The sequence below is a fragment of the Diuraphis noxia genome, unplaced genomic scaffold, assembly GCF_037042655.1.
Source record: "Diuraphis noxia isolate RWA-SAM2 unplaced genomic scaffold, SU_Dnox_SAM2 contig0005, whole genome shotgun sequence".
NCBI lineage: Eukaryota > Metazoa > Arthropoda > Insecta > Hemiptera > Aphididae > Diuraphis > Diuraphis noxia.
In genome coordinates, this window is record NW_028301715.1 from 7,831,611 (window position 1) to 7,961,225 (window position 129,615).

A 129,615-nucleotide genomic window follows, 5' to 3' on the forward strand; every position below is an offset into this window, starting at 1 on the left:
AATGCAAGCAAAAAATTCATCACAACATTTTGTCCAACTATACTGTTAGAAATCCCGATTTTAGCGATCGTTGATTGATCTCCAAAGATTTTCAAAAATGTGTAATGCCTTGTGCCGTGGAATAACAATTATATAACATTTAAAAATGATCACATTTTTCATTTAACCATCACTCTCCGAAAATAATATGTAATTTGAAGGTCACCCATCGATCCTATACAAACAAACAAAATGTTCGTAATCAGGGACACATTTTCGTGACAGGATTTTAACGTCATAGTTTCCCGGGAACATGACAAATTTTCAGAAGGGATATAATCTGCAGTTAAATCTCAAATGATTTAAACATAATACAACTGAGTAAATATTAGTTGACGATGAAATAAAATATTTTTATTTATTTGAATAAAACCAAAACTCTCGCCGCCTGACACTAAAATATTATCGAAAAATATTCATCGTTGCCAAAACGGGACGAGATTCAAACGTCATATTATAGTTGACCGAATATGGTCCTTATTATTTCATTGGACGGGGCATGCGCATTTCCGGTCCTAACTGAGCTGGGGATTCGCCGCGAATCCGATCAGTGAGCGTCGTCCCCAAGTCCCGTAACTGATTTATAAAGGTACATCACTACCTACTAACAAAAAAAAATCGTGTAGTAAGCATATTATTGTGTGCATGTACGATGGCAGAAGCACGCGGTTTTATTAATCGTTCAACGCTGCTTTCTCCGGAATATCAAAACCTGGAAACCGCTAACGTTTTTCGGTCAGGTTCATCGACAAAGGGGAAGGAAGATTTTTCCTGAGTTTTAATGTTTTGTCAGACATAATTAAGAACGCTAATGAAAATAAATATTTTGTTGGTGTATGACAATATAAATTTCAGCGGCTGTCACGGTAAAAAAAAAAAAATTAAAAAAATACCGACCATAAAAAAACTACCTACTACAATATTATTGGGGTTCACTTTTAATCCGCCAAAAAAAAAAAGGGAAAAAAAAACAATAAACCGAATCAAGAGATTGAGGATCAAAACCAACACACGATTAATTACCAGCAATACGCTATTTTCCAACACAAATATTTATGTAATTACACTCGAGTTTTTTTTTTTTATCATTTTATAAGGAGAAATATTACACTGTAGTTTAACCTGTATTACATTTTTGAATCTTATATTAAAATAGAGTTTATAAGTAATCGAAATCAAACCGGTCCAGTACTACGTTTAATTCTGTTTTTAATCAAATAAATTGCTGTCGATTTCTTGCAGGTTATAATTTATTAAGCTACGCTCGTAATGAGCCGATTTGTACGTAACTTTTTATATTACATACAAATATTATAAATAAATAAAGTAATAATAATCAATACATGTACACATATTAATCGTTTACGTGAAAGTGTAATGATATAAATTTCAGAAAGAAATACCAAAAGAACTACAGAACTGTTGTACAAAATAGTTTACTTTGGCTTCAGATTTATGTGCACTTGTTGATGGTTATAGTTTTTGGAAGTTTGTGACTAGAGACTAAAGCTAATATAATAATGGTTAGTTATTGACCTCAGCAAATAAATTTTTTTCTTTTAGAAACTTGGGAAACCGGAAAAGATTTTGTTACCACGACCTGTATTTTGAAGGAAAATAATTTTTAAGAAACTTATTCCAAAATGGACTCGTCCTACATCGTAAATCTTGATTGTTTGGATTTTTCAAATGAAAAATATTATCATTAATTTTTTTTTTGAAGCTTACCAGAAAAGTTATTTTATTAGTCAAAACCCTTCGACCATACACTGAATTTTTGTTAATTTTTATAATGCATCGACGAGTTGATGTTATATATACATATTTATAAACAAATGTTCCTACCACACCTATACTACACATTATTGTAGTGACCTATAAACAGAGCTCGTTTCCACCGAGATATTATGCCATTTGAGGCGACCCGGGCGAGACGAATGACCTGACTCTAATGTATTGAGTATTTCAATGTTATATGCGTGGTAAATCCAATTTAGTGTATTATCATCATAGATTTTACTGCTGTAAGTATTGAACGATTGAACTGAGTAAGCAGATACTCTAAAGTAATTGAATGTTCTAATAATGAAGACTTTTTTCAAATAAATCAAAATGTTTGTAATAATGGAACAATTATTAAAGACTTGTGCAGTTGTGCATTTGGATAAAGTCTTATTAAAAAGTATTAAAAAATAAGTTTTGAAATGGATTATTTGTTGGCCTTAGAGCGATATCCAATATTAATTACATATTATGATAATTCTATCATTTGTGAAAGCCGTCCGAGCATAATATAACTAATAAGAGTATAGATTAACCGCTAAATTATGCGTACTTATATTTTATGTAAACGATTATTAAAGACTAATTTTAATAACTCAGAAACTACTTGTTCGAATTAAGATTTATATACATCGTCATTTTCGAAAAATCATCTCCAATAACATTTTTCTATGAAAATGGGTTTTCATACTGTATCGTCTGCACGAGGAAATCGCCACTTATAATCGGGGAATACAATATACGCGGGTACTTTTAAAAAATCTAGGTTTTTGAAAATATTGCCCTTGAGTATGCTTACAAATTCCGAAGATCAACATTTTTAAATATTCATTGTTAAAGGAAAAAGTTAAATGCTGGGGCGTGCATATTTGTTGATTAAAGTGGCATTATTTAAGATATTATATATTTCACAGAATAAATAACTATATATAGTTTTTTTAACTGTTAATAGTAATTTTATCAATGTTGTCCTATTAAACAATGTCTCAGGCGATGGTTTTTCGGTGTTTATATTTTACGAATTATGTGTGTGTGTGCGCGCGTTTTAAAATCTAGGTTAAGGACTGATTTAAACTTTAATCGTTTAAAAACTCTTACATGATACTATTTAACAATTTAGTAAGTATAATCTTTAATTGCGCTAGCTATATGGATTGTTAAAATGGGTATATTATAGCTAAGTGAAAATTCCTATACCAGTAAAGTTGTGCGATGAACGCGCGAGTAGATTGATAGCCTAGATATATCATCAAGTTTTAAGCTCATCCCTGAAATATTTAGGGTGTAATTTATTTAAATAAACAAAATAAATTAATTTACCAAAGGAGAAATTAAATTATTATGGAGTAAAGGGGACGTTAAATAATAACATTTAAAGAAAATTAAATTATAAAAACAATTTAAATATCAATGAAAATTAGGTTTAAATTTCGAATTTTTCTAAAAATGTGTTACGGTTTCAATATGGGTAAATTTATTATTTAAAAGGTATTTATTCGTTAATTCAGTAGAAAAAAATTGTTTATCTATTTTAAATGTTGATTTTGACAATGTCAATAAACGAATGTCTTAAAATATAATTTTTTTCTAGTTATTTATTTATAAACTATTATACGTATATAATATTAATTGAATTTTTTTATCTGAAATATTCTTAATATAACTATATTTATACAACGATAGTACTAATTTGAAAAATTTTTTTTATTTCAAATCTGTAACAAATTAATATATAGGGGTACCTTACTAATAGATATATGTCAAACATAAACTTTTAATGGAAAATTTGGTCCAAGTTCAAAATTTTAATTTAAAAACAAAATCACCCAGAATAGCTTTAAGCAATTCAAGTTTATATATAAATTATTATATTGTAATATTAATTTAACCTGATAAATTATTATGTTAACATATTTTACAACAAAAACAGTGAATTCAATATAATATTGTAATAACCTTCCTATTCTAATATTCAACGGTATTCACTATAATAGACTAATACTGTATATCAGAATTTAATTACGATGATCGGTTTCAAATATTCAATCACTCTGCAGAAGTACTCTGCTCTCATACATAGTCAAATCTGGGACGAAAGTGAAAAATTATACTAAGTGAATAACCGTGTAAAATTAAAAACTACTAGTTTAGAAATAATTATTAAATTAAAAATAAATATGTAAACTTTAAATTTAAATAAATTTTGGTATCTTTGGATTTAGGTTGTTGTTTGGCTTAATATATTTAAAGCTATTATTATCTTTTTTTCGGTGAAAAAGTTCTCGAAGGCTAACGCTAACATTGCATTTGTAACGTAGAGTTGTTTAGAGAATTTTCATAGTTTTTTTTTTTTTTATGCACGCGCGGCTATGCTTCTTGCCTGCCAATAATAATATAATATACATTTTATGGCAATATTGTCGATATATCTATCACGGAATGAATTATTCGAGTACACATAATAATAATATATATTTATATCACATTGAAATGTAACAAATAAGATTCAAAGTGCAACAAAGGCAGCCACAAAAGACGTCCAAAATGTATTGTGCTATATACAGGGTGATTTTTTAATCATGAACCACTCATTATTTCAAAAAGTATCAATGTTTTTTAAAATATTTTTTTACAAAGTTTCATATTGTTAAAAAAACAACGATTTTATGAAAAAATTATATTTTTTAATATTTTTTATCCTTATAATTTTTTAAGTTTTTTACTTTTTTGAATGGCAACCTACAGTTTTAATTTCATATTCCAAAGCAGAATATTTTTCTAAGTATTTTGATACGTAAAAATCGAATTTTGGACGAGTAGTTCATGAGTTATAAGTATTTAAAGTTTTGACAAGCGGAGTAGTGGACAAACATTTTGCGGGGTAACCCCGTACCACTCCACTCCGCCAATCTAAACTTTAAATACTTATAACTCATAAACTACTCGTCCAAAATTCGACTTTTACGTATCAAAATACTTAGAAAAATATTCTGCTTTGGAATATGAAATTAAAACTCTAGGTTGCCATTCAAAAAAGTAAAAAAGTTAAAAAATTATAAGGATAAAAAATATTAAAAAATATAATTTTTTTATAAAAACGTTGTTTTTTTAACAACATGAAACTTTGTAAAAAAATATTTTCAAAAACATTGATACTTTTTGAAATAATGAGTGGTTCATGATAAAAAAATCGCCCTGTATAACTTCGACCAGAAGCGGGAGGATCTTTGTATTAAAATAACTATACATATAGACGATGAATTTTACGCATAGAAAGGTGAAAATACAATAAACATATCAATACAAATGAATAAATATATAGACATAATACATGATAACATGAACAATAGATATATGCGGGTGTACTCGTATAAGTAAAAATAAAATAAAAAATGATATAATGTATGAGTACAATCTTAAAAGAGTATAAAATGTATATAGAAACTGTCTCGTTCACTTTGTTTTGAGGTAGGGTAAAGTAATAATTTAAGTTGGCGAAGAGACAACATTTTTTCTCATTTTTTAGCTTTTTATATCCTTAAATTTTTTTCAGTAGCTTATGTATAAATAGTTAACTATAGATCTAACAACTGTAAGTTTATAGGCGTAGTGTTTAAGCTGTGAATTATTACGTTGTTAACAACATGACGTTTTTATAATGCTTAAAAACGTATTTTGAAAACTTTTTTTAATGCTCGAAATTACTAATGCACACAATGGTGATGGACATTATCGTAACAAGTTTTCTGACACGAGTTTATTCTGTTTATGATTCATGTCCCATATTGTAAAAGGCTTAATACCCTGTCCCGCTTTACGGCAATTATTGAATTTTCATGATGTCCCTCAATACAAGCGGCGTTATTCTGTCCTAAATTATCAGCTCCAATCCAGCGTACATAATGGCTACAATAGTCCCATCGATATAATCTCTCGTGGATTTAACTGGTCAAACGATTTTGATAATATTTTCGTAGGTATAAAACATATTTTGTACGGATTATACATTTTACTTTAATTTGTTGTTGTATGTAGCTTGACAGTAACATAGTAATAATTAATAAAGGTTAACATTGCCAACTGATGCGGTTTGGAGGGCTGCAACACGCGTGCACACGACGAAACCTCCATGCACACCTGTCCTGATCGTGGTTTCGATTAAAAACGGCATAACCGTTGGATTCAAAATAAACCACTGACAAAGCCATGCGCTATTATCTTATCTCTGCAGACTAATAATCTCATTGAACTCATAATAAGTGGGCTCTGCCTTAACCCTAAATAGCACCTGTGATCGCCTATGCAACAACGCACTGATGCTGACGGACGCCATCTTGAAGAAATAGTTTTCAAAAAATAATCTTAAAAATAAGGTTTCCTACTTTTTTTTAATACAATAAACCGTTATGTATCTATAAGTGTTACTGTTCGTTATTTTAATATAGCCCTTCAAAACTCGTCAGTTGGACCGCACCCCGTATTAATGCAAATATTCACCGTCGTTTTTTATTGATTTTTTTTATATATTATTCTATAACCATTAATACATCTTACACTGTACTTGAGCTCCTTCACCCCTTTTGGGCGCTTACTTTCGAATAAATAAATATACGAGTCGAAAGTATCTAATTTGTTGGTCTTAATTAGTGTAAAAATTAAGTCCCGCCAGTGAGTATTGCTCTGCTGTAATTACAGTAAGTGTTAAGACGGTCGAATCATATACTATTCAATGTTTACCTACGAAAAACGGTTCTGAGAAAATACGGTCAGCCTATTACATTAATTTTATTTCATGATATTATTTCTTATGATAATTAATTCTATCAAAATACGTTGGTAATACAGTGGGTTGAATTAATTTTGCCGAAAAATTGAATTCGAGACTGTTGTTGTTTGTACATAATGTAATAATACCTATATACTCAAGAGTATTCAAGCACTCGCGAATAATATTCATATATTAGGTAGGTATATTAAATTTATAATTACAAATATCATGGTATACATTAATTACTGGATATAATCGATCAGGTATGATAAGTATGACCATTATGAGAAATTAATTAATGATTTATTTAATATAGCTCATTTGTAAAGGTTTATTTATTCTGTTTCAAAATATGAACTCATGATTTTAATATATAAAGCATAATTAATTGTTTGTAATTTATATAATATTCAAAACATTTCATTTGGTTCATTTAAATTATAATATACATTCGATTTTACACAACATATTTTCGGTTATGAATATTTATAAACTAAAACCAAATTAATAAAATCGTTAATTTTTGAAATTCAAGCACTTCGGTATTTACCGCAAAGAATATTATAATTTCTAAGTAGCACTCGCGAAAAGCAATTTATCTTAAATGTCTTTCCACGTACACACTATTGATTGCTACCTCAATGATAAGCTGACGCACAGAGCGCATACTGATAAGGAAAACCCGCAGAGACCTATTTTATAGGGAAAAAATGTAACTGGCGTCAGTATTGTTACATAACATACAAACATCAGTCGATAATGAAAATCGCATTATTATATAATAAGCACAAACATCATACCTCAATTTTTTCAGTTTAAAGTTGAATGAAATTGCACGAAGATTATAATGTGTAAATCTAATTGCAACATATAATGTCGGATTAAATACAAATAATCGAATATTATATTTTATGATCAAAACTATTTCGAAAAAACAATTTGTATGATCTAAAAACTACATAACACTTATTGGTTAGTTGTTGTTCCACCATTGAAATATTGTTTTTAAACATAATTTAAATAAAGACCTGATTTATTATAATAATTTGTAACTATATTTTAACATAAAATTAAAATATTGAGAAAATATTGTTTGATAAATTTTCAGATGTTTCGTTTTTAGTTTACTTTAGAATTATCTGCCTTTAATGCGTTTAAAACTTGAATCACTGTTTAAGGCACATTGACTTGTATCATACACAGTGTGGGCGTTGTTAAATAATTTAGTACGTTGTCTTGAATAGAGACCAATAGTTTTAATCACCCAAATATGGTAAAAGTAAAGTTATTAAATAATGAACGACAGCTATTATGCGTTCGTTGAGATAAACAAAATAAAAAAAGTATATTTCACGAAATAAACAATAATCAGTTTAAACTTTAAACTTATTTGAATTGAGAATTTTCAATTCTTGAGGTGAAAACAATTTAAGACAAAGCGATACGTGAAAAAACAATCAGTTTACCTATTTATTAAAATGTATAAACAATTATTGTAAAATATATGACAAAATATCTATGGCCTAATATCTCATAATTTGCTACAAAAGCGATACTAAGCATTAAATATTTTAATAATATACGTTTGGGCACGTATCGAGAATTCCGGGAAAAAAGTCCAATTTGGTATTTATTTTATTTTTTTTGATTTCTTACTGTACAACCTATATTAGACGGGTTGGTATTTTTGCCAGTATAGTAAATACATTTTACGACAGAATGAAATATTAAAAGACCGTTTGCACAGAAAAAAGCTACACAAGCGTTCTCCATTATTTTGATTCCACATACAATACATACATACGTCAATAGTACTATAAAAAGTCAGAAAAAGATATAAAATATATAATATTAAAAAAAAAAATAAACTGTTATTTTCTTCAAAAATATGAAACGTTCCTACGATAAACTATCAACATCGAACAAACGATATTTATGAGAATTGGAACAACCCTATTATGTATATCTTGCTGGACGCATTCATCCATCTGTTTGAAAGTTAATTTCTAAAATGCATGAAGAGTTAGGATAGACAGAGCTGAAATAGGGGAACAAGAATTATGCGAAAGAATTCTATCACCAAAAAAACGGAAGTTGGTAACATCGGTGAACGTTTAAGAAACGTACCTATGCTCTTGAGTGACCGATAATGAAATATCAGTTGAATAATTTTAGATTAATTATAAATATTGATCATAGTATTTTATAAGCTAAATAAATATAAATTAATTATTGGCTTTATATTATATTAGGTATATTCCTATATCTTTCATTTTTTATATAATTAATTGCAAATTATTTTTCACTATTATTAATCATAAATTATATTTTTATTATTTTACCTTTCATTACCTACTTATATTATGAATAAATCAACACTTTTTTATGAAAAAAATAATTAAATTGGACTTTTATCCGTGTACTTTTTCCTGGATCCCACTTATTTAATGACATATTTATTATTTATTATTATTATTATTATTTTTACTAATATACGGGTTTCCCCTATAACATTAAAGTAGTAAATTAAAGAAATATAAATATTACATGTAAATAGCAGAAGTACAATTATATAAAACAGTAATTAAGTAAACAATTAAAATGCTTATAAACTTAAGATTTTATTAACAGTGTTTAAAAAGAAACATTAGAACAAATTATCATCAAAAGAGAAGGTCCTGGCAAGTGACATAATCCGCCTTAGCGACTCAAATCGCAGATAATTTGTGTTGGCGGTAGGAATATGGAACGTCACTTGAGAACGAGATACACGCGAAGAGACTTTGAAATTAACTTGGAATAGTAAACAAAGTGAATCGATATGGTTAGTAATTAGACCACAAATAAATTTTAAATTTAATGTTCTTCTTCGTTCAGCATTATAAAAAGTAATCATGATAAATAAGGTTAGCATTTTTGACTTATTTAATATTATGCATTTGTGTAGTGTTTTCGTCCAATACTTATTCATTAGATATTATTAAATTTATTTTGAGATAGATCGAATAGAAATTCAATGATTTCAAATACAAACTTATGATAACAGATATTTATGTCACGAAGAAGTACTATAAAACACATAAAATAGAAATTGGTTTACTTTCTCATTATGTCATTAATTTTTTTCACAGTTCATTCAACGTTGACATAGTATTTTTTAATAATATAACAATTGGATCTATAATTGAATTATTACGAAAATTCATTATGAAAACCTCACCCATGATATTCGTATTGTATGAAGTGTATAACAGCTGTCACGTTGTCACAGTATTAAAAATGTCTTAACAATTTTCCATCGTTGGCTAATTTAACTCCAAAAATCATCATTGTGTTAGTAATTGAGTCGTTAGATTTTTATTGATGAGATCTCTACATGTCACTCAGTCTCGATGATGCGATGTCTTTATTATTGGACGCATCCTAAAATGCATTTAACTACCTATATATTTTATAAATGAATAATTTACTTAATTTAATACTAATGACATAATTAACAATATCTACTCTACACATACTTATCTTATCTAAAAATACTATAAAATGCTCTGTCATTTTTATCACTTGTCCATCACTCACTCTTGCCCAGTTTCAAAAGGTGATAAAATCACATAACATGTAAATAGTATTATAACGCTATCATGTAAATTAGAAATTTATTTTGTCTTGTAACTTACCGAATAGGATGTTGAATTCTTTTAAATAAAAACACAAAAATAGCGTAAGATACCATTCGAATACCACCTACACGTTGGTGTACCGGAATTGCCTATACAATGCGCCAGCTAACCAATAATAAATAAATAAATATTGCTGTATTAAAAATTAATCCAGAATGGCAGACTTCTGTTTTCTAAACAGAAAACCTCTTACCATCGTTAGATCTCATGTACATGTGATCGAATAATATTTTCAATTATTTTTAATGAATAAATTAACAGTATATTATGTCTGATCATCAGGAACGGAAAATGTATTGAAAAATTGGAAATGTACGAGTACATTAATTATGTCTAATATTGGCATAGCGTAAAAGTCAATAACTAATTAATTAGATTTTATTTCTGACCAAGGTGTGCAAAATTCAAATACGAGTTTGCTCGTAAACGTTCTAATTATTTTAATGCATTCGTATTTACACAGCAATAGTGTTTATCAACATTACTTAATATTTTTGAATTGCACACTCGTGGAAGGTTATGCATACAAATTAAATTTAATAGGTTGAAAATAACGTTTGGGTGAAAATAAATAAGTTTTGTTTTCGATGAAAATGTCACCTTATCGCATGAGAAAGGACAACCTATACGAACATAATGTTGTACTATTTTTGTATAACTGAATATCATTAATGGCGATAAAAAAAAAACAAACAATGAAATTGAATACATTTATAAATACCTTCAACATAGTGGTTGAGATGTTCACGATACCTTAACTTTATTCAAAAGTTTTAGATTGAATTGATTATAACATATTACAATAAACTATACAAATTAATTGTACAAAGATATGGAAAAATCATTAAAACGTTTAAGCGTCTCATTTATCATAGCGTTTTATACAACTGTAAGCTAAAATGTGCGTATTTTTAATTGGTTAGTTTTTTTTATAAGTATGCAATATAAAATAAAAACGTGAATTATTTAACATATATACACTAGCCATACAGCAAACAGATAGAATAAAAGAAAAAAAGGTTTATGTCTCGAATAGAGCATAAAACTTGTCTAGCAGATAGCAATAAAACAAAAAAGTATTAAATGTAAATATCGAAATATAAACTCAGTTATATGAACATATTATTATGGTAATAGTTATGTATAGAATATACATAGAACGCTCCGAGTGTAAATAATACGCTACGACCATTGTCGGGTAAGAAACTCACGACAAATCAAAATTCATAGATTGCGCACGACTATTGTGAATTACCTATTTATCGATGTCGATGAAAACAAAATAAACGTCGAGGCGGTTTAAACGAAATGGCGACCATCAAACGTTTTCGATGACGATTCATTCTATTTTTGCGATGGTCACGATAAGTAGTTGAACCTAAACGACATAATATATAGACCACGCCAAGTTTGCAGAACGATTTACAATATGTTAATCGTAGGTAACACATATCATACATTCCTGATTAGGAGAGTGGGTTACACATCAGCAGTTTAAAGTGTACATCGGCATTCGATACGAGAGTATTTGGTAGCTTGTGTGTTGTCTACAGTGCCCACCCACGCGAAACGTGCACACGCGCGTCGTCCTGCGTGTAAGCGGCGCGACAGATCAAAATAAATACGAACCCGTGACGGCATTCGGTGCTCGCGCGGTGTGTACAAAATAATTTAATGCGCTCGTTACCTAACCGCCGGGGTGGTGAATTTCGAAGGCAGCTGAAATCCGAGTCTGTGACGAGAGTAATCGCATTCCGGCGGGTGGGCCTCGCGCGATTACACGACTAGGTCATTAGACGTTTGGACGTGCGACGGGGCGCGTTTGTTTTGGCGGCGCCGTGGAGGGCATCATGCAGGACGAAGCGGACTTACTATTCCGTCCGCGTCATCCACCACACCCCCTCGCCACCACCGTCGCTGCACGTCCGAGAGAATAAATGAAATTACCGCGCGGTATGTGTTTTATACCGGCGCGCGTATACCGAGGTATAATATTATGCGCGCGAGATTCCGGTCGGTTTTCGCTTGACGACACGCGTCATCAATCATTCGCGCGGCCGACCGAGTCCGAACGCACCGCGAGTTCCGACTGACGACTTGTGTGCGGCGACGTGCGGTTTTCGGTCGAGTATACTGAAAAATCTCCACTTTTTCGACGCCGTCGTCGTTGCCATGCGAATGGTGCGTGATGCTGTGCGTGTCTTATCTTGATACCTATGTTTATAATTATAACAATCTGTTATTAATTAAAATTATACAATTTATATGTGTCTCCCCTCCCCTATCAAAATATCGAAAATCCGCCACTGGTTGTATGAGGTTATATACATTTAATTGTGATAAGTACAAAATGGTATTTTAATATCAACCGTCCTATCAATTTAATGTGTAAACAGTCACCTCTTAAATAACGATTAGCGATAATTTAATTGGAGACTTCTATAATAGCAGCAGTGGCGCAATCAAAGTTAAAATGTCGGAAAGGCTGTACCACCCCCCCTACCCCTTTTTGGCATTACACGATAAGTAACTCGTGGGAGAACCGTCCCGGACCCCCTCAAAATTATAAATACAGTTAAAAATTTTAAAAAATCATATCATACAAAAATAAAAAACAATTATTTATTTTCTCAAGTTTTATTTTTCACAATAATTTCAATATACTGTCTGTATATAATACGTAGGTATAGTTTAGTGCATAATAAGCTGTACCTACAATTATGACGTATAGCAATCGAATCATTTAAGAGGACGCTACACTCGCACGTGTTGTCTCCGTCTTATACAAATGTAAAACCTTGCGAAAACTGTTTTGCGCGGGTAAGAACCACTCAAGCTGTAATCCAAGCTAAGCGACCAAATATTCACACTACAAAGAAGAGAATATCTACAGTGCAACGTTGTTTTTATTTTTTCGATATCAGAACTAAAAAAAAGTTATTTAAGTTTGAAAAACTCAAAAATAATGAATTCTTATGCAATTCTTTCTTAAGAAATGTTTTCGTATTTGTGATATCGAAAAATTACACTTCAAATATATTCTCTTCTTTGTAGTGTGAACATTTGGTAGCTTAGCTTGGATTACAGCTTGAGTGATTCTTTCCCGCTCAAAAAAGTTTTCGCAAGGTTTTACATTTGTAAGATATGTGGTTGTAGCGTTCTATTAACAGACATAAATCGTTGCCTTTGCTATCATAGGCCATATATAAATTAATAATTTTTAACTTTAAATGAAAATTAAATAATTAAATTTCCCCCCCCCCCCCAAAAAAAAAAAAAATAAAAAAAATATTGCAGTTGAGTTTTAAAAGGTTTTCATAATATTTTATAGAAAACAATTGAATAGTTTATTTTAAAGGTGCTATTAAAAGTTTTAGGGATGGGAGATAACCCCCCCTCTAAATGCACATATGTATTATAGGGAACTCGGTAAAAAATACCAAAGAAAAAAAGGATAAGAAAAAAAGAACACGGGAAAAAAGAACAACAGAAAAAAAGATTACGGAAAAAAAGAACAATTTTTAAAAATTAAAAATAATATTATATTATCATTTATCACAAAAAAAATTATTGATATCAATTTGATATCTAATCACATCTCATCTATTCTGTGATCCTTAGATCATATTATATTGTAAGTATATGATCTAAGCTGTGATCTAATTATTATTATTTATCACCGGTAGCACAGCAAGCCTGTAAAGCTGATAAGTCAAATTGCTTATTAAATATTCAAATATTGTCATATTGACTAATCAATAATTTTTCATTAATCATTAATTTAAAAAAAAAACATAATATCACAGACCACAGTGTAGTAATTAGTAACGCTTGTTATGTTATACTAATAACCTAAACTTTTGAATAATGATAATTTTTTTTACACAAATTAATAAATAATAATATCTCTTAAAAGTTATTAAAATATGCACTCGAAATGCATATGTGATGATTTTTAGTGCATATTTTGATATTGCATATCAATATTTTTTTTTTTTGTGATAATATAATATTTTTAATTTTTAAAAATTGTTTTTTTTTTCGTGGTCTTTTTTCTTTGGTCTTTTTTCCCGGGATTCGTATTATAGCTGTCGGCTATTTAGTATTTTTTTTATTTTTATATCTGTGGCGTAGACACGGGATTATACGTACATTTTCTCGGTATTCGACGACTGCATTTATTTTCCTACGGATATTTTTTGAGCTCACAACAACACAACTGCAAAGTCATCGCAGTTAACTGCAACGAATAAGATTCGTATGACGAAGAAAACGACGACGACGGCTACTCGTATAATTAACAAATTAGATTTCTGAACTCATTTCATTCCCGTTTCTCGTGTATTTCTCGGAAAATTATTTTCGATTCGACTCCGGCCTGTGACCTTTTTTTTTTCTGGTAAATCACTACATAGGGGCCGTACTGTTTTCACAGTGCTTAGCCCCCAACATTGCTTAGCCCCCAACATTGCTTAGCCCCAAACATTGCTTAGCCCCAACCGCATTGCTTAGCCCCACTGGCCTGTGACCTGTCGATGTTATTCGTACCACCGATGATGATGTCATATTTATTTTGTTTTTTCGTTACATATCTATTGAAAAATCAAATCGTTTTATCATCAATAAGAGTCGTTGTTTTACACTATAAATACACCGGAAATTCCTTAAAATCTGTTTTGGGCAAAAATATCTTTATCTCATCCTAGATCGATCAACGGGATAATTTGATTAGCGATAAGTTTTAGAAGTCGAAAAACGTTATTTTAATTCTTTGGATCAACCCATTTTACAGCGACTAATATTTCTTGATAAAGCAACAAAAAACGTTTACGAAAAGTTATGAAAGTAGTTAAATTTTAATATTAAACACGACCATATTATCTACGTTTACGTGGTATGCTTTAAATCTCCAAAGCGCTTCTTATTCAAAATAAAATGTAGTGTGGAACTTTTGTAATATGTCCGCAAGGGCTCTAGTCGGTACTCGGAAAAAAAATCCCCAGAAAAAAACCCCCGGATAAAAAATCCCCGGAAAAAAAACTTCCGGAAAAAAAATCCCCAAAGTTTGCTAAGTTTACTTATATAATATAAGTGTACATCCTAGGTTACAGTTAGGTATAACTATTGAGGAATTTTTGATAGCTGTGAGTAATAACATACGCAAAAGAACTGATTAACTTTTTATTATATAGGTACATCCCTGTATAGATCGTAATATTTCACAATAAAAAATCATATTTAAAAAAATAAAAAAGGTACATAGATATTATTTTAACTTTATGCCCAATGTATTTACTGTTGTTCATTATTATCATTATTATTTTTAATTTTTGCGTAATCTAGCTGTGTGATCAAGATAATATTATAATAGTTATCATTCAAAATTTTATATTTTTTTAAAATTATTTTATATTATTAATAATTATTTTTATTTTAGAACAGTTAGGTATATCTTTGGGGATTTTTTTTCCGGGGTTTTTTTTTCCTAGATTCCTACAGGATACACTAACTAAACACTTTGGCGCTTTTTCTAAACAAATTCGCTTTTTACTGACTTTAAAATATTTTGCACTCCAAACACAGCGTGACACAATATAATGTGTTGTTGCCTGCGCCGATAACACCATAACATGTTATTTAGGGTTGCTGCCGCGAATGTAATTTTTCACCTGAAATGGGAATTGGGGAATATGCGAAGTCATTATAATATTATTATCTCGATCACAAATCACGATTATTATCTCATCGTGTAGTCGTATAGATAATAAGTGGCATACATGGGCCCGATTTTTTTTTTTTTTTGGGGGGGGGGGGAGGAGTTAAATTTTAATAGAATATTAATTTTTATTCCTGTTATTATTTTTAATTGATATGCGACCTTATACATTTTAGTTGTCTCGTACTAAATAAATGATTTTATACCTATAATACATACATTTATCGAAAATCAAAAAAAAAATCAAAATTGATAACCGAGTTTAAGGTTCGTTAAATTACTGTCAATCGATGTGTACTTCCGGATTGAGCATTTATTTTGTAAACTATTGTAGGTGTGCCATGAACATTTTCAAATAATTATGTAAATTTGTACATAATATTATAATTATTATATGTTATACCAACATGCATAATATATTATCAAAACACTCCGACTCTCGAGGGAATTCGGTGGCGTAATCAATTAGTTTTGGAAAATATAGGAAAACAATATTTCATTCATTATAATCGTTTCTGTCAGCGGAGCGACGACGATAGATCGGAAACTCGGGACTCGCGTGTTTTTTATAATTTTTCGTTCGTCTGTGACGCGCTCGTATCCAAACCAGGGGCGTCTTTGGGGTATTGCAGGGTATGCCAATGCATAATATCTTAAATATTCATCAAGATACGTTTTGGCTTGACAATAATTTTTCTGCGCTGGGCAACCAAATTAAACCGTTAAATATTACTTATTAATACTATTATATAATATAAAATAATTCGATAATGGAAAATAGTTGTGAGCAGTGTATTTATATAATTAAATCATTAGATTTATAGACGATAAAATTGTCGAGCTTAGCGAGAAAAAATATTTTTGTTATAACTTTAGTCTATATTATATATTGGCCTGCTGAACATTTTTTGGCCTGCCTTCTTGTTAGCATCATATATGTATCAAAAGTTGAAATGACACCCTTGATCCAAACACTGTATGTCGTTTTATTTTTTTTTTTTTTCGAACATTATTCATATTATATTTTTAATATTTATACAGTGTGTACGAGTACTGCACGCAGAGCGCACTGCTGTGCACACGTAACACGAACGCGGTCGGCGTCCATATAGCAAAATAAAAGGGCTACACCGCAGAGGCCCACTCCTCCCCCCCCCACCGGAGGACGATTTCCCTCTTTCTGTCTCCCGAGGAGTAGAAAACGTTTCACATCTACACTCTTGGCGGAGTGGGTGGGCGGGTTGGCGGTGAGGGTTGCGTCGTCGCAGCACAGCGGCCGTGTGGTAACACTCTCGGCTTAGCCGTCCCCGGGCTTTTGCACGCGTACGCTATTACGTCATTCGAGGCCCCGTGACCTCATCGTTGACGTCATACTTCCGCCGCCTCGGGAAATTTTTATCGTCAAATTCATCGCAGGTCAATTTCCACCGACCGTACCGCATCACCCGGCGTGTCCCGTTGGCCCCGCCCATCGACGCACCCCCTACCACCCCGCGACGACGTGTAACACACACCTATTATGATATCGCAACACGCACATGTCATCCGTCGCGCGCGATTTCCGGCAGACGGCAGACGCACGACTGCGTGTCGCACGCGATTTCCGCGACACACGTGTCCCGTGCGATTTATCGTCGCCATCGTCGGAGAACTCGTCTGCAGGCGATGTGTGGGCACGATAAATCACTCGACGAAAAATCTCGAGAGGTTTTAATGCTATACGCATATAATATAGTGTTCACCCACGTGTAAAACCAACCTACAGTTCCATAAGAACCTACAGAACTACCCCCTTCCCAATGGCCTTAGTTGCCGCGGGATAATTAAAAAAAAAAAAAAAAAAAAAAAAAAATATAGGTAGTGTTGAACTGCAATATATAGTATAACCGAGATACGTATAGGTATTTACGAATGGTGGACAGGAAAAAAAAATTGCTGAAATTCGTTGTAAATATTGTAATCAATTACGCTTACCAATCATTCTAAATGTTAAATATTGTTATTATCTTATCAATAAGTTTGATGACCATGTATATCAGCCATCAGGAACACTATAATTAATTTTTTATAGTTTTAATTAATTATTATATAGTGACTATATAATAATTTTTAAAAAAAATCATGGGGGGGGGGTTGTCCACGATTTTTTAAGTGAAATCTTCCTCTGATGTTATATATTTTTATGCAGACATTCCCCCCTCATTTTTTTTTCAAAAATTTACTATTTTCTATAATTTTTTTTTAACACATTTATTGGATTATATTATACAATCTGTAACGGTTTTTATAATAAGCACGTGTGTCACACACAGTGTGTGCGTTAAAATATATATATATGTATAAAATATATTTATAAGAAATGGAGAAGTAAAAAAAGAAGTCACCCAGCAGTAAAACTCAGACGCGAATGATGAGGTATAATATTAGGTATATGATTAGACTTTATTATACGTATTGATGTTGTTAATATATTTTTGTTTTAATTATTGAGAAAAGTCACGAGATCCTTATTTAATAGGGATTTATTTTTTTCCCTTATTGTCTAATTTTGTCTAAACATAGAATAAATTTCCAAAAGTTTTCATAAATATAATAAATTATTAGTGTATATTTTTAGATCTTTGTCTATTAGAAACAATAAAAATCCCTACTAAAATAATAAGTAATGTTCAAAACAAGACATATTAAAATACGTCTATTTGAAAAAAATAAAAATTTAAAACAATGTTTAAGAAAACTAAGTAAATATATAATTTTTAATAAATATAATAGCTTAAAGATTTCCTGAATATATTAGTTAATAAAAATATCTGCTTTATATAAAATTATATATTAGACAAAAAATAAAAATATATTAAATATTATATACTTTTAATAATAATTCCTAATTAAAATCTTTAAAATATCCGCTTTAAAAAACTGATCTGGGGGGGGGGGATATATCCAATTACACCAAAAACAGTCAGCAGGACATGGTAATTAAATCCTACGTTTACCGTTGGTATACCCAACGGGAGAAATCTAAAAAGTTTGAATAAATAATGATGGCCAGTCTTGTAATAGATACTTTTAGAAAAAACTTTAATTACAAACACTGATACTTAATTTGAAAGAATTTGAATACCCGGTAAAAAATTATCTATAGATATACTTTGATACACCTACTTTCAATTTTTTTATAAATATATTTCTTAACTGTATAAGATAACTATATAGACCCAGATTTTCACATTTTAAGTATTATAGAGCATTTTAAAGTTTTAAACAATCATTCAGTTCTGCGATAGCAGTCAACCGGTGCGCACGCGTTCTCTCTGTGCGCCTCCAATGTGTTTACTGTTCTCCTTACCTACCTCAAATTTCACGAATTTGCTTACGGGTTGTAATGTTATTCAACTTCCTTCGGTTTTGTGCGATTTTTTAAGTTATCTTATTCACTTGCTTCGTAACGAGCATACAACACAAATAAATATTTCGCAAACCACCAGGTGTGCGTATACGCGTTATACGGTATACGTCGTTTCTTATCAAGTGCCGCCGCGGCGGCCTTGTAGTAATTTTAATTACTATTATATTAATAAATACGCTATCGCTGTCCAGTACTTCGATTCTACCGTAATTAAACTAATCACAGTTCTACCTGAAAATGACAAATCATAATAATAAATCTACTTCGTCCACAAACGTAAATAGAAATATTGGATCTCATTCAAACAGAAATACAAACAAAACTAGCAGTTCTTCAGACGGCGAGTGGAAAACTCAGCAAAAATCAAAAAGAATCCGCTCAGACTCCTCAGTATCTGATAATCCTACTTCACCCAAATCCCAACAAATACGTAAAAAATTATTTTCTACAACAAATCGATTTGTAGTTCTCTCTCAAAATGATAACACAGACGAAAACTTGGACGACAATCTTATCGATTCAGAACCGCCGATTATTCCGGATACAATCAAACCACCTCCTCCTATATTCGTCAAAGGAGTTGAAGACTTCCCTGAACTTTGCCTGACCTTAATAGAACTTATTGGTGTCGATAACTTTATATGTAAGTCTACGTCTGATTGTTTAAAAATCCAAACGACGAACCCTGTTGCATACAGAGCATTAGTGCACTTTCTTAGAGATGAAAAAGCCGAGTTCCATACGTACCAGCTCAAGGAGGACAAGCCTTTACGAGTCGTTATTCGTAACCTCCACCCAACCACACCATTAAATTTAATCAAAGAAGAGTTAACTGTTCGCCTATTCGAGGTAAGACAAGTAACTAATGTTCTCCATAAGGTAACAAAAAACCGCCTCCCCCTCTTCTTCGTTGAGCTTGAGCCTACTACTTTTGCAAATGAAATCTTCAAACTTACATCGCTATTGCACACCAAAATCAAAATAGAAGAACCGTATAAATCAAAAACTATTAGTCAATGCTTCAATTGCCAACAATATGGCCACACTAGAGCATATTGTGGCTATACATCCAGATGTGTCCGCTGTGGTGACGATCACCAGTCTTCTGATTGCCCTAACTCACGTGATCTTCCTCCAAAATGTGCACATTGTTCAGGAAACCATCCAGCCAACTACAAGGGCTGCTCAATTTACAAAGAGATTCAACGCCGGAAAAGACGCAGCCCAACAAGTAATTTTAATTTTATACACAATAACCTTAGATCTAAGCCTATAAATGTACAAGGTAGCCACCTTCCTGATCATACTTTACCTAGTCAACCACCACCTCTAACAAAAACATATGCTCAGGCTACGCACAATTTGCACACCAATAATAGTATACCAACTGCTCCAGAAACCAATGCTCCTGACATAAATAAAACGTTGTCATCGTTTCTTGATGAATTTAAATCTCTCATCCATCCTATGTTATCTCTTCTCACAAAATTAATCTCCAGCTTAATAGATAAAAACAATGCCTAATTCTAACAATAAAAATTCTGTCACTGACAACTCACTCTTAATACTACAATTCAATGCAAATGGACTTAAAAATCACGCCCTTGAACTAGAAACTGTTTTAAATAATAAGCGCATCGATATTGCGCTCATAACAGAAACTCACTTCACTAAATATTCTTATGTTCGTATCCCTGGGTATACATTAATCAAAACTAACCATCCAGATAACACTGCGCATGGGGGCGTTGCTATATTTGTAAAATCCACACTTGCTTTTCAACCTTTACCAAACTTTTGTCAAGATTTTCTCCAATCTTGTGCTATCAGTCTTATTGTAAATAACACTTCACTCACTGTTGCAGCAATATACTCTCCTCCAAAACACAATGTCACTAACACACAATTCACGGAGTACTTTAACACAATTAAAAATAACTTTATTATAGGCGGCGACTACAATGCAAAACATCAGTCTTGGGGCTGCCGTGTGAATAATCCGCGTGGTCTTACATTATATAATTTTATAAAAACTAAAGGATTTAAAGTACTAGCTCCACCGGGACCAACGTATTGGCCATCCTCCTCCTCAAAAAATCCAGATATATTAGATATCTTTGTGTCCAAAATCCCAAATAATTTATATTGCACCACTAAAAATATCCTTGATTTGAATTCAGATCACTCCTCTGTTCTTCTAACCCTTAATACAACTCCTACTAAAAAAGAAACACCACAACTTTTTAATAAATTTACAAATCTCCATCAATTTCACGATTTTGTAAATGCAGAAATTCAATTAAATATTAAACTAAAAACACCCGAAGACATAGATTTAGCGATAAATAATCTAACTAATATCATTCAAAGTGCTGCCTGGTCGGCTACAAACACAAATCCACCCCCTTCTATCCTAGACTCGCTTCCGATGTATATACGTACAAAAATTTCTGAAAAGCGAAGAGCCAGAGCCCTCTATCAACGCACTCGTCTTCCTTCCCACCGTCAAAATTATAACCATTTATCCAATTCCCTGAAAAAAATTCTTGTCAAATTTAAATCTACAGCCTTGCAAAACCATCTATCTAATCTTTCTCCAAAGGAAGGTACTCTTTGGAAAACAACAAAACAAATATTACGTTATAAAGCACCAAATCTCCCAATCAAAAAATCTGATGGCAGTTTAGCGTGCTCGGACACCGAAAAGGCTGATCTTTTTAAGCTTCATCTATTTAACACATTTCAGCCACACTCTAATATAAGTGATGATGCGCATTTGAATAAGGTCGATGAGTTTCTTAATTCTCCACTTCCCGTCTCTTTATCAGTCAAACCATTCACTCCAAGCGATATTAAATATACCATTCAAAAAAGCTCTCTGAATAAATCACCTGGCTTCGATCTTATAACTGCTGAAGTAGCTAGAAGTCTCCCAAAAAGAGCCATCGTCCACATCTCACACATATACAATGCAATTCTTAGACTTTCGTATTTTCCACTTCTCTGGAAATTTTCAACTATAATATTAGTCCCTAAACCAAATAAACCTCCTAATCTTCCATCATCCTATCGTCCAATTAGTCTCTTACCATTCTTTGCTAAAATACTTGAAAGGTTAATTCTAAAACGTATACTACCCATTATTATTGAAAATAATGTACTACCTGATACCCAATTCGGATTTCGCGCTTCTCATTCGACTATACACCAAGTGCACAGATTAGTTGACGCTATTTCCTATGCACTGGAACAAAAATTATATTGTACGTGTGTGTTCTTAGACATCTCTCAAGCATTTGACAGAGTCTGGCATGATGGCCTACTGTATAAGCTTAAAAAATTCCTTCCACCTGCTTACTATCTAATTATAAAATCGTACCTCATAGAACGTCATTTTCAAATTCGCTACGGTTCTGCCTTCTCAGATATAGCAGTTATAAACGCTGGTGTTCCACAAGGTGGCATATTATCCCCTATCCTGTACAACATTTATGCTTCAGACCAACCAACCACTCCTTTTACGTCAGTAGCCGACTATGCAGATGACAAAGCGATAATTTCTATCAACAACGATCCCCTCATTGCCTCTTCAAATCTACAAAATCATCTTACCTACATGGAAAACTGGTTTACCATATGGCGTTTCAAAGTTAATCAAAGTAAATCTATCCACACTACCTTCACCCTCAGACAGGCTCCGTGTCCAAATGTTTCTCTATATGGCACACCCATTCCTACCTCTCCTACTGTTAAATACCTTGGTCTAACACTTGATCAAAGACTTACTTGGGCCCACCACATAAGAACCAAAAGACTAGCTCTAAATAATCGCCTACGCATGTTAAAAACGGTATTATGCAATAATAAATATACCTCCACGTCCACCAAACTTCTTATATATAAAAGTCTACTCAAACCAATGTGGACGTACGGTCTGCAGTTATGGGGTAGTGCAAAAAAAACAAACGTTAACAAAATTCAAGCATTCCAAAACATTGCCCTAAGGAAACTAACAAATGCACCTCCCTACGTCTCAAATTTTTCCCTTCATTCAGACCTAAAACTAAAAACAATAGCAGAGGAATCCAAATGTTTCTATAAAAGATTCTACAACCACCTAAGCACTCATGCGAATCCACTTATTAAAAAATTGGCCTCCGCTACTATACCAGGTAATCCCCCAAGACGCCTAAAGCGCAAGTGGTGTCGTGATTTGTTATAGTTATAATAATAATATAAAAAAAAAAAAAAAAAATTAGTAAATAATTAAGAATTCACAGAAAGTGTCATCAATGGGTGGCTCCTTTCATCAAATTATTTTCCTGTGATATTACTCTTAGCATATATTCTTATTGTATTATGTATTAATGATACAGATTGTATATTACTTGTAAAAATAAAAAAAAAAAAAAAAAAACAATCATTCACTTATCATCAAAATATCATTTGGCATAGGTCTGATTTTTTCATCGAAATATCAGGATTTTCGGTTGAGTATAGTTCACAAAAAAAAAAAATAAAAATAAATCCTTGATTTAATTTTTTTACCCTATATTAAAATCAGAACTAAAATAGAAAGTGTATATACATTTAAACGAATCAAGTATTTGAAAATTAGTATTTGATTTTAAATATAGACACTTTGAGAAAGTATTTACAGTATACTTTGTTCGAGAACTTTTTAAAATACGTATTAGAGCATTTAAAAATTGTTTGAATTCTTTCACTCAAATACACTCTACAACACTGGCTGCAGTGGTAACCTTTTAAAGGCAAAATCACACGATTATGTATAGGTACGTACAATACCTTTGTTTATGTACCGTCTTTTCGATTACTATCATCGTCATCTCTCTGTTATAAATCGAATACCGTCAAATTCACTATTCATCGTAATATTTTTACTAATTATCGTACGCGAGCAAAGTGTAAGTAGAAGGTAAACTTTTCCGATAGATAACTCAATTATATTGAAAACAGTCGACAAATAAATACACTCTAAAAGAGCAAAATTCAGAAAACACTTTCGTAAACCTTTTGGAACGGGCCCGATGATCGGTTTTTAGTTGTCTCGACTTGAACCGCAGAATTGTGTTCAAATAGTCTTCTTTTGAAATCATAGTCGTAATATAAAAACTATATAAAGATGTATTCTCCTTTTGCTCGTGGATGCCACTCCGGACGAGCAGATAACGCTCTTTTTTCGAAATCGATTCAAAACGTCATATCTTGTATTATATACGTAGATACTTGTTGTTAAGTATGTGCAGCGTTAGTTGAAATTCATTTGATTTTAAAATCGTATTTTCCAGCGGAAATAAATATCTGTCAACTACGTAGTCCTGCAGCTAATGCGGAGGAAAAACAGAAATGATATATTATCGTGCGATATAGGATTTTATCATGCGAATTTCGAGAGTTTAATGCATTATAATTTTACACTAAAAAAAAAAACGTATATGATGAAAACGCGAACAGGAATTTACAAGTTTCGGTAAATAAATAATGACTAACGGTATCGGCCGGAAAAAAACATATATCTGTAATAGATAAGGGTAGTTCATTGACGCTGGAATTCGTAATTTGAAAATTTGAATTTATTTTACATTTGATAAAATATTGTTGTACACGTGCGCACTGCAGATTAGATACTTTTATTCATACTTTTTGCGATATTTATATATTGTAGTTATGTAGTTTAATTTTTATTGCGCTGCTTCGATATTTCTACCGATGCGACTGTTTATTAGGAAGCAAAATATAAGCAACATAACTATACTACACATAATTGAGTACACCGTTCTGTCGTCAATTCAAAATACACAACACCGTGGTAGTTTCATTTCCGAATTTCCGTCATGCTGCACTCTATCGTATATAATATTATCGTATTCGATATTCAGAATATTTTAATCTCGGTTATTTCCCAAAGAAGAAATTGGATTTATAAAGTATAGTCGGTATACTTGTCGCAATAATAATAATAATAATAACAATTCAGTCTCGGAAAAAAATAAATCGAAATCCGTATCGTATATTAAAAAAAAAAAAAAACACTGTTTATTCTTACGTCTTGTGAAATGGATGTCTGCGTACAATCGAAATTTAGCGTTTATAATAATATATGATCCACCCCCATGCAGCCAAGTTCTATCGGTTTCGCCACTCTAAAAAAAAAAATAAATAAATAAGATCGACGAGAGCTGGATATATTTTACCACAGTGAATAATCTAAATTCATGTCTGGAGAAGATGGGTGGAGGACAACCGGAAGTCAGGGCTGACTTGATAGGCATCAGATTTTGGTTGTGTACCGTAAAGAAAACATATACTATAATGTTAATTGTTTACTTATTATCTATTCTATGCGACATAAACGTTGAAGGAATCCGATCGACACAGTATTATTTTACATCCCAACGTTGTATTACAATCAATTCTCTGACGGTTTTGGCAAACGATTTTCATTGAGTTACGGTTATATGTCGCATTTCCAGTTGTTTGGGAAAACAAAACATACAGTTGTAGTTGTGACTGCAATAATTATCAAGTTATCAATTAGATACAATTTTTACTGTAGACATTAAGGATTCCACATATATTTGGTGGGCGACATTTCTAATGATATATTTTGTAATAATGTGGCATACGTACTTACTCACTGTTGTCATTTTAGATTCTGAACGAAGTGATGAATGTATTGATTTTACAATGATGTGTGTGTGTCTGTGTACAGCATAACTAATAACTAGTCTAAATAATGCTTCAATTTCAGACTTTGGGGGTGGTTTCCGATGTAAAAGTGAATATCCTTGGTGCATTATAGAGGTAAAAAGTTAAAATTTTCCAACCGTTTTCAAAAAAATCGAGAAAAACAAAAGAAAAATGACATAAAAACGGGAATTTTTACACAAAACCATTTTTCGACCAAATCGATTTTTTTATATGGTTGTAATTCAAAAACTAATCACTATAAATACTTGAAATTTTCACCAAATGTTTATGTTAGTGTTATCTATATACAGTTTAATTTTTGACTTTTTTTGAGTTATTTATAGACCACTGAAATTTTCGATTTTTTTGAGAATTTTTTTTTGAAGTGTCGGTCAAAAAATGTTGGTTGACCAAAAAAACTTGAAAATTTATAAAGGTTCCTTATAAGTTGTTCTTATTGTAGCTAAAAAAAATTAAAAATCGTTAGTCACAATTTTTTTTTTATGAGCGTTTATATAGTTCAAATTTTTACGAAATCTGTCGAAAACGCGAATATTTGCAAGCAATTTTGAAGTTGAAAAATCATAAAACTTTTTGTGTTTTTAACTAAGGATTAAAAATACAACACTAAGTTTTCTATAAGTTTTCCTTCAAATAGCTATAGAGAACACTCGAAACGTCATTATAGGAGAAATTTTAAGTGCGTTTGAATTTTAAATTTTTACGAAATAGCGTAACGATAACGATTTATCCTTAAACGATTTTAAATATTTGTTATTATTCAAAAAGTATAAGTCATAGATATTTGAAAATTTTACCAGTTATTCAGATTGGAATTTTCTTTACATTATTTAATTTTCAAAATATTTTGACTTTTTTCGAGATATTTATAGACAACTGAAATTTTCAATTTTTCTGAAATTTTTTTTTGAAGTGTCGATAAAATTTGTTTGGCCCAATCAAAATACTTGAAAATTTAATACAAAGTTTCTCATAAATTATTCTTATAGTGATTAAAAAATTATAAGAATACATGGGCACAATTTTTTTTATTATAGCATTTGAAGTTCAAATATTGACAAAAATTCGTCAAAACCATGAATATTTGCAAATTATTTTGAAGTTGAAAAATCCTAAAAATTTTTCTGTTCATAACTAAAGGTTAAAAATACAACACTAAGTTTTCTATATGTTTTTCTTCAAGTAACTATAGAGATAACTCGAAGCGTCATTATAGGAAAAATGTTTTGAGTGTTTTAGTTTTAAATTTTTATAAAATCAGGTATATGTATATCTATGATAATATAAGGTATTATGAATTATGATAACTACATGCAATGTTTTTGGAAAAATTGATTAACCATGCCTTATTCAAAATGCGTCCTAATTGAAAAATAAAATATTTGTTTCAAAATAGAATATATGACAATATGAAAATATAATATATTCTAGACTAACAAATCATCTCCGTTCAGAATCGTTTTTCGTATACAATGATACCTATCACTGCATTCAAATCTAACCTACCCTAGTCAGAGGTCCACCCCACCACCTAATGTATAGCAGAGCGACATCCACTTACCCGCTTTTTTTTTTTATTCACTTTTAAGAGTTTATGACTATATCTGTAAGTTCCCATCAGACGACTTGTCATCATTTCAAAGACGTTTTTAAAACGTAAACCCCGTTGAGAATTCAAAAACATTTTCAGAAATCTTATCCGATTCTTAGGATGGTCGCCAATTATTGGTCGGTACAGTACAATAATATGGGTACATAACAGGACATTTCTGATTTTTTTTTATACTGCTCGAGGAGTTTCCTGAGACGACACAAATTTCTATTTCTCAAATCAGAAACTCCCGATCCCTTTGTACTGAAAATTATTTAGCAGATGATTTTCTTGAAAATTTTGATGTAACTAAGTCGAGATTCTAATGAGTAATTTTTGAGTTGTTAAAATGTTTGTGGTAAGAAAAATATATGAAATATATACAAACTATAGGTAATACTATATATGTAGTATTTATTAGACTTATTATTGTTTTATTTTTAAAAAAATTATTTATATTTATAGATCAATAGTGATTAGACACATTATCCTTAGTACACAGAGTTTGATATCTCAAAAACTGCTCACTCAAATTTTTATTTAGATACATCAATTCTAAAAAAAAAAAAACTGCTTGATAATAAAAGAAAAAAGAAAAAGTGAAATAACTATTCAAAAAACAGAAATTTGTACTGTCCCAGAATCATCTATAAGTGGTACAAAAATTGCAAGGATTTGAAAACATGATCTTCAATAGGGCATTTCAAAATTAAAAAAATTTAGAATTTGAATATAATATGCATCACTCAAGCATTAAAAATACGGCGAACATTCCTAAAACCACCCTGTGTAATGTTGGCATATAGGTAGTGTAAAAATTAATAAAAAAAAAATAGGCTAGTGTTACATTAAAAAATTCATATCTGAAAACAAAATTATATAATTAGGTCTTATAAAAAAAAAAATTGATGGGATTTTCCACTGTTCCTCTTAACCATCCGACTACAGTACCTATACACCTGAGAACATCGTTGTGGTTCTGTTAACGAACAACAAATTATAGCTGACCGGCCCCGGGTTCGAGAGAGGTGTGATAATAAGCTGATATTATTATCAATATATATCATACAATTTTACATTACGTTGTTCCTCCGGAAGCTATATTTCTGGCGAGAAATTGATATTAATATTACATTAATAATAATAATAATAATTATTATTATTATATTTTACGTCGTACCTACGTATAACGTAAACTGTCGAGTAGTGGTCCGCTATAATAAGTATACGCCGAGAGCGTATTTCCGAGCAGCAGTTTATATAAATATATTGTTTATTATATTATGTATATACTATACGACGTAGTCACGGTGGCGCCGCCTCGGGCTTAAGCATAGAGTAATTACTCTACGGGCTTAAGACGTCGACACGACGATTTTATATAATAACATAATAATAAAATAATAATCATAATTATTATTTTTATCATTATAATTATTACGGTGAGCGTACACAACAGCCGCCATCGAGACGTCAGCGAATCGTCCGAAGGCCGTAAATAATAATAATTACCACGTTAATATTAATTATTAGTATTATAATTCAGTCGGTACGACGAAGGTAAGTAATACCCATGATGTATATATATATTATAACAATGTGATATTTAACGTACCGCAGGGGAAGCTTAACTGCTGCAGCGGAAGCGGTCGTTCGTCTCGAGAGTTTTTGGTGTTTTATTGCGTCGTAAAACGAAATATATAATATATTTTATATTTTTCCAGAAAATACGCCTTGTGACATAGCACGGCGAGGTCCAAAGTTGACTTTGTAATATAATATTTACGGTTCTAAAAACAGTCATAATGTTACGAAGGGATTATGCCCCCTCCCCCATTGGCTCATAAAACTACGATAACAGTGTTCAGTGCAGTATAATTTTTTTATATATATATTTTTTTTATTTTTTGTTTTTTTTTTTTTGTATCACTTGTCAGTATCGTCAATACGATAATATTTCACTAGCTGAATTCGATGACACGCATGGTCCCAAAATTAACCCGTTGGATATTATTGTATAGCATTTTAAAGATCCCAAAAACAGCTTCAGCTATGAAAATACTATAGTTTTCCCTACGTCGTTTCCTGTTTTTTCGAAAAATATTCACCGGTAGTTTCGTGTACCTGTTGCTTATAAATGTATAAAACAAAAATGATTAGTTAAATAATATTATTAATTCAACACGGTTAAAATATTTATGTTATATTATATGTTAATACAAAATTATTTTTGATACATAAAATCACTCTGTAAACATCATATTTCTAATTCACTTTTTAAACGTCGTGCACATACATAATTTATTATAATTTTAATACTATTTATAGTACTTGAATAATGTAAATAAAAAATTAATTCATGACGTGATAGGGGTGCAAAAAAAAAATTCAAACCTTACACATATTTAAATATAACCGTTTTGATTTTTCGTAAAACATGCAAACGCGAAATTAAGTTGTAGAACAAGATGATTGAAACAACATGGTGAAATTTTATATAGTAATGCCTGTAAATTGGAAATGTCCGAAAAGGAGTGGCGTTATTACTATTATTATTATTGAGTATATTTAAACGGTTGTTCGCATGTATGCATTATTATTTCGCGAACTAATTCATTAAGCTTAATAGGTCGTGTTTGTGTGTTACTGACACGTAATCAATTTAAGCTACACGGGTTTTTGCGACTTAAATATACAGCACGATGTATAGAAACGACACTATAGAGTTAGGGATGTTTAATGTATGTGTCTAACTAATTCCCATATTATAAAACGGTTTTGTTTTGTATAGTTACTTTCGTTTTTGAGATGGGATTATTATCACGATAAAAGTAATCCGTATATAATCATCGGTAAAAATAATAATAATAATAATATTATGTTTCTTCCTGCAGCGTTCGGATGTAAACGGCGACCGTTATTATTACTTTGTTTAAGCTGTACGTTATGAAAAATGCTATTGTTTCGGTTGGCGAGCCCAACAATTTTGTATGGGAAATTACCAACAATTTTAACGAAAGATTAGAGGATTAAAAATATTATGCAATGGTAATAATAATTATAAATGAAGCCTCAACCTATGTTAGTAATATAATATAACTAAGGAGATCACAAAACAACAGTGTAAAATAATATAAACTATAATTCAAATAATGAACAAAAACAAAAACATTGCGATTGATAATACAATAATAATATTATGGTATGACCTGAATACCGGTGATGTGGCGCCGCGGTGTGTGTGTGTGTGTGTGAATGATTAATGATATGCACGTGAACAAAATAGAATGGCTGGCTCGCGCTGTCCGGACGGGCGACAATATAAACTTAAACGTTCGCACTGCGACGGGATGCTTCGGTAGTAAGAATTTCGGTTACGCACTCCGAAACACTCGGGTGGGCGACAGCTTACGGCGATTTTGTTAATATTTAGAATATCTGTACGGCACGTTTTTTATAACAAACGAAACAAGCGGTCGGTCGAGACGAGCACAACACACTGGCCAAAGGCAACATCGCCGGTACTAATTATTGCTGTCCGCCGAGACCGGTCAACCGACAGATAATAGCTTAATATGTCTTCCGTTTGGTGGTGACGTCAACAGATATTCAAATTGTGACGAGAGTCACCGATCACGGGCACCTGACGAGCAACACCGAACTTTCGACATGCAAAACTCAATAGTCACGGTCAGACACAATAAATGCTCATCCATCGTCAAAATATTATGTACACTGCAGAGGTCAGAAAATAATGTGAAATCCCGGACAACCTCTACGCAGCCATAGGACCCTATAATGCGGTAAAAAAATAATAATTTTTTTTTAAATATCGAATTGTACGACTTATATAATAACATAATCTCAGACCCTGTGTACATTGTTATTTATACGTTATATTAATATTTACGTTACGATTTTAATTTAAACTGTTTTGTAATTGTGAGCCAATACCTGGTTGCTGATGCTGTAACAATAGAAATAGAAAACGAAGATGTTGCATTGTTAACGTGTGGTTTAAAATAATTTCCAAAAGGAAAATGTTCGACGAGGTAGATGTATTCGGAGAAACTTAGTCGGGAATTATGGTAGGCGTTATATGTTATGTTTTCAAAAGATGCGGCGGACAGTGATAAATTAGAAGGGACAATGACTGAAAACAAAACGTTGTGTTCCGACGAAACAATAGAAATATCCCGCGACGGGTGAATTACAGAAAGTTATGAAAAGTGTATTGTCGAAATGTAGGGCGAAGAAAGGGAAAAACGGACGGTGACAATGTCTCTACGTTGCTTCGAAAAAATGTTATTGACATTGAAGGGAAAATTCTAAAGCTTTTACGTCTGTGCGCGAGAAAAATGGTTTGTTTTCCCGTTCTAAAAACAGTGATAAATCACGAATAATGAAAAACTCGTGTTAACTACTGGAAACAAAGCAGCGTGAGGTGCACTATGTGGAAAAATGATTCAAAATGCTAAGCAATCGTTGTTTGAAACATTAGTTATCTTGCACAGGTATACAAATTGTTGCAAAATTAATATTGTCAATTCTAGTACATTTCTATACACAACCCCGTAAAATTTACATTTATCGAACAAAAATAAATGGATGTCAATTACTGCTCTGGAAATATGTTTGTTTTTTTTTTTTTTGTCAAATATGCGATAGTGAGGGTTTTCTATTGCGGTCAATATTGACGGATCTATTGATCCTCTTTATGAACTATTTTAGCGGGCATCGCACAATTAGCGTAAAATTTAATTTTAATAAAGTACCTGATATATATCTTTCTCAAATAATAATCAATTAAATAATAATAATAATAATAATAATAATAATAATAATAATAAAACGATCAATACAATTTTATTTAAATTATAGTCAATCGTTACAGCGGCGGATTGGCCCACCGGGATACCGGGAAAGTTCCCGGTGGCCCGGTTATCGTATTATAACTCTGGGTCAATGTATATTTTGGATTAAAAATTTTTATGAAAATAATAAGTATATCGTATTTAATTATTAGATAAGATTGTTATAAAAACCTAGAGTAAACGTGATATAAACAATTCTACAATCAATTATTCTATGAATAAAAAAGCTGCATGGTTAGTGAACTAAGGTAATAAGGTAAAGTGATAAAAATGTTATTATCACGTAACATGTTCGTGGTAAATGATACAGCTGTTTTTTTGATTACATTCAACATTCATAGACCCTATCCCTATGGTATTTACAACTATCTAATGTATATTAAGCAGCATGAAGACTATAATATTCTAATAATAGACCATAATATACTAATCTTCATATTAAGCATTTATTAATAGAAACTAGTTTACCACAATTAATAATTAGAAAACAAAAAACATTTTGAATCAGTTGAAGATGACCCTATTAGCGATCCATATTTAAAATTCAAAGTAGAAGTGTACAATGTTGTAATGGATGGGGTAGTTAGTAGTATGGAAAAAAGATTTATGTCAAACTCTCAGATTTACACTGATTTATCTTGGCTTTCACCTCAAAACTTTCAGCATACTAATTCTAAACTATCAAACGAAGCTTTTGTCAATCTTGCCTTAAAGCTGATCAAGATATTACACCTGAAAATCTGAAGTCAGAACTATTGAGTTTTGCTGTTAATTGGAAGCTTTAAAAAAAATCAGTATCTGAGTCGTACCAAACAACAATGCAGCCAATAGTGACAAAGACAATAATGATGATAATAATAACCATGATGAAATTGAAGACAAATTTTGTACTACATTATCATCATGTAAAAATTGTGCTTTTGTTGCTTCAATGTACTTACAATGTATAAACTTTATTTTGATGCATATAGCAAATTAACTTTGGTTTACAAGTATCTTCTTATCCTTCCATCAACACAATAAAGTCACTATAAGCATTATAAAATATTAAACTTTTGTTTCATTTTAAGTTGCATGTGAAAGGTCTTTTTCGGTTCTTAAAAATATAAAAATAAGGCTTAGAAGTACATTAAATGAATCAAAGCCTGATGCTTTTATGCTTATGGCTGTGGAAAAAAATTGTTTGAATAGCTTAGATATACATGAGATGATGATGTAAAATAAAATAGTGATTTATTAAAAAAAGAATTATCTTACTAATTAAATTGCTTTAATAATAATTTGCACGCTTGTAATTTTTGCCACAATATAATAGAAGCAGTTAATACATGAGTTAATTTATAATTAACTGTTAACCATCTAATCTAAATTTTTCTAAAATTTGTTTTAATATTTAGATATTATAATATTGTTTTTATGTATTATGTGCACATTGCATGATGCATGAGCACTGATGCAAAAAGTAAAGGTAAGTCAGTGATATTATAATTCATTTTTTATGATAATATCTTTCTATAGTTTTGTTTTGTTAAGCCTTAATAATACAACAATGCAATAGTAACAGACGTTTGTGGGCTAAGAACGTATGAAAAATAAAAAACTACCTATCAAAAATCAATAACACATAAAAAATATATAAATTTCTGTAATTGTAGAAAAAAATTTCAAAATTAAAATGTTTAATATATCAAATCTGAATTAAAATTGTGAAAAAGAGTTTTAAGTAAAATACGAAAAAAATTATATATGTATAGGTATGTGATACGAAAATAAAAACGATTGTATAAACAGTATTTATGAAAGAACAAAATATGATAAAATGAAAATTAACCACTAAAACCAATTTTGTCTTTTATATAACCTTTTACATCTTATAAGAGACATACGTCACTTTTCGTAATACTTTTTGTTATTTGAATTTATGAATATTAATAAGATAGGTGACCTCTAACAGCAAAAGATATCATTTCTCGTTTCATTTTCTAATTTTCCCTCACAAAGCTTATTAATAAATAATATTATAAAGACCTGATTTAAGTTACTCATATTATAATATTTGCTTTAAACGTTTAAATTTAATGGAAAAAATTAGATGAATATAAAAATTTAAAAATATTGTTCATTTTTATTATTTTAAAATGACAAAATGCATAACTTGTAGTTTTTGTTTTTTATGATGAAAGTTTCATTTTCAAATTTAAAAATCAATAATCACAGTTTACGGGTTTCACGATAGCAATTTTTTTTTTTTAAGTTACAAGTTTTATTATTGTTAATTTTTAATACTTCGTAAATTATTTAAACAGCATTTATCATTTTTATTTTTCAATTTTATACGTCATATTGTATTTATAACTTGTAACTTACGTAACTTGGAGTCTTAAAGCTTAATTTAAAACGATTACGTCATTAAGTAAGACGTTTATTTTTACAGTTTCGAAAATAAGTTTTCGTAGTAGTTGATATTTAACAAGTATTTCCGAAGGGCTTTACCTGCATGTCTGGATTGAGTGGACGTTACCTGAAACATTTCATATGGTCTTTAGAAGCCCTAAATGTCTTAAAATTTTAGAAGTGTTAAGATTTAAGCCGTTCGAAGAACGTCTTAACTGAAGAAAAAGAAATAAATTAATGTAGTTTTTGACTACGGCCCCAAGTCTAAACGGAGTACTTACGGTAAAATGTATTCCAAAACCGAGCAAATAGGTATTATAAATCCATATAATATCATATTTCTTTTCAATAAACAAACGCAACTGTAGAACAAATAAAATCACAATTATTATACTTTTGGTCGTTTATTACAATCGTATTATGTATAACATTTTGTTTTGAAACCAAATTTTTTTTTTTAATATTGATGATAAAGTACTTTAATACAAAATAGGTTATTATATATTGTTCATAAACACATAATTACAATAAATTAATTATAATAATAGCAATAATAAGTAACTAAAGTTTATTTTTCTTTAATATTACTATATATTATAGTTAAGTTTAATATGCTCATACAATATAATAAGTCAGAAACTACAAAAAGTACAAATCAGTTTGTTCATCGATTGCCGTCATCGTTAATCTAATCTTATTTTAAAAAATAATTATTTTCTATGTTATGCAGTCATACGTTTTAGTAGATTGGGTGTTATTCATAAACAAATAAAAAAACTTTACACTCGAAAAATCAATAATTATACGCACATTAGCAAATTATAAACGGTTCTCCTGTCACTAATATCACTAATCATAGGTAAAACTAATAACTATAAATGTATAATAACAATAATAATAATACTCTTATATACTTATTTTATACTTATTTTATACATTTTTACAACTTTTGTATTTATTGCAATATATTAGACACGGAATTATACATTGCGTTTATTTTTACATTAATCACCTATACGATTCTCGAATTGTTTTTTAGTACCTACTTAATTATTATAAATATTATAATACATTATTTTTAATGCGAACGTTGAACATTACAATGGAGGTAGAATAATCTAAAATAAAATATTATGCGGAAAAAAATTATAACCCCTCTCGTAGGATAACAATAATACACAATATTAATATAATAATATGAAATACACTCAAATCGTTATTTTAATATCGTTTACAATCCAAATATTAAAATGCATGTTTGACGTGGCTTTCTAATAGATGTTTATGTACAAAATATTAAATTAACACGGTTTTTCTCTCACAGTAAGTTGTCATAAAACATTCCGAAGTCAAAAATGTAGGTAAAACAGAGCTTATTTGGATTAATAATACGCCATGGTTAGGTATGATACTATACAACCTATAGTGATAATGTTATTCAACATGAAATATTTTATGTTGTTTTTAAACTATATTAATATTTTAATTGATATTCGTCAAAAATTGTTGAGAACTATGCGGAAAATCTTTTTTATTTTATTATCATATATATAATATCTCGATACGATCAAAGTCAAATAATGACCAGAATACGGACATCAGGCCCCTACATCATATTTTTTGCCCTGGTAAAATCCGAACATTTTTCTAATATACAGAGTGTCCCAAGAGGATATACCCAATTAGCCGTAGTGGGGAACTCGCCCAAAGACCAGTTTTTTGCCATTTTATCCATACCTAAACTAAAAAAATTATTAAAAATCGTGTTTTTAATGAGAATAAAATATTGAAAGGTCAAATTTTCAGCAAAATAAACTCTATATAATATAGGTATAACACATGGCTAACACACCAATATCTGATAAAAAAGGAAGACCCTCCCATTTGTGCCAGTTGTGGTATTCCTCTCACAATTAAACACATCATATCGAATGCCGCATATACGAAACGGACAAACGGGAAGCAGGTGTATCCAACATTTTATCAGAAGCCCTACACCCAAACAATATTAATAATTTGATAACATTTATAATTAAGTCCAAGCTTATAAATTGTATATAACCTGTAAATAATTGTATATATATTATGTAACCTATTGTAAACCAACGCCAATGGCCTTTGACGCCGAGGCTTAATATAAATAAAAAAAAATATATATTTAGGTATATTTAATATTTTCGAAAATTAAAAAATAATTTTTTTCAACTTTTTTACCAAAACATTTAATAAGATAAAATACATGTAGCTTTTGTCTATTTGAGTTTAATAAAAAAACAAATTTATTATCTCAGGAGATATCGCAATGTGTAAATCCTCGCCGGACACTCTGTATATTGAAGTAATTATTTTTATTGAACGGCGGGCCCCTCAAAAGCTCGGATCCAAATACCATGGGTCCTTCTGACCCACCCATTGTTAGGGCCCTGACGGACATGTATCGGTGTTGTCATAAGATTGTGATTTCCGCCTGCAAAAGAAAAACTGAACCATATGCCGGTCTTCGCGAATTCGTCGAAAAATAATAATGATTGGATATAATCCCGAAGATACTATTCAGCTCTGGAGGTTTAACAAATTGATGGGGAAAAAAATTAAAATCCGTACTCGGAGTTGTATGACATTGTTTAACGATGTTTTAAAATTTGTTAGTAAATGTTGTGCCTACCTGTTGTGTGAGTTGTATGATAATATTTAAATTAATCTGAACACAATGACCATCGGATAACACTGGTCGCTGCTATGCGTACCCAACACGGTAAATTAACGTTAGAGTTCACGTTCCAGCTTTCATTGGCAAAGGTGTGTGTCCTTTTTAAATGAATTTTCAATAACTAAAACACAGGAGAGTTGGATAATAATATATCAATATACATATATCGAGTGACTGAACTGTATAGTGTATACGTATACATTATATTATAATAGGTATATATCAGTTAGACGAATAATAATTATTATACTTTACGAGATTAATTTCGGTGATAAATCTATTAACACAACATGTCACATCAGCGTTGTTATAATATGAAAAATTATCCCAGGACTCTTTTGTTTTATATTTTATCCCATCAATTTACCCCAACGAAGAGTACTAAAATATTCGAAACTCTACAATTATATACAGCTACACTCATGGACTATACGTAGTAGAGGTCGACTAAATATTCGAAATTTGGATAATAATTCCCGGCCACACGTGGAACAGCAGAAAACTATGATGAATGAACTATATAATAGTATGTCTGTCGTGTGACAAAATATTTTAAGTCACAGACATGAAACACTTTTTTTCTTTTTTAAAGTTTTAAATGGATTCGCGTAGGTTAAAATTAAAAAAGCCATAGAAAAAAAAAAGAACTAAACACCAAAACGTTTTCGATGTTATGTTTGTAATTCTATGATTATTTGAGTAGACTATATTAGATTTTATGAAAATTCTTTCAAACGGTTATTAAAAAAAAGTGTATCTTTTCTCTTAGAGATATCTTAATAATTGTGCATTTGACAGTGGTAAAATGAAGGCGGAATTCGCGTTTACCATATTATATAAATTTAGAATAATTAAATAATAGTTGATTAATGTATTAGAATAACGACGATGGTTTGGTGAGAGATTGTTTAAAAAGAAAAAAATTATTCCGAGGATACTATAAAGTTTGAATGGTTCTCAAGACATCGGTAATATGATTTTGGTAGAAAAAAATCTAGATAATATTACTTTTTAAAAATAATCATTAATTTTTAACGATGGGTCCGATTAACACGTGTCCGTCTACTTATTTCGCTTTTAACACAATACATTAGCTGTTGTTAACGTCCATTTGTGGATTACACACACCATTACATTATATTATTATATCATCTATATATTATGCACTCTATTCGAGTTGAGTTTACCCACTTTCGCGTTTGCTTATTATCATAATACTGTAAAAGGTCACTCCATGTGTCTAAGTAGTAAGTATAAATACTATGCTTTCATAGTATAGGTAACTCATAAGTCATAATACCTACATGGAAGGCAAAATGAGTAGACTCCATCGGTCGATTGAGCAACTCTCGAATAGAGCATAATAGGTATATTAACATATATAATATAATAATTTAACGAGTGGCGGTCAACAATGGGGGGGAGAGGAAGCGAGGGGAATATATCGCCCTTGACCTTTTTTTCAATGTCTAAGAGCTGATAACCCCACGCATTTTATTATTTTTAATAATCGAATAGTAAATGTTAAAAAATTCAGCTATATCCATCACCCTTTGACAAAATAATTTATTCACCATTGAATATTATGATCGACACATAGTACATAGTACTATAGTGTACGTTCGTTGTTTAAATGTAAGATTTTTCGGCCAATAGCTCAACAATTTTGTTCACACGTCGTATTACTTTGTGCGTGCAAACGTTTACAGGGAATCGGGATTACTAGCAATACAGAAGATAAGTCTAGTAAATTAATTTTACACAAATCAAAATACGTTAAAATATAAACATGATTGTAGTGTGGTCCCAAGATTGTCCATTTGCCCCTTAAATCCAATATAATATGTTATTGCGCTCTAATCCAAATAGAGCTGTAGGTACAATATTATACCATTATTAAATCTTGTTATTCAGTTATACCGTTCGTATAAACAATAATAATTGTCGTGTAATAAAACCTTTAAAAATAAATTAAAAGTAATATGCACACGTGTCTTCTTAATGTACTTACACAATAACTTACATTGCAGTTTAATTGCAATATATAATGTCAATGATTAGTCTACTACACGACGGCAGCCTGCCATCTAGCCAAATTAAAACCGTATCGTTTTTATCTACATTAGAAATCATTAGAAAATGGTATTTTAATAAGAAATGTGCCCGGAGGGTTTTTAAAACAAAACCGTTAACACGCGGCGCACAAACTCGCTATTATTATCAGTCAAAAGTTACGTAGGACTTATAGTCGGTAAGACTTCGGAAGGTACACGCAATATTTTTGAAGTATTCATGTAGGATACGCGTTTAATTTAAATTACCTCACTAAACACAAGTATTTTGTTTGGTTATTTGCAATATAAAAAAAAAAAAAACGATAATCATAATGATAGTTATAGGTAGCAAAAACGACACCAACATATAATTATGTATAAATTGTGTTTAAAATCTATTTTAATAATGTAGTACACACATGATTTTTTTTCATTAACATTTAATTGAATAATGTTATTTACTTACATTAAAAGGTTTATTTTACAGTATTATGTTGATTTACACAAAACTTACGATACACGAAACGTCTATTATATGGTAAATGCATTTAAAAGTTTATGAGTACTACTTGATGATACTAACTTGTTTTGCAACATAGTAGCTTTACCGGCTCCAATAAATATTGATAATTTCATTAAACATTTGTTAAATAAATTAGCTTTTTGAATTCTGTTCTTAGTTAATTTTAATAAATAAACTTTCCCAGGCCCACGTCACATTTATGATTTATGTTTCGATTCTTAAAGACACCTCTTTTCATGCTCTTCATTAAAATTGTACGAATATTATTTCGAAATTTTAATTCTCTAATAGAATTGAAAATATATGAATAGTTAAATTTATTGTTTAAAGTGTTTATTATTATAAATAGTTAAGATTCAAAGCCGATGAATTGCATAAGCCTATATATTTTTAAGTTTCATAACAAATGCGCAATTTCATAAATAATCACTTTTAGTTTCCAATGATATTACCTTAGAAAAATAATTGGCTGGTAAAATCGGTAAATGTTAATATTTTATATAAATAAAAAAAACGCCAACAAAATTATATCTTTTAAAAAAAATAGCAAACCACATCTAAAAAATCAAAAATTAAAGCAATTTTGTTTTACTGAAAAATTAATCGTAATTCATAACTATTTGTGCCAAGAATTATAATACGACTCGCATATGTTAATATAATATAATATGATATTATGTCATGTCAATAATCTAATTTTTAAATACCTTTTAAAAGATAATTTAGTTACAGAGAGAGACTGATATAATATTATTATTAAAAAAAAAAAATGTTTGAATTCTTAATTGAAATTTAAAACATGATTAATAATTAGACATGACAAATACTTATTAAATTAAGTGTACTCATAAAAATTAAATTCTTTCTTTGAACCGTGAAAAATGGTTTTAAAAATATTAATTTCAACAGTGCTATTTGTAAAGTTATTAAAAATATGTCGTTTTTCTTTTACGAATAACAGCAATTACACTACTGCAGTATTAGATATTGCACAATAAATGTGTACAATTAATTGATTATACCTATGTAGCTAATTAACTCAACACCACGAAAAAGAATAAACTTTTACTTTGAGGAGTTTTCCAAACTGTCAAATTTTACGAATTTCTATCTTCGAGGTGTCTCTCGGGTTGTACTTATACAGGTTGATTGATCAAATAATCTTGCCACTCTTTTTTTCCTTTAATAATGCATATTTATTATTTTATTAAAATTCTTAATTTTCAAGTATAGTTAAAGATCGTAGTTTTAAATACTTAAATTTTTTGGACCATATCAATAATTTCCTATGGCAATACAAACTTTTGTTTTTGAGAACCTTTTTTTTTGTCATAAATATTGTAAGAAGATATTTCTATTTGTTGAAAATTTCAATGTATTTAAAATCTAAATAAAAACTGGTACAAGTAGTTTGTGACTTATTTGAATATAATTTATACAATAGTCCTTAAAAATGGTTTTACACAAATATAAAATAAATTTAGTATTTAATCTCGTACTTACAATACCTATTCAGACAGTTTTTACAAATTATAAAACGTTAATCTATGAGTAGTAATTACTACCATTTTCATATCATTAAAACTATTATCTTGGATTATTATAATTAGTGCTCAATGTTTAATAACTTGGAGGATTCGTTTGAATTTCAATTTGGATAAATACAAATTTGCAAAAAAAAAAAACAAATATTTGTTTAATAATTTAAAATAATAAAGCGTATTGAAAATACGGTATATACAGAGTGTCCTGTGAGGATTTACACATTGCGATATCTCCCGAAATAATGATGATATCGAAATTCTGGATTTGTAAGAAGACTCACATGTTCCTAGTAGTTATAATCATTTCATCAAAACTAGAAAAAATATTAAAAATCGGGAAATTAATGAAAATAAAATGTTGAAATGTCAATATTTTCAGAAAAATAAACTCTACAAAGGCTATCTTTAATTTTTTTGGAAATAATTAAATAAAAATACATTTTTTTACAAAAACATTAAAATATATTAAAAATGAAATAATTGTAGTTCTTATACTTGTGAATCTTATTATAAAACCAAAATTTTGATATCTCGATTATTTCGTGAGATATCCGCAATGGGTAAGTCCTCGTGGAACACCCTGTATATATATATATATATATATATATATACGTATATCAGTATTATATGTTTAATAAATTATGAAAAAATCAGAATTTAAATAAAATATGCATTATTAAAGTAAAAAAAGAGGTGAGCATGCTCGGCGAACCAATACCGCTAACCGCCCTAAAACGTGACTTACACTCAATCGCAAAAATATGTCGTGGGCCCAGGCCTGTACTAAATATTTGTTTGTTTCTTGACGAATCTTTTAGGATTGATAGTTACAAAATATTTTATCGTAATAGTATAAAAAAATAAAACACCCGTTAGCACCATTTCGTCAGAACTCGGGCAAATTCATGTATACGTTTGTTATTTGCTTGGATAAACGGCACATTATATTACATACGACGACGCGTCTTGCAACAGGTTTCCGTCGTCGGTGTTATCAACGCGGAAGTACAGCCTCAAGTTTGTCGTAAGTCCAACACGCATAATAATAACATTATAGTTTTCATAATAGCGTATAATATAATGTCGTCTGAATGCCCTTCCCCCACCCCCCAATAACAACAATTCAGTACCTATATAGACGTCGAAGTGAACTGCAAAACAACATTATCACTGTTATCGTTATTACCAATATTATAATTATAAACAGTAAATCGTAGATGATTATAAACCATACACTGCCTCTAGACGTTTTCGACGCGGCCCATGCTGGAACCGGGTTGTGACCGTGACGTGACCGTGGTCAGCGTGGTCAGGTAACTGGTACTGAACCGCCGGTCGCTCTTGACCACCATCGACATGCCGGTGGTCTCGGGGTCGTGGTGCATCTGGTTACGCCGGCCACCTCCGCCGAAACCACCGCCTCCCCCGCCGCCACATCCGCCGGCCGCTTCCGACCCGAGCCCCGGCCGCCGGTCGTTCGGGCCGCGGTAATCGGTGGCCACAGACGGATATCGTCTCCGCCTCGGCGGCGGTTTCTGGTCACCGCAGCAGTACCACATTTGCCGGCATATACCGGATATGTCCCGCCGGAAGTTTGTGTTCAGCCAGCCGTACAGCAGCGGGTTGGTGCACGTGGTCGACATGGCCATCATGTGGACGATCGCGAACGCCTTGTACAGCGCGTCCGTGGAGTCGATCAGGTGCGGTTGGAACTCGACGAGCAGCGTGAACAGCGTCAGCGGCAGCCAGCTGAGCGCGAACACCACCGCGATCGACGACAGTATCCACATTGTCCGCTTGTTCCGACTCAGCTCTCTCTTCACTGTGAAAACGCACAAAAAAAAAAACGATCAGTGATACAAGCGTTTACTCACAATTTTGAAAACACACAATAATATTAAAAGGTATAACATATTATTATTTAGCGTTTTGTCCAAAAGTGTCACTGTGACCGCATCAAGCGATCACCACTGAAGAACCCACATTTGTCTTGTTTTATCGCTTACATAATAATAACATTTAATAACACGTAGTTTTTATATTTTGCTTCAGCTGCAGCTAAAACTAATTTACTAAGACTCAATATTAAATATTTTTACTCATTAAATTCGTGTTTAATTAACCTAGTTTTTTATTTAATCGATTTTTTTTTTTTTTGTTCGGGATATATAATTCTGATCCGTTTAAGGCGCGGTCGTCGAGTCACGCAAATCTGAGTAAGTATAGTTCTAAAGTTTCGTTAATATATAAGTACCGGACGGTGTGTAGGTAAAGGAAATGAGTACAAAAATCACCACTTTATTTCAGGAAACGAAAAGCCGAGTTTTATTATTCTATACCGACCGTAAATGGTTTTTTTTTTTATAGATAATCTTAAAACAGAAATATAACAACAATCGTTTATATTTTGGTAACTATAGTAAAAACTTCGTACGCATTCAATTTTTGAAGTGTCGATTACAGAGAGATGGAATCATCCAGAAGTGTTATACCAGCGAGCTATCATCATCATTCATCGGAAACGTATACCCGGTCAAAAATATATATTATGACCATCATTAATGCTGTTTGTCTAAGTTTTCGACTGTATTGTTATAGCATATTATAATTTATATTAACTTAAAGCGTTGGGTAATAAATTGTTGTCAAATTATCAGAAGTATCATAAAACCTGTTATTTATTGTAATATTGTAATTTTTTGTGACACGCATCGCTTTAGTTGTTGTAATTTTGTAAAATAATTATAATGTAAATACGATGACGTGACAAAAAAAATTATGAAAATGAAACGATCAAACAAAGTCCGAGTAATAATCCCGTTGGATTAATTAACAAGTTTTTTTTTAATCCGCACGTCACCAGCGATGATCACCCCCCTCCCCCAACTATTGTTACGAGCCCTGTTTTAAAATTCCACAGTGTGTGGTATCACGTATACGTTTAACGTGACCATGCAATGTAATGCATAGTCACGCACACGCTTGTGATGAGATCACAGTTTATTATAGTTGTATTATAATGCGAAGGTATCTCTTTTTTTTTCAAATTTATTTTTATTAATTTTAATGTTATTACTGTTTTCGTTTTGCCCCTTTAAAGCTTGTATACTCGTAAATCGTCGCATTTATTGGAGTTTTTGAAACTTGAATATTTACGACCACCAACAATGGCGTACATAAATTTCGAGAGGTTTCGTTTTTGACGTAAGAACACGTGAGCTTATTTTAAGTGTTCCTATATTTACAAACGTATAACAATAAAAACATACCAACCCTGTGTTTCATTAAAAAAAATATTAAGGGTATACATACATGGAAATTTATACAATTTTGATACGCGTGAAGACAAGAATGGTTCTTAAAATGTTTTTCGTACCTACAGTTACTAATTTAATTATACTTGATTAACAGTTAAGCCGATTATGGATGATTCAAGAATAATCAATTGCAGAATAATATATCAATCTGACTGAAATACATAATTCAATTTACTACGCCAGTAATTTAATTTTTTTGTTTATCATTTTATTTATATAAACTAAAGAATAAAGATAGTATAAAAAACTAAAACTAAAACTTAATTTTATTACCATATTAATTCCAGCATTAATGGAGTTTCTTTTTCTGAATTCCGTTCTACGCATAATAGGAATTAAATAAATATTAAATTGTTTCAGTGTTTCACTCTTATATAGAATGGTTATGATTAAATTTAAATTCCTAAATATCAAGGAAAAACATGTAATATATATGTATGGCGTATTAAGTGTGTATTGGTTTTTTGTTTTGTTTTCAATCTGAGTTTCTGAGGCATATATACCTGTGTATCGAACGCCGTTTGTTTTTTTTTTTTTGGTATACAAACGAAACATATTAGAAAACTTTAACGAAAAATTATCGTGTCGAGATTAATCTATCCATTATAGAATTATAGTTAGGTGCTATGTTCTATATAGGTTTAGTGTTAATCACTTTAAATCGGAATTTATAATAATTAATAATACACCAAATCACTGCAGCCTTATGTATATATACGTATATATATATATAGGTCAGACATAAATTAATTTATTCGGCGGCAGTGTCAAACAGAAGATGATTGGGGTGAGGGGGGCGGGGGGCCCTTCAATCTATAGTCTGATCGCACAGTGAACGGACTTCGTTTAATGAGCAAATTTCGGCGAATAGACAAACAATACTGTCCAATCTAATATCGCATCGTATCGATGTTTGGGTAATACTGGTACACAATGTGGCTGCTGTACGCGCAGACTACCACGTACGACCGCATTTCGGTTACCCCGGGGAGCTCTTTTATGAATGCGAAAACTTTTCACAGTGTACATATTATCATTTACCTGTATGAAATATGCGCCTGAAATTTGTGCCACGACCGTTTTACCCAAAACGGGTTTCAGTGAAAAATTAATGTTTAGCGTTTGCCGCATAAACACAATAGCTTATAGCCGAATGCAATTACCCTGCTTGAATGGAAACACACAATGCCATTTACCCAACGGACGTTTAGGATTCTAATATAATACAGCGATGTAGGTTATCGATCCGAGCATTTCGATGATGTTTCTAGATCAATAATTTCAAGCCATAATAAAAAACGTACCGAAAATGCATGCCGTATTAATTATACTATGTAGTTGTACATTTGGATACTTTTCGAATCCAACCAAATTACTTGTTAAATTAATTAAACCTCAATATAATGATAATACTATCTGGCCTGCGTACCACCGATTGGTGTAGATGTATTGTTTGTGTTATAAAGTAGTTATTTTATTTTTTTCACCCAAAAATAAATGATTATATATGAAAAAAATGTGTATATTTCACGCGTGCTTATTGTATCCCTACTTGAGATTAACATTTATACAAAAAAAAAACCGAAAAGAGCCATTTAATTTAAATTGTCAAACCTTTTTGATAAGTAATAAGTTCAACGAGTTTCGTAGTTTTTGTTTTAAATCTTTTTCATGTACTATATGAAAAACTAATTTAGCATTTAGCATTTTAAGCTCTCAGTAAATTGAAGCATGTGAACGTATCGGTTTCCATACAGAGATGATTTATAGTACGTTGAGATCACTTTTTTTTCGATGGGAAGAGAAAATAAAAAGTTTTATGGGACTTACTTTTACGGAGAGTACAGACAAAAGTCTAACCATTGTAAGTTGGTACTTTGAAGAACTCTGAATATTTTAACAACTGTTATGATTTATTATTGCTTTCAAGTTGAATATCACGAACTGGCAACGTACTATATTATTATGTTGCTTCAAAGTAAATGCAGCTAACGTATGGTCTCCGACCCACAATTCCTTAATGTACCTATCCTAATCGGAATTTTCAATATTATGATTTATAATACATGATCCCATACTGAAGAAATAAGTATATTGATCTCAAGTGTAAATGGTTGTTTTATAACGTATTAACAAAACATATTATTAAGATATTTTCAAAGTCAAACGTCTAACATAATATCTCACAATATTATACATATACAAATATCATATTGTGATAAATTAAAAAAACGATGAACGACGATTGAAAAAATGACATCACAATATCACAGATTGATATTTTCATTTTACCTATTTCGTATTTTCGTAAAATTAAATTTTCTCTTTCAGTGTTTAAACTAAACTTAACACATTATTTATGTATAGGTATTAAACTCATTAAAATACGCAAAGTAATAACAAATAACGCAATACAATTTTAAATAGGTACCTATTGAGTACGACTTTACAACTAATTTGAAATTAGTATTACTAAAAAACAATTAAAAACGAAAAATATATATAAGTAGAAAAAAAGGTGATTTTGATTTTAACAAACATAATATTAATATTACTAGAGAATTATTTAATTTTAAGTAAATTTTTTTACTTTAATATTGTTCATTAATATTCAATAGTCATAAAATAATTCATATATCTAAACGCATATTATATTACAATATGTACCTATAGTGTACTAGCGTACACTGTAAAACATTTGCAGAAAACATAACAGTTCCATTTTCCGAATTAGGTGTTTCCGTACACAATTTATCGACTACGCCCTTTAATCAAGTTTCCATACAATAATAATAATAATATGTAGCCTGTAGACAGCGAAACATAAAATACAAAACATGTTTTGTCCAATGTCTTTGCCCTTTTCGGTTTTATATTCGTCTTTTGTTGTTGATGTCGTGATCGGTAAATATAGAAAATACATACAATGAAGATCATATATTAGTAGAGTCAGATTTATTTTATAAGTAAAAAAAGGTTTTGTTAAGTAAATATATTATGTATACGTGTGGTGAGGGTAGCGACCCGCATTTAATAAAAAAATTCGATTTCCTCTGGATTTTTTTACAATAAAATCGTCTAGTAAAGATTCTAATACATATACACAGTACACGCACACACACACACATTGTATGTATTCACATGAAATCCTATGGCATTGATTTATCCTCAATTCTTCTATATATTTGATATTTTATATACAATTGAATAAACAAAACAAATAGCATAATATGAGATTGATTTAAAAAAAAAATATATATATATTTTTATACACCTGATGTGTTTTCAATTTAACATATACTTATCTATCGGTTCCTTTTGAACAATCAATCACACATAATAAACGGTCAATACTCTGATAAACTAGGTTTATATTTTCAGGTATAGTTTAACGTGTCAAATTTTTAAAGTTCAAAAATGTATTCACAATGTAATATAACAATTATTACAATCCTAAAACTGAAATCTCGAAAACACTCGATGACGATAATATTATTGTTAATTATTTTAAAATAATTAGTTTACCATCTTATACAGGTATACAGAGTGTCCCACGAGGATTTACCCACTGCGACATCTTCTGAGATATTAAATACATCATAAGTATTTTTTTATATTAGACTTGCATAGAAAAGGGCTACATGTATTTTATTTTTTAATTGAATTAAATTTTTTGGCAACAAGGTTAAAAAAATTATTTTTTAATTTTTGAAAATAATAAAGATCCTTATTTTATAGAGTTTATTTTGCTTAAAATGTTGACCTTTTAACATTTCATTTTTATTAATCTCGTGGTTTTTAATAATTTGGTTAGTTTATAGATAAAACGGCCTAACCAGTAACCTTCAACGGCTAATAGGTATATTCTCATGGGACACCCTGTATCAGTTCATACACTTCGTATCATATATGATATTCAAATCACATTTTAACTAATTTAGTTTATTGAAAAAATCCACATTCAAAGTGTTTTTTTTTCTTTAAATCACTTAATACTTTAAATAGTTTAAATCGAAATAAACACTGAACTATACCAGGTGGTTTATGAAAACAGATTTTTTATGAATGCCAGGATTAACCACATTGCTTACAATTTTACTCACTAATAAATAAGTCATCAAAATACGTCGTAACCGTTATTATGTTGATATAAATATACAACCAACCTTTCATGTAAGTTTTAATTTAAAAAGTTAAATGATGCACGCATAAAGTTGGTCGCGAATCTTTACAAGAATAAAATGTATACAATAAATAATTATTAAAGTTTTTTTTTTAATTAGTAATTTTCCTCTAATATTAAGATTTAAGCAGTTTAATCATTAATGTAAAAAAATTAAAAAACTATGATTGAAATTTTACTAACAATAAATAAGGTCAAGAGTTTCTCAAGGATTATGTAAATACTCTGCTCTTATCCCTAAGTCCTAACTTATTAATTTATCGTGATAAAAAATAAGTATATATCATTCGTTTACTGTATTTGTCGAGTTTCTTTTTAATTAATATTTCGATATTAAATTATTAATGACTTGTCCAATACAGTCAACAACCACTATGAACTCGTGATCAAAATTGTATGCTTTTAGTGTTTTGAGAAACACATATTGTGTATATTATACGACCTTTTTTATGTCGTCAAAACAAATCATATAACAATTTTAATTGTGATATAAATACATAATGCATGACAAAAGAAAAAAAACAGTTATTCGATAAAATTAGTAAAATAATATAATACAATAAACATTCATAAACTTGACTGTTTCATATGTTTTTAAATCACACGAATAATTAAGTAAAAATGGCATATTAATTTATTATTAATAGGGATACAAAATATGCACAGTCAAAACAACAATAATGTGAATAAAAATTGATAATAAATGATAAATTTTAAAAATATTATCGTTGACAGGAACATAGAAAAGTATACAGAAGAATAACAACTCTATATTTTATTCGTGCACTGTGTTTGTTTTCCAAGTCTTGTAAAATATGTGCAAATAGTACGATATTTTTATCAGATACTAGAAAAACTTGGTCGAAACTTCTTGTACTGATATGCACTATATTACTCTTTTTGTTGTTGTTATTATTTTTCGATCAAAACATTTAACAACAATATTTACAATAAGCTATCAACTTAAAGAATTTCCTCAATATCATCTATATAGACATATAGTTTAATAATAAATGTTCACAATCCTATTCGCTTTTTAGAAAGTAATATTTCGTTGTATTAGCTGGTTGATTTAATTTTAGATCCCAAGATTTTGTGTAATTATAGTTGGGTATTATATTACCTACCAGTAGTCGTTTCTATTGCAACGAACACGAATTCGGGCACATCTAAAATATTCTCGGATTGCATGCCACGGTAATCACCACTAAACCGACTTCTCGTCGGAATGTATTGACGCTATCATGCCGTGAAAACAAGGAATTAACTTTTAGTTACTATTATTATGAATCATTTAATGCTACAGTAGCTGTAATTTCAATCAATTAATCAAATTCACGATTATTTCTATCGCGTTCTCCATCGTTTCAATTTGTCTCGGTCACTACACAGTAATTGTGTATACGCAACATGATGTTCACAAAGCGTCTCCAGTCACCTACCTATCTAAGATGTTATTATATTATTTGTGTATATCCATAAAGTTATTTTTTATTAATAAATTCTATGATCTATCGAGTTTGAATAAAATTATTACTATACATAAAAAGGGGATCTGTGAAAGTTTATTCGATTGATTTTATCATTTCATTTTGTATTTTTTTTTTCGGAAGAAAACATAAAAATCTTCTTAATCTTCAATAAATTGTACCCAATGAGATAATATTAGAAATATCGTCACATTATGCAGACTCTACGATCATTATTCGTCTCTTGCTTGAAAAAAAATTTTTATGTGAAATGCAAATTTATAACAAGTTCAGAAAAAATGCTTTCAACAACAATACAATTTGTTATTAGTGTTTTTTTAGTAGGTATTTTACATCCAAACACCCTGAAAAATATTATGTATTTATAATTCCTTATATCATTGCAATGTATACATGAATATATATATAAGTATACAGGGTGATTTTTTTATCGAAGAACACTCATTATTTAAAAAGTATGAGTGTATGAGTATGAGTGTTCTTCGATAAAAAAATCACCCTGTATTACAATATATCATACGCGTGTACTTTATTATAATGACCTCATTTGAATTTTCCCTTCTTGTTTTTTATTTTAGCGCGCCTCGAGCCTTTAGAAATTCAAATTAAATTATGATTAACATATCTGTCTGATCCATCGTTAATGTCGTATATCCCTTAAGTCGTTTACGCACAATGAAGTATCAAATCGATGGTTGCGCCATAGAAATAACTTTACATAATGAATAATAATATAAAAGTACCCATTCCATATTTGGAAAGTTAAAAATACTTTAGAGTTAACAACTGGAGGATCTTATCGAACTCGAGTCTAATTGTACCTGCGAATCTGTGATGTCGAGTTTACATATTTTTTCCATTTGTTTGTTTACTTTGTACGGAAAAGCATTTTGTAATAAAAATAAATATACTACAATAGTTACTATAGAGTATCCTTGTTCTTTAATTGGTATTAGATTGATATTATAGTCAAATTTTTAAATAAGTTCAGACAAGATTTACTATTCAAAGAAAGTGTGATAGTTTAAGAATAGGCCAAACAAAGCTAACACACATGACCAAAGAAACCCGTTCAATATGTACCACACAAGGAACCCAAATCACAATCAAGCATATCTTAACGGACTGCCTAAAATTGGAAAACAAGAAAAGAAACTAATATACCAGAAAACTTCTTCGAAATCCTAGGACCTCTAGCAGAAAAGAACAATGCAATATATTCAAAAAATCTGATTTATATAAATTAATTTAGAAATATATTTAAGCAAAAACTTTTAATAAAAGCATATTTACACATCTATTAACCATGGTTGTTGAAGCGATTTGATACAAAAAAAAAAAATGCCATGTATATAATATATTAAATGATTTGTTTTAAAATATGTAAGCAATGCCTTTATAGGTATTCTTCAACATTTTAACAGGCAACTACTATTATATATTACATACTTATAATTATAAATTACATATTATATATATTTATACAACGTCATACTCTTTTAGGCCGCGTACATATTAAAGCAATAATTTTTTCCTTGAGTACAATTTCTTATATGGTAACTAAAATTCCAAGCCTACGAAAGAAATAATCACAAGGATTATCGAGATTTACGGATTAAAATATACGTCATATTCTTCTTGCAAAATTCTATAATTGATAAACTTTGAAAATATCAAATATAAAGTTTATTACGGTTTTTAAATTAAAAAACCAACTCAAGTTTTTATTATAGTTATAAGATGACGATAACGAACTGTTATTATTGAAAAACGTTTTTTTTTTTTTTTTGTAAAATAACGTGTTCAACGTAAATTATTTATATTTATTTATATTTACATATTCTCTGCAGCACAAAGACGTTGCATTGCTGTTCCGCTGTAGAAAATGCGCATAGTTATGAAATGCTTTTATGAATTTATAAATAGTTAGTTAAATTTTAGTTATAGATGTAGTTCTGTAGAAATTAGGTGTTTGCTTTGTGTACAGAGTACTAATCTGAACGAAATTCAAAGTGTATTGTATAAATTCCAATACATTTTAATAGATAAATATAATTTTGATTTATTTTACAAGTATGAGAACTAATCATTCACGTGCAAGTATAGGGTAGCCGGATTGCGTCTGTATTCATGTTTAAAGTTCGCATGTGTTCCACTGTTGATGCTAACCGGAAGTCGTAGAAATTTGATTTATTCAAAACTTTTCATTCGGAAATTTAATACCTCGTATACTGTTGTTTGCTGTTATAATTTATTAAGTCGTACATTTGCATTTTATAAATAATCTTTGTTATTTGAACTAACTTAGTATGATAAAGATTTCTTAAATATTAAATTTTAATACAAAAAAAAAAAAAATGTATAGTTATTTAAATTATTACTTCTTCTTTTTCTTCGGGTGTAACGGCCACTAGGACCATCCCGTCAAACATCCCTCCCTCCATTACTATATTCAAATTTGAAATGTCAATCGTTAAATACAAGTGGTTAACATAATCGATATAATATTATACTAATTTATGTATTAGGTATATTATATTTATATATATTATACGTATATTGTGCTGCGCGTGTCTTGATTAGGTACAAAATTAAAAATCTACTCGTACTTCATAATTATTATAAATTTGCTGAGCTTTTATCAAAACTTCGGTGGCTATTGCGGTTTGGAAAATCCATTTGTACATAATGATTTCGTTAGGTAGTGTAACCGATCAATCATGTGTATTAAAACGGTAATGTGTATCGTAAATATTCAGGTCTAACCGTCCTATCTTTTGTCGATCGGCGTCCGCTGACAAAATCATATATATTATTATTAAATCCAGTGCATACGTGTGCACGCATCGAAGCACATTGTTCGGTCCCAAAGTCAACTAGACGGAAAATAATATGAATCGATGACACCATCGATGCGTACATGATTACACGGCCGGATTCTCATTGGATCTTGCGTGTGCCAGAATATATTGCGCACTACATATACTATTATAAATGAGAACATGGCGCGTATATCTCTGCTTGTTGTAATATTATATACGCCTACACGATTCCGACACGACCTTCGAGCGCCATAATATTGGTAAAAATGATAGATATTTTTATGACGTTAATTCAACAACTGTGTACGGTGTACCTATATGGATTAAAATAATGCGTTGACCCGTAACGGACGGTTACCCAATTTCAATCATACCGTTTGGTTTTTAAAAAGGAAGAATTCGAGAAAGGAAAAGAGAAGGGAGAAAGAGAGAGAGAGAAGGTTGGCGATAGGCCAAGGAAAAAAGACTAAAACGTCGACAACTTATTTAGCTTATTCTGTACCTACTGACTACTACACATAGGTTTGGAAGAACCCGAGCTTATATTTATGCTCGGAATAAAGTATATATATATATATATATATATGTATGTATTTATAAAGAGTGAGAGATAGAGATAGATAGAGAGAGATTGGAATAAGTCTTATATGGGATGGACAAATCAAACATCTACTCAAAGCACACTGGTCCTATAAATATACGTTACACCGTTTACGGGGGCATCGTTCGCATCACTCAAAGTGTCGCCTTTGGTATACGAATGAGTATATATTATATATACCTATCATCCGGTGTAGTTTGTCACCGAGTTTATAGGTAAATATTTATCGTATCGTAGTCTTACTGGCATATATCATGGAAATATTCGTCGCGTGCATGTTCAAACACACGTTTTTACCTATCACTTCCGTAGTTAAGAAATCAGCTGTGGGATATGGCGATGTGAACGTCATCCCGTTTCGATTACATTTTCGTTCGCATTACAAACTAATTCAGTTTTCATAATATAACCCTTCCCTCCACAATATGACAATCGACACGTTCGGTTTTTTTTTCGCAAAAGGTCTTTTCATATAATACAGCAAATAGGACACCGTTTTTTTCACGTTGTGCGCGTTCCACCGCCGATGAATCATGAATATGAATATTATCCACTTTATTTCTTTCCGATACGCTTATAACGTTTAAGTGCATGCGTTTACATGCGCTTTACAGCATATAAATGCCATACTAAAGGCTTAGGTCGAGAACCCTTTTTTCCTAAAATCGTATATTTATAATAAAAAAAGTGAATATTTTTCAGACTTTCTGACCTTAATGTCGTCGAAGGCCGCAAATGCCACCCGAGTATTCAATTTAATCCCTATACATTCAAATTTGAACCGTTATAAGCGATGAGGATTATGTAAAACAACAAACACGTATAATCCCCGCTCCTACTCACTCTCACATACGTGGACAATGGACATATTAAGCATATACCCTCATTAAATATTTTTCATATCAAAAAAAAAATAAGCAATAAAAATATAAACTGGGGTAAAAACTTAATTTTCGCTATATCAAAAAGAAAAAAAAGGAAACTGGGTTAAACATTATTTAGGTATGGTTAATGCGGCTAATTCTGCTATTGCGTAATAATTGCATATTTCATCGAAATTTTGTACCTCCCAATATACATTCTACAATTAATAAACGTATGAAAATTCTAAATTTTTAAGGTTTTTGATTTTATAAAATTATTAAGATGTATTTTGACGATAAAACCAAGTATGCTACGGAAAATTTCATATTTTTGTCCCTATCTGACGATTGTTTTCCTTTTCGCTCGGCGAAATATTTTGAGATCAAAAATCAAAATGTTACCTAACTTGGAACTAATTGAGCACTATTTCTTCTCAGAAATTATAAAAATAAAAGAAACAGGTACCGCCTGTATTGGTAAAACCAATACGTCTATTGCTTCACTCAGAACTTAAGATAATCCTAGTTATTTTTTAGAAATAATTTTCCAATATTATTCTTGAATAATTTAACTAAATTTTTTTTTTCCAAAGAATACATTGTATTTGTAGGTTAAATACTTAATGAAATTAAGTAAGTCGTGAATGTTTTTCAACCCAAAATAAGAAGATGTGAAATGTATTTGAATAATATATTTTTCTAAACTAACCCAGTAAGATGTATATAAATATTAAACAGAACATATACATTAACTGACGTTGTATAATATGTAAAAACAAATAGAAAAGTATTGGACAGTGTAATATGATAACTATAATAATATTTGTATAACTGTATCTTATTGACTGAAATATATTTTCTGATTTCCATAATTTTATTTAAAAGAATATGATGTTTTAACGCATCTCGATGAATATAAAAAACAGGCTTTTTTATATGTATTGTCATTTTGGTATGACCAATACAAGAAATTATTTGGATAAAAATGCAATAACTAATATCTAGTTTTCAATAACGGTATTTAATATACCAATAATTTTACGACGAAACCATTATCATTTAATAATATGTATAATAGATATTTTTTTATATTTGCGTTTTTTCTTTATTATTATTATTATTACATTTGCTGAAAATCGACAATTTTCAGTTCGGTATCAGTTGAAAACTTTTGATCGGGTCCATTGGTTAGAATAAATGTTACACAATCTGAATTTTGTTTCGGTCTGTACACAGTAGATGTTTTACGGTCTTAAAAATTAATGGCCTATATCCAAGTCGAGTAAAAGAGCTTTATATGTCTTAAGTTTTGACATAATACGATAGTATTCCGCGCTGGGGACGTGGCTTTTACTTTTGAGTTTGTTTTATTACAGCCAGTAGCTGTCATTAAATTGTTCTCAACGTCCTCAATTAAAACTAGAAAATGGCTTAGCAATGGACATATTTTGAAATAGTAAATGAAAATTTAGAGGTCCATTAAGCGCATTAGCATTATGTAGGCCTATGAATCTAGCCCACACTCATGAAAAATGTTAATTAACCGAACCCATTTCAAAATATAGTTAGAAAATAATACAGTCTAAGTATACGTTATTATTATAACGACTTTTTTAACTTAAAATAAATAGAAAAAGTGGGTTTTATAAAAGAACCTGAAAGATTTCAAAAATAATTTTTAAATTTACAATTTTTGAAAACCAGAATAAGATTTTATTTTTGAATGTTTATATTGTATTTCCTGAACATTTTGTAAAAGTGAGTTACGACACTCATCGTTGGGGGCGTCGAAATAACCTATTGTTGGTGTTTATAAATAGTTTATTAATCTAAACATTTTGAAAATTTCATTGAGTATCTAACTATATAGAATATAATAATGTATAAGAAAACAAGTGTTAGTTGTCATAGTTTTTATGATTATAATTATAATTTTTTTTATTGAAATTTTTTTTGTTTTTGAAGTACCGTTAGTTATAATATTATTTAAAATATCATCTTGAAAACATACTAAAAAAAAAATCAAAAACTAATAATAAGTCAGGAATTGTGAAAACCTAACAGTAGGTATATCACATATATTATACTGAACATAAGCACTTAGACTCAGAGTTATTAATAAAATTCGCTATTTGAACAAAAAATCACATTACATTTTTAATTTTAAAAAAGCCAACATTGTTTAAACATTTTATCGTTACTCTATTCATATTTTAATTACTTGCAACGAAAAAACCAAATCGATTTTTTTGAAAACTGGCGTCGCTTAAATAACCCCTTTATCCATTATTTTTGCATTGTATTTTTACAATTGTTTTGAAAAGTTAGAGAATTTTTTTACGTTTGACGCTCAAAGTCCCTACTAAATTCAATTTGCTACCAAATACCAGCCTAGAAATTGAATATTGCTGCTCATATACATATATATGATATTATACTGTTACATATTTACTGCTCCAATAGCCAATAAGTATGATAAACATAAAAATCTACATAATTGTTAATATTAAACTGTACTTAATCTAGTTAATTAATACATTCTTTCCGCTAGAAATCTAAAACTTATATTTTTTCTGGACAATCATAGTGATTATGTAAATATTGTTTAAAAATAAAAATAGTTAATGAAAGTATGAAACCATTAAAAATAATGATGATGACCATAGTTCTGTGAGATAAACTTTATCGTAACTATTATTATGATTAAGACTAACGGCAACGGTAAACGGTAACCATTATTGTTATTTCATTTATATATTTGGGAGCGTTATCTTTATTTTAATGTCTTTTTTATAATTTTGTTAAGAAATGAATTTTTTTACCAGATGTTTTATTTCAAAATATATTCAATCGGGGAGATATAATATATAAACTCTGTATAGTGTCACTTTTTCTAGTCGAAAACTATTTTGGAAGTTCAAAAAAATAAATGTTATCAAAGTTCGCCTAATCTGACGAATATTTGTTCGACGATCATTCAGAGATTGGTCTACAGTACTATTACAAAACTGTATTTTTTTTTCGTGTGAATAAACACGAAGACAAATTAATATCATACGGCATACACCGTCTGTCAACTAGCAGCTGTGTATCCCAAAGTTTAACCACCTATATATGTTTTACTCTCAATGCGTCAGTAATTAATAATTATGTTTCAAATATAACAAAAAGTATTCAAAAATACCTTCCAGATTTTATATTATAACGTTTGTGATTTAACTACACGAAGGCACGCTTTGCGCAGAATTGAATATCGGCTAAAATGGCTTTAACAAAAGGTTTACTGTACCAATGTTATAGGTAGTTTAGGTCAAGAAGTCTTCAAACTTTTTTTTCGAGGATTATCTAAAAAATGTATTATATTATAAAATATTTTATAATTCTATAAACATTCAGAACTTTTAGTTTTATTGAAATCTAATGCGCGTATCAGTAAATCAGTCTGAGTTGTTAACATTTGTTATGGCATATCACCATGATTGTATTGTAATAAGACATTTAAATGTAGCGTGTAGCATATTTTCGTCGGACCTACTTCAAAAGAATAACGATTATTGTCATCGTCATGTTGAATGAACTGCTTTAATAGTAATATTATGTAGGTACGTTATACTTCATAAAAAAACATGGATAAAAAAAATCTATGAGAAATACACTGCTGCTGGTGACTTGAATAGTTGACTTTTGAATTTTTATTATCTGCAGTAGTTATAGACGTTATAGCTAATGGACGGTAATTTGGAGACACCATGAAGGGTTAAATATAATCCACTAACCTCGTCTGCAGCTGATCTCCTTGGACGGAAGGGCTGGATGTTTAAGGTGCACTGTGAGATAAGACGATATCTTCAGATGGATCAGTGATATGGTGGTGAACGGCAACACGAATTGGGCGACTGCAAGGCCGACAGTGAAGGTTTGTTGGGCCACGCGGGACGGCCATTTCTCGACGCATGCCTCGTACAGCCGAATCGGTCCGACGTGCACTTCCTCGACATTCTGGTACAACAGCAGTGGCACCATGGCCGCGAACGACACCAGCCAGATGAGCACCAGCGTCTTGGCCACGCTACATCGGAACACCGAGCCCCGGGGGTTCCGGACGATCGTGAAATACCTACCGAACAAGACGGAAATCAAAATTATTAAAATCTCACTCCACACACATATTATAATATTTACTACAGTATACAACATAATAAAAACGGAACGAGCTATACAATATGTCACTACTGTGAGTCGGTAGCGTATAGCTTTCGATTGATCAATGTATTGGCGGTGATGGGTATATACATAAATATAGTGTACCTACGCGCATATAATAATCAATGGTATTGGCCTGGTATTGTGTAGTGTATTGTATTACATAAATGTCAATGACTGCAGAGGAGGAGCGTTGCAACACTTGACACCCTTCACCTCCTCTCCAAAAGTTACGTCACTGCCTATTATTGTGCCCTTCAGAGCTTGCAATATCAGTTATTGCATAACCTATCCTAACCTGGTCGGACGAAAACAGAAATGAAAAACCAAATATTATTACATTCACACGTGAAATGCATATAGGTACACACTAATGCCGACGAAACGACAACGAGTGACTTGTCACCTGTGGCTGCCCTCAGTGAGTTTTCATTTTACCAGCTAGTGTGGATTTCCTGACAGTTTTTTTTTTCTAACACAAAGCTAGCTGTTACCTGATCTATATAACATTTGATTCTTAGTCCGTTGAATTGATTATAAGACATTTTATTTTGTATTTATTTCAATACCTACACTGAAAAACGCGAGAAACCTATGGAACTATAATGACGAATAAAATATAATCGTCCGTGATGTATCTATCGAGTACTCGGCGACAAGTGTCGAACGATCGGTCTGCGTGAGGCCTTTTCTGTTGATTTGTCCAAAAGCAAAAAAACCGTTTTGATGCCTTTTACGTAACCAATTTATATAAAGTCTCTACATTTTGTGTTATTAAAATTCAGAGCTTTTTTCCAGCACCATTGGCTGAATAGTCCGTTCTCGACTTGGAAACGTTCTCTTGACGCGTCTAAAACAACAACGCCCGCCAGATTTTACGTTTTGGCCGTAATTGTATATGCACGGCGTTATTTTTGCTTTTGCAATACGATGAATCAGAAACATACTTTTATCTTTTTTAATTTTTTGTTTTGACGTGAACACAAAAATATAGATGGCATGGCACTTCACTTTTACGCGTTCACGTTTATATTTATATTTTTTATTATCGATCATAATTAAAAACGCCATTACACACCCCCAACAATGTGCACTGCAGTAGCGATAACTTCAATCAATACCTTTCGGGACTAATAATATTTTGATCAAAATCCTGTGCCACGTAAACGTAGACAAAAGGGAGGCTTCTTTTTTTCTCACCACATATTTTATTATTAATTCACGCACGATTCATTAATAAAATTATCAATTATTATTTTTAGTTATCTAATACTTGTTAGTATAGTACGTACTGTAATGCTGATTATAGTGCATAGATTTTTATATATTTTTATAAATATAATACTTTTATTACCATTTTTTTTTTGTGTTTTGTTTTTACAAATACCTATAAACAATTAGGAAATAGCAAGTCAGAAATTAAATTTAACATTCTGAAAATAATCAAGTATATTAAAGTAATTCGTTATGACAAATTCAAGTGAATAATTTGGTAAAACAACTCGTTCAACATTTTATACCATTTACATATTCGTATTTATTAGTTTCTAGTTTTCAGTTTTCACTACCCACAGACTATATTACTACAGTTTTAGTATGGGCTTTAATTAGTGTAAGCATAAGACTTCTCCTATAATTGAAGCTGTCATTAACTTTAATTACAATACTCTACATTTTTATTGAATTAAAATTATGACCTAGTTGGTTTTAACTGTATTTTATTCTACAAATATAGCTAAATAATATTATAAAAACCATTATACAAATTATTATTAATACAAAACAAATGTATGAAAATAATAACCACAGTACCACACATTAGTTTTCTTTAGTAAATTCTTCTTTAATATTGTTTGAAACCACAGCAACCTCCATCATGGCTTATAAAATAACAAAAATATTTTTATATCATTTTTACATAGTTTATTATTTTGATTTGTATGTTTTAATTTTTATTTAACGTAAAATAAAATATTTATTTTTTGATACGACAATATTATATTACACCACTAAATAGTATAAATCACGTTTAAACATATATATATATATTTTTGTGAATAGTTTTAAAGAGTATTCGGAATAGATCGATAATTATAAGTTATACTATTAGAGACGATGTATATATAATATCATATATGAAACGTAGGAAAAAGTTTAAGATACCCGTACTCCCATTTTTCATGTATAAAGTATAACATGATTCACGGAATTCCATCTAATGTTACATAATATATATTTATTATTCTAGTTGCAATAATAAATATTCCATATTTTTTTACAGCGCTGTTTCTTGGTTATAAGTTCATTTCAGATACATATTTTATCATCGTTTATTAAATGTTTAAAATATATTTATAACATAAACTTTAGCTATTTCCAATTCTGCGTGTAACCAAAGTTTAAAATATACACAAACCGAAGTGCTCCTTACACGGAAGAAGACTAACCGAAATGTTTCATTAAGGTTGAAGTGAAACTTTTTTTGAGAGCATTCACCTTATCTCAGTTATTTCTAGTTTGCACTGACGCTCTTTTTCAGCACTTTTTTAGTTTGTGTGACCTTTTTTTGTTGTTATATTTTTCAACTTTTTGCATAATAAGAGTAGAGTCTATACCAAGTGAAACAATATTGTAATATTTTTCGAGATCTATATATTTTCGAAATCTACATCATACCAAAAGACAGTAAACTATATGGGTATCTTTACGGCTTTTAAAGTGAATACAGCAAACTTTGATGTCTTGAACTGTCCTAAGCAAATAATTTCTCAGAATGTAAATTATTTAAAACAATGACAGACAACCCAACAATTAATTATTCGAACGGTATTTAAAAATACCTTTACATACATGATTTCGAAAAAAAAATTGTATAGCGTATGTTAAGATATAAAAAAAAAATGCATAGTAATATAATATACCTACTATTTTGTCTATAAACGTATGCGTTAGCCTAGTTAAGGTTGGTTAAGGTGCGTTATGACAGAGACACACTCTTAGGTTGGGTAGCTGTAGGAATTGGTTATGGTCAGAATATTGACGATTAACTCTAGATTAAACCATGTACTTAAATAAAAACAACTCCTATAAAGAATATGTTAACAAAATATTTATCATAATTTATTTTACGTGTGCCATTTTGCACATCTTAAAATAAACGCAAGTAATTGATTTTTAAGCTGTAATTTCATAATATCGCAAAATTAATTATCAGATAGAAGAACCACATCAAAGTGTAAAGCAAATAGAATATCCTGGTTGTATTCCTTTGTTACACGCACACATGCGGATATGTATCCACTACCATCTATTTATACAATACACATTACACACACACAAATACAAAATCAAATAACTTCTATAAATAGGTTCGTTATGAACAGAGTTAAATGTACATTCGCGATGCACTAATTAATAATAGCCTGTATAATAAGTAATAACATATGCAGGAGGTGATGTACAAAGTCGTTCATAACCAGCAGTGGTGCAATTTAGATTAATACACGGTATTAGATTCACATGAAATAAAACGTTTGTGAATGTAAGTGTTTACAACCCGATATCTTATTACGATTGTTATGTTTTATGTATATATTATTATATATGTATAGTATATAACGAGTGATGAGAAAATATTATTCTCGATGTCTGTGAATATAATGTTAAAAAATAAATGAAATAAATAGATCTTAAATAAATCTAAAAATAAATAAATATTAAAATATTTTAGACACATTATTCATGATGATTTAAATATAAATTCAATGTTTATTTTAATGCTGTGATACTTTTTGTTGTACGAAAATTAGCAGTTATAATCACAATGGAATCCTAGAGTTGTACAATAGTTTAACTGTTATTCTCTAAGGATTCATTTCATGCATTTCAAAACCCGGGATTATCATATTTTAGTGATAATCTACGAAGTCGAGAGGGACTGATAAATGTAACAAACTTTAAAAAAAATTTATATGAAAGTCATCGGCATTAAATATGAATCAATTTATTATATACATGATAACTCTGAAAAAATCTCACATAATTATCTTATGTGTTCTAAAAATACCATGTATTTAATTGTTTGATTGTTTTGTTAATTTTATTTATTTTATTTATTTCAAAACTAAAATGATGAATAAATATAATGTGTTAATGCGTATACGCATGAATATAAACGACGTTGTTATGAATTTATGATATACTTTATAAGTCTATAAAATATTTTTTCGTTTCACACCCATTAGCTAGGTATGTCTAAGGTTCTAACCATATATAACGTCATGCCTTCTGCATAAAAACTTATAATAATGATTACTGACGACTCATGTTGTAAGTCCAAACATTTATTATTAAAATAAGAAGTACGTGATTCGCGTAAAAATACAGAAAGTTCATATTTCTCGTTTAACATACGTGGACAATTTTGAATGACATTTATATGTTTAAACAAATCTCTATGTATCAAATTAGAACCATAAAATAGTTATATAAGGTATAAAAATATACTTAATAGCTAAAAATAGTTAATATATTATTAAATTAAAATGTATTACGATTTAAATAATAAATACTATGGTAAATACTAAATAGATATAAAGGTTAATAATTGTATATCATGAAACTACATCATAAAATGTTATTAAAAATCGTTACTTATTTAAATTCAAATTTAGTATTGAAAACATAAATGTATAGATATTTATAAATACACATCATACCTATCTGTGTATGTAATTTGTAAAATATTGCCCATCATCGTGGTGACTGATGAGTATTCAATTGGTTTAATTGAAATAAGTAATTATGCTAATTGTTGTAATCGACCAATTTTTAAAACATTACTAAGTATAATGACCATATATTTTGTAATCTTTAGGCACTGAATATTACAAAGGAATTTTGCCATTTTTATTTAAAAAAATAGACATTCAACTAAAGTTTCTTTGTTAACAGATTTAAAAATGATAAAAAATATTATTAAAAAAAAAAAATTAATATGTGTATAAAATATAATTAAGCATGTTTATTAGTTATTACCAATAATTATTATATTATTCCAATCTTTAGAATCAGCTTATTAAAATGTATTAACGTATTATGTGATTAGAACAAAATATTAAGACTTGCACTATAAAAAACACGTAAACAAACACGAATTTTGCAATGGTTATGAATTGATTTAAATAAATAAAGTAAATCTAAAAACTCAATATCAATTAAAATTATTTGGTAATTTATTTGAGTCAAATCTAAAAACATACATATTATGTTATACCTATTCTAAGGCATCATTTTATTTTAAATCGTTAGGTATTACTTTATTAACGAAAGAGTTCAACAATGTTATCCACGATTGTATTATGTTTTTAAAACTTTTACTTTTTTTTTTTGTAGTTTTGAAATAATATACTGTTATTCGGCAATTATAGGTACAGCCAATATAGTTTATCGATGTGTATCATGAAATATTAAGACTTGAAAACAAAAATCTTACACATAACGTCATAACTTTCAATCATAATTTTTTCAAAATAAATAATAGTATACATTACACATAGTAAAATAGTTTTTTTGTAACTAAAGTACTTACATCGAATAATTTAAAAAAATCATAAATCCAATACAGCAATATTTTTCAAAAATCATGACTTAAACAAATTACTGACAATAAAATCATTTAAGCACTTAATTTTATTATTTTTACCATGTTCATATATTGACCCAAATAATAATATACTTATAATATAACCTAAGAAAATATTAAATGACAAATACATTTTAATATATTATATTTGTAAACAATATTATAAATGGTCCCTATTTCATTCAAAAATAAATGCTAATTGGTTTTTAGATACCATTTATAATTTCTATATGGTTTAACCGGTATTGTTATGATGCATTTTTATACTATAAATATTTTGTTCAAACAATTTTTTAACAATAAACCAACTCCATTATATAATAGTGTTCATTAATAATTCCATAAACCATTAATAATAGTATAATAATAAATTATTAAAGGAACTGCAGGACGCAGGTGACCTATTTTTTGCTCAAAAACATGCTTTATAGAAGAAAATCAGCGCATCAGAGTTGGGTCCCAAGTACTAGGTGCTAATCGAAGGTAGTTTACTAGTTGGGTCCGGGATTTTTACAGATACTACACTAGTTGGGTCCTGAATTATTTTAAGTATTACACTAGTTTCTGAATATTTTTTGGTAAGTACTACACTATACTTCAATATTTCATATTTCATACCCATACATTTTCTTTGTCACATTTGTATATAACAGTTTATTTTTCTAAAGAAAATAACTTCCTAGTATTTCACTCTATTTTCTATTTTCTATTGAAATGCATACCGTTTTCAGTTGAAAATTACAAAATTCCATTGGAAAATATCTTGACGTATTCTTGTTTATATTTTTCTTATACTCTAATAACAGTAAATAACCAATTTCCTCCAGTTCAATATAGTATATACAGAACAAAATAAATATATATAAATACATGTTTATGTGCAATAATCGAATCGGATAAAATTATTACTTCATTTGTTTTTAAAAAGAATTGTATGTAAAACTATAAATACATTAGGTCGAAATCGCGCGAACTAAATAATTTATTGTAAATTATAAGATATATTTATACTTCTGATGTTAAACGACGTTTACTATAAAAGATGAATCGAATTTATTAATGCCATTTTTAAAACATTGATAAAAAAATCCATGTACCAATAATAAAATATGCTGTTTTTATAGTTCTTAATTAAAATAAATTTACAAAATATTTGCTATCAATTCACCATGATATATAATATAATATTGACTCAAGTTATGTATAGTGTTGTATCCTTCAACAATTCAACGAGACTTGTTAATTATCGAACCAGGAATTAATTTAAATTTATTGATGAGAAACAAAAATTTTACATTTGTTGCTCTCAAAATTAATAGTAATAATATTTACCATAAACTATCTAATGGTTTTCATTTTACTCATTGTTATCAAACTAAAACGAATCGTGATCATTAAAATGTATGCATTTAAAGTTTTAACAATAAGCGAGTAAAATATTATAAATATTTCTGATTCGTATAATATCTGAACATTTCAATATAAAAGTTAAATAAAATGTATAAACTTATTCTAGTACACTATTATAGCTGTCATTATAATATTAGATCTATATGGCGTACGGCTACGCCGAGTCCTTACGTCTCAAGAAATAAGAACTGTAATTTTCCTTATGCCCTCTAAAAATGATTTAAAGCACCTCGAAGTATTACGACTAAAGTCAATAAATTACTATCACTCACGTGACCCATTTTATTGTTCATTCTAACTTTTGGAGTCTCAAGCAATATCCATGAAAGCGGACACCCTCTTACGTTCGATTTTATCTATATCGAACTCGGGTATCACATGTCAGATTAAACATGTCAAATAAACATAAAACAAAATGTATAAGAATAATGTTATATTATACACACGAGTATTTTGATGCCTACCAACTTTCGACAAATTACACTACGAGCATACATTTTCTAAAATGTTCACCCCCTCATGGTATGTATGATATTAATTTTAACGTTTTATATTTAGTGACGAAAATTAGTATGATAATATATTATATTATAATGTGAAATATATTATACCATGATGATCATCGTCACTAGGTGGTAAATATTTATTTATTTTGTAGTTATCGGTATAAAACATTGAAATTTATATAGACAGTTATACATATTTAAAAAACAATTATTTACAATAATAGTGTAATGACGGGTTTTTTTTTTTAATCTACTTTTAAATGTTATATATAATAACTGTAATATAATATTCCCAATAATAACTGTGAAATTAAATAACCTTGTATGTTAAAACAACAAAAAATGTTCTAGTCGATTAACTTATCAATTATTTTATTTTGATTTAAACAATTGTAGTACGACGAATTACAATTACAATATTACCGAAATGAAAACATTGTTTTAAATATTTAAATTTATGTTGACTATTCTAAGTATTATCATCATTATTTTTAAAAAATATGTACCTCAATATAAATTCAGATACCTAATAGAGAATTTTGAATGATGCCCATATAATACAGATTTTCATAATGCAAATTAAAAGTGAAAAAATATTAACAGATTATATTTTTCTTATGAACTTGAATGTGTCGTTCAAATAATTTCCAAGACAAAACTTCAGTTTAAGCGTGTGCAGTTGCTCATAATATTATTGTATCACTATTTCAACTATATAGAAGATAGAATTATATTAGTTACTAGACACGACAGCGTCCCTCTGATGTCTGCAACGCAATGACACACCAATTTGAATTACGCCAAAACGTATTTTCAAGTAGAATAGGCATCTTTTAAAACTGCTGACTGCACAGAAAGTGGCCAACAACTGCTAGTCGAAATAGGAGGTCGAGTTTGTGTTTTGAGATATTCGTTATTCTGATCATCCCACTCCCACCCCCTATAATGATAATTGAACACAGAACTCTGGATGCTCATCCGTGCCACTGCCATAGGCCACAGCAATTCTCCAAGAATAGCGCAAGGGTGGTAGTTCTAAAAAATATTTTATTTTTGAGACGTCAAGTGAAACGACAAATGCAGGAAGAATAAGAGGAAAAAATACAGTGTTTCAGTTTTTCAATTACAGAGACACGATATCACATTATCACGTTCTCCGGAGTGTGCACATTTAGTAACATTTAACCGTAATGTTTTGTCTTATTCTTATGATTATTTATTTGAAAACCACGAGCTAAGCTAATCTAGCAAGAAATCTTATGTTGAGATTATACAGTTGGAATAAACATTATGCAAATACTTATTGTGTTCGCATAACACATGCATGTATATAAAAATAAGACTTCGTCTCTCGGAACCTAATTTAAGAATTCTAAAGGAAAAAATGCTTTTTGGAAATTACGTTTCACATCTTAACATTTCAGTATTATCAGACACTATTAAATAAATATAATATTGTCTGTTAAGATTAATGACATAAATAATGGCGTACCACGGATATTACTGTTTGTGGAACTGTTGTCGGGTGACGCTTCCATACACGATTACAAAGTGGTATATGGTAGAAACACTAGAAAATAATGAAATTAATGCTTTTTCTTTCTTCACATTTTCAAATAACAGACTGTTTCGTTCTCTGCTTGACTTAAGCTGCATAGCATCCTTATATTAAATTACAGTATTCGTTAGTGTCCCAAGAAATTACATCAAAAATCAGTTTCACACCGGACACACTGTCAAAAAATTTAGCATTATATTTTATTTTACTCTGGTAATTCACGTAAAATGTACCATTTCCTCCGATGAATCTATAATAGCTATTCAATTATTTGCTGTATATTTATGCTGTCCATACGCTCATGGTATAGTAATAATAACTGCAATGTTTTTTACACAATTTCCTTCTTTCATGAACTATTTTGTACTGTAAATATTATGACATTAGATATTGCTGTTATTTATTTCTTCATATCAATTCAAAAGTACTAAAAGTTGATTAAAATACACAAATGTATGTTTATCGAATGTGATGATGCTCGCATATCTCAACTGTTACGTTAAATTAATTAATTTTCCGCGTACAACCAGGTAAACCAAACATTACTTAAAGAAATAGAATTTACTGCAAAATTGTATTTTTGTTTTACTTTTCGTACCTAATCGTAAATACTAGTAATAATTATCGTTATTTGTCTTATGATATTATTATAGTATTAATACAAGTTTTTTTTAACACATGACTAGGTTGAATTTTTTAAAATGAAATAAATATATAATTAACTGTCAAAAATTACTATAGAAATTTGTTTTCAAATGCAAGTGCTTAGACATAAACGTATATGTTGTTGCGAGTCCTCATTTTAACGCATCACACGTTTTCTACCAGCAGTAGACGTAATGCGGGGCTTTAAATTATATTCCACAAACACTCCAGACGTCGAACTTTGTTGTCAGACTACTTAGACTGATATGATCATGAACACATAACCGTGGGCGGAAATGTGGAATGTGTGTCCCTCTCCAAAGTGGCGGAACTGACAGTTTCAGTGGTGTCGTCGTGACATTCATCCGACCAATCGAGTATATAATGTGTCCCGCGGAATAAATATATGTATAGATATAGAGGACGAAGGAGAGGTAGATAGAGAGAAATACGAAGAGGAAGAGAGAGGGAACGCATGGTAGAGATCGAAAAATAAGGGTAAAAGAGTGAGAGTCGAGCGGTAGGAACAAGGAATGGACAAGAGAGCAAGGGAAAGGAACTGTAACTGAGGTGTGCAATGGCTTTGTTGGGGTTCAGCGATACGAAATTCTACCGAACAAATCATGCGCACGTGTTCGTCGACGAATTATCGTAGATTCACAATCCCACACTAATATTCCACAAAATCATTTATACGACAAAAGCTTACACGCGTTCACCGAAGCACTAAGTTAGGTACATACATCTGCAGATTCTACAAAAATACAGGTTGATATATTAACAACACAAAACAAAATTTATGGTATTACGTTCACGTTTTATGTTTTTATTATATTTTATGAACTTGGATATATTAAGCAAATTTCAAGATTTCAACTCTTAGATTTTTTAAATATTTTATGGTATTTATGGTAAAGACTATATTGTGATAATTGTATACATAGAGACGCGAGGAAAGAGAATTTATAGAGTTGTGAGGATTTGATAAAAAATTGGTGGATCTATGAATGTGTTATTATTCAATATATTAATTTACAGTTATATTGCACACATTTTTCTATGATATATTTGTACATAAGATATACATATCAACAAAAATTAACTCGATTATAATTTTCTAAAAAACCATCAACAGTACAAAATGAACAATAATATAATAATATGTTTCGTAAAAAATCTATATTCTTAAATTATTTAAAAGCGCTATTTACATTTCTCATGAGTTTGATTGTTATTTAACTGTAAATAGTAAGTTCAGACAAACTTTCAGATAATCGTAGAGTTTAGATAATTTAGAGCAGTGGTTCTCAACGGGGGCAATATCGCCCCCCAGGGGGCGGTAAAGTGTCACCGAGGGGCAATGAACTAGTTTTGGGTGGTAGGGGGGCGGTGAACTAATTTTGGGTGGTAGAGGGGCGGCAAACGGTTCACGCAAAAACGTTGTAGATGGTGTCGGTGTGACCTAAAAATAATTCATACTTGATAATCCATATAATAACTATCAGTCACTACTCAATCTATGCAATACACAATAACTTAACATAATACTAGAACTATAAATAAAAATATATCAAATATAAAAAATAAATAAAAACATGAGTTATTAGATAATTTCAATTTTTTCTTTTAAATTTTCCAAATACCCTTAACCTAACCCTTATTATGGAATTCTCACATTGTAGGGGCCGTTAAAAAAATTTTTGACACTCAAGGGGGCGGTAACTTAAAAAAGGTTGAGAAACACTGATTTAGAGGGACAACTGTCAACTGCTTATCGCTACATTGTACTATTTTATTTTATTTAACTTTCATTTTAATATTTATAATACATTTACAATATCCGTTTTCAATTCAGTAATATTATTTCAAAATGTAAACGAAATAAAATTTTTTATATACGTATGGATCTTTCCATTTATTTTTGACACAAAATACCTACTGATAATTATTTATTGACTTGATAATTAAATATATCTATATTTGACTTTAATTTTATTTAATTTTATATTCATTCATACTATTTTTTTTTAACATGTTTTTATCACGGGTACATTTCATCACAAAATTATAACAATAGTATCGACGGTTCATTCATCAAATTTTATATTTTGTCTGTCGTTACAGTTAAAAGCAATAACCACTTCAAATAATAAAAGCTTTTGCTAGGTATTGCAAATTGCAAAGTAACGAAATTGTTTGACATAAACAATATTTGTAAAAAGCAGATATTTCAAAAATGGTTTAGACAATGAAGAAAAAAAGTATAATAAATATTTAGTTTATGATATGTATGCCAAGTAATTTGTATGTATATTAAAAAATAAAAATGGGGTATTTAATTCTACAATGAGTATTTAAGTAGGATTTGTATAACACAACTATAAAGCATTAATAATTATATGATATCTCAGCTGCACTAATGGTTTGTTTTCAATTTAAATTCTGCTTATTATTTATTTAGATATTTTTTGAAAAAATATTTAAATTGCGTTTGGTTTTAAGAAAAATATAAAGTCTAATTAATAACAAAAATTAGCAATACAATAAATATAGTAATATAATATAAGTATAATTTTACAATAAATTAAAATCACTCCCCTCTTGTATACAATATGCGTAATAAGTATTGTTACTTGTTATAACAAATTAAAAAATCAATCGGGCGTCAATATTTTTATATACCAAATGAATATTGATGTAAAAATCCTTAGTTTTTCCTCACATAAAAACTCCAAAACTCCAAAGATGGTAAGGCTTATTTGATCCACATTAGAACTATTTGTGTGTACAGTATATGATTATAATGGTATATAATACAAGTCAATTTAGCAAAGAATGCAAGAGCCGTTAGTCGTTTTTTATATAATATTATTCAATATTATCAGACGTACAAAAAAAAAACTGCAATTGAATGTCCAGGTGTCAATATATATTTGTTTGTCGAAAGAATTCTAAATTGTTGCGTCTTAGATATTACTTTATATTTTATTCATCGAGTATATACTCAGAATTTATTTAAACAAACCGTTATATAATTTCCTTTAAGTCTTCTTGGCTGAGAAACAGGTCATAAGAATTTAACACATTATAATTCGGGCTGAATCGGAACCATCCAATCTATGTAGTATGACTGAAGTATTTTAAATCATTAATTTTCAATCACAATATATTGGATAAAAAAATATGGTTTGGGGAAAAGTAAAAGAAAATAATTTTTGAAACTATATGGCTGTTAATAAGATAAGTAGTTACTTGTTCGTCACACGTCACTTTATGTTTTTATTTAGTTATGAAAGTTACTTACGGATGTTTATTCTAGTTACACCAAAAGATACAAATTTCGAAGACAAGCCATTCAAAAAACCGTCAAATACTATAAGTATGAACAAAGACCCTTAGTAATTACATTATACGTGAAAATTATTTATAAAAATCTGTTGCTCATTTTTTAGGTGGAAAATACTTGTATTTTATAAGAAACTCAAATATAAGTGAAAAAAATAAACAAGATTAGTTACATTTATTAGTTAAATTTAAATTTAAAACACGATAAAAGTAAATTTTATTTTTAGCTACTTACTAACTATTATTTGATAGTTTGATACTTAATATACTTATACTATAATGTATGTACCCATACTACATTCTTATAAAGTTATGTGTATTTTGCTAAAAACCGTTTTAAATATATCATATACAGGTACAAATATTGGGAATTTAATATAAATATCTATTGTTATCTATAGGAAATTAGGACATTAAATATTTCGTTTTATTTGTACCAATGATTTGATAATATAATACGTATTAGTTAATAATATTTTCAAATACATTTATAAATTTATAATCGTTATAAATAAAAACATAAGAAATTATATATTAGTTTTTACTAACTTAAATACTTAGTTCAGTGGGTACAATATCGTTATAAATATAATATATATTATTAGACACTATTTATTTATTCATACCAAATTTCATTCTATTATATTGTTCTGTAATGATGTGCACTTAAGCCATCATATCTTTTTAAATTCAATATATATAATAATAATTTTTAGCCATTAAGGATAGGATAGGACACATACATACACACATATACACGTACACACACATACAATACATTAAATATAAGGAGCTCCGTTTTTAGTCACTGCGCCAGACGTGTCGTCATCGTTCTTTTGGTATAGATAAGCGAATGTAAAAACTACGCATATCGTCTATACAGAAAGATTTAATATTGTTAAAGTTAAATATATATAGGTATATGTGTATAAAAAATAAATTAATAAGTTGTTAAAAGTATACCTATGTTAATGTGCGTTAGAAATAACTTAAATAAAAGTAATGTTAATAGACCAAAGAAAAAAGTTTTATTATTTTAAAATACAAGTTGGTTACCTCACCTTGCACCTCAGGCGCTAACCGCGGTTTCAATTGGGAAGTCAATTCAAGGATTGGAGAGGTAATATATAAAAATAAAAATGTATTATACCAATTTTTTATCATTGCAGTTCTCTTTTCTATTCTTTTAACTATTAAGAACTGCTCCCCAAGCACAAGCTCTCTGCTGACCGGGGGGCGCAGCAATATTGTATTTATAATTGTAAATTTTGATGTAAAAAATTGTAATATTGCGATAGACTTATTATTATTATTATGCTGTAATGATAATATAAGCTACTGTAATGACGTATGACATACCTGTCTAGAGCGATGGCGGTTATGGTGCACGCAGAAACGGTTATGTTGGCACCCTGAGCGGCTGGAACCGTCTTGCACATGATCAGGCCCCACGTCCAGCGGCGGGACATGAGTGCCCACAGCGTGAATGGCATGCACACCACACACATGATGATGTCGGCGAACGCCAGGTTAACGATGTACAGGTTGCGGGGCGATGGTCCCTGGCTGGGCACGTTCTTCTTACCACACTGTCGGAACACGACGAAGCACACCAGCCCGTTGGACACTAACCCGATGACGAAAAGCACGCCGTATGCGACCACGATGGCCACCTCTAGGTATAGCACCAACACCTTGTCCACGTTTAGCTGGTTATCGAATATCGCGTCCAGTGTCCGCTTGATGGTGATGTTAAACGGACCGCCGCCGCCGCTTTGATCATCACCACCCCCGTCGAAAGTGCCGTTTGGGCCGTAGATACCGGACCAACCGTGGTCACCGTAACCGTCGTCGTAGTCACCACCACCACCGCCTTTCACCGACGTCTCGATCAGCGTGTTTACCATGGTCATGAACCAGTCGTGATTGTGAAGTTTGGGCGGGTTGAACATAACGGTGCCGGCCGGCAAATCACTCTGACCCTGAGCGAGTCGGTACCGCGTCCGGCGTCGGTTCGATTTTAGTTTCCGATCGTTTCGGTTCGGATTTTTGAGTATTTTACCGTCCACCTGAAGCCCTGCGCACGTGTTCGCCCGCAAGTCCAGAAAACGGTCCTCTACCGGTCATTTCGCGTCATTCGTTGAACCACCTGTAACGAAAAACCACAAACATGAGAATTGTGAAGTCGGTTCAATGTGGAATGAGGGAACGAAGGCAGTACTCTTGTTTAAAAATATTCGAATCACAGAATTTGTGGCCTTTTCATCAATATTATTATCAAAGCAATAGTAATATTAATTTTTTCCAAAGACCGCCACCAATATTAAGTGGTAGGTACGAATGGCCCATTGAAATGTGATGAGAAGCTCTACTATTAATAGTGGTGTTGTATCGTATACATTTTAACTTGTCGTTTGGTACATAATGTCTAAAATAGTTCTTTCAGAATAACAATATATATACATTATTCTAAGTTGATCTATCATGGTACATAATCCGAGTAAACTAAACTAACTTTTAAGTACCCAGCAGAGAAGAAAACAACGATTAATTAAAAACTTCTATCGTTATGACTTTTATAACAAAAATAAACCATATTTTTATAGTTCCACTCTGGGATCGGGTCAGGTTGGCTCGGATCAGATCAGGTCAAGTCGGAAAAAGTACGTGCCAAGGGACGCACGTGATTTTTGTGATTACAGAAATTACTCCCTCGTTCCCTACATCTACCCGCGGAAGCGATGCGAAAACCGTTCGAAGATGATTTATATATACATATAGTTTTGTCCAAAATTGGTTTTTGTTTTTCGAGTTTTGCAGGCTGTTTACGATCGTTCAACTTTACTCTCCCGCTAATGGATTCTTCGTTTCGTATCCTCCGGACGTTCCTGATATTATTCGTTTATAAAATAAAACATAATTTTGTTTTTACAATAGTTTAAACTACTTAATTTGTTATAGCGTTAAACGCACGGCAATTTTCAGGTCATTATTTTACACAGATTATCGACAAACATTACATAACAAAAGACAACGAGAAAAAAGTTCAATTAATTTCAATTGCCAACCTGTCAAAAGAAAACTAATGTAATTTATGGTTAACAATTTGGTAAAACATTTTTTTTAAATTATAATCTAAAAATAATTATACACATATGTGCAAATTGACCGTATGTCGTTTATTTCAAAACTAATTCAAGTGACTTTTTTGTAAAATTGTTGTCAAATAATTAACGTTTAAAAATGGCATTAAAAATTTAAAGATCAATTAAAAGTGTCCATCAAAAGACAAATATATTATGCAACATATGGACATTAAGGTTGAACATAAATTGATGACATTTATTTTTTACTTTTATTTTTAACACATCCTATCTATAAATATTGGGGATGCATTTTATTAAAAATAAATAATAATTAATTTTACCATTTTTCGTTTTAATTTTCAAATAAATGATTGATGAAACATCAATAGTTAAAATTCTAATTTATCAGAATGATTGAGCTTTTTTTAAAAATGCTGCAGAGTCTACTTTTTGATTTTTTACAAACACTTATACCAATGATCTATTTATTATGATGATGTTATGATGAAAGTCACATATAAATTTCCATTTTATACGTATTTACTATAGTATATTATGTATTTATGTTATCACCAAAGATATAAGATATAATTAAAGCAAAATTTAAACTTAAAATTAACTATAGAAATTTTAAATGCATGTCGACGGTGTCGGATTAAGTTTTAAGACATGATTTATTGATCACAAATGACACCGAGTTACATTCATATCACCAACAAAAACTCTAAAGAGCAGCGTATTTACAACAATATTTATTTTAATCTAAAAAAATATTTATTTATACTATTTAAATAAACTAAATCTCAAGATTGCAATCAAAGATCTTAGTATTTATTTGCGAGATTAAAAAAATTGTCCGCTTTATTATTATACATTGCCTGAGATAATAAAACCATTTTTAAACAATAACATGTTACTTTTAAGAAATAAATTATGTGAATTTATAGCAATTAAAATATTTACATAAAATAATAATATATTAAATACTGTTTAGTGGCTTGGTGAGGCGCGGTCGTACGCTCAATCTGCGGAAACGCACTGAGCGTACGTACCGGCCGCAGTTGCTAGCTCCCGGATGGGTGACCACCCGGGATTTTTAGCAGCATATCCTTGCCACATATACACAAACACGTGTTACAACCCTACCCACTTAAAAACCTACAAAAAAACATACAAAAATAACCCCTACCGTACCACCCCACACCCAATGGCCTATGTTGCCGCGGGTTCTCCTTACAAAAAAAAAATAATAATAAATACTGTTTGTAAAATTATAACCTTGTAATTTATTTCAATTTTAAACCTTTATGCCCTATGTTCCTATAATATATGTGAAACTTTTATACAATTTAAACATTGTTGCAATGTGACTTTACATATTTTATCGTATGTTTAGAAATATTTGACTTGAGTTTTTATTTAAGTATTTTATTTTATTCAATAAATTAATTATTTGGAGTTTATAGGTACATTTGTTCAGTTTATTGATATGTAATGAACTGGTATAGAAATATTATTTGTGGACCACAAATAGTAGGGTTGAAGAAAACGTGTGGGGGGGGGGCGTGAAAGAAATATAATATGATGATCAGTGACAACTAATAATGTTATTTTCGTATAATATTTCTATAAAACAAATTCAAGTAAAACAAACAAAACCAAAATATGTTAATTGTATAACTACGCAATATATTACGTGAATGTGAAATGATAGACTATTTGACAAATTGCACACATTTACATACATAAGGGCAGGTACTGTGCATTATACATTTAAATGTATGAAAATAAATCTGCCAACACAGGTGTTTGATAGTTTCATATTTCCAATTATAAAAGGAACAGTACGATAGTATTGAATGGCAAGAGATATTAGCAATACCATTTCTACTTCCTCGCCTTCTAGTCGCTTTTAGTTAATTATATCATAGTCCTCGGTACTTGGAAAATTTATGTAAACGGTTTAATATTAATTATTCAACTATTTTATTCAATTAGCATCAGCCATCAGGTATCAATACCATACACCTATCATATTCGCCATTATTATTTATGGAATATAGACAATTCCACCAAAATTTTATACAACTAGTTGATTAACTTATTTTAAAGAACTTTAAAATAAAATAAAATAATTAACATGAGTTTAAAATATGTATGCAATATATAATATAAGACATAAGTATAATATAAGTGTTTATCAATTTAATGATAGATTAAAAAATATTATTTTTGATGTATCCATCTAATAAAATTATCCATCGACCACTTAGCCCAGTTATAGATGAATAATCATTAATCAGTCATATCTTATTTAACATTTAAATATAAATAAAAAATGTATTAGAGAGATACTGTTAATGTATTTTTATATTGATATAATTTCCTATATAGTCTTATTTTACTCATTAACATAAATCAAACTAATAAGAGTTCAAAAATTATGAATTTTAGGCACTTCAGTATACTAGTAAGTGTTTTCTATTTGGTATGTGATTTTTTTTTTTGAAAGAATTTATTGTAAAGAAAACATTTATAATACAAGTAAATAATAACATTAAGATTAAATTTTAAAATAAATTATCGACCTCTCTTAAGCATATGCTTGTGATGGAGGTAGAGAGTTACATTATATAATGATAGACACAAATTTATATAGGTCACTATTAAATGTTAAAATTAAATCTAAGATTATTACATATAGAAACAAGAAAAAGTATGTGAAATAAATTAAATAATGTTGCATTTTAATCTTTATACACTTAATAGAGAAAATAACCATAAGTTAATTTGCTTTTTTATACTTGAAATTTTAAGATTCCCAGATGTAGAGTAAATGAGTTTTTTTAAATGTAGTGGCATTAAATTAAAATATTTCGGACCTAAATAATTAATACATTTTTGGCCAAATGCTTTTTTGTAATAAGTTATATTCACATCAAATTCTCTTACTTCTCTTTTTTTCCCTATATTTTCTATATCTACAAATGTTTCATAATTTTGTATTACATATAGAATAGTTACCTTCTTATATACACTCTCGAATGGTAACGCACTCTGAACAGTTTAAAATTATCTCCTATAGAGCCTACTAAATCATTTTTGCATAAACAGATCCTAATAATCTTTCTTTGTAACATTTTTAAAGGTCTAACCGCAAACTCATTTAGACCTCCCCAGACCAATAAACCATATTGAAATATTGATTGGAATAAAGATAGATAAATTATACGCGTAGTTTGCACAGTTAAATACTTCCGTAGTTTGGAAAAACTAAAAGTTAATGTACGCATACGTATTACAATATTATTGGTGTGTAATTTAATGTGTTCGTCAAAAGTTATACTAGAGACCTTATATATTGTTTGACATAAAGTTGTATTACAACTATCTTCATTCTCACAGAAACAGATTTTTAATTCATCATAATGGTTTTCATCTTTATTAATTGAAAAGTTTATATAATTAGTTTTTTGATAATTTATTGAGAGTTTCTTATGATTAAGATATTTAATTACTTTTTTATATTCTTTTGTTGCTTTTGAGCGAACTTCATCCCATGAATCCCCAGAAAACAATACACAAGTATCGTCAGCATAAGTCACAATCTGTCCATCAATTTTTAGATTACATATAAAGTTTATGTATATAATATGAACAGTAGAGGGCCTAAGACGCTACCTTATGGTACTCCACATTGAATATTCATTTAATCACCTTTACTGTCATTGGTTTGAACTAATTGTTTTCGGTTTTCTAAATAATTCTTAAACCATTTAAAACTGTTATTCTTTAGACCAAAACTTGGCAAAATGTTGCAAAGCTCATTATGATTTACCGTATCAAATGTTTTCGCTAAGTCTAAAAATATTGCCATTGTTTTTTTACTATTGTCAAGTGCATTATAAATTAAATTACTGGCACTGTACAATGCATTTTCAGTGCTCAATCCAGGTCTAAAACCAAACCAAACAATTTATTTTTTTCTAAGTAAACTATCAATTTCATTTTTATTATTTTTTCTAGTATTTTTGCAAAATTGCTTATCATAGAAATCGGTCTATAATTATTTATATTAGTAGCATCTCCGTGTTTGAATAGTGGTTTAATAATTGCTATTTTAAGTTAATATGGAAAAGTACACTTGGAAATACTTAAGTTATAAATATATATTAATGGTTCAATAATATTCACAGCTATAGACTTTATTGTTTTCACCGATATTCCGTCAAAACCTGCTGCAGTATTATCTTTTAAATTATTTAGAATTTTTAGAATTTCAGGCTTGTTAATTTCCTCATTAAAATACATATCAAAATCTACACCTGCATTAGTTTCAACAAAATTTTGATTAGAATTTTTATTTTACTTGCAAGGTTAATACCAATATTTGTAAAAAACGTATTAAAAACATTTGATATTTTGACTGGATCCTCTGAAGGAATTATATATTCATTTTTATGCATTAATAATTTAATATTATCACCATTTTTATTTTTTGCCAAAGTGAGCTCTGTTATTAATTTCCAAGTTAATTTTGGACTATAGGAGATATCATTAAATTTTTTCTTATAAAAATTAACATAATACGAACGTAATTTATCATTATTGGGTTGTTTTTTGAATTGTAAAGATAAAGCCTGTTTTCTACGCACTGAACACAGCAGACACATTGTCATCCACTCTTGTATATGCTTATTTTTCGCATTGGCCTTTTTAAAAGTCGTAGATGTATTAATCGCATGCAAAATTTTATGAATGAAAATATCAAAACATTTGTTAACATTTATAATATAATATATCTCCGACCATGATGGTCTATTTAGACTTACTACACTAAAGAGGCAGATGTAATTTTAAATTAGTTCAGAAAATCTAATGTCTAACTTTTTTTTATTCAACTTGCCTTCTGTAATAGATACTATCAATTATTATTTACCATTATTAGCCATTTAACCATTTAAATATTTTTTGCATTAATAGTGCATATAAGTGTAGGTACATATTTACAACCAGTGGCGGCTTGAACTTTTTTTCCCTCGAATCACGTTTAATATTTTTACACCACCCACCCTAAAATATAGTTATTAGTTTTTACCTACTTATTACTGTAGGTACATTATCTACTGAGTACACATTACGCCTATATATTATTTATTATTTATTATTTAATATTTAAATTACCAACCTGCAAAAATTGTCCAGTCCACTTTTCCAACCATAAGACCCACCCACCCACCCATTAATATTTGTGTTAATCACATGATTCAAATATACTTCCTTCGAGCCGCCACTGTTTACAACCATGATATGGTTTTTCTCTGACAAATATATGTCTATTGTATTTACTACTAAATGCTACTACTATATTAACCGTTTATACATAATCCCAGCCACCTGGATGTTTTGAAAACGTATAGGTATTACTGTTGTGCTGGGCTCAATTATTATTTATTATATAAGTTAGTTTGAAACAGTTTTATTATTTATTGGTTTGATAGAACAATAAATTGGCTTTAAATCACACTACGATGATATAATTATGAACTAGTATGAACATAAACGTGATGTTTTATTAAGAATTTTTCGTAGAATAAAAATCTAAAAATTTTTAATGATATTATACTTCAATTACAATCGAAACAAAGTCAAACAAAATCGTAAAAATACTCCTTCTGTTAAATAAATAAAAATCTCTCTGATAATATATTATATCATATTCATAAAAATTTGCTGATGAAAATTTTATCACAATAAAATGTTTGACGAAGATGTATTCGGATATACATATTTATCTTCTTTATAGTGTCTATACTTAAGAAGATTATACTACCCAAAAAATAAACCAAGGTAACTGAAAAAGTACTTGACTGACAAATTGTTTTTATGTTGATTTCGTGGAATGATATTGAGGCATTTAAATTTAAAATATCTCTTTGAACTTGTTCATAATGCTTTTAATACAATTATATATTTAAGTTAAGAATTAACAATTTAAAACAGTCGTGACTTTTGACGGTGGATTTTTTTTGTACTGTATTTCTAATGTATATGTGAATATGCGTTATTATTATTATGTATGATATAATTACAAGTTACAACCTTTCAACATACAATTATTCTAATAACTGTTTAAACTGTTACTTGATTATATACGTGAGTAAACTATTAAAATATTAAAAATGTGAGCCAGTAATCATTAATTGTATGTTACATATATATCCTATAACAAATATTTAATCCACCTTTGTAGACAATTAATATTTGGCAAACGTGTAATATTAAACAGATAATCATATTTTTTTTATTATTATTAGGTTTTAGTACAAAACTATGATAGCTCAACAATTATCCATTAATACATTGTTATACAATAACAAAAAGAAAAAACAATATATAATGATAATTTAACAATAAGAAATATATAATATTACTTAATTAACATAATGCGAAATAATATAAACCAAACTGAATTATAAATCTAGTAATAAATTCATAATTTTTTTAATGACCATTTCGGATCGGGTATTGAGCTATGAAGGGAGATTGGGAGGGATGTTTAGAGCCTTAACATGATTGAATAATGACATACACTTGGTATATAGTTAAGGACAATCAAATAATAAATGAGAAATGTCGCAGACGCTTTCAGAAAAGTGTAGTGTGCAGAGGGGAGAATCGTTTAGGCAAAGTTTATAAGCATGATCAGGAAGGAGCGAGTGGCCCACGCGGAAACGATTAAAACGCACAATGATAGATCTTGGTAGGTCTAAGTTATAGAACCAAGTTTTTTATTAGAGATGAAAGGGACAATAGTTTTATATTTAGAAGCAAAGTGAGCGGGTAAGTTATTCCAGTAGTTGGACCAAAGAAATGAAATGTGACGACGTAATAAAGGTGTAAGGTTGGTCCAAGATAACTAAGCGAGGGGAGGAAGAATTTTATTAGAGGCAGCTTTGATGAGCCTATCAACCATCTAATTACCGTACATACCGATGTGGTACACAACCGTGCACTACGACAGCCTGCTGACGACTGAGATAACCATATTAATGATATAAAAATACACATAATAAATTAATATTAGATATCTCAGAATATATTATGAAATTAAGTCTTAATATTAATTTATATATTTTATTTAAATTTTTTTATTTGCAACCTATGCAGTATGCACTAAAGTCTCTAAAGCACAATAAGTAAACACGGTAATCATTCAAAACTAAAAAAAAAACCAATGATTTAATATGAAGTGGTAGAATCCGATGTATTTACTCTGATTTAAATCTAAATAAATATTTTTAATCGTAATTTACATTGATATTTTCACACAAACACTTAAATAATCGATGGTGTTTGTGTGTAGATATTTTAACGCTACTTTACATCAACTAACAAATAAACTAAGTTATTCAATTTAATTTTCAATATAAATATTTGTGTCTATATATTTTTCAATTTTTTAGTGATCAGTATTCATGCTTACACAAATAGCATTTTTATGATATTTATAATCTAATTTAATGATAAAATCACCTGCGTACTAAAAAAACAAATATATATATATGTAAACTAATCGGAGAAATATATGCAGTGACATATTTGACTAGTTTTTGAGTTATTTAAATTTGTGTTCTAAGGATATATAAAGTCCATGATAACAGGTTCATAAGATATGGTGGCTATATTGATTTGAAATTTTTTATTTAAAAAGCCAAAGTATAATAAGTACTATATCAAATTTTATAGCTATTTTAAATTGTTGTGAAACTATTTTTAAGAACTATTATCCTTAGTACAAACATTTTAATAATTAAGAAATTACTCATTTGAATTTTGAATTTGGTTCATAAAACTTTAAAAAAAATTATCCACTAAATAATGCAAAGTAAAAAAGTGTGATTTAATTCGAAAAACAGAAGTTTGTATCACCATAGAACACTTCCTAGACCAAAAAACCATCTTCGCTAAAACTCTTTTCCCCTATATAATGATATTATATCATTGAAATCAAATTTAAGACTATCCATTGCAGTGACCCACTTTTAACCTGCTGAACAACAGAGTAACATCCAATTATCTGGTTTTTTTTAATCCAATCTAACAAACACAGATTTAAAAATAATAAACGTTTGCAGTTAAAATATTGCATTTTCATTTCAATATTAATTATCACTGCAGGATAAAATACGTTAACGACAGATCAATTCGGTTAGTTTAGTACCATTTATATTTTCCCATGTTCTATCCAACACAGCTAAACGTACAAATCATCTGTACAAACAAGTATCGACTTAAAAACACATAAATTTAAGACCCTTTAAAGCAGTATCATCCGCTAAGCCATACGGTTGGCATTCGAAATTTATATCACAGACGTTCTGTGCAATATAAGTATATTTATTATATATATATGTCTGTGTGTGTGATACAAAACGGTAGGCCTTTGAAACAACTGAAAATACTCTTCGGAATTTCTCATAAGCGAGTAATTTTATATAAGAACGTTAACGCCCGATTATATGTGGGCCACAGTTCACAAAAACCGGAGCTGCACGATTCCGGAAAAACAATGAAAAACGGACCATTAAAAGCCTATCGCTGTCGTTATATGCTCCAACAGTAATTTATGTTTATAGGACCGCCGTTTAAGACTATACATTTTAACTCAAATCGTTAAAATTTGCTCCGTTAATATCACATATTACGTTGCATTAAATATACCTAGGGATTAAGATAAAATAATAATACTTTTTTGATTGTAGATATTTATCTATTTGCAATAATAATATACACTATAGATTATTTTTCAAATATATTATTTTTATTAGATATGATTTAATTTTAATATGAATCAGTTATACGTTATACGATAATACTGAGTTAGGCACATTTGTTAAAATACTATCAAATATAATATTTTAGCAGAAACAAAATATTGGATTATTTCAAAAACTTCGTTCGGATATAAACATAATATTAAAGTACCTATGTCAAAAAATAATTTTTTAACACAATCGACTATAATATAAGTTTTACACTTATTTCTTCAGTGTATATAATGACAATTAAAAATATAGTGGAGCCTTTAGAACCAGCCCGGTAGTCAGCATTTTATGCAACGCTGGTGAACTCCCCCTCGAACTAAGACGCCATAGCCTTATACTCAAATACATATTAAGAATCAAAAGCTTGCCTAATCATATATCCAACAAGATCCTCCATAATCCCCTTGCTACTAGCCCTTCCAACAACAGAAACACAATTTTTGAACATTTCAAAACGATCAGTACAAATATTGGCCTCCATACACAATCGATGAGCAAAATACAACTTTCATCGCCACCATGGATGTGGTCGCCTCATATCAATACTCAACTTACCAATCATTGCAAACACTCCACTGACAGCACTATCATCCGTAATCTCTTCTCAGAAATAATGTCTCAACAATACCCTAGTAGTACACCTGTATACACTGACGCCTCTAAAAATCCCAACGGTGTGGGCTTTGCGGTAGTTCTAAGACACGAACACCACAAATTTGCTCTCCCTCCCAGCACCAGCATCTACACAGCGGAAACCTACGCCATTCTCGAAGCTCTGAAAATCGCCTCCTCCTCCATTCCGGACTCTTTCATTATCATCAGTGACTCTCTAAGTGCTTTAATATCAATTTTAGATCCCTACTCTACAAATGAACTAGTCCAACATATCCAGGAACTGATAACAACATCAAATAAAACATTCACTTTCATGTGGGTCCCGTCCCACGTCGGCATTTCTGGCAACGAAACAGCAGACAAACTTGCAAACGAAGCTTCACTTCACCAGAGTACTCCAAAACTAAACCTAACCACATCCTCAGAGTCACTCAATATCATTAACCTCAAAATATTAGAGACATGGCAGAAAAACTGGTCCAACGTTCCCCTATCAAATAAATTAAGAATCATCAAGCCTCTCATCAAAAAATGGAAATTTTCCGGTAGCCTTAATCGAAGAGACGAAGTCATCGTTACCCGAGCCAGAATAGGCCACACCCACCTCACCCACTCATTCCTCATCACTAAGGAACCTGCTCCAGTATGCACCATATGCAACGTGACTTTATCGATCGAACACATCGTAACAAGATGCCCAAAATACTCCCTAGCTCGGAAAATCTTCAAGATTCCATCATCCCTTCAACTCGCCCTCAGTGAAGAAAACACCGAAGCTATCTACAAATATTTTCATCATATCCATCTTGCACATAAATTGTAAAATTGTAAATATCTGTATATATTATATTATCTTGTACACTAATGTTATAACTTTAGGCTAATAACCTTTTGATGTTGAAACCTTTACCTCAAAATAAAAAAAAAAAAAAAAAAAATATAGTATAACTAGATAGTACTAACCTTAGAAATATAGTTTTTATTAACTATACCATTCGTCGGAAATGAATATTTTTTTTTATATAAATTGTATTTCAATGTGTAACTTTTATCGGTTTTATCAATTTAAAAAAAAAACTGTGTGAACTGTAATAAGGATTAAGAGTTGTTGAAAATAATTTCATTTTTTTTCATCTACTTTGTGATATTAAACATAATCGAATAAAATTAATTAGTAAACATTTTTTTAATTCTATAATAATTTTATATAATTTTGAATGTCCAAATTATTAACTATATTCAATTTTTTACCACAAAGCACAATTTTATTAAAACCAATCATCTCACTATCTCAAATAATAAACTATATTTTGTAAGCATTTCAAACACAGTAATATTGAGTTTTTTTCTTCATTTTTACAAAATTAAACCTCATATTTTAAAACATAATAAAACTCAAAACGGCAAGAAAGAATTTCCTTAACGTTTAACATTGAAAGTGGTAACGTTAATTAAAAACTTAGACTACTCATTTATGTGCGTATCAAGAGTATAGGTACCTACTAAAATGTTGTAAAAAAAAATACTTAATGCTTTTTGTTAATTTGTTCTTTATACACTCACATAATGTTAATTGTTAAAGGTGACCTTTTATCTTTACTAAACTTGAACCAATTCGAAACGTGTATTAAGTATTACAGGAAAAAATTCAAAATACCTTCGCAGCAAAATGTATTTTTATAAAAAAAAAATCGATTATATTGTTTAGTGAATATTTCTAGAGATGGAATTTTAAGAAAACACTTTGATCACTTAAGAAAAAATCACTTAGATTTTCTATCACATTAAACCTATATCGAATGGGGGGGTCCCTTATTTGTCGCACGTAATAACTATCGACAAAACATTTATTGCATTACTCGATATTTTAACGTGCCATGACGCAACCAATACAATTTTGCCGACAATGTACGATGTGACGTGACATAGGCACCCGCAGGGGAGGGGCAAGCTGGGGCATTTTCCCCCCTGGCTTTTTAAAAATATTATTTTTATATTGTATACGAGTATAATAAAAAAGGTTATTATTTTAAAACACCTAGTAAAATTATAATATTTATCCTCAAATCCTATCATTGCCCCCCCCCCCCCTAGAAAAATGTCTGCGGGCGCCTATGTGACGTGATTCTATTCGTTGACAGATTAATGACAATTAATGTTGTTGATGATCACGAAACTCAAAAACTACAATTTTAATTTTAAATGTTCAATAAATGAACTCAAGGAATATCTATTTTCTGACTTCATATTTCGGTCGAAAGAAATTTATTTATTTATTTTATGTATATTTATAACCATTTTATGGTTCTCTTAAGTATTGATTACGAGGAGCTAGTTTCAAAAACTACTGTTTACCTGTATTTTTTACTTCGCGTATATTTCTCATGTTATATAATAATATATCTCCGTTTACATAATGCATAGTTGTATATACCTATACCTAACCTAACCTATACATTTCTGCTAATTTGCAGTTCAAATATATTATACACGTCAGTGGGGTGGCTGGTAGATAGGGGAGATGGTTATGCTATATATTATTTTAAGAAAATTAAAAAATGATTTCTATGATCTATGCAAGTGTACAAATACAAATTTGTATAAGCGCTCAAAAACCGAAACCTAAAATATAGCTTTTGCATCAGTATGCTAACCTTATGGAAGACTAGTTAAACCAACTCTATTTACCTAAACACAATATCAGAAACATCTAAAGAAATATCCTGGCTATTGGCTAAGTTATTGATAAGTATAGTAGGTTATAAAATTCAAACTTTAATTTATTTACTTAAAATTTTTTTATAATTTTTAACGAAATCATAGACACCAACTAAATATTTATAAGTACTCTATTATAATTATATTAGGCATGGCATGGGTGGTGTGGGCCATTGCCCACGGTCTCACACCTCAAAGGGCCTCGCGATCTAAAGGGCTTTATAACTATAACCATAGAGAATAGAGAAATATGGGAGAAGTACCTATACAAAAATTATTGTATCTATGAAATTATTTTATTGTAAATAAAACATGATAATTACATATATATATAGGTACTCGTCAATAATTCATCATATTAGAATACATTTTTGTACCAATGTAGTTATTTTTTGTTACTATTGTATACTGAAAATACACTATATGAGCGTCAGTTAAAATTGGAAACATGATTTATTGTTTCTAAAAATCATAGGACAATTTGACAGAAACAGTATTAAACTATTAATGTCTAATAATGGTCGTTTCTTGGAATTTCTCTATGTGTATAATCAACACGTGTATTGTGTATACTTTTGTTTCCGAATGTTGTCTTTCGTCATTAGTCATTACTATAAATCTAAACTTGAAGCTCTGGCAATTCTAAAAGCCCTAGAAGTAATAAACACCTCACCACACACCAATTTTTTAATTCTTAGTGATTCCCTCAGCGCCATAAACAGTGTTAAAAACAAAACCAACCCCGGTGACATTGCCATACTCATCCAAAATAAAATTGACGAAGCTAAACAAAAAAAAAAAACAAATTATACTAACATGGATTCCAGGGCATACCGGTATCCCAGGTAACGAAACCGCGGATACATATGCCAATATGGCCATCTCCGACACGAACACGCCACGACTAGATTTCATAACCTACGATGACTTTAAAAACTCAATGAAAAAATATATTAGAAAAAAATGGCGCATATCCTGGAATAGTCAGAATACTAAATTAAACCAGATCAAGGCAACAACTTTCAGATGGGATAATCCCAACCTCAATCGAAAAGAAGAAACCGCCTTAAATCGTTTAAGAATAGGACATACTAGACTTACCCACGGATATCTCATGTCTAACGATGAACCCCCCTCCTGTGAAGCCTGCGGCCAACATCTCACCGTCAAACACATCTTGACCGAATGTCACGTTTACGACCAGGAGCGAATGGACCTCAACATTACCGATACCCTCGACTCAACGCTCGGACCACAACCTGATCAGAACAAAAAAACACTTAAATTTCTTAAACTAACTAATTTAATTAACAAAATATAATTGTATCTATGAACCCTATGTATATTATCTAAATTGTTATTAAGAATTGTGAACTAATGGCTTTTGCTGCCGAGTTGTTTTGTTTAAGATCAATAAAAAAAAAATCTAAACTTGGTAACGTAATTTCATTTTGACGGTTGTTATAAGTTGTGTTTTATTCTTGTTTCTGTATCGATCGATTACCGAAAATCATATTCAATTTAAGAGGATGTCAGCACACTATTTGTTTTCTCTCTCTGGCCCAAGCGTAACATAGACAAAACGCATTTACAAAGAATTATTTTTTCTATGTCTTTAAGTAATTTTAGAGTAAAACCTTCCATTACAAAAAAGATAAAGAATAATATTTTTGAGGGAATGACAAATCGATTTTATATTTTATTGATATTTGACTTTGTATTTGACTTTCAAAATAATCAAAAAACACTGTACATTTAAATAATGTTTAAATTATTAAGAGACAATATTTAGACAAATCGATATGTCATTCCCTCAAAAATATTATTTTCTATCTTTTTTGTAATGGGAGGTTTTACTCTAAAATTACTTCAAGATATAGAAAAAATGATTCTGTGTATATGCGTTTTGTCTATGCTACGAGTGAGCCAGAAAGAGAAAACAAATAGTGCGCTGACATCCTCTTAATAATAATATTTAACGAAGCAAATCATACCACACGTAAGTTGTAAGTATAAAACTTTATTAATTGTATTTACATTCCACATTGTTTTTTTTATATTTATGATATTAGTTAATTTAAACCGTGACAGAAGAAGCTATACGTTTCTACAATCTTTCATACCCGGCTGCAAACACACCAAAACCCACTCATTAAAAACCTATCCACCCAAACATTACCTAGCAACCCCAAGCGTCGTGACTTGCTAGGGAACTAATATATAAAAAAAAAAAAATCAGTATATATAAATACAGTTAGTTTTATTCAACTTCTAGTCAAGTGCCATTAGTGGGTGGCTTCTTACTTATGTACTCATGTATTATTGTAATTTGTAACCCTAAACAAATATGCTAATTGTGCATAGTTGTACAGATTGTATATTGTATTATTGTGTAAGAAAAAAAAAAATGATATTAGTTATATAATAAATGTATTGTAATACGAAAATAACATAATCATCGAGGAAAACGATTTATTGTGAATTTCTGAAAAAATAGATATAATATATATTATAATAATTTTTTATAATATGGAAGTATTATGAAAATATTATATTTTATTATGTTGTATTGGAAATGTTAGTTAAAACTTTAAGAACTAGTTAATAATTGTAATTTGTAATCGATTATTATTTGTATTTAACAGTTCTCATACATAATTTTATAAATATTACATTCTTTCGACTACCTAATTTTAACTGGCAATATTACAGTAAAAATTAATATTATTATAGAATAATAACATTTCGTGATTTTATTTATATAATATAATATTTAATAATTTAAATTTCTATAACATAATTATTTTGTACAATAATAATAATACGTAATAATTTATTATTAAAATACATATAATTAACTATTCATAAATAGGTATCATGTTTCATGTCTGGATCTAGTAGAGACAGAGATACTGGTCGAAAATGGGAATCTGGTGTTTCCAAAAGAAAGAGAAAAACTGAAATTATGCAAGTGAACCAAGCTATATGAGTACTAGTATGATGACATTTCTAATCAAAACCAGTACATAAACAACTACAATCTTAGACGAACCTAATGCCAAAATGGATTTAAATAAGGAAACGTTATCCAATAAAATTTCAAAATACAAAGAAGAATTGACAAAAGGAGTTGAAACTAAGTCTGATCTTGAAACTTCTCCGCCGAGGAATACTTTTAAAAATAAAGAAATTACTCTTTATGTTATTTCTAATATAAATTATATTTGCGATTTAGAGATGCACAAACAAGAAATTGTTTTAAGTGAATCATTAATGAGTTTAGACCCAGGGAAATGAGTGTTTCCGTTATCAGATTCACAGCGTCACAATTTAGTTCAACATGGTGCTCAATAGATGTTAGATATTTGCAATGAAAATTATCCTTTAGACGATAATAGGAGACATTTTTCTAACCTCCGCTATTATACAAGAAAATTAAGTAATGGAGAAACTCAACATCGCTGCAGATGGCTAGTTTATTCTAAATCTCATGATAAAATATATTGTTTTCCGTGTACAGTTTTTTCTAATTTACAAACACAAATGATTCGTGAAGGATGTTGTGACTGGAAACATCTTAGTACAATTTTTCAAAGACACGAAAATAGCCAAGTGCACATGGTGTGCATGTTTAAATGAGTAGAATTTGACAAACGAATTAAACTCGGGAAAACAATAGATCAAGAAAATGAAAGACAGATTAGTGAATCACAAAAGCATTGGTACAATTTGTTTGAAAAATTAATTAATGTAATAAATTTCTTAGCCTCACGTAATCTATCATTTAGAGGTCATCGAGAATCACTTTAAGTGAGATGATAGCATAGGCGTGTCCAAGCCTCCATGGCTGGGGAGGCAATTTATTAAATTTAAATTTTTTACTTCTGATCTGTATTTTATAATCTATATTTGTGACTTTTTATTTTTGTATGGAAATTATATAGCACTACTAACTATATATAAATCTGTGTTTCAACCACGGTAAATTATACGCCAAGAATCAAGTCACTGGGGAGACCGGTGCCCACCCTGCCTCCCCCGTAGACACGCCTATGGATAATAGCAATAACTTTGGAAACTATTGATTTATTAAAATTATTGTCCAAATATGATCATTCATTACAGAACCATTTTCAACTAATTAATGATAAACAACTGGCCCAACATTATTTGAGTCATGATATTCAAAATGAATGAATTAAACTTATGCCTAAAAAAAGTAATTTAAGAAATTATTAGTAAAGTAAAACTAGTGAAATATTGTGCTCTTATGTTCGACTGCACTAGAGACATAAGTCGCATTAAACAGATGTCCATTATTTTAAGATTTTGTAATATGTCAACCGGTGATATAGAAGAACATTTTATTAGATTTATTGCTGTTGATTCAACAGCAGGTGGACATTAAAAAACATTATTCTATATGAGCTAAAAAATAATGGCTTAGATATTCAAAACTGTCGTGGACAAGGATTTGATAATGGCGCAAATATGGTAGGAATAAACAAGGGTGTTAAAACACAAATATTGAATATTAATCCAAAATCATTCTTTGTATATTGTGGTTGTCACAGCTGGAATTTAATTTTAGTAGATGCTGCTAAGTAGCTGCTAGATACAGCTAAAACATCTTTTGGCTTCAATCTAAAATGTATTTGCTCTTTTCAAAATCTAGTAAACGATGGAATCTTATAAAAGATAAATTAAAACTAACATTAAAGTCTTTATCTGAAACAAGATGGGAAAGTAGAATTTCTGCAGTCAAAGCAATATTTTTCCAATTTGGCGATATCATTGATTGTATAAATATACTGAAAATTCAAATATTAGATGCAGAAACTCTATGTGATTGTGAAGCCATTTTAAAAGAAATGTTAACATTTGAATTTATTGTTGCAATACATGTGTAGTATTTAAATTAATATATTACTACAATGAATAAATTGGGAAGTACTCAACTGGTTGTAACATAGTGCTCATGAACCTAACGCAAATTATTATAGAGTTGGTACATAAAATAATAAGAATTTAATATTATAGACGACTGCATAGGCTAAGCCTTTTAATACACATATAGTAAAACTCAGTGTCGGCCTAGCCATGGCCGCTAGACCGCGAACGCATCAGCAGACACGGCCGTATTTGTGTCGAAGGGTCCAGATATAACAAAAAAAGTAATAATATAATATTTCACTACTTATTATCATTTTTTTTATCATTACAAAATAACATTTTGGGGCGCTTCTAAAGAAATTTATCCGGGGGCCCTTTAAGTACCAGGCTGATGATGATAAAACTAAAATGTTTTTAAGCTAGTAAGTCATAAATGTGGCATCATTTTTCGTTAGTGATAGTTTTAACGCTAAAATTAATTTAGAAGTGCATGTTTAAGTACTTTATTTGATATTTATAAAAACAAATCAACTATGGGGTTTTTTTTTTTTTTTTTTGAAAAATTGTCTTTTATTTCAATCGCATTTCTTCAAAAATAACTGTATTTTACAATATATTGATTATTGACATATAAAATCGCTGCGAAAATATTATTTTGTTACAGCTGTACTAGGCGAGATTTTTACAGAAGTACAAAATTATAATATAAATCCCAAATGATATTCTGGCAAGTAAAGCGGGAAAGCTATTAGCTTTTATTTTACTTCTTATCTAAGTATTAAAATAATACTAATAGTGTTTTGAATATTCATTATTTTTCGTTATTTTTGTGTTGTTTTAAGATCTGAAATTTTTACTTGATTTATTAATATCAAATGAATGTTACACAAATAAAAGTTAACAACTATATAAGATAGTTTTTTCTTGTTTAAAATTATAAAAAATCATATAAGCATTAACATACAATAAAAAAATAATATAAAATTGGATTGTTTGTTATGAATGAATAAATATAATTTATTAGTTAAAGCCTTAATAACATGTTGTCTATCATTAATTTTTATTTAGCTGTATTAAATTTGAATTAACAAAAGTTATTTACCAACTACTGGAACTTAACAATCAAATATATTGTAAACATTTTTTTTAGAATCTTATTTAAATGTATTTATAAATATACCACTACAGTACCACTAGCAGCTGTAATTTAATATTTATCTACTTATTATATATGCTATCTTAAAACCTAGAAAATACTAACAAAAATCTTTGTACTATAAATATTGAATACAAATAATCTCAGATTTTAAAATACAAAGTTTTATTTAGATTTTATCATGCTTGTTAAAGTTAAGGTTATATTAACTTTTATTATTTATAATTATTTTTAATTGAATCATCTCACATTTCAAGATATTTTTTATACTTTAAAATATATTCTAATAATTGGATATTCTTTGTGATTGGATGTTATGGAAATATGTATGATACTTATTATTAATAATGTTTATAAAAATAGTATAAATTAGTGTTATAGTAATTAAAATATTCGAATAATATACGATCATCTGTTAATAATTATCTCATAAAAAAAAAGACAAGAGTAGTTAAATAAAAAGTATTATTATGACATACTTATACCTTTTCTTCAATTTAAATTATAAAAAGGATTAAGTAGAATAAAGTTATGAAAGGGTATAGTAATAAATTCTATTTTTTATCATATTTCTATCACACTGATTATATGATTTTTTGTGTTCAAACAATTTTTACCATGGCCATATTACTGTTTTTGTTGAAATCAAAAATATTATAGTATGTACCTATGTGTTCTAAGAAAAATGTAATATAATTTGGACAATGAAACTTCATTTAAATTGTAACACTTTACAACAACATAATATTATGGAAGTCACTTTTATTAAAACACATCATTATTTATTATACAGGTAAATTATAAATTATAATACTGAATATATTAAAATGATCAATGTGTCTCATAAAAAGTCATAAATACAAGAATTAAATATTTTTTCTAGTCAATGTACTTATTACTTCAGATTTTATGCTATATTTATGTTTTTATTTATGAAGCTATAGAACTAAGTTTTGACAATAGGTAGTAAATAATAAAACAAATAGATAGTTAAGTATATAGTATTATAAATTACACCTATGATTTTCGAACAGCTAGTCATTTATTTTTTTTATGATATCTTGATTCATTAAAGTTCATTTAAATGTCACCACTGTCAAAACAATTTCAATAAATTTTAAATGTCTGTGAATTAAGCTTTAAACTATAAGGTTATTAGGTTAACCTTATTTTTGACCCAAAAACCTAAATTATATTCATCAAAAATATTTTTTCTCCTAGTCTCATGTCTTTTCATGTTTATTTTATTCTTAAACAAAAAAGAAATATTTATCTAATTTTAATTTTAAAATGAATTATCTAAACAAAGTTAGGTTAAATAAAACATATAATATACAAAATACATAAACAACTTAATTATTTCACTAACAGGTGATTAAAAATAAATTGACATACATTAGCCGTTAATATAAAACAACGTTTATACTGGAAAATTAAAGAATGTTAGTTATCAAGCTACAAAATCACTTCTATTATTAGTAAAAAAAAAAAGAAAGATTAAATACAGCATATTACATAACAAGTTTTCAAACTTTGGTCTAAACTCTAGATTAATGTTATTAATTAATAATTCTACATCTACAATTATATTATACCTATAATTCAATAACTGTCTATAACCAATATTACCCTGGATCTTTTATAATAATGTTCAGTTAAAACTCAAAGTTTGAAATATGTGATATATAATTAAATGTACTATATTAATAATTTCTTTAACTATTTATAAATATTGTGGATTGTTCTTAAAATATATTTTCAGTTCAATATCATTAGAGTTTTTTAATAAAACATAATTCAGTAAGAATATATTTATTCTGTACTGTTATACAAATTATTCGTAATCAATAGTTTATATTACAATTTTGGAAAACGTAATTATTCAGTAATTTATAGAAAAATCACTTAAGAAAGAACTACAACAAATACAAATTATATCGATCGGAAAATAAACTTATAATCATTTAGTTTATGAATAATAGATACTCGTAGCATGTTGTTAAAATATCTTGGTTCTCTCCTCTCAGAGCAAGCATTTCGTAAGAAATCATACCCAAAAAGTTTTCGAGTAGCCCATGGTTTACCCCAAAATTTACTCAAATGGTCAAGAATTCGCTAAAAACTTTTGTACTGTTTACTTTACTTTTTAAATATCTTAGAGAATTGTAAAGTGTAAAACTGTTAAGTACAATAAAATCTGTATCTAATGAAACTTTATAACCGCTTTAAGCTTTTATTGCTCGAAAGATTTTGTTGTGAAAAATAAAACATTCTATTGTAACACCATTATTCCTCTTCGTTACTCATAGAATATGAAATGCATGACCTATCTATACAAAACATCCGATTATCAATACAAATATCCATGTAACTTAAAACATATTTTTGTAATTATTATATGAGCATGTAATACCATGTATTCAAAAACTACATCATACATTAGTATTAGTGTATACTTGTATTGTATACACTACTCTTTCAAATAATATACTTTATGGTACCATATTATATAATGAATAAAAAGTTCAAAATTAAAGTTCACAGAGGCACAGTTAAAGTAGACAGTAGACACAGTTTTGATGCGGTTTTTATCTATAAAATAGAATATTAAAACATTTTAATATTTAAACTAAATTTGTTTACACTAGCTATATGAGTTAACGTAATAAATCACAATAATTAATAATAATATTCGTATTACGTTAAAACACTAATATTAAAAAAAAATGAAGTATTTAAATACCATTTATTTACAAATAAAAATGGCAATTTTCATTGTGATGTGCCAATATCTTTAATATTAAATTTAACCATTTTGAATGACAATTACTCACGTGACTTTTAATCGAACAAAAATCATTCACTCTTAGCTAATTAATTTAAAACAGTATACTTTATACTCAATTTAATTTATATATATATCCTATGCAAGAAAACTAATTTCCACAGATAACAAAATAGAAGTTTCTTTAAGTTAATAAATCGTTAAAAAAAACTATCCAGGTGAAACTTTTTATACACAATTATAACAGTTTGAACATTATTCAACTTAACAAAATGATCATTAAAAAAATACTAATTTACTCTACAGGATCCATTTTTGAGATTTAAAACTTAAAAATATTTAAGTAGAATAACAGTTTTTATTTTGTAAACATATTAGGGTAACGTAATTATTAATATGAAAATGAATATATTATAATTGGTAAGTAAATGTATTTCTATATATTGACATATATTAGGATAATAATATCAATATGAATATATGGATATGCATATTTTGATAAACAAGTAACTAATAATTTCATAATTAACTTTAATGAAATAATTATTACGTTTTATAATGCTTAATACTAGTGACTATTATAAGCTCCGAGTTTAATTTATTAATTTTATGTCCATATTTGTATTTAAAATGTTGTACCTTCATCTTAAATTTTAATCAAAAATTAGAGATCTAATTGATTACCTTCGATTACCTTGGAAACACATTGAATCAATAATGATAAGAGACAAAACGATAACAGTGCTCCAAATGAAAAATAGCATCTACTCCTGAATGAAGAAAATGATCGAATTGTAACCGGTTAGCCACGGATTCTAAATTAAATAACCTAATTAAAGTCCACTGCCATTAAAGAGTTATTATTAACTTATTAACAGCATATAATGCAATAATAACCCGTTCATCATGACATGCTGATTGCAAATAACTTAGGAGAATTTTGAAAATAATTAATGTGGCTTGTGATTATATATAATAATAATAATCTAAAGGAAGGGGAAAAATGAGTTTCATACGACTGCTTATATGAATCTAGTGTAAATTAATATACAGAAATAGAAAAATCCAGTAATAATATTCGTTGACAAAATACTATTATGATTAATACGAGTACATATTATACTTAAGTTGACTAGTTATAATACAATAATTCAATAAATTAAAAATGTTTAAATTAATTACAATAGTTATAGGCTCATACTTATTTTATATTAATTTTTTTCAGCAATTATAATAATTGATAAAAAAATTGATTTAATGCTGCATGGTAATCATTTCAATAGAAATAGAACACTACACACTTGAATAAGATGGGATTTTTTTTAAACATTAATTTTTTTTCTTAATTTTACTAACATTGTTATTTTGTATTTGTTCGATTTTTAGTTCAAAGTATAATGAAATAAAATATGATAAAGATATTTAACTTTATAACGCATTATTCAAGGCTATACAATATTACAGCTTAATGGAATCGGATTTTATTATGTAGTGTACAATGTACATAATACTAACTAATTTTGCAAACGCTTCCACGAATAAAAAAAATATGAATATAAATTCATTTTATATTTTTAGATATGTATTTTATTTTTTATTGTACCTTTCTTTTTTAGAATTAATTATTGCTTTATTTGAATTTATTTTTATTTATTATTATTAATGGTGTGGTATATCGAAATAGTACAAATTGGCTTTTATACACAGACGTCACATACATAAAAATTAACATTGAAGACGAGTGAATAAATTATTATTTTTTTTTATCTTAAGCAAAATAGGTATATTTGGAGCAGTAGCAGTTAAGTTTGGAATAATCAGGTTGAACATTTGCGTTCCATTTACATCGATTATGTACGTATATAATCTATCATTTGAATTCATTGTGCATTTGTGCAGTTTTTGAGTTTATATTTTGCAGTAAGTAAAACACAAACGTCAAAATTTCTGAAGAGAAAAATTTTAACGGAGGTTACCTGGATACAACGCCGAAAAAATTGAAAAATTAGTAAATTACGCTTACCAGCTTACCCTCCCATACTCTTGACACGAAATTCGGTGGTACCAACCAAATGTGAAAAATAATTATATTTTTCTCAAACCGGTCACTTTAAGTGTGTTTCGCTTGAAACCTGTGCATCTGTTATATATTATTACTATTTTCAAAAGTGGAAATTAATTAATTAATTTGTTTTCCAATCGATTTATAAATTTCACTAGTTTAATTGACAGTTTAAATAACTTAGCTTTTCTCAGTTGATTTAAAAATAATCGACCAAGTTAAAAAAATTTAAAATTTTTCGTTTATAATTAAATATTAATATAAAATTTAAAATAATCCAATAGTTAGATTTTTCTATTATTTACTTTGGTTGAATAATTTTATATATAATATAAACTGTATTACATTATTAGATTATATGAGCAATATGACATAAAATATACACAATAATAATCATGTGTTTGTAGTATAAGTGTATACTATAAATAAGTAATAACATTTAATTGTCAATGAGAAAAATAGAGCCGACCACCAGATTCTGAAAATTTGAAAAAAAAAAATTCTAAAAATAACTCGAAAACTAAAATATCGTATAAAATATATAGTTATAGTTGACGTACACCTTACATGTTATAAATGTTATAATAGTATTGTGCTGTTCTATACTAGTAGACAATATCGAGAATTATACGGCAATCGCATCTAAGGCTGGAGCTATACATAACGAATTCACGTGACGAATTCGTTTAATAGTTTCGCCGTAATTTTACAAATATTTACCATATTTTTTATACAATTAGTGCAATAATAGATTATAGTTCCTAAGTCTGGTTAGACTATATTCGAGGCGTTTTTGTCTTTCACGCCATATCGAATTATACTATACTCATCAGCAAGAATAATATAATTACAGTGGCGATATGCTGATGGTAATGTACGCCATCTATATAATATTGTATGAGATCCATTTATTTTTATTAAAATACAAAGCGGCGTTAATGCAAGATAATAATTAATATTTAATATTTATAATATTTTGTACGATTGTTTCACTATTTTACCCCAAAGGTTTACCTGAATTTATCGAACTTATGGTATACGAATATTGTTTACACAGTGCACACATATTATAATATACGATAAATTCTAAATAATCGTCGCAGATACATATAGTCGCTATATCTACAACAAATGCTGTGGGCTATGTATAATGTATATATAACTAATATGCAACCAACCTTAACGAGTCGACCCACTCGTAAAATCCTGGAAACTGCCGATGTGTTTCGTCGAGCCGGCAGTGCATATTATATTATTATGCATATTATAGAGGTTTGTCTAAAACACGTTTTGCCAAAATTTCTTCGCAATTTAATAACACTTAATAATATTACGCACTCGTGAAGTGTGAAAACTATTCATTGTTCAAACGAAAATCATCGAAAATCCGAAGACCAACGCAAAATCGCAAGATGGAAGTGGAAAGAGCGAAACGGCAACGACCACGGTTGTGGTGTCGAGACAATCAGTCTTACCACAACAGAAAAATATTTCGGTTATCCCATTCGTCATGAGCTTACATATTATTTATTAAATATCATCATAGGCGGTACTAAACCCTCTTGGCAGGGGGGGGGGTAATACATATTTTAACTATATATTATATTAGACTACATTTTTAACAATATTTTTTTTTTTTGCAACTGAAAAACTGAAATATGTATTATTAAAAAAATATCATTAATTTGTCATACATATTTTATTATATTATAGCTCTAAGCTGGCCTCAAGGTCTACATTATAACATGCTAGTTCGCCTGTTCTATAAACACAGACAAAATGTTATCTAAACGTTCTTGCAACATGGCACTTCTAAGTTTGGTTATGTTAAATTTTGAAAATGATATTTCACATGAACAAGTCGTCACAGGAATAATGTTATATCATACATTTTACACCCTGCACAAATTGATATAGACGGTACTGCGGTAATGGTTGTCACCCAGGCCAGCTCCCGACCGTGGTTACCGGTGGAATACCGCAAGCTTACCTATATAGAATCAATCTACTTTGGAATACTCGCAGACAGAAGCGTTCGGAAAGTTGCCACCAACACATTTATTTAGTATTGGTGAAATACGTCATACGACAAGATTCGAAATCCACGCAGCCCAACTGCGGTAAACATGGCGTAGGCGATCTTCTATACTATTATATCATCTACTTGTTTGCAGTACCTATACTCGTGACGACCAGGTAACTTTTATACTCTCATCCGTTGGTCGGACTTAATTTGATTTTACACTGCACCGCTTCGTGCCGTGAAATGTTACCGTGTTCTGTTGGGTTAAATCGCACGATGAGATGTGCTATTATAAATTCAAAATTGTACATAATTTCTAATACGAATGCCATGATGTCTACACGAATAATGTAGGGACGTCATTTCAGTTTTTTTTCCAGGTGTATAAACTTTTAGGCGCAAACTTATGTAAATATTCTTTCCTTCCCTTTTATAATTCTAATTGAAATTATTTATAACAACTATTGCATTTTTTAAATAACTAGCAATTCAAAGAATTAAAAGTTTCTAACATAATATAAGCAATCATTACAGAAACAAGCTAAAGCCATTTAACTATTATTTGAAAAAAAGGCAAATAAGGTATAATTAATAATTAAATACTCTTTAATTCCAAAATTAAACATAATTTATACAAAACATCAAAATATTAGTTATTTTAAAAATTTAAATAAGCGGACATCAATGGGTTTTAATGTGTGCAAAAATATTTACAGCCTCTTGTAAATCAATATTATACTTGCTTCTTCATTCTCAACTATATACAATTATCATTATACCATTTAATCTTTCGTTGCCCATGGTGGTTAGTGAATATGTTTTTACTCTTTTGAGGGATAAAAAAATCTTTCATTTGAAGCAGTAGACATTGGTTATATTTTTATTATAGAAATCATATCAGTTATAACGGCGCATTAGAGTATTAATGGCGGGCCAATTGCTAACATTTTATAAGTTGGTGGTGCCGCTGCACACCCAGCCACCCCCCAAATGACGCCCCTGGAATAATACCTAAAAATTGAATTCATCAGATTTTTGACGTGTGATTACTAATTTTATGGTATACTATACATATTGTATATGTATAAGGCTACAGGGGTATCACAGCTTAAAAAATATACAAGACACGCGGAGAGTGATGTGAACACGACTTTCTTAATCAAGTCGTCGAGACCGTTTTCTTCGCGTCGCGTAGATACACCTCCACCGACAGTTTCTCAATTTCACAATTTTTCTCGTCCACGAATGCATACGTCTTATGTGACGAAATTCAGGACGTGAATTTTGATCAATTTAACTAATTTTTCACCCATTACCGTCTGAAAGCGCTTACTATTTATTATTATACAGTGTGTTGCAGTGATGAAAGTCTTGATCACCTCCGAAATGACAAGGCTTATGTTAGCTGTTTTTCCAGCTTTGCACGTTGGGACGCACAGACCCAGAACGATCAGTGATAACCTATATATTATTATTCACAGGTATGTTATAACTTATAAGAAAAAACTTTCCATACACTTCCTAACCTTTTTTATAGTTATAAATATTCAAGAATTTATTGAATTTTAATATTGTAGTATGAATAGATACTGCAGGGTAGTTTGGAATATCGGAGAAACATATCTGTAAGATAATTGCGGAACTCGTTGAGTGTCGATTTTTAGTTAGGTAAGACTTATAATATATACCTATAGTGTAATTTTATTAAATGTCGAGTACTCGAGTATATATTTTTAAGTCAGCGATACATAACATATGCACATTTTGATGTAATATAACTGTAGGTAATGCGCAAGCGTGCCTTTATGTTACTCGAGCCAACCGATAATTATCGGTATTCTGACAAACATCAAAGGATGTTGAAGTGCGATCGTTGCTCAAGTATATGTCCGTTGCATGACTGACATGTATTTCAAATTGTACACCACAACGTACAATACAAATATAATATGAAATAAATTATATAAAATTAAATAATTGAAGCATTAGCAATTGTATATAAATTCTTGATCATTTTATGATTATTCTGTGTAGTTGAGACAATTGGTTTTATTAGAATGTTATGAATTTATAAAATGTATTTTTTCTTTTTTCCTTTATTTTTTTGCTCTTTCATTGGCATATCTACACATTGTACTTATTTCTTTAAAAGCTTTATTTAATATCGTCTTTTTTTTCTCAAAATTGTTTTTAAACTCTCTCTTTTTATAACACAAACTTAGATTTTTATAGAGAGAATCGAAAAAAGAATAATTCTAATATATTATATATTATATTATAACAGTTTATTTAAATTCATATTGATTGTGATTGTTAAATTTAATGCATGTGTGTTGTTTTATTGAATCGTGTATTTACTTTTTGTAACTGGCAATATTTAAAAAAATTGGTAAATAATTCAGTATCTAACTAAACCAAACTCATTCTGTCCAATTGGAAATATTTATTTATACTATAACCTAACCTGTAGGTATAATAAGGTATTGGATAATTCCAATTGCAGTTTGAAATCTTATAGTTTTATTATTATAAACACAAATATGAATATAAACATAAATTTTAAGTAATATTATTCAGTCTAAATGGATCTCCATAAATCATTTGAACGGATTATAAGTTTTTTTATATTGTTCCTAATGAATCCTACCCGTTGTCTCTCTCAAACTAATGATACAAAACAATATTTTTCGCACTTAAATTCATTAAAAATATTAGAACTTTTTAAATGTTCATATATTATAGCTTATACTATAATATTCTATGCTTTAGAATATTAATGGCTTGTACAAAAAACTCGGTGATCACTACAAAAGTCTAAATTTATGGTTAAATCGAATTTAATATAAAAAAAAAATAATAATAATAATAAATTCCGCCAAAATTCCTTGTAAGTATTAAATATCAGTGGAATTTCCGAGCCGTAGTTGAATGACTATAACACTATCATCAAAATTAAATTTTAAAATAAGCTTTACTTTAGACTTTTAAAGTGTTCAACAACAAATATTGCTCAATTGCTATAATATTAAAAGCATTTTGGTATACTTAGTTACAGATTATTGTCTTGTTAAACAATACGTTCAATATTTTATGTTATATTTAAACAAAGAAATACCGATTAATAATTATTTACATGTGTTTTAAAATAAGATTTTATCATACAATTAGAACGTAATTTTTATAAAATAACGAGGCATTCCAATACAATTATACTTGTACTTTTTATTACTTATGTTACTTATTCAAATATATCATCGTATTGAATAGATGATTTTAGAGAAAATGTAGTAAATAAAAAAATCAATTTTTATTTGACATAATACACTCATTGTATTTATTTATAGTTGCTAATATTTTCATAATCAATATCTTATTTTCATATTATATGAATTCTTAAACGTTTTTCTACAAGTCATTTAAAATACCTAGTATGAAAAATATTGTTTCTGCATAAATCGTTTTTAAGTAATGTAGTACTAATAATCATAATACTAATATGAGTACGTATATTAAAAAAAAATAAAAATAAAAAATATTGATATTGATATTGATTTATTCCACGATTCGAGAAATGAAAGACAACTTATTTAATATAACCCAAAATAAACGCTGTTATAATATTTAATATAACATACGAATATGGTTTGTGAGTACACATTATAATATTTTATACTGTTACAATTAAATATTCAAAACACAAGTTTCGTTTAAATATATTGATATAACTATATAACATTAAAAAAAGTTTTATGAAAGGGTGAAAATATAAGGACCACTTCTAACTCCATAAAAATAAATTTCTTATATTCCTATTAATTTATAGATACTTTGAATCAATTTATAAGGATATTGGTCGAACTTATTTATTAGCCCAGTTAGCGTGATAAATGAGATAGATGCCATAAATAAAATAGTTTTAATTTTATATCTGTTCTGTTCATATTGTTAATTAATTTAATTGCACAGATTAATAATATATATGTAGGTAGGTATATGAATAAATGGGTATATTGAGCGCTCGTTGTATTTTGTTTTTGGCGAATGTAAGTTCGCTCTTATTGTTAGTGCATTTAAATTATTTATATTGACAAGTAAAGCATGGTCAACAATCATTTAGAATAATTTTTTTTCTTTTAAATCTAGAATTTGGCTCAATATACTATACCAGATATATACTATAGTACTATACAATAAGCCAAAATAATTGTGTGCATTATTGATTAAATTTAGTAGATACATAAATTAAGAATGATAGTTTTCTTTTGCACCATAAGTTATATATACTATTAACAGCATATAAATTATAAACTCTAAACTACGTAACAAAAATGTCTTATTTTTATTGCACTCGCCAACCTTTCACTATAATACTGCACACGCATTGTTTACTATGCGATTTGTAAACAAATAACAATTCGAAAATGTAATTTAAAAGTTTTTTCCAAGGTTAAAACGTAGAACGAATAAGCAAGGTAATGATTTCACGATAGGTATCTGTTACTTCATAGTCTATCATCAATGTTTTTACGCATTACTTATAAATATTATTTAGTGTAATCATTAGATTTAATCACAAAAAAATACGAGTAATAAAATTTTTTACACTGAGATATATATGATACCTATATTGGCTGTATTGAAATTTAAAAAATTTAAGTATACCTAACTTAACATTTGTTACAAAACTACAATTAATCTTGTTCTTAACTACAGTATTTTAGATATTAAGGTGTGAATCTCAAAATAATTTTTTTTAGTTTAATATTTTGTTAAACAAAATATGTGTTATTTAAAAACTATATTAACTCGTCGAATTTAATATTTTTTATTCACATTAAATTTCTATGGAAAAACCCGTCGTAATTATGTTTGAGCGTTGCTAAAATAGAAAAGAAAAGGGAGTAAGGACGTTTAAAAAAGAAAATGAGATTATTACAGAACGAATTTTATTTTCTAATTTGGCATACAACGAGTGAAAAGGTGTGGTATCAAAAAATGGGCCTATACCATAATCAAGGGTTGCAATGGTCGTAAACGAAATTAGAGCAATTCTAATGGGAACGGGTCACGCGCCAGTAGAACAACACGTTTTTTAGGTCATAACGAAATTTAATAATCGCGAGAGGGCCTAAATATTCAATAAAGAGTAGGCGATCTTGCGCGTGTGTATTACATAGTGTATGCGTATGTGTATGCACATAGATGTGTGTGTATCTGAATTTATACGACTGATATTATACGGGTCCTCGGGGGGCATTTGGTTATAATTTTTTGTCCAAAGTGCCGAGTAGTTCTTCGCCTCGGCCCTCCTCCACCATGAGCGTATGTGTGTGTTTATAACTACCACCACCCAGTAGGAGTATAATATTATATGGTTGAATGTTGTTTTCAATATAGGTACTGCTGTGAAAAATTTCATCTAATCTGGACTAGCAATCGGTAGAGTATACACATAGAGAGGCGGAGGGCGTAAAATGCTCAACGAGAATAAAATAGTAAATGAAATCACCCCCTTTAGCTGTGATATTTTTTTATATATATTTTTGAATAATAGATATCTACCATAATAAAATACAATAAAGTAATTAAAATTATCACTCTAATTAATACTATTTAATAGATAACATTAAAATATGTTTACTATAAATCTTTATTATCGATTGTGTTTTAAATTATACTTGTTAATGCGTTGTAATTAACCATAAAATTCAATTAAGTTATAAAACTGCTCCAGTAGTGGTGTAAACGTAAAAAATAAATATTTATGTACCTAACTCTCAATAAACGGCTATACCTATAGGAACTAAAAAGTAAAAATCGATTTTATTTTTTTTCGTATGAAACAATTTACCAATGCCTGCAATGTTAATTTTGTTTTTAAATTAACCCATCACCCACCCTTGTGAAAAACGTGCGCATGCGATTTTTTTGTTATTATTTCTCACCTCTTTCGCGTTCTAACAACGCCCGTTCCCTATACGAACCTTCGTACACGTGCTACACTACACCCCTCCCCCCAGTCTAACATAATTGTGAGCTCGGTGACTTATTGTAACCAACATGTTACTAATTTTTCAATATCGGTGACTACAATAATTAAAATCAGAACACTTATCTGTTTCTATAATGTATTATTCAATACGATACATTGAAATAAATACGATCCTATGTCGGTAATAATAATTATTATTAAAGAAAAAAGTATCATATTGAAAAATCGTTTTTTCTAGACTTTTCAGTTATCCCTCTTGATCTACTTCATATCTACAATCCGCTAAATTGTATTCGTGTGCCAAAACATTAATGTAGCAGACATATTTGATTGCACGTTAAATATTTTAGTTAGGTATAGAATACGTATAGATACGAGTATGTTTCTACTAACGCGTGTTTTAATATGTACCTACCTATATTATTTAGTAAATAAGCAAGCTACTTGAAATGTATTTGATATTTAATATTTAATATTTTTTACATTTTTATATTCATTTGGTTTTTGTTCATGCATTTGTAAATTTTTTAATAACAGTAAAATATATTTTATGACATGGCGTCCTGAGTAGGCTATTTAGCTACACGAATGTCGTGATTTTGTTATATTGCCTATCATAATATAATTATATTATGATAATATGATATTGGTTTGATGAATTCCGATACGTAATACAATTATAAAACCTCTAGTCAGACTCAATCGACCATAAATTGTAATACACTTGACGTAAAGTACTTCTGAAGGCACTGAAGGTAGAATAAAATAAAAAAAATATATTATACCTACTACGTACATTTTTAAAACTAATATTTTATCCCATCAAATGATTAAAAATAAATTATTAAATTTTTCTATGTTTTTGAGATATTTTTTAACTTAAAGTTTATGATTTTACTCAAAAGAGAATAAAATAATTTAGTTTTGATTAAAAGTTTATAAAAAAAAATACTCATTTATAGGTATATTTTGTAAGTTAATAATTTAAGTTAATTTGTTTTTATAAATGTATTTATGAATTGTATTAAATTCATTTATTTTTACAACTAGGTAACAAATTTTCAAAAATATTATTGAACAAAATTTAAATTTAATTTATTATATGTTTTGTTATTAGTTTGTATATTAAAAATATAAATACCAATAATGAAAATGAAATGTTGTTTATAGTTTTAATATAATTTTGAACTCGACATTAATAGCGTATTATATAATATATAATATGTTATATTTATAATACTGTTTGAATTATTATAATGAATTTAAAGTAAACAATACATACGTATTATTATATTTAAAATACGATTATTAGTGCATTTTAGTTTCTTCGTTATAAATTTTTAATGGAATTGCTCCTATTCGAGCAATCTTTAAAAAAAGTATAAAGGATATGAGTCTGTAACAAAAAAAATATGTCTGCATCACCACTTCAAAATGTATTTTTATTTTACTTTGCTATAGGTTAGTCATTAAGTAGTTCAATAACTTTTATGTTTAATATGTTTTTCTAACCGTATAACTATATGCATTTATAAACATTAAACATAGTAGGTATATGTTTGGTACCTAACCTAACCTATAGCTGGAAGAGATGACATATTGCAATTATGTTTTTAATATTATAATAATATTATATTAAACTTAAAATTTTTAACTGCGATGTAACAAGTGTTTTATTTTGTATTTGTTTTTATTATTTATAATAATATCATTAATAACGGTTAAATATAAATTAGTTTATCTCTATGATTATAATTTTGCAATATACTTAAATTAATATATTAATAACTATTTGAATAAAAAAACATATAGTATTTAGATTTTTAATTCAGTCTTATGGAGTAGTTAAGTGTTACAACAAATATTTTAATGTAACATTTAAAAAAATCATGATTCCATAACTATAACAAAATGTATTTAGAATAAGAGTACTTCTTTTAAAATACAGCAATTAAGTTGAAGACTTGTTTGAATTACATTGAAAGTGTTAAATATTGAGTTACATATACTACTTACTAGTTGAAACGTACTTTAGAAATTAGAAAAACTTTTTATTACTTTTGACATTGAGGTTAAATTAAATTATAAAATTTAACTTTTTATACTAATTCCAAACCTGAGCGTCAAAAATCACATTATATAATCATGAAAATGGATTTTAATCATCAAAACTACAAACATTTTTACTTCCATTTTAAGTCCAGAGTTTTGTCAAATTGAATAACGTACTTATAATGCATTAGCGTAAAGGTGTTTTTAAGTTATTATGTTTTTGTAGCTCCGTTTTTTATGATTTTCTCAATTTATTAAAGTTGATATAACTTATCGAAATTTCTTTCAACAAAATGTTGATTCACTTGTGTCGTGTTGATGATAACAAGGCGTAACGACGACTTAAACTTTACATAATAAATTGGCAACACATTTATAAATTGTACCTACCTCCATGCGATATGCTGCTCAAGATTATAACAATCACATATAGTGCATTAAATTACTATTCAAATTTTAACATAACAAGAAAAACGGAGTGTAGGCTCTTTATAGTAATACGCCAAACGTGTCATTTTAAATTCATAATTTAATTGGATACAAACTTTCGGCGTACGTTCACGAAACTTATATATGTATATGATATATATAAGATGTTACAAAATATATTTCTTATTTTTACACCTATATTCGTTAAACACGTGACCTAAGTCACTCATCCACGCGTGTATTTTTAGATAGACGTATCTGACATGCAACTAAGCGTACTGTAGCCTATACAAGTTATTAAAGTTATTTAATTATTATATATATATAGTTACCGACAAACCGTCATATTTGTGTGCATTATTCCAGCTAATAATCTGACTAATCATTATTGTGTATATATATAATATATATTTTATGAGGTTAAATTAAATTAATTTGTGGGGCAAATGAGGAGGTGAATAAAAATCTTAATCCGTCGTTTCAAAACTATATGATACATTTCTGGTAATCTGGTATTTTTCGTTAAACGGGAAAATTAACGTATGTGGGCTCACATGATATTATTGAAATTTATTTTCTTTGCCGTCATCTCGTTAACTCGATATTTTGAACAGCAGTTGGTATACGTCACTATATAAAATATTTGGATAAGCTAAAAGATACGCCAAAGGGAAGTACGCATACACACACTCCTACCTTCATCGAAATCGTGTGTGTCATTAATCCCTTGCATCGACAAGCTTTGTGATGTATGTATATGTTTAGTGTATAGTTATATAATATCTTGTATCAAATCACAACAAACGTCAAATCAGAAAACCAATTGATACGGATTTTTACAAGTGCCTACATCATAATATAATATTATTTTTATTCAATTATAATAAAATAAAAAAAGTGTAAACATGAATGTTGGAATGTTTCAAACGGAATTTGTGGCCGATTTTCATTTGTAATGACTGTAATTGTAGACTGTAATAACACTAAGATTACACCTGATAACTTTAATAATCAAAACTGTTTTTAAATTACACTGTATGATTTATGAGTTTGGAGTAGGAATAAAACATATCAAATTATGAATGTATTAGTGATAATCGTTTTATATATATAGGTACTTTATAGTTTCACAATTCTAGTTATTAATTAATTATTTAAAATTAACTAAACTACCTATACCAACTAATATAATCTAGTTATATTTCAATCTCATTTTTTTATATTGTTATTATTGTTATCTATATATTATTATTAATGCTTCATAATTGTGTTAAAAAATATTAATGTTTATAGCCAATAACCTTTGTTGTTGAGGCTTAATTAAAATTTAAAAAAAATTAAAAATTAAAGTTATATTTATAACTCCGTATATTAAATTATAATATGTAAATATACATATTTTATTTATTAACTATTGAAATAAATTATTACTAGAAAAAGTATTAAATTATATTCGTATGTCAATTTTTTTTTTTTGCCTACTATAATGGATTGTGTTGTTTGCTTGTATTACAAAATATATTAAATATAATTTTCATACAGTTAAAAAATCAGTATGTATATTCAATATTATAGTATATTATATTATTTTATGAGATCAATACAAATTTAATTTCAATGAATCAATCCGAAGACTTCACTATCTTCTTTCCTGGTAGGTACACTTGAAATTTATTTTGTGACTGACCACCACAGTATGTTAATAGACATTTCAATTTGATATTTTCGTTAGTTTAATTAAAAATGAAAAGTTAAAGATAAAAGTTTAAAGTAATTTCTTTGTCTAGTTTAGCACAAATTATTCTAGTAATAATATTAAACTTCTTTTATATATGTGCTAGTTTAAATAACAGGACCCAAACTTTAACCCTTTCTGTGTTCTCATGAAATGGAATTCAATGAAATACATGTGTTGAGGATTGTAGGGTAGTATTCTGGTGTTTATTTAATGTTGAAAAATAACTGTATCTATATTGTTTTTCAATCTTATCATTATTTGTCTGTATAATTGTCAAACGTAATTTAATAAAATCTTGATTAATTTTAGGAAAATTTTGAAATATTTATAAATAAACTTACTTGAATATTTCTGATGACCTTTTTATCATTAATATTAAAAATGTACCTATATTTAATAAAAATAATTTAAATATATAAAAAAGGAATAACAAAGTTTCTCATCTTTCGTGATATTTTTATTCGTCTATTTAATATCTTTATCGAAGACCTATATTACGTTAAGCTACATTCACAAATTCTAAACAAACTTCTACAGTGATTTAAATTTAGAACAATCAATTTTGAGAGAGAGCAACACATAATAGTCTTAAACGAAAGTTTCCAAAAACCCTTAATGCATACAACCATAAAACACATAAACTTTTGTTTTGTTATGAAGACTGACTTTACTTCTCAAACACAAATTTCAATGTATACATATTAAATATAACTACATTTATAAATTATAATACATGCTGTATTCATAATCAACCAACTATCGAAATCGAATACTTCCATCACACATCTGAATACATACTACCTGTAACTAAGATAACAAATCATTCTAACACAGACCTATAGATGCAAAATTCACGATTTATAATCGTTCGCATATAACATTAATTAGGTACATTATTTTCTATGTGTGTACAATATAATTTATAATGCTGTTTATAAAATTACTAATAGGTATAAAATTATATTATGTCTCATACAAGAGTTATTTTTAAATTTATCATTAAATTTTTAATTTTTTCACTATCCATAAACCACGAGTATAGTCTGCATACCAGTAGATATCAATAAAATATAAAAAATTAAATTAAATCAAATATCATGTAATTAAATATCACATATAATATTATATTAGTATAATATTATACTATAATATTAATATTATAATAATACAGGAACTATAATGAGTTATTTTAATATCTACAGGAGGCTTCAAGACAGGACTTGAGATTAATGTGAAAATCCAATAAAGATAAAAAAAATACGTATTTTTAGTTTTTACCTAATACGGTACTTTAGATTAGCGAAACACGCAAATATCACCAGCCAGATAGCGACGATGGGCCACCATTATGGGTATATAAAATAAATAATTGATGTTACGAAAATTTCAAAAATACTATATAAGACAATATGCGTTGTAATCATATGTATATACTCACAGGAGGATGCAAAGTGTCACAGCTCTTAAATACCGTTATCTGGTTGAAAATGAGACATGTAACATGCGGACGGCGCGAATCGGATATGCGTCGTGGTTACGAGCGATTACGGTGCGCTTTTCACGAACATTTTCCTTGTCGCGGTGTATGGGGACAACTGAAAAGCCGCGCGGCACACGATACTCGGTCAGCGTACCATGGCGATGCATTTTGCGCCCCCGCGGCATCGAGAACGCAAGCGTAGTAATCATCTCAAACGCCGTCGACCCTCCATGGTTTTACCATTTGGTCTTTAAAAAAAACCTGCAGGTAGGCGCGAAAAGCGAATAGTTACGAAAAAAGTTTTATTTTTATTTATTAAAGCATCTGGCGTGTGCAAATTTGATGACATAAAAAAAAACAAGTTTAAAGAGTTATTAAATTGCACCACCAAGACATATTTAATATATATATATATATATATATATATATACTGATTTTTTTTTAACGCATCAGTATTTTACAGATAAATGTTATAAATATTTAAAATTAGTATATATGGGAGGTGATTCATTAGTAATTTTTTAATGAAGTAACACCAATCATAATTGTGGTTAAAACTAAATATCAATTAAAGTTACTGTGTTATGCATCACTGTATTATACTTCCAAACCAACTCTGTAAGTCTGTGGCGGAAAAGCATGCCAAACTAGCCATATCCAGTAAAGTTGCAACCATTCTTGACATAATTCTTTACGACGACTTTAAATCCCACATCAATTCACTCCTTCGTAAAAAAATGGCATCTCTCCTGGAATAGTATGACTAATAAACTAAATAGGATAAAAACACATCATTTAGATGGGACCCAAATATAACACGAAAAGAAGAGATTATTGATAATAGGCCCATCAGACTCGCCCACGGATTCCTTATGGCAAAAGAAGATCACCCTATATGCCAAGCATGCAGTTATCATCTCACTGTGAAACACATAATGACAATAATAATTAAAATGTATTTTTTGTTTACAATAATAAGAAATTACCTATGCTGTTTTAAATTTAAACTAACGTTTAATCTCCTCATGTGAGTAATATGCACAGTAATGCAGTAATTGTACATAGCGATCAGAAGGCGATTATTTTGGTTACGATTTAATTTCATCGTTCTCGTTCAACAGACATTATAGTTATTCAAAGGAATAGGTCTCGAACTTGGTCTGTGAAAAAAAAGTTTGATTTCAAATCCAAGGATTCGAGTTAGTGAATCTGTGCCTTAGGGTATGAAATTTCTGGATGCGGCACTGTACGTATAACTCTAGTGATGAGCGATAGAAAGACGTTAAAATATATTCTAACCAAGCACATAAAACTATAGGATCAATAACTTAGTCTTAATTTACAAAAATGTATATGTTTATTTAGTTACCGTATACGTGAATCAAGTAAATTTATTCATATATTAATTCGAGTTATCGAATATTAAACATTAATCAAACAATAATTCTTAGTTATTCTGTGATTAGGTTATTATAAGTAATTTGTTTAAAAGAATTGTTATTTTTTTAATCTACAAAAGCTAACAGAATCTATTAAAATAGTCACAAAAATTTAAATAGAATTACACTTTAATATAGTAGTATTATGTATTATTATAATACTATTATATTATTACTACAAGTTTCAACACTAATAACCCGTGGCGTAATCAGAGGGTGCAGTGTAGCCACAAAGTAGTTGTACATAAATACACACTTTTAGATAAATTTCAAATTTCTAACCCTCTGTATTACGCGCGTGCGCAATGCAACTTATTTTTTTTTAATAGCATCAAGTATTTTTGATGCCAAATTTGGATAGAATGATTTTTTTAAGTCATTTTGACCAATTGTCCATGGCTCTAAAACCAAAATTGATTGAATGAGAGCCATTTAAATTTTAATAAATAATACATTTTTACAATTCATTATAAAATGCATAAAACCAATTATAATTATTTATTATTGGTTACTTTTTGAATATATTTTTTTTATATATACATGTTATAAATAAGATTAACATAATATGGATATAAAATTATTTAATTAAAATTGATTGCAACTGTATACGTAAAAATATTCAAAAAGTAATCAATAATAAATAATTATAAATGGTTTTATGCATTTTATAATGAATTGTAAAAATGTATTATTTATTAAAATTTAAATGGCTCTCATTCAGTCAATTTTGGTTTTAGAGCCATAGTTAATTGGTCAAAATGACTTTAAAAAAATCAATCTATTCGAATTTGGTATCAAAAATACCATTTGCTATTTTAAAAAATTAAGTTGCATTGCACATGCACATGCCGAGAGGGTTAAAAATTTGAAATTTATTTGAAAATATATATTTATATACCACTAATATATACCTCTATACCTCTAACCCACGCGGTATAAGGGTGAAAATAAATTAAATAATATACGGTTTAAGAAAAGCCTAAACCTAAAAGTTAAAAAAAAAATTCAAAAAAGTTAATCCTTTTCGTGATAATTAGTGTAACCACTTAAATGGATTACCCTATACTATTGCGCATAATATTCTGTCACATAGTCGTACGTGTTTTTTTTATTTTATTTTTATTCTCCTATTTTTCATTTCTTTAGGACATATTATAGCGCAATTTCAGCTATTTTTAGTACTATAAAATCCGATCTCTGCATATTAATGTTATAATTTTAAACTTAAATCAATCGTTAACCATTAGACTGCAGTTAAAACTGTTAGTCTCCTGTTTTACATGTATGATTTTCCTTTGAAAAATATCATCCAAATAAAACAATTTTTACGGTTAAATGTCAATAATAAAATAAAAATTTATCAAAGGCAATACATATTTATATCATAAGTATGTAGTCGTTAACGAGTTCCGATCAAACGTAAGAGTAAACTGTTTTCTGTTCGCCATAATACTGCAAATGTAAAATACAAGTTACAGTACCTACAAATATTAATAAAATAGTTTACTTTTTTAAATGGGATAGGTTTTTTTTAAATTATAAGGAGGCGTGTTTCAAAAGTCAGATCTTTATTGTTCAAATACTTCAACAGAAATATATTTTCCTGCATTTTAAAAACAACGATATACCGTACGAGAACGGTAATAAAAAGCGTCTATATATATTATATATATTTTACTTTCTTATAGGAAGCTAAACACATCCGGATATCAAACTCTCGAGTATTTTTAATAAGTTTCTCGAAAAGTATGTGTTTAGTTTTCTACTTAAGTTTCATCCACCTTCGCATAGCTCACATCAATAGCACCGTGCACGTACATCAAGATATATACCAATCTCAAAGAAGTGCTCACAGTATGAAAGTTAAAATACAGGATTAAAGGGATTTTCACTCCTATATATTTCATATACATACAAATTAGGTACCTACTGTGATACTAAATTAGAATTTTTAACTTTATTTAATTAATATCGAAATGGATCAATAATAATAATAATATGGTACACTAATATTCTAATGTTTTTTTTATCAATCTTGATTGTCAAAATTGTTATTTATGTGTTACTATTACCTATCTGTGTATTCTTATTCTTCTTCTAATTTATATAAAAGAAAAGCTTTTTTTGGGTATCGCCTTTCTAACGACACACATTATTGAAATTGTTATGATCTTTTTTTCGAAGTTTTTTCAAATTCTCCTTCTGATGGCGCTAAGGTGCTCTGCTTTCATTTTGTATATGAAAAAGAGAGGGAAAGCCACACATTTAAGTTACATGTTTAGCAAGGCATTTGAATAATGTGCCTTTTTTGTTATACGGAGTCTTTGCAAATACCTCTATAGATGTCTAGTGTCAAATTTTTTTCACATTTATTGCCCTTTAAATATTATGTTTCTATAATTATACCTTCTCATTTTACTTCAATAAATTAAAAAGAAATCTATAAAATGACGTGTAATTTACATACTGTAGATTTTGTAATTGTAACTATATATCGGCACTTTATATTTTATTACTCCTAAAAGAATTGTAATTTAGCTCTTATATTGCTTAGTTATCCAATAAAATAAATAACAGTCAAGATGTCGCCCGCAAATAACCATTAAACCCCAATAAATGTATTTAATCACTGATGGAAGGAACAATCTGCATTGTTTGGTCACGTATAGGAACCTAGACGTAGTTGTGACAATGTGTCGTCACACGTTTGATCTATTTTGTGTGCCTGCGTGCCACCAGAGACAAGGGATGGCCCAATGAGGACCTCTGCTACCGATAACGGTAAATCTTTAGAAACGCAGAGGCCTTTGATGGAGCCGCCTGCGACCCTTGCTGGCTTGACCAAGTCGTCTCCTCTCATCAGTGCATGAGCGCCAGTCTTGAGTGCATGTGCACCTGTCATAAGTGCATGAGCACCACCCAACACTAAAACAACCTCAAGAGTGCAGGAGCACCTAAAAACTCTTCGACACCAGACATTGCGAGCAACAGCTGGACCGTTTCTTTTTTAAAATCGAAATTTAACAGTGTTGTTTTTCTTTAATCTGAGTGTTTGATAAAAAAACCTTTATTTATCTTATTGCGTCAACCGCATATCAAACACAGCTGCGAATAAGGTAAGGTGCATACGCATCAATATTCATATATTTATATAATTTTATATATTATATTGTATTTTATTAATTAATATTTTATTATCACGGTGTACTTGATCGTTCTTGAATCACGACCTCGAGAACCCTCCGACAATCAGGAGGAAGGTAATAGCGCAATTTTAATATTTATATCTGGTAGCTTATTCTCCAGCTCTTATAGCAATACAGAGAACAATACAGATCCTTTAGTGTATCTCAATAAATCAACCAAACACCATTTTATTTCTAATATCTTTCACTAATTAATATAACTATTGGCAGGAGTCTTAGTTATATTTAATAGTTGTATTAACTCAGGTATTAGTTATATTATCTTTTATTATTTTATTATTTTTTTGCTATATTATTTATTTTCTTTATTTTTGCGTTATTACAATACCGTTAAAACTATAATTGCAGCCCGTTTTCAAGTTCTTAAAAAAATACATAATCTGAAATGTTGTTTTAATACCACAATTAGTATATAGGTACACATACCAGTCCACTATAATAAATTAGTAATGCATATATGAATAAGAACTATATAAAAGAGTTAGCGACTATTAATAAACTGAGTGATATATATTAATGTTTTATAGAGTGAATGGTAAAAGTGGTTTATTAAAACCAACAAAACAACTATTGTTCATACCAAAGTGTTCACAAAGCTTAGGATTTAAAAACAATATATTATGCTATTAATGAGTTTATTGCCATTTCTTATGTTTTTAATACATTTGTAATTTACACAATGCAACATATAATAGTATTATGCTATATTAATACTATAGATACTATTTTATTTTTATTTTATATCTGCTAGTTAATTTTCACAGTTTCAATTTCAACATTAATACGACTTTTGAAGTATTCGTAGACCTTGTAGTTTGGTCAATATACAACTTAATTTGACAAATATTCGTAAGTATAATATATTTTGTAACGATTGTTATTAAAATTCAATTCATGATACTACAATAAGTAGGTACATATTATTTTTAGCAAAAATAAATTCAAATTTTTTAATTTATAAACAGACTGTATAAAAAATAAAAATATAAGATAAATATTTTACTAATTTTAGGCAAATTTAAAAATTAAAAGTTTTTTTTCACATAAATATTAATTTTCAGTTTTTCTTGGATGTAGTGTATTTTTCAGTCGTCTGATTTTTTTGATTTCCATCTTTATTTAGATTAACTTTAGATAAAAACCCCGGCTCTTTGATGTTCTGGTTCAGCTGTTTTATGACAAGAATTGCACTGATTAGTACAGTTCTTCGTTTTTTCACTCTTGTCCATTCTGAAACATAATATGTTTTTACTATTTTATTTAAGCTGATTTTCGAAAAAGCATGTGTTATCAATTTATATTTATAAACTATACGTGTTTAATATAGCTGTAAAATATATAGTATCTACTTATTAATTTATTAATTTTTATATTTAAACAGACTTAAAAACTTAATACACATTTTTAATATATATTTAAAGACATAGTACGAATTAAAATTTGTAAGACAAAATCAGAGGCGCAAACTTATTCAAATTATGGGGGGGGGGCAAAACAAAAGTATTGAACACCCACCTATTAAAAAAAAAAATTCACTGTGCTCACTTACATATAAATAAATAAATAATATTAAAATGTATCAAATAAAAATATAATATAAATGTATTGATGTATGCTTATTGCAATGTCTGAAAATTTACCATCGAGTATCAACCAATTGACCACCTACCTACCAAATGAAGGGGGGCAGTTGCCCCCCCCCCTGCACCCCTAGATTTGCACCTCTGGATAAAATAACAAAACAATAATTAATCGAAAATTACTAATAATATTATAATTATAAATAATCTATAAAATGAAATTTAAAGCCAACTCGACGTCATGAATTAATCTCATTTCAGATCCAACTACAACAGGTAATGAAGAACATAATGATTAATAATTTATTTATTTAAATGAGATATGAAAATTATTTTAGATTTAGTTTGACATTAAGGAATTTAAAAATTAAAGCACCTTAGTAATTCTGAAGAGTTTATTTAGCCATTTACCATATTATATATGAGAATTTCATATCATTAATACTTTTCCTGACAGTTAGATTACTCATATTTAATACATCTAACAACAGCTCTCATTATGAATATCACATTTTGGGTAGCTTCGAGGCTTTATATAACTGTATAAGTTGATTAAACTTGGGTTGTATTCCGAATTATAACGTAGTTTCTAGTGAAAAATATATTTTAAAATATCGGGCTTATAAAACCTTTACAGGTATATAATAAATCCTAAAGTAAATTATGATTTTTTTTTTTTAAGTTTAAATAATGTTTATTGAAAAGAGGGATTTAAAGGTAAAACATAAATCACGATTTTAAACAACATGCTGAAGCAAATTATTAAAGTTAAAATTTCAATATTAAAAGCTCTATTTTCATAGGGAATCAGAGAACGGAACCTAGAAAATGTCAAAACTTTGAACTTGTCAATATTAAGGATAAATTAATAATATTATACGAAAAGCACAAAATATATTTAACAAATTAAAATCGTTTTGTGACGAGACTGATCTGAAGAAATTTTACTAATCGAAATAATTTTAAATCTACGGCGAAGAGTACAATGTTTATACAAAAGTATGTAAAATATAAATCATTGATGAATAAAATAATTACAATGCAATTAAATAAGAGTCTGGTGGGATGTATGGTTGAATATTAAAATTGTTAGATTTGAAATATTTAACCTTAAGAATAATATTTACTGTTTGTCTACAATATAAGAAATCAGCAATAAAAAAAGAACCGAGGAATCTAATAGAAAGAAGTTTATTCAACAGAATATAATTCTTGTATATTACAGTATGATTTTTTATATATTTTTAATAGTTAAATATAACTTGTAAGAAAAAATGTTTTTGTAAATACTTCACTTAAAATCATTTCAACGAGATTATCATACAACTAATTGAGAAAGAGATTGCATAAATTAAAATATTATGTGTATATTAAAGAGCTTTTAATAATTAGGTACTACCTATAATCGTATAACCATATAGATATTATTAAAACCCAATGCGTATAACTAACCATATTAATAGTTACTATTATTATTCTACAGGTTGTGTTTAAAAAGATTTTTTTTTTTGTTTTTCACTATTTATTTAATAAAACCTTAGTCTTCACGAAGGTATTTATGTTTAATGAATATGATTTTAGTATATCAACACCAGGCGATTCGTAAAAATAATAGAATTATAAAAATGACTAAAAACCTACACAAGAAAGTCAAGAACACTATGCAACTCATTTTTATAAGCTGTATGCTTGTGTACATTATGTATTGAATAATTCTAAACAAAATAATATTAATATGCTTTGAAAACAGTATATATTTATGATACGTTATTGCTAGGACGGAGGACATGTAGCCATAAAAAGTTACCAATATACATTTGAATACTCAATATATGAATTTATATGTAAAATAAAAAATATACCTAAAATATGCATTTTAAAAATGCATTACAAAAACAAGAATATTTTTATTTTTTTGTTTTTGTTTTACATAATCTTAATTTATTATTTTGAATTAGTTTTATTTATTCTACGTATCACTACTTAAATTATTAAATCTTATTATATAGTGAACGCCACTTATAAGACTCACTTTGGAAACGGCACAAAGTGAGTCTTAAACTAAATGATCTTATAGGCGAAGTGGAAAAAAAAACAGAAAATATTCATGAATTTTATTTTATTGTATATCTAGCTTTTATTTTAAACTACTTTAATACATACATATTACTAGGGCTGGGATTTTAATGCCCTAAAAACCCCCGAAAAATGTCCTAAAAAAAATGCTTTTATGACCTAAAAACTCTAAATAATGCCCTAAAAAAACCCGAAAATGCCCTTAAAAAATTGCTTTTATGAACTAAAATTTTTTTTTATTTTTAATAAAGTAATAAAGTAAAGTAATAAAACGGTGTTAACCACGACAAAACTCGTACTGAACGTCGAACGATATCATCGGACGTCGATTTTACCGATTTAAGATTATTTAACAGGAAATGCGGGTAGAGGTTACTCGATAATACTCCGATAATGGCGACAAACCGATAATATAATACGAATTACGAGTACCTACTTATAATCTGTTATATTTATTTAAAAACCATGTTGGTGTAAAAATCTTAAAATAAAATTTCAAATTCATGCACTTGGTTTCCAAAAACTCAAAAAATGCTCCAAAAACTCTAAAATGCCCTAAAAAATTAAGAAAATGACCTAAAAACTAAAAAATGCCAAAAAATGCAAAATAAACTTTCTTATTCTTATTCAAATGTACATAAAACAAATTTGTGACAAGATGAGCATTGCACAGTAAGCTTTGAAAAACAATGCTAAGTGCATCGAAATCCCAGCCCTACATATTACACATTACTTAACTTATAAGTTAATAAATAAAAAAATTATGAAAATTGTGTACATACAGACAGTGTAAAGCATGAATCGAAACCACTAACTAGTAATAATCAACAAAAATATGTTATTTTTGAAAACAAATTGAATTCTAAATTTTAACCAAAAATGTTTATTTTCTACTATCTTTTTTACGAAATTTGAGTCTTATAACTGAATTTTTCATAATGTTTTTGAATACGGCAGGACCTCCCGAAACATTATGAGTCTATTAAGCGACTGAACCTTATACTCGCGAGTCTTAAATCCACTGTAATTTATAAAATGATCAGATTTCTAGAAAAAAACGTGCACTAAAGCCAATCAAAAACCACATACAACGACAAAAAATAAAAACAAATTTATATTTTGATTGTATTATTTAAAATAAAAAATCGGATGAGAAAAAAATTAATATCATTATTAAAATATTAACTAAGTTAAAATATGTCTCAAAACGTATGAAACCAAAGAAATACACTCTAAAAACAAAATAAAAATTCAAAATATGCATTTACTTGTAAAATAAAATTTCGAAACTAGCCTCGTGAAAGCATGAAACGTTTTGTTTCGTACTCGTATTTTTTTGACTGCGCAAAATAAATATGCATATACAAATTATTCAGAAAATAAAAATAATTCTACAATTAACCCAGTTTTTTAATTTTTTAATTTTAAATCGTATTCTACTAACTGAACAATATTTTATAACCACCAAAAATATAGCTCAGCGTGCCACCAAAATTCACATTTAAAAATATTGTATTTGATCGAATTCAGATCAGAGCTTACAGCATGCTGAGTTACAATATTCATCGATTTAGTTCGCGCGGTGTGACTCGACCGTTTCAGACTTCCAGACACGTCGGCCAGCGTTACTCCACTCCGCAGCACTCAATCGACGAGTGGTCCGCAGTCCATACATCGCATACAATTAATAATTTAATTTCGTACACGAATTTTCAATTATTGTATGTTTATGTATGGTATTATTATCATAACAATGCCAAATACCAAAAAAATTGTTCGTTCATAACGTGAAAACAACTGCACTCACTAACCAAATATCTATGAACAAACGTACCTAATATTCTAATTTCAATTAACCGCAATATCATAATATTAGTTGGCCAATAACTGCGTACGATATTTCAATAACAATATATATTACAATGAAAATATCATAAACAGAAAACGATCTATTTGAAAGCAGGAGATAGAAAACAATACGTATTTCAATATAGAAATTATATTGTTATTCATTAGTATTTATTAAATCTATATTTTTAGTCATCATTAAAAAATATAATTATAAAAAGTTTTTTATAATTTTATAAATACCTATTATAATTCAAACTTTGAGGATATCGTTCCTCGACACATTTATAAAAAATGTTATCATAGGAAATGCAGTACAATTTATAAAACATCGTCACACGATTTTGAAAAATAAAACTCAGCTAACATGGTTTTAACCAAGTTGCGTTTATAACTATTAGGTGGTTGTTCGACATAATTTTGCTGAGCTAAGCGAAACGAAATGAGCGCCTTACAGCACCCCGTCATTGTATACTGACAGCTAACCACTTGAAAATAATTTAAAAAAATTCTAATTTATTTCATATTTTCCAAAAATAAAATTAAAAACCGTAATAGCTAATAAGTAGTTATTATTTGTATCGATAATTTTGCGTTTACCTTAATGTATCCTTGTATAAGTCGTTTGGAAATAAACAAGTCTTGTTGAGATAATATTTATTATAAAAGACTATTGCTTAAATACATAATATATTCATATTTATGACTTGAATGGTGTGTATCTATAAATAATACCATGTAATTATAATATTTAATTTTAAAGCTTTGGAAATATTTTTTACATGTCAGTATGCAAAATTTTAATTAAAAACAGTAATTTTCTCATACAAATTGTTATAAAGATTTTGACTTAAGCTTTGGAAGTATTATATTGATCTCTTCATCATTTTTTTAATAATAATTTATGGCTTAAATCGGATTATAAATCTTTTAAATTAAAAGTGAATAAAAAAATAAATCAAAATTTCAATTGGAACTTTCGTATTCCATAGATTCAATTGTTCAAATATTCGTATAAAACTAAACGGGGTGGTGATTATTGAAGACAAAACAATAATTTAAAAAAATGTTTAATTTAGGTACCAAATAATATTTCCTGAAATCTGAAATCGTAATAATTTATTATTTATAATTAATAAATACATTTATAAATTATAAATCATATACCTACCTTATAAAATATTATGTATTAATCGATTCAGCAGTCAATTATTGAAAGCTTTTTATAGTAAAGACAAATTGTTGCTGATAAATTAGTGGTTCGTTGAATGACTATGTCTTATCCTCGCACGATCATTTATCATGTGGTTTGGTATTATCTTTAAACTTTTAGAATAGTTATTACTTATTAGTTACTTTATCTATATTGTAAATAAGGTGAATTAAGTTATTATAAATCTTCTTTTTTAAACTAGAAGACATTAGTGTTTCAACAGTGTTGACTTCGGTTGAACTATATTCTATTTTGTCCCACGAACCTGAAATTACTAAAGAAAATCCTTGCCCGTTTTTAAAAAATAATACAATTTAATTATAAGCATTCCAAAATAATGGCTTTATTGCTTATAATATTTTTTCAAACTTGATTGGCCAGCTCGGCTGAAGTCTGATGTAAAAATAAACCATTGATGCACAATCATGAATATTTATTAAATAATATAAAATATGTTCCATTTTATGTTGTAGGTATAATAGAAGAGCTTGTAGTTTTAATATTTTATATAATTATATTGTAGGTATAATATATACTTTTAGTAATTAGAGTAGAATGTTGAGTGCTATTGTTATTTGCCGCACCGACAAGTAATCTGTGAACGTATTATTATTTTTATTTTTTTGCTCATGTATTATAATACATTTTTGATTACCTCAGCGCAAAAGATGGTACGACGGAATTCAGCGTTGACAAATTTAATACGTTTTATTATACGCAGAAGATAATAATCATGACTGAAATATAAATAGGTATGATTACAAAAAAACGGTTTTCGTCCGGTTTGCCCATATCCGCACTATTCTATACACAAGTACAAAACCATTGCTCGTAATTCTCCGCATTTCATTGGTCGGCAATGCCAATAGAATATAATAGAAATGGAGAAATTCGCGCTAGTCGAGGCACAAGGATGGTTGCGTATCACAAAGTTGTGAATTTGTGATCATAAATATTTATATTTTATTTAGTCATGATAAATTATCATCCTAGATAAAATATTTTGTAACTATAACTATTTTTTTATCATAAAAAATCCTTGCGGTTTTGAGGAGTTTGATGTTTATAATTTTGACACTGTTTCAAAATAGTGGTGAGAGCGTTTAAAGATTTTGATTCACTACAATATAATTTGAAAAAATTTTCAACATATTATTAGGACAAGATTTAATTGAATTTCATAACTAATTTTACTGCTGATAGCCTAATAATACTAATGTATTTTTTAAATTATATTTATAATGTAAGATAAATAAAATATAAAATGCAAAATAATCTATTACATGCATTTTTTTTTTTAAATATTAGTTAAGTTTTATCAGTTTGACGTATAACATAATTATGGAAATGTAAATTGAAGGAAATTTTTGAAAGCATTCAATAAAAATATTGAAACATAGGTATTTTTAAAATTTTAAGAACATAAATGTCCAGTCTTGAGTATTAATAAAGTTAATAATAATATACGTATATATTATTGTTACTAGGTAAATTTAATAGGTACGTTATCCTCTAGTTACAGTATTAATAAGTATTTTTACTGCAGTTATCTACAGTTCACAGTTTTTGAAATGAAATAGCGTGTGATTTTATTTTGCATATGTTGGCCAAAAACTAGCATAACTTTACATTTTTTTCTGTCATGTCTTATAATCTGATATAATAATGTGTACATATTTTACATGTTCGTAAAAATACACTAAATTGTTACGAGAGAGAGAGAGAATTTAAAGCTTAAACTAACTTGATTCTCACAAACTATTTTATGGTGCAAGAATATTAAAATTTTAAAATTTTAATGCTTGCTTAAAAGTATATAATACATTTATTTTAATACTTTAACAGCAAACAAAATCAAATACCTATTAAAATAATGAATATGTATTGCAATATATTACAGAAAAAAAAGATTAATGATTTGATTTGATTTAATCTTACAACAATGTGGAAGATAAAAACAATAATAAAAACAAATATAATAATAAAGAACTGGTTTATATATTCAATATGTTTTCTTACGTTTTATGTTTTTAAAAATTCCCGAGTTCAGGTTAAACGTATTACTATTGCGTTGAGTTTCCCGGGTTAATCCACCATAATATTTACACATCTAAATATATTATATTTGACTATTTGAGCTGTGTTTAGTATAGTCATTCAAATAGTCCAATTGTGCAAATGAAAATCAACTGCTATCTGTGATGGTTTTTGTAATTTAGTTGTTGTACGTTAAATATATGTTTGGTAAACTTCGAAACTTCGGGTTGGTTGTTAAGCTTGCCACAAATCACAATTTCAGAAAACTAAACAATGACAGTTTAAAATGAGAGAGACAGAGATGCACACAAAGATGTGCAACGTATCTAAAAACAATTTTAAGACATACGTAAGTCTTGGTATATTGTTTGAAAATAGGAATCATTAAACTATTGCTTGCAGTATTGTATTTCAAATAAATGTTAATAAATTAACGACAATAGTTTTATTTTATAATTGATCAAAAAAATACGTAGGCACAAAAAGATTTATTAATTGTAAAAAAAAATTATTTTAGGATTTTGGTAAAAATGTCTCATTATTATTTGTTTTTCTGATCAAAATGATTATCAAAATCATGCTTTTCCTTTCCGCCCTGGTTTATAGGTGCGCAACAAGGGCCCTTCTTCGAAATATTAGGATTGCGCATGTCCGCAAAACCATTCTTCGAGATATGTGGATTGCGCATATCCGCAAATTTATCTTGAGACGACTTTCTTTGATCCATAATACAAAACTGAAATGCAAAATGCATTGTAATTACAGTAAAATCAATACAGTTACTAAAATTTTATAAAAATAATTTAAAAATTTGGTGGCTTTAATTATTTGTAAAATCAATATTATAAGTACTTGTATCGTTGATTTGATATGTAATATGTACTTCAATATTTTTTTAATACATTTTAATAATTTAATAATATTATAAAACCAATTCTTAATACGAAGCGTAAATAAAAATTAGAAATACTAGAAATATATTTTTTTTGACCCGTTACTTTTATTCTAATATGCACATCCAGGATACAGGATACATGAAAAATACTTAGAAAGTGTGTAAAATCGTAGCCAACCAATAGTGAACACGCAAAACACACAGCAGTGTCTGATTTTCAAACCAAAATACAATATAGGTGACAAACTGACAATAATATCGATCCACATAATATACATTATCCGGAAAAATCACTGGTCAAACGAGGAAATAATCGAGGTAAATAAAATATATAAGATTCCGATAATAGCTGAAAATATCAGATAATCATTCTAGTAAAATAGAAATAATGATATACCAATAATAATTGAGAATCCACCAGACTTAAAAATATAAATCTCAAATCAACCAACAAAATGCACTTCGCCCGGAGTGGTAGGTACTGATTATGAAACATAAATTGATGGCCGAATTGAAATTGAGCAAAAAATCTAATCTACATTAATCCATCTTGTATAATCACAAGAAAAGCTAATGCAGTCAAAACTTAAGATTATCGATAAAAAATGTTAATGTTATCAGCAATTAAAAACAAAATTAAAATCAATTCAATTGTTTACCCACACAATTAATATTAAAACTAACAATATAAACTGTTACTAAATTAATAAAAAAAAAAATAAAAATATTTAAATAACTTACTTAATATGCAATATTTACTCGACGTGACTTGTAACGTGAGACTGAAAACAGAAATTAACTGCCGCCAATGTTTCAACAAGAGTAGAGATGATAACGATGTTGAATCGGACTCGGAATTATTGAAATATTGACAGTTTACAGATTATCTGCATTTCTTTTTAAACAAATAATTTACTCCCTCTCAACATTAAACTGTCTCAAAATTATTATCATTGCTGTAATTATGTTTAATAGCGTTTAAACATTGCTGTTGAAGTGTTGATGCATAACATTCGTGTGTTTTTATCTTTGCAGTTTGTTTATTTAACATGTTATTTTTATTTTGTTTGTTATGAGAGTACCTGGTATGTGATTCGTCAACAGCATGCAGCATGCGCGCAGCCACACCTGTTTTTTTTTAAATCAAAAATAGTGCATTTGTATGTCAAGTGCTCTATGAAATCATTAATGTTTTTTGTATATCCACGAGCAATAACACATCGTTTGAAAAGTGATTATTTTTACTGCGTTTGGTTGGAAACAGATATTATTGAAATTGTATAAATATATTTTATCGAAATGATATTCAAATTAATATTTTTAAAACGCTCTTTTGGTGTACCGTAATGCTCGCTTATTACTATGTATTTTCAGAAATCTGTTTCCGGCATAAATTTATACAATAAAATATAAAATATAATACGCTTTTCGAAAGTGTCCACAAGTGGCATACAAGGTGTAACTGATAGAACTGGCATTTGGACTAACTTTTTTTCACATTAATATATTTTTTATTTTTTTTGTTCATTAATTGAACCTTGCATTACATGTATAATACATTTTTTTATGTTTTATTTTTTGGTACTGAAAATAAAAAAATTAATTTAATTTAAAAAATGTTGGATAAATTCAAAATTGCCTATTTATGAATCTGATTATAAGAACAATTTTGATGGTAAAAAGATTTATCTAAATCAAGTAGTTTATTTTTAGAATTTTTTTTAAATTCAATATTTTTTTTGGTTAAATTAATTTGGAACGCAATAACTTTTTACAAAATATGATTTTTGAGAATTTTCTGACATGAGTATATTTCTTAAATTATTTATTCATCATAATATAATATTTTTAAAAAAAATGTCATACGATGAATTGGCATAATTTTTTTTTTTTTGGTCAGGTCTTTCTGTTACACCCTGTATAGTTAAATAATTATTAATCAACTATTATTTTTCGTATTTTTCTTTTATGTAGTGCTGAATAATTAACAATCCTTTTATAGATAGTTTCTATGGTATTATGTTTATGCACTGGCACGATTCACACGTCAATATTTTAAGTGTGCCTAGGTAGCTGTGTATGGTCCAAATTGACTTTTTAATTATTATTTGGTAATTCGTTTCGTTTGTACCTATAGTATTATTTTTGTACGTATATAGATCTGAAATATTCTAATTTGTAGTGCAATATAAAAAAAAAAATGTGATCGAGTGGACGCCACTCTGCTGCACAATATATAAGTGTCGTACGGGTCACTGTAATTATTAAAGTGTTAAAATTGAATTCAATAATATATCATTGCAAACGGAAAAAATTCTGATCGGAGATGTGCGTGATTTAATATATTTTATGATATTTCTATTTAATGTAACTCATTTTACTGTAAGTAGTACGGTATTTTGATTTGATGTTTGACGAAAACATTGCATTTATCATATTTATTAATATTTAATTATTATATCAGTATAGTGTATATTATTCAATCGTAATATTGTCAGCGCCGGCGGGAGGTTTTGCAGGGCATGGGACAGATTTTCTCATGGGGCCTATACATTTTTTTCGTAGGCACAGCAGATTTTCTTGACGCGTACTAATATTCGTTTAAATTTTTTACCATATCATAAAACTTACCTAAAAAGTAGAAATATTTATTGGAATTGATGTGCACAAAAACAATAAAAAAAATTTCAGTCAATTATTTTGAACGTCGCCGTCGCGGCGCGTCATCATTGTAATTAATTTTTACTCTCACTATTTTATTATAATGTTATATTCCGATTATCAGCTGATAACATTATCATAGATTCTTTGGTAAGTGTTGAAGACAGAGGCTCTAAGAGCAATTCAACACACGACCGCACTTGAGCAACTTATCGTTCGATTCCGAACAGAGGAGAATAGCACGCGGGCAAACAACAACAATAACAAAAAAGCAACAGCAATGTACGGCCGTCGAGCATGTTTTTTATTATTATTAATATAATACAAACGAAAAATTTTGATCACACATATTCGATATTGTGAGCACAGATTAAAAACGCCGATCGTCAGGTGTTTC

The 129,615-nt window shown here is 28.8% G+C and overlaps 2 protein-coding genes, 1 long non-coding RNA gene and 1 pseudogene across 4 annotated transcripts; 2 read left to right on the plus strand and 2 right to left on the minus strand.

The window, feature by feature from the left end:
• Positions 1-35,742: 35,742 nt before the first annotated feature.
• LOC149054852 (neuropeptide Y receptor type 6-like) lies at positions 35,743-112,383 on the minus strand. Of its 2 annotated transcripts, XM_089229098.1 has the most exons (5): positions 112,222-112,383; positions 88,755-88,912; positions 73,766-74,555; positions 58,872-59,212; positions 35,743-43,641 (listed from the first exon to the last, which is right to left on the minus strand). In XM_089229098.1, the coding sequence occupies exons 3-5, from the start codon at positions 74,356-74,358 to the stop codon at positions 43,061-43,063; spliced, it is 1,515 nt and encodes a 504-aa protein (XP_089085224.1). In that variant the 5' UTR covers positions 74,359-74,555; positions 88,755-88,912; positions 112,222-112,383; the 3' UTR covers positions 35,743-43,060. The 2 variants fall into 2 exon arrangements, with proteins under 2 accessions (XP_089085224.1, XP_089085223.1); XM_089229097.1 differs by lacking the exon at positions 88,755-88,912.
• LOC149054853 (uncharacterized) lies at positions 82,194-85,794 on the plus strand. The gene is made up of 2 exons (XM_089228682.1): positions 82,194-82,255; positions 84,573-85,794. Exons 1-2 carry the CDS (start codon positions 82,194-82,196, stop codon positions 85,756-85,758), a joined length of 1,248 nt encoding a protein of 415 aa, XP_089084808.1. The 3' UTR covers positions 85,759-85,794.
• Positions 90,538-91,292, plus strand: LOC149054854 (uncharacterized; annotated as a pseudogene).
• A 13,221-nt stretch (positions 112,384-125,604) lies between the features above and the next one.
• Positions 125,605-127,552, minus strand: LOC149054855 (uncharacterized). Its single transcript, XR_016192194.1, has 2 exons — positions 127,299-127,552; positions 125,605-126,398 (listed from the first exon to the last, which is right to left on the minus strand). It is a non-coding gene; the product is annotated as an uncharacterized LOC149054855 (long non-coding RNA).
• Between the last annotated feature and the right edge of the window lie 2,063 nt (positions 127,553-129,615).

Bases quoted from the DNA above. Each gene is read 5' to 3' on its own strand.
- LOC149054852 (XM_089229097.1), bottom strand. From the start codon at position 74,358: ATGTTCAACCCGCCCAAACTTCACAATCACGACTGGTTCATGACCATG. The intron at 59,213-73,765 runs GTATGTCATACG...CTTGTTCGGTAG, and splicing joins ACCGCCATCGCTCTAGACAG to GTATTTCACGATCGTCCGGA. The intron at 43,642-58,871 runs GTTAGTGGATTA...GCGTTTTCACAG, and splicing joins GGAGATCAGCTGCAGACGAG to TGAAGAGAGAGCTGAGTCGG.
- LOC149054853 (XM_089228682.1), top strand. From the start codon at position 82,194: ATGATCAGGAAGGAGCGAGTGGCCCACGCGGAAACGATTAAAACGCAC. The intron at 82,256-84,572 runs GTAGGTCTAAGT...TTAAAAATATAG, and splicing joins ACGCACAATGATAGATCTTG to TGGAGCCTTTAGAACCAGCC.